This window comes from Paramormyrops kingsleyae, chromosome 4, assembly GCF_048594095.1.
Source record: "Paramormyrops kingsleyae isolate MSU_618 chromosome 4, PKINGS_0.4, whole genome shotgun sequence".
NCBI lineage: Eukaryota > Metazoa > Chordata > Actinopteri > Osteoglossiformes > Mormyridae > Paramormyrops > Paramormyrops kingsleyae.
The window spans coordinates 26,188,896-26,332,022 of NC_132800.1; the positions used below are offsets into that span (position 1 = coordinate 26,188,896).

At 45.4% G+C, this 143,127-nt stretch overlaps 6 protein-coding genes and 2 long non-coding RNA genes across 13 annotated transcripts; 4 read left to right on the forward strand and 4 right to left on the reverse strand.

Annotated features, from left to right (window-relative positions):
- The first annotated feature begins 3,510 nt into the window (after positions 1-3,510).
- On the forward strand, positions 3,511-11,403 carry LOC140589032 (uncharacterized). Its single transcript, XR_011990220.1, has 4 exons — positions 3,511-3,702; positions 9,309-9,359; positions 10,510-10,661; positions 11,070-11,403. It is a non-coding gene; the product is annotated as an uncharacterized lncRNA (long non-coding RNA).
- Positions 11,404-13,380: 1,977 nt separating this feature from the next.
- Positions 13,381-30,571, forward strand: cyp7b1 (cytochrome P450, family 7, subfamily B, polypeptide 1). Its single transcript, XM_023845492.2, has 6 exons — positions 13,381-13,518; positions 20,802-20,938; positions 23,264-23,863; positions 24,498-24,704; positions 27,704-27,882; positions 28,016-30,571. The coding sequence occupies exons 1-6, from the start codon at positions 13,439-13,441 to the stop codon at positions 28,322-28,324; spliced, it is 1,512 nt and encodes a 503-aa protein (XP_023701260.2). The 5' UTR covers positions 13,381-13,438; the 3' UTR covers positions 28,325-30,571.
- A 1,461-nt stretch (positions 30,572-32,032) lies between these two features.
- On the reverse strand, positions 32,033-33,530 carry LOC111861131 (class E basic helix-loop-helix protein 22-like). The gene has a single exon (XM_023845471.2). The coding sequence runs from the start codon at positions 33,158-33,160 to the stop codon at positions 32,474-32,476; it is 687 nt and encodes a 228-aa protein (XP_023701239.1). The 5' UTR covers positions 33,161-33,530; the 3' UTR covers positions 32,033-32,473.
- A 1,589-nt stretch (positions 33,531-35,119) lies between these two features.
- LOC140588801 (uncharacterized) lies at positions 35,120-40,658 on the reverse strand. Its single transcript, XR_011989997.1, has 2 exons — positions 40,371-40,658; positions 35,120-38,679 (listed from the first exon to the last, which is right to left on the reverse strand). It is a non-coding gene; the product is annotated as an uncharacterized lncRNA (long non-coding RNA).
- A 13,201-nt stretch (positions 40,659-53,859) lies between these two features.
- ttpa (tocopherol (alpha) transfer protein) lies at positions 53,860-64,431 on the forward strand. Its single transcript, XM_072710987.1, has 6 exons — positions 53,860-58,458; positions 59,466-59,619; positions 60,159-60,352; positions 62,306-62,416; positions 62,901-63,531; positions 63,720-64,431. Exons 1-5 carry the CDS (start codon positions 58,258-58,260, stop codon positions 63,159-63,161), a joined length of 921 nt encoding a protein of 306 aa, XP_072567088.1. The 5' UTR covers positions 53,860-58,257; the 3' UTR covers positions 63,162-63,531; positions 63,720-64,431.
- Positions 64,432-67,969: 3,538 nt separating this feature from the next.
- LOC111861140 (sodium/potassium-transporting ATPase subunit beta-1-interacting protein 3-like) lies at positions 67,970-99,770 on the reverse strand. The gene is made up of 7 exons (XM_072710989.1): positions 99,663-99,770; positions 99,141-99,280; positions 87,206-87,343; positions 82,252-82,332; positions 71,460-71,657; positions 69,553-69,651; positions 67,970-68,432 (listed from the first exon to the last, which is right to left on the reverse strand). The coding sequence occupies exons 2-6, from the start codon at positions 99,192-99,194 to the stop codon at positions 69,580-69,582; spliced, it is 543 nt and encodes a 180-aa protein (XP_072567090.1). The 5' UTR covers positions 99,195-99,280; positions 99,663-99,770; the 3' UTR covers positions 67,970-68,432; positions 69,553-69,579.
- A 1,316-nt stretch (positions 99,771-101,086) lies between these two features.
- Positions 101,087-120,292, forward strand: LOC111852567 (uncharacterized). 6 transcript variants are annotated; one of them, XM_072710992.1, is made up of 9 exons: positions 103,837-105,072; positions 106,410-106,565; positions 107,912-107,980; positions 112,142-112,216; positions 113,517-113,603; positions 114,001-115,842; positions 115,882-116,241; positions 117,680-117,718; positions 118,302-120,292. In XM_072710992.1, the coding sequence occupies exons 1-9, from the start codon at positions 105,027-105,029 to the stop codon at positions 118,307-118,309; spliced, it is 2,682 nt and encodes an 893-aa protein (XP_072567093.1). In that variant the 5' UTR covers positions 103,837-105,026; the 3' UTR covers positions 118,310-120,292. The 6 variants fall into 6 exon arrangements, with proteins under 6 accessions (XP_072567092.1, XP_072567091.1, XP_072567093.1 ...); XM_072710993.1 differs by having other exon boundaries at positions 103,839-105,072; positions 114,001-115,920; positions 115,981-116,241; XM_072710994.1 differs by having other exon boundaries at positions 103,842-105,072; positions 114,001-115,881; positions 115,981-116,241.
- Positions 120,293-127,950: 7,658 nt separating this feature from the next.
- LOC111852538 (clavesin-1-like) lies at positions 127,951-138,841 on the reverse strand. Its single transcript, XM_023828570.2, has 8 exons — positions 138,807-138,841; positions 135,891-136,037; positions 135,206-135,794; positions 134,016-134,551; positions 132,615-132,789; positions 131,655-131,765; positions 130,676-130,908; positions 127,951-129,265 (listed from the first exon to the last, which is right to left on the reverse strand). The coding sequence occupies exons 4-8, from the start codon at positions 134,441-134,443 to the stop codon at positions 129,187-129,189; spliced, it is 1,026 nt and encodes a 341-aa protein (XP_023684338.2). The 5' UTR covers positions 134,444-134,551; positions 135,206-135,794; positions 135,891-136,037; positions 138,807-138,841; the 3' UTR covers positions 127,951-129,186.
- Positions 138,842-143,127: the final 4,286 nt, after the last annotated feature.

Below are 143,127 nucleotides of genomic sequence, written 5' to 3' on the forward strand. Positions count from 1 at the left end.
TAAGTAAAAAACATCCATGCGTTTTCCATACTGCATATGCAGAACTGGGTTGTGATGAACAGGAGAAACCCATTAGAACACAGGGAGGATATGCAAATGACAAATCCAAAGGCTGCGGGTTCGACTGCCACGTACTCCAAGTGGCAGGGATATGGTGTCTTTGCTTGTCCTTCCTTTGTGGTTCTTCTCTCTTCCACTCTCCTCCCAGGTTTAAAAGACAAGAGGTTCAGGTGCATTACCTGCGGAGGGAGAGTTTCTGAGGGTACCCAGTGCTGTGTTCTGCCTGAGACAGACTCCAGACCCCCCCCCCCCCCCCACTGGTGATCCTGACCAGGGTAAGGGGTTGAAATATCAATGGAATTCTGGTTTGGTGTCTACTGACCTCTGGACCATAACAGCAACTCATCTGCCCAGAAGCAACAAGCATCATCCTGTAATTTAAAATTGTATTTAATAAACAATAGAGACCACAAGGCAATGATGGAGGGGGTGGGGGGGGGGAGGTCTGAGGCGTATTGGTGAGCGGGACGACGGGGTGCTCAGGTGGGTCACACACTCATCCTGGTGCCACTATCTGATGAGGGCCCTCCTCTTCAGAGCTGTGGTTCCCTCTCAGACCTCAGCAAGAGCCCACGATGGCTATGTACCACACAAACATGGCCATCTCCACTAAACAGAAGGGTCGAGTGGTGACTCTGAGGCTAGAGATCTGTGCCAGCAATCAGAAGGTTGCTGGTTTGAATCCCATGAATGCCCAGAGCGATTCTACTCTGTTGGGCCCTTGAGCAAAGGCCCTTAACCTGCAATTGCTTTGTCTCAGGTATGATGTTAACCTACATCCAGCCCTATAAGGAGATCCTCCAACTTACAGGGAAAATGTGGGGGTTGGTGGCAGGATTGGCACTCCAGCCACTGGAAAAAAGCTCCATTCAGACTGGTGTGGTGCTGAGGCATCGCCCACTGCATGGCTGCACTCAGGTTCTCATCCCTGAGCTGGTTTGTGCAGTAATCAGTGCATGCTCCTTACCTCTAGCAGGTCTGTTGTGTGGCGGGCGCGGTAATCGGTGCATGCTCCTTACCTCTAGCTGGTTTGTTGTGTGGCGGGTGCGGTAATCAGTGCATGCTCCTTACCTCTAGTTTGAAATGTTCTCCCGCTAATTTCCACCTATGGCCACAAGTTCTTGTATTTGAACTAATGCTGAAGTAACTATTTGGTTGAACAGCATCCAAACCTGTTAGAATCTTATAGACCTGGATCATGTCCCCCCTCAGTCTCCTTTGCTTGAGGCTGAACAGATTTAGCTCAACTAACCTTTCCTCGTATGACATTCCTCTAAGACCAGGAATCATTCTTGTGGCCCTACGCTGCACCTTTTCTAAGGCCGCAATATTTTGCAAGTACCTTATTTAGAGATGGATATACAGCATATACCCATCTCTAAAATAATGGATTTCCCCGCCATCATATCTTAGGTTTCAGGCTGTTCTAAGTTGTCGGAGCTGGCCGATGTCCTGCTCCATTGGCACCAACATCTTCTCCCCCACCATGCCAGCTGTTTGTGGAATTCTGCCAAGAGAGCCTGGCACCTCTGCCTCCGGTCCTAATTGTGTTCAAGATTCTTTCGGTGCAGTTCAGTCAGAAATCCAGCCCCTAGTCCACTATACTGTATCTAATAGCATTCACAGTTGCCATGAGCCATCATCTTATTCAGCCACTGGGCAAAGGTCCCATAGGTGTTCTGGGCAATGAGAACTTCACTGCCTGAGCTGTGGATGCCCAGTCAAAGAGTCACAGTCAGAATTGTTCAAGAACTAATTTTTACGAATGCTTTGATATAACTGCGTTTGTCATATTACCGTGACCACCGAGAACACAGAAAGATATTCATCCTTCAGAACATTGTGGATCATGTTTTTGAAGGTGAAACTGGAAGAAAAATGTAACGCAATATATATGAAAAAAAGGTATTAAGAAGCGGCGTGCAAACACACACGCCACCATCACTAAGCGGTTTCTTTTCCGCTTGGTTTCAGTTGCCCGAACGTGACAGAAATTGACACACATAATGCTGGATCCTCAGATAAGAAAGCAAATCTGACACCAACTACTGCAGTCGGTCTGTGGATTTTGGTGCCTTTTCAGTTATAATATGAGAAAGCTGCACTTTGTGGGCCCACAAAAAGTGGAATTTCATTTCAACTCCATCCGTTCTGTTCCCAGCAGAGACTAATTAACATGGTCAGCAGCCTGGGGCTATTTGAGTTCACACCCTCTGCCAAACTGGGGGTGGGGATGTTGGCAACAGTAGACGTTGCTGGTGTGGGAGTTTGCAGACACTGTTATTGAGTTGCACACTAGCAAGTAATACTGAAAATTTAAAGCATGCCTGTTTCCTGGTGCTGAGCCTCTTTAGTGCCAGAGCCTTCGGAACAGACTGGACATGAAAGGCACTTTCCCCTGACTTGACACAAGAACATAAAACAGTCAATGACTGACTGCAGATGGTACCAACTAGGCATTCCAGATGCTAGAGTAGTCAATGAAATTGGTAATGGAAATGAGAGACTAGGAGCTCCAGAACCTAAGCATGAGGGACTGGACACCAGCCAGAGATGGGCAGAAATACACCAAGATGTCACAGAATGGAGCGGGCAGGAAGAGTGTGACGATCCACTGGCGGCTCCAAGATGGAAAGGGAGAAACTGAACACAAACTGGGGAAACCACAAAACCACCAGAACCACGAGGTGTCAGAAATCAAAAGGGGAATACTTTACAAACAGAACCATAACCAGACCTACAAAGGGAAATGGGTAATACAGCGACCATAACTGGGGAACCAGGCAGTGTGATACAAAACAAAGTACATTACTAACTACAGATCATAGCAGACACAGGCATTAACAAACAGGGAGTGATAAGATGAGATGGCCAGCGACACCTGCTGGCTAAATAGGGAAGGGACACCAACTCTGACAATACTAAGGTCTACTCTAAACTGTATTATAAATGACAAAAACAGGAAAATACAACCTGTGATGGGAAAATCACAGGTTGGGGATTGCTGCGAGAGAGTGGTGTTGAGCTGCAGCGATTGTTTTGGGATTGTTTTTTGGAGTGTTTTGAACGTATTTTGAGTGTATATTTTGAGTGTTTGTGTGCTTTATTCATTGTAAAATCCATTTATTTGTCATTTATATATTTTTTTTTTGCATTTTATCCTTTGTAGTGTGTATAAATTTTATGTATGCCTGTACGGTGACCTTGAGTGTCAGAAAGGCGCCTTTTAAATAAAATGTATTATTATTATTATTTACCTGTTTACGTGGGTGGCTGTTTTATTTCTATTTATTGTTCTTATTTCGGTCGGCGTGAGTGCTTGTCTGTCCTGTCTGTTAATTAACAGCGCGATTATTACCGACAGGATTAACCCTAACCCTAACTCCGTAACAAACACCCGTGGGGCGATTATAACTAATAATATCTAACGTCAGTATCGCTATCCGGCGCCGGAAAAGGACAGTTGCTCCTGAGCTTTGCTCGGTCGCCAGTCGGGGCCGGGAGGACATTTTCCACTTCTTTTCCCGCTCCGGCAGTAGCCAACTGCTGTGAGGGGGTTTTTGTGGTTTTTCGACCTCCCAAGAGCAACTTCGATTTCGCTTTGTTTTTAGTTCATACTTGGTTCAGGCAGAAGTTCTTCTGGTAAGTAGTAGTAAATTTTATCAGGTTTAAAATTTTAAATAAAAATAATAATTAAGTTCCGTTTTAACACAAGTAATAACTTGTTATTTTAGTGTACTCGGCACTTTACTGCATTTATCGTTACGCAAATTAATCTTTATAGTTAAATTAGGGTGACCAGACAATCCATGTCAGGGAGGACACTTTGAGCTACTTCGGATTTTACAAACTACTTTCTAATTGAAAGGCTCCTGTGCTCGGCTAAATAGTTTAACTCTTCTTGTGCTTTGACTGGTTTGTTTCCTTGACTGAAAGACTCATCCAGCTGTTTCACATTAGCATTAGTGACACATGCATGATTATAGGAGACTGACCAATCAGCACACAGCAAGAGCTGAGTGCTCAAGTGAAATCCAGGTCCGCTTAATTGAAATGGTAATTTACAATTCCTGTCCTAGCTCAGAGTGTCCTCCCTGACATGGATTATCTGGTCACCCTAAGTTAAATACACTATATAAATTTACTGGGCTGGGAGTACGGGGTCATAGTGAGTTAGTTAATTATGGGGCCGGCTCAGTGTTGCGTTTGCAAGATGTTTGCCCTTCTGGACGTTAGTGTCCAGTCGGACTTCATCTGCGAGCGATGTAAGCTAGTGGACTCACTCATGGTCAAGGTTCGCGACCTTGAGGAGCAACTGGCTCTCATCCAATGCAACAGTGAGTTAGAGGAGCTAGTTAATACGCCGTTTAGGGAGATGGTGTGTATGCCACTAGCGGGGAGGAGGGAGAATGAAGAGCAGAGAGGTCGAGAGAGCTGGGTGACCGTAGGTCGTAGACGCAGGAAAAGGCGTACAAACGTTACAGAGGCGGCATCACCTGAGGTGTCTGTGTCTAACAGGTTTCAGGTGCTTCCAGCTTTAGAGCCGGAAGGGACTGGGGAGGCAGGTGGGCCCTTGGGCACTGAGGAGCCCCCTCCCCCCAGGGAGAGGGAAGTTGTGGTAGTGGGGGGATTCAATTATTAGGGGAGTAGACAGTTATGTGTGCATGCGTGATAGAGGGTCCTGTACGGTGTCTTGCCTGCCTGGTGCCCAGGTAGGAGACCTTCCAGATCGTGTGGACAAGCTTTTGGCCCCAGCTGGGGTGGATCCAGTTGTCGTGGTGCATGTTGGGACCAACAACATAGGCAAGGGTAGGAGGACTGTTCTGCAGGATAAATTTATAGAAGTCGCCAATAAGCTTAGAAGCAGAACGTAGATGGTGGTATTCTCTGAAATACTCCCCGTGCCACGCACAAGTCAGGCTAAGTTAGCTGAGATAAGGAGATTAAATGCGTGGCTAAAAGGATGGTGTAGGAAAGAGGGGTTTTGGTTTATGGGGCACTGGAGGACCTTCTGGAACAGGTGGGACCTGTTCAAGCCGGATGGGTTGCATCTGAACCGGAGGGGAACCAGTGTACTGGGAAGGCGTATTTGTAGAGTAGTTGAGGAATGTTTAAACTAGGGACTGGGGGGGCAGGGAGGTTAGTTAAGTATGTAACTGGGGGGAAACGGAAAGCCCCAAAAAATCATATTATAAGTGGGCACCGTAATAGGCCTACCCTTTGTTGTCTGTATTTAAACGGCAGGAGTATTAGGAATAAAATTCATGATTTAGAGGCTTTTATCTCATTGGACTCTTATGATATTATAGGAATAACTGAAACGTGGTTTAGAGAAAAGGATGGACAAGAATATAATATGGATGGTTACACGTTGTTCCGTAAAGACCGTATAGGTAAGAAGGGAGGTGGTGTTGCAGTGTATGTGAAGGAAAACTTGCAGGCAAGGGAGCTTACTGATATAAGTAAAACTACGGAAGCTATATGGGTAAAATTAGATGCTAAAAACTCAAATAGCCTAATTGTCGGTGTTTGTTACAGAGCACCTAATGTAGCTGCTGAGGAAAGCAGATTGTTATACAGTGATATTAGGATTATGAGCAATAAAAATGATGTGGTAGTTATGGGTGATTTTAATCTAACAGGGATGCAGTGGGACATTGTCACTGGCTCTTCTGAAAATGAACTGGAGATGGTGGAATTAGTACATGATTGTTTTTTTTACTCAGTTTGTTAACACCCCTACCAAGATTCTTGATCTTGTTTTCTCTAATAACCAGGACAGGATTGGTAAATTAGACATTTTAGAACCACTTGACAGTAGCGATCATAACATGGTTAAATTTGAGGTTAAGTTTAGTGCCCAAAGAGCAAAGTCCAAATCAAAAATATATAATGTTAGGAAGGCTAACTTCAATTGTATGAGATTAAAACTAGAAACTGTGAACTGGATGGAGTTAAATAACAAAACTGTTGAAGAGGCATGGGAATTTTTTAAAAGCACATTATTGCAAGTGCAAGAGGACTTCATACCTGTTTCCAGCAAGAATAAATCTAGGAAATTGCAACCTAGGTGGTTTACTAGGGAAATAAAGTATAAAGTAAGGAGGAAAAGGGCTTTGTTCCAGAAATGGAAAATAACTGATGATGACAGAATAAAGCAAGTGCATCTAAATCTACAGGCTGAATTAAAAAATGACATTAGACGAACTAAAAGGAATGTCGAAAGGAAGATCGCATTGGAGGCTAAGGATGACGTTAAAAGTTTCTTCCAGTATTTTAACTCTAAAAGAGCTCTAAAAGCTGAAATTACTAATCTGCAGGATAGTAAGGGTCTTATAATTGAAAACGACATTGACATAGTAAATGAGTTCAATGATAGTTTTGCACGGGTATTCACTGTCGAGGACACTAGTAACTTCCATCCATCCATCCATTGTCCAACCCGCTTATCCTACTGGGGGGTCCGGAGCCTATCTCGGAAGCAACGGGCACGAGGCAGGGAACAACCCTGGATGGGGGGCCAGCCCATCGCAGGGCACACTCACACACCAGCCACCCACACATGCACACCTAAGGGCAATTTAGCAACGCCAATCAGCCTCAGCATGTCTTTGGACTGTGGGGGGAAACCGGAGTACCCGGAGGAAACCCCACGACGACACGGGGAGAACATGCAAACTCCACGCACATGTGACCCAGGCGGAGACTCGAACCCAGGTCCCAGAGGTTATTACAGAACCCAGGTCTTATTACTAATCCAGCATCATCTATAACTAATATATATATATATAACTGAAGCTGATGTTTTGCAAAGCCTAGCTAAGCTCAAAATAAATAAATCACAGGGCCCTGATGGCATCTTACCTATAGTGTTAAAAGAGATGAGGGATATTATTTGCCAATCCTTAACATTACTGTTTCAAAAATCCTTATCTGAAGGTGTGGTACCTTCTGATTGGAAGCATGCCAACATAGCGCCTATTTTCAAAAAAGGGGATAGAAGTAATTTGTCAAACTATAGGCCAATCAGTCTAACTTGTATAACTGGAAAAGTTATAGAGGCTATAATCAAAGAGAAAATGGTAGATTACCTGCACTCAAATAACATTTTGAGGGATAGCCAATATGGATTTAGGAGAGGTAGATCCTGTTTAACAAATCCAGTTTTTTGAGGAAGCTACTCAGGAAGTTGATGATAAGAAGGCCTATGATGTCATCTACTTAGAATTCCAAAAGGCTTTTGATGTTGTCCCCCACAAGAGGCTCTTCCTTAAACTCAAAGCGACATGTATTTTAGGAACTGTAGCGACCTGGATTGATAACTGGTTAACAGATAGGAAGCAGCGAGTAGTTATAAGAGGCACAATGTCACAGTGGGCCTGCGTTCATAGTGGGGTACCGCAGGGTTCAACTTTAGGACCACTATTGTTCCTAATTTACATAAATGATATAGACACCAATATATACAGTAAACTGGTGAAATTTGCAGATGACACCAAGCTGGGTAGTGTAGCAGATACTGAACTAGCGGCTCAGCAGCTACAGCGGGATCTTGATTTAATTAGTGACTGGGCCGATACCTGGCAAATTAAATTTAACATAGACAAATGTAAGGTACTCCATGTAGGGAGCAGAAATATAAAGTACAGGTATTTTATGGGACCTACTGAAATAAAGGTAGCTGAGTATGAGAAAGACCTTGGTGTGTATGTTGATGCTTCCATGTCTCATTCTCGCCAGTGCGGGGAAGCAATAAAAAAGGCCAATAGGATGTTGAGGTATATCTCCAGGTGTGTGGAGTTTAAGTCAAGGGAGGTAATGCTAAGATTATACAATTCCTTGGTGAGACCTCACCTAGAATATTGTGTGCAGGTTTGGTCACCATATCTTAAAAAGGACATTGCGGCCTTAGAAAAGGTGCAGCGTAGGGCCACAAGAATGATTCCTGGTCTTAGAGGAATGTCATACGAGGAAAGGTTAGTTGAGCTAAATCTGTTCAGCCTCAAGCAAAGGAGACTGAGGGGGGACATGATCCAGGTCTATAAGATTCTAACAGGTTTGGATGCTGTTCAACCAAATAGTTACTTCAGCTTTAGTTCAAATACAAGAACTCGTGGCCATAGGTGGAAATTAGCGGGAGAACATTTCAAACTGGATTTAAGGAAGCACTTCTTTACACAGCGTGTAGTCAGAGTTTGGAATAGTCTTCCTGATAACGTAGTGCAAGCTGAATCCTTGGGTTCCTTTAAATCAGAGCTAGATAAGATTTTAACAACTCTGAGCTATTAGTGAAGTTCTCCCCAAGTGAGCTCGATGGGCCGAATTGCCTCCTCTCGTTTGTATAGTTCTTATGTTCTTAAAATATTGCTAAGTGTTCTTTCTAAAAAAAAAAAAGAAAGAAATTATCAAAAAGAAATAAATCCAAAATTAAGATTTTCAAAAGTGAACGGACACCCTTTTCATAGAATCACCCAAGTTATAATAACAAACTCAGAAATATTCATTGAATTTCATTGACAAAACTGCGTCCCTTTTGCACCACAGATACTGTTAACTATTTAGGGCCTATTTAGGGTTCATTTCAAATCGATAGTTCTTTCCTGTGTAATTTGAAAACAGAGCAAACTTCAGCCAGGTCCTTCAGCTCTTTCAGTGGGGTGACCAGCTTCTTCCTCTGATGGAAACCCTCTTTTTTACCCGAGTGGAGTAAGGGGACAAGTATGAACGATTTTGCGAGTCAGAGATGATAACACCCTCTACCTTTGCTTTGATCTTCTCTTGTGAGGTGTTTACCTGTGAATTCACACGTAGATACGGGAATCTGTCCCAGATCTGCTGAAAGATTTCTTTTATCTCTACAAACCAAGAGACCCAAACAATACTGGGCAACATTTCTTCTGCATGGATTTTGCAGATGCTCTGAGGCGACACTATTTCTATGTATGATTAATTCATTTCAGTAAACATCACTATTATGTAACATTATCATGTGATAGGATTCTAAAAATCAGAAATGTAGTTCATATAGGCCTATCAATACATGAAGAAGAATTAATAACAGTTAATAACAAATGCATTACTGCAGAAAGTGAAAACAACCTAATGTTTATGGAAAGACAAAAGTACAAATTTTTCAGATGTTCCGCCAAAGGGAGACGATTATTGATAATCAGAACCCCAAAATGGCTATTAAAAAAGCTTAAATTGACTCTGTTTTCTATTACTAACATAGTGAAATTTGTTAACAGGATGGAAACCGTTCAATGGACCAATCAAAGGAGCCCGGCAGTATGAAGGAGGTAGGAAAAAATCAGGAGCTAAACGATGATACCTTGATGCGGTGTTTCTTAGTCCAGTCCTAGCAGACCCCAGACAGTCCACGTTTTTGCTCCCTCCCAGTTAGCTGGAAGGGACCTGGACTATCTTTGGGTCCCCAAGCTAAAGTAGCCATGTCCGACAGTCTGTTCATAATTTTTCTGCAATTTTTCCACTTATCTACTCTACAAATAGTCTGAGCAGAAAAGAAAGGTTTGAAAAAGCTTATGCACGCAACATACCTAAACTAGTCAAGAACGGCCTGATCCTTATCTTACCACTGAAGAGTGTCCAGCCAATGAAATGTGAAGGACGATATCAAACGTTTTAAGCAGGAATTCTGCAATAGATGTTGCAACATTCTTTGAAGTTGATTTAAAAATTAAAATTCTTTTAATATTTAATAATAATATTAACACTCCCTAACACCAGCTCCCCAGCTCACTGACTAACACATACCTTTGTTTTATCATTTTCTTTTCTTTCATAATTAAATTTTATTGAAAGATTTTTTGGGGGTGGTACAGTGACTCAGGGGTTAGCACTGTTGCCTCATACCTCTAGGCCCCGGGTTCGAGTCTCTGCCATCACCCCATGTGTGTGGAGTTTGCACGTTCTCCCCGTGTCATCGTGGGGTTTCCTCCGCACGGTTACTGGAGTGGGGTGCCTGTGCTGAGTTGGCACCCCACCCTGGGATGTTCCCTGCCTTGTGCCTCTAGGATTGGCTCTGGACCCCCTGCAACCAGGGTTGTCATTAGGCCTATTTTAGGGGGGGGTTTAGCTGTGAGGGGGACCTCACAACAGCACAGGTAGAACATGTAAACTCCACATACATAGGAGCCGTGATAGACACTTGAGCCCTGATCCCACAAGTGTGACGCAGCTGTGCTAACCACAGGATTGGGGTTTAAAATTAAACCCAAGTTACTGAACTTCAAGAACATTTTTTAGAAAGTGTTATAGCCACATATAAGTGGTATGCATTGCACTGGCAATAAATACCAGATTAAAGATGAGCTTTATTCCATTAAATAAGTAATTAACATATCATTGTGTAAATGGTCGAGTGCATTACAGTAAAGTCCGGTATGCTAAACCAAGAAATTTTTTTCTCTTCTGTGTCGTTTATTCCAGTGGCTGGACATCCAGAGGGAGGGAGGAAACTCTTGGTGGGATACCAGTCCGTCACAGAGCATAAACACTGGGGCGAGACACACAACAGCATGCGGAGGTGGAAAGTTCAGGTCCAGAAAGTACAAATCCAAGGTTTGGTTCCAGTTAACCAGGTAAACATAAAGAGTCACAGTCAGTACTCGAGTTGAGGGGGGATGAGGAGGGATGTCATCCCCCCTGAAATAAAGTCAAAATCATCCCTCTTCTAAAACGAACATCCCCCGTTCCATCCCTTGTGCTATTTTATCAATTAATGCATTGGTGATGGCGAATTCGTGAACGAATCGTTCTTTTTAACTCGGTTTTTTTTAGTGAACGGGTTGAACCGATTCGTAAGTCTGAACGAATCGGTTTTTAAAATTATTTTAAAACGTTTTTAAAACTGATCGTTGGCTATTAAACCTCCAAAAGCATCCCCCGCGATTTCGGATTTATTTTTCATGTTCCGTCTGCGCTTGTCTTATCACTTTTACGTTCATTCTTTTGTTTGTCACTTACATTCATCACTTTTGCATTCGTAGGCTTCCTTCTGGTGCCGAAAACACCCGAACGGCCGAGTACCTGGCCGTCGTACGTCAGACACGGTTGCTGTATAAAGTGAAGGAAGATATGGTCTCTAACTCGGTGACTCCAAAGAAGAAGAAAAAAAGCAAGAGCCCGGAAAATTGACAACAAAAAACATGATTATGAAAGTCTTTCGAAACTTCTATGAGGTTTTATGTAAGTCACTTTTATCCAAAAAAGTTTGTGCTATATATTTGTGTAATTTGTAAGATTCATTTTCAGATTTTGTAAATTGTTTCAATGGTTGCATTCTTTTGTTTTTGCATTTGAATTAAAATGGACTTGACCTGACTTGAGAGGATTCAGATGTTCATTTACAATGTTTTCTGAGGTTTTGTTTTGAATTTTAATAGATGAATTACCAAAAGATTTCAAAGTACCATGAGTATGAAGCTGCACTTGAACCAAGTGGGAAAATGTGTCCTCTGCATTTGACCCTAACTATGGAGCATGTGACAGCTATGCCAGGCGGGGGACTGACTCCAATTCTGAGGTGCCTTGGTCAGGATCAATGACAGGAGTATCTGACACGTAACATCCACACCATGCATGTTGTTTTAGGATAGTAGAATATATTAATTATGTTTTTGCTTAAATAACAATAAAAAGGGTACACAGTTGGTCTCCCACCATGTGCACTGTCATCAGCACAAAATGTCTGATAAACGATAAAATTCACCATCCCCCCTGATTTGTTTTTACAACTCAACTATTGGTCACAGTCATAATACTCAGCTGGTTGGTTGAAACACAATCTTGGGCTGGATTTGTACTTTCTGGACCGGAACTTTCCACCTCTGAATTGGTATGGATATCTTACCTCACATCTCAGGGGCCAGTGATTATGTTCTTACCCCCCCACTCTATGCGCGAGGATTTTGCATGTTACTTCCGGACCCCCGCAACGCAGCATAGAACAATCAGGAATAGAAAATAGTTGGATGTATGGATGCTATCTGGTGGGCTAAGTTAATTTCCTCAGGATGTGCAGAACAATCATTATGTAAACATAAAGACCACCCTTAATTCACAGCCACTGCCCATGACCTGAATTTTTAGAGGAAATATACACGTCACCTGTAATCAATGATTTCCTCTAGTGTGATTCAGGAAACCGCGCAACTTCCGTTTTACTCTTAGAAATAGACGTTCATTTTGCTCAGATTACGCAGAGAGCCTCATACACCTACACAGCATTATGGGATATTTCCTAGGGTGGCATCTTCTGAGGGGGCGTGGTGAAGCTTGCCTAGGGCCAAGGTTTGAGTTGTACAGTGTCTTTCGGGGAAGCCCTCTTCTCCGGGGTGCACCACGACTTCCTAACATACATGCACGCGCATACATATAAGAATCACCCAATAAGAATTGTTTTAATTAGTGGAGGCAGATGATCGGAAAATGGAACATAATGAGCAAATAAACACAGAACATTGACGTATGCTATTCATACAATATTTTTTTTTACATCTCGGTAACCTTAATGTATGGAAAATAAAATATAACCTATAACACAAAAGTAGATAATTAAACGTTTCAGGAGAGCCGAGCTCCCCTGTAACGCGAACCATGCCTAGGACATTCCTATACTGCCTATGCAGACATACCTAATCTACAACACGTACAACATGCACAGCCATAAAGACGGCTTGTTCTACTCTGTTTTCACTGGGAAGCGAGGTTTGGCCAGCCTCGCAGTCAATGTTATCCCCCCCCCCCCACCACCACCACGCTAGCAATGGCCTTCAGTCCAGGCTTGAAGGGGGTCTTTTTGGGACACACAGTGGAGCATTGTGTCGATCGGCTCTGTCCTTCGTGCTTGGGGATCCCATCCAGCTGGATTGGCCTGCCTATGGCATGTCTCCCAAGACTCTGCCTGCTGCGGTTCCTGGGTACAAGTTTAGTCACCATATACGAACACCCGGACATTGTGAGTTAAGCATAAACCGTGGAGCAGATCAAATGCCATTTGTGAGGGGGGCATCCCCGATATTACCGCTACGCTGATTACTCGCTCTCAAACCATCGGTATAATATTACACACGGTTTATAAAACAAAGACAGTCACTTGATTAGTTCGTACGGCTTCGTTGACTTGACATTTGTTTTTTTACCCTTTCAGTTAAAAATTGCTTTCAGTCGTGTCATTATGGGATTTCAATCTTCCGGTACAAGCTGAAGCTTGAGTTCACAAGCAAATAAAGAATAAAAAAAATCTGGCAGCGTGTACGATAGTCACGTGATGCGCGCAGCGGCCAGACTTTTCCTGCCAGTTTATAAACTACTATACGGACCCTGATCCAGAAGGAGAAAGGACGGCGATCCCGTCATGTTGGCTGTTTTCACGTGGCTCCTCGGCTTCTGCGTCGCCGTCTTCACTTCGCTCACCTATTTCTACGGGAGGAGAAGGTAAGTTCTCTCCGTACCTCTCAGTCCGAGTAAATCTTGAGAATGGTTCGGTGGAAACACGTGTGTTTGGTAAATCTGGTCCTGTTAATTAACAGTGCTGCAAATCAATCGTTCAGTGCTGCTGTCTCACGCCATCATGCCGATAATTAGTATATTAAAGACAATGTGCCTCCTTACTAAGATAAGAATTTAGTCTGTACATTTCCCTTTGAATTGTTAATTCCGGGGTAATGCTTTTTTTTTTTATTTTTGCAAAAACCATACATTTACAGGTAGCAGAGAGATTGTCATGTTTCGCCGGATAAATACAAACTCCAACAAAACAAAGTATTTTAAGATTTTGAAATCGCGCTCAGACTTTTGCTATTTGACATCTTGTTTCAGTAGCCTATATAGTGGAAATGTGAAGTTTGTGATCTTAGGTCGTGAGCTAATTTTAATGCGCCAGCCCGAATCCATAATTGTAACAGATGGTCTTTCGTGCCTCATGCTTTAGAAATTGTACGAAGTCATTCAAGCTCGTTTGCGGGAAGAGCTGAATAAGGCGAAGCTCCAGGGCATGAGGCGACGACACGAACTATTTCTAACTTAATTATTGGGATGTTGAATACAATTCAGTTTTAATTCAAACGCATATCTCTGTATATCTCTTCACAATGCATAATGCAGCACTTTGAAATCTTTTAGTATCGTTTTTTTTAGAAAAGCACAGGTGTTTGGAGGGAGAGGAAAAACGTAGGTGTGATTGAAATTAGAACGAAAACATAAAACGACTGAAATTGAAACATAACTGAGATCATACAAAATCTAAGTAGTCTGGTCTCTGTGACGCATGGAAATGTTCTGCAGAGAGCACTGTATGCGGTAAAGGTAGGCGTACGTGAGGTTTCCAATACTTTAATTGGATCCGCTGTTACATTCTTACAAAGAATGTGCATCAAATCCATCGAATCCCTGACCAGCCTTCGGGGTTTGAACTTATAACTTACTGGCTGGGACATGGATCTTAACAGGTTTTGTGTTGTGGTTGGTAGCTCTGTCTTTTGCAAATTGACCAATGAGTCGTGGCATATGGATTCAGCTCCCATCTGATAGGGTGGGAATCATTCTTCCCGAGTCATACTTTTAGGATTTTTTTTCCCATCCTAGCATAGATTATGGTCACTGAATCGCATCGCTGGTATAAAGCTTTTTCTAGTTTCTGCACTTAAGTAGCCAACGTCTCGCTTCCTTCATAAAACTTAATGAGGTCGGGTGCTGTGCTCGTGTTAACGATGGGTTAGTGAGTGCTTTTCCCGTGGCGAGCTAAGCGAGTGGGTGGCGTAGACATAGTCACTGAGTCACGTCTGTACCGAATACCTGCAGATGACGTGTTTGGCGCCCAAGGGATAAACACAAGGCTCATCATCACAGATGTTTTAAATAAACACTGACAAAAACTTTAGTTACACATAATAAAGGGGAGGCCTACAGCCCTGGTACAGTTTTGTTCTTCAGGTACAAACATCAATGTACAAAATGGTGCAAAAACGTTCCTCAGAGTCCATTTTCGTACCTTACATTAAACTGAAAGGTACATTTACCGATAGCTATGGTACAACTGGCAGACCCTTGAGGGTTCAGCCCCAGTGACGAGTAATCATACCCTGAAAGGTGCAAATTGGTACTATTTTTCCTGACAGCGTAACTTAAGGTATGATTTTACCCAAAAATCCAACAAGAGCTAAATTATATAGCAAAGCTTAACTTTACTTCTAATTTAGCACAATAAAATGTATAGTGCAGCACAAACACCAACACTTACACTCTGTTAATCTTGTCGGATCCAGTAAAAATTAGTTAGTGGGTAGTGAATGTCCAGTCCCGCTGTTAATTAAAAATGTCCGTGGCACTGACCTGTCAGTCAAAAACTTATTACCCAATGGGGACGCGTCCCTGAAAAAACCCGCCCACGCGAGAAGTTTGTGTCAGAATAATAAACAATAAGTCAGGGAGCCCAAGCGAAGAAGCTGGCAGCGTAAACAAAGGAAAACATTATCAAAATACCAATCATGTGTTTGCAAGTTATACATTTTACTTTTGAGATGACATTTCTTTTGCTTCAGTCACGTCTTTTTATTCTCTAAGCCTTGTTTTTGCTTGATGTCAAGAAGGTTTTGCTTAATAATATTGGTACAAATCTGATTCCATACTGGAGCCATGTCAAATCATCACACTTTCGACCTCATCGTCACGGATTTTAACGAAACTTGGCACGCTGATTTGGTCACATGAGTAACTCATGAAACTGAAATTGGGCGTGTCTTGAATAAATATTCAAGGGGATTTAATCGAACAAAGTTTTAACTTTTTTTTTTTGCGGGGGGACTATGACTTTGGCTATATTTACCTTAATATAAGGTGCACAGAAATGGTCTAAATATTGTTTTAAAGCTATTGTCCAGCTGTATAATAAATATATAGACTGAATAAATAATGCCATCCCCATATGAATAATTACTATGTAATAACTGATTAAAATATTTAAAATTCAATGACAAAAAACCTATATTTCAAAATTGATAATTTTTTAAATAAAGCTAGATCATAATGTCATGAACATCTCCAGAAAATTTGGTCTCTGGTTTTTAAGGTGTTGCTGAGATATCTTGACTTAAATGTAGCGTCACATGGTTTTATATCACTAATGGGCCTTTTTAATGGCAGCCAAGCTCACATGAAATAATATAACAAGCACAGGTGTAAGTAATAACATTAATTAAAGTTACAAATCTGCTACACTGAAACTTAAGGAAAGCTTCATTAATGTCATCGCAGACACCTGTACTGGCCATACTACTGAAAAGGCCCACATGGCTAGTAAATATGGCTAATAAATGCCCTGCATTCATCAGAGGCGAGTGAGGTGTGCAAATCGGTCCAGTGTAAGTGCACACTGAGGGAATCACTCCACTGTCGTTAAAATCCGTGATGACGGGGTCCGAAACTGTGATGATTTGACAGGGAATGACAGCATTCTGCTGTCGGCTGAAGCTCCTGTACAGTGAGGCTGATGTGCCTGCAAGAGCAGGGAGGTACAGTGAGGCTGATGTGCCTGCAAGAGCAGGGAGGTACAGTGAGGCTGATGTGCCTGCAAGAGCAGGGAGGTACAGTGAGGCTGATGTGCCTGCAAGAGCAGGGAGGTACAGTGAGGCTGATGTGCCTGCAATAGCAGGGAGGCACAGTGAGGCTGATGTGCCTGCAAGAGCAGGGAGGCACAGTGAGGCTGATGTGCCTGCAAGAGCAGGGAGGCACAGTGAGGCTGATGTGCCTGCAAGAGCAGGGAGGTACAGTGAGGCTGATGTGCCTGCAAGAGCAGGGAGGTACAGTGAGGCTGATGTGCCGGAGTTGGGTTTGATTGTGGTATGTTTACATGGTTTCTGCATGGTATAAAAAACCATTTGCAGACATTCTCAGTTCTCACAGCCCAACATCTAAGTACTCAATTGTCACTGGATTTCCTGCTATACTCTGTGTTAAGTGAGCTACTGCAACACTGGGCTCTTTCATTCAAAGCTGCACCAAGACTCAGCACAACTTTAATTAGAATAGGGAGTGAACTGGAGTCTCTTAATATAGATAAGCATGAACATAATCACCCAATGGAATTCTAAATATTCTGGTGCCCTTTGGTAATCTCTTCAGTGTTGTTTGCAGAGGAGCAGCTATCAGGCCTGGGCCTGTGTGCTGGTTCATCCTGTTTAAGTTTGTATAGCCTCAGGGGAGCCTTTCGCGTACATACCTGTGTTTTAGGGAATTGTTAGTTGTTGCCACGTGTTACAGTCTAAGTCAGCACAGCTGAGTCGTCAGTCAGTCTTTCATGTGACATGTGCTGAGACCTGATAACAGACGCCCCGAGACTTCTGTCACATTTTGTGAGCCGCCGAGCCTCGTGGGAAATCTGCCACCTCACCGTCAACTTCCTCCACACTGCTCAGACGGCCAGGGGGAGGAGGGAGTGTAATTTCCAGACTCGTCCATCTAGTATAATTTTCAAGTATAAGTTTTTGCTTCCTGTAAAATTCGATGGAGCTGATGTTTCAGAGAGAGATGTCCATTAGCGCCCCCCCAGGGGAACGTACCCTCAAGTAACTCTCTATTTAACAAGCCGACTCTTAAATCTTAATGGAGGGAAGCCGGGGCATGTACCTTTTAGACTTTAGGGCATCTGTGCTTTGCTTTAGTGCCCAGTGTGGCCCATTATGTCACTATTAGCTTAAATGTTGGAGTAGCATTTTCCGCTCCCTCTGCTGGAATAGTGCAGAGAACATTTTGCCAGATACTGTATCTGTAATCTAGTAGCTGGCATTTGAAGGTTTTGCCAGTACATGTTAAAGGGGATTTGCCACAGAAAGGCCTGACATCACCTTTAAGAGCTGCCAGTACGCATTAAAGGGGATGTACCCTAATCTCAGCTCTGGCTCTGGCTGACCAAAGTCTCCGCAACCTTTGGCTCTGTTGCAGTCCTTATCGATGCCGCTTCACCTGTGCAGCCGTCAGAAATGCAGTGCGAGTGGCTGTTATGTTGAGGTGCAGTGGCCCTGCCTTTAAGGGGATAAAACTGACAAGCTTTGTGAATGACAGGTCCTGGCAGTAGTGTGAAAATCAGTTTCAGGTCCTAGAAGGGGCATAGTGTGCAGGTTTTCTCGGCGCCTTCTCACCGGTTTCCTGTGACGGCACTGACTGGTTGGCCTCCCCCTGTAAATACCTCTGCTTTAAGAAGAGATTTTTGGCAAAACAAGCGAGTACTTGACAGTGCAGTGAAATGCGATTTGCTCATGACTTGGGGTCCTTTGCGCAATCTGTACTCCCCACAGTTCAGTAGCCATGGACTCCTCTATAACTGAAGTGGCAGCAGTAGGACAGCAGGCCACACCCCCTTAGGGTCACATGTTATCAGTCCCAGAAAATATGGAATTGGCCCATCCGTGCAATCTGTGTTTGATTTCCCTTCCTGTGAGAAGTTTGGTGTTAATAGGAAATCCTTCTATTCTTCTGGGTCCCTGAGATAAGATGAAGTGAAATGGGGGTGAAGCGGTGAACTGCTTTTAGTAAAGGAAAGCCAGCTGATATTTTGAATAACTGGGTAGCCATCTTGGCGCCCTTCAGTCAATGTTTGTAGAACAGCTAATATCAGGCCTTAGCCTGTGTGCTAGTTCATCCTGTTTGTATTTATATAGCCTCAGAGGAGCCTTTCAGATGTGCCTGCCTATAGGGGCTATTCATAATAGCAGAGAATGTTAATCTTGGCAACAAGTTAGCACAGCTGAGTACAGCAACAGCGCTAGAATAAAAAACTGCTACCTTTCTTGTAGAATTTGTTTCTGACCTGACCTGGGTGTGCTAAGATTTCCTCCACACCTTTCTACATTCATTTGTTTAGCAGATGTTTTTATAGCGACAGACAAGTGAGGGTCCGAGCGCGGGGTCAGCCAGTGTCCATGGAGCATTTGGGGTTAAGGGCCTCGCTCAATGGTCCGACTGCAATATGATTACTCTGACAGTCATGGGATTGAACCATTAGCCCTCCAGACGTGCCCAGAGGGAAATTTTGCTGCTCGCAATAGTCTGTCTTATCAGAAATAAACCATCGTCCTATTTAAAGACTGGATTCTAGAAGTGGACAGTTCAGGCCCAGACAGTTAAAATCCAGAACAAGAGTTTGTTTCAGCCAACCAGTTGGGTATTCTGTGACTGACACTTTGTATTCAACTGGTTCAACTGGTGGAAACAAAATCTTGGTCTGTATTTTTACTTCCTGGGCCTGAGCTATCCACCTCTGCTGAATTCAAACCTGCTTCAGCTAACCCACAACTTAGGAGAAATAAGGAGTAAACGATTACGACATGATCTGAGGATACAGGAGAAGTTCTTCTGACTGGAGTCCTTTTTGCTGCACTCACAGGCTTCCCAGGGTTTGAGAACAGAGAAAATACTTGAATTAGGTCCCGTAGACAAATTGCTGATATTGTTCTGGCTCATTTATAAGCCAATCCCTTCTTTTGGATCCTACTGTTATCTCAGTAGTTGATTATTTCAGACAAATAAAGATCAGTGCAAAGAGAGAGGGGAAAAAAGAGCACTTTAAGATCTTAAATAGGGATTGGATGACATGAGAGGAAGGTCAAAATGTCACATTGACGTGAAACTCAGCTGAGTTACGTCTACGAGAGACAGAGACAAAGAGCTCTTATTCACAATTTCCCTTCCCTCTGTGTGGGCAGCCGTCACGTACCACCTTTGCGCTGATGTGGTGGTTTATTTCATGATCATCTTCTCCCACATCACTTGGGAGCTGTGGATGTGCAGGAATGGAAACTACAATCTCCCCCCCCCCCCCCCCCCCCTCTGTTCCGATGTAGCGCTTCCAGTTTTGCGGGGGGTGGACTGTTATGTTGGAGAGAGATTTATTGTTACTTCCTTGGGGGAATGTGACCCTGTAGTAACTATTTAATGAGAGATACTTCAGCCCTGACTCTTCTGCAGCAGCCGGGCACAAACACACACACCTTTTTTTTCACTATTGTTATCTAAGGGCTTGACATTTCTTCTGAGAACTGGGGGATTGAGAGATGGGGGGGGGGGGGGGGGGGTCGACTAGCTGTATCCACTGTCTCTGCTGGCTTTCGTGAAAGCTGGATGCAGTACGGTTACAACTAAGTCAGAAAGTAAGAGCAAACTGAACTGGATGTTGGAAATAGAGATTTATTCTGGATCTTTAATTATTGCTGTATTTGGTGTGTCCCGGGGGCAGTGTGTCTGACTCGGCGGATTAGGGCTCTGTGCCTGTGATTGGAGGCGGATTAGGGCTCTGTGCCTGTGATTGGAGGCGGATTAGGGCTCTGTGCCTGTGATTGGAGGCGGATTAGGGCTCTGTGCCTGTGATTGGAAGGTCGCCGGCTGGAATTCAGGGACCAGCTGACAGATGCTACCGTTCGGCCCCTGAGCAGGGGCCCCAAACCCTCATCTCCAGGGATGTGCAGGGGCCCCAAACCCTCATCTCCAGGGATGTGCAGGGCCCCCAAACCCTCATCTCCAGGGATGTGCAGGGCCCCCAAACCCTCATCTCCAGGGATGTGTGTACTGGCCGATCCCCCAAACCTGCTGACACCTGCAAGTGCCTCTCATGGATGGCAAGATGGGATAAGTGAAGAGAGATTTTGCCATGGGGGTCAATAAGTTCTGTTCTGTTCAGTTCAATGTTTGACGATGGTTTGTTTTGTTTTGTTTTGTTTTGTTTACAGGAAGGAAGGCGAGCCCCCGCTAATTAAAGGATGGATTCCCTATGTGGGGAAGGCTCTGCAGTTTGGTCGAGATGCCCACCGGTTCCTGACTGCGCACAGGGACAGACACGGGGACGTGTTCACTGTCCTTATTGCTGGTGGGTTGGTGTTTTCTGCAGTTCCTGCAGTGCATGCAGTTCCTGCAGTGCAGTGTGTAGGTCTGCGTGATTGGTCACTTCTGAATCGTGATCTCGATTCATACCCTTGCAGTGCTTCATTCTTGCATGGCACCGATTCTGCCATGCTTGCATTAGCGGGGAGATCCGTTGATTCAAACCAAAGGCTAATTTTTCTCCGTAAACTGTATCAATAAATGGCAGGACTGTGTTACACAATGTGAGCGGAAGGAGGGACTGGAAGAAAGGGCGGCTTTGCCAGGAATTTTTAATGGAATGACGTTACGTCATTTTTTTATTCTGTGGGAAACAAAATCTCAATCTGTGGACCAGATTTAATGAGTTCGACATGTTGCGGGTTGGTTCTTTTAAGACATCTAATAGGCCTAAGTGGTGAATGAGCGAAATCCCTCATGCTCCATTTTTGAAAATCGCTGACTGTCTAATGCTGTCATCTCCATTATTTCAGCTGTTGTGTCGTTAGCTTTGATGCTACTAACTTTGAATATTGATTGCATTTAAATATCGGCCTGCAACATTGGCCAAAACTGACACATTGGATTGATGCCAATATCTTGATTTTATTTATTTATTTTTAACAAATATCTGCTGACACCAATATATTATACATCATATTGTATGCTCCATCTTCATAAAGACAGTGCATAATGTAAATGGCATAATGATAATCAATGAATTATGTGAGCAGGCAATTAACTAATCAATAATTTGGGCCAAAACGCTGGGTTTAAAAACTGTGTAAATGCTTTATTTAATAAAATGTAACTGTTGGTATTGTACTATATCACCATAATCCCATCAAGTCTCATAGCAGATTAAAAACTGTTAATAAGAATTTGCCCATTTCACTACACTGCTTGTATTGGTGTTTGTTGCAAAACATCTGCCCTCTACAGGTCTGGTGGAACATTACTGTTGTACACATCGGTCCGTGTCCATGGAAATGTAGTATATACAATAGTGCACGTGCTGCACTGCACACGGACCGCTAAAAAGATGCACCCAATCAATAACAAAAATTCACAGTCAGCCATTTTTATTACCTATAATCAATGTTATCGATTAGTTGTTGCACCCTTAATAATAATAATAATAATAATAAACAATAAGAAAAATATATTGCTCAAGAATCATGAAAGAAAATTGCAGTCTTGATTGAGTGGAAAAGAAAAAAAAAAATCGCAGTTCATATTTTACCCAGAATCGTGTAGCCATAATGTCTGCAGTAAATCTCTACCGTGACGAACAGCTTGAGTGGTGGGTGGAGCCTGTGACAATATGTCACTCCTTTGATCATTTTCAGGGGCTCTGGGGACCTCGGTGCCGCTTGGCACTAATGATAATCATCACTGTTCATCACATGACCAGCTGATTTGGTTTCCACACTCCCCCATTCTCCAGTGGGATTAATATTTGATATCCATCAGTATTCCATCTGGACATGTTTCACCTTCAGTGCCAGAGGAAGCTTCGAGAAGTACGGTATTGCGATGCTCTACAGCAGTGTTTGCCAATCCGGTCCTCAGGGACCCAACCACACTCTGTTTTTGCTTCCTCTGAGCTCAAACGTGGTCTGTCTTGGAGCCCCGAGGACCGGATTGGGAAACACTACTGTGCAGCTCTGGTGACACTTAGCCTGCGATAGGTAGCAGGGTCGATACCCACATTCTCCAACTGTGTGTTAGTTTGCATGGTTCAGCAGGTTAGCATGATGTGCTTGTAATGTGTCGATCACTGGGTCGGTGGAGTGATTTTCCTCTTGGGTCCGTGACTAAGGCCCCTAACCTCCAACTGCACCAGGACTGGCTGATCCTGTTTTCTCAAAAAGAAAATGTTGCTTTGGGTAAAAGCATTTGCTAAATAAATAAGTAAAAGTGTTCTGTCCTCCTTCTATCCCTCTTGCCTATACAGTCCCCTCACAGAAGACAGACACAAGCCGCTTCCTGTGACCTCTTCCGGGTTCTGCTTCTGCATTACATTAATCTCCTTTAATGACTCTCTGCGGCACCTTGGCTCATTAACCCTCTCAAGAGTGGCGCGATTTCCATTTACGACACCGGTGCGACTGGCAGATTCCGAGTGTGATTTACTGTGATTGAAAGGCAGATTGTCTGGAGGGAGAATCCGTATTGTTCACGTAAACCGTAATGGCAATAGGTGGGGATGTAAGGTGACCTTGCTGAACTGTGAAGTCACAGGGTCGCGGGGGGGAGGTGTTATACGTGATTGGGCGATTTGAGAATACTGATGATTATGGTCCAATGTGCTTTCTTCTGTGTATTTCAGGCAAATACATGACGTTTGTTATGGACCCCGTGCTGTATCCCTCCATCATCAAGCACGGCAAGCACCTCACCTTCCACGAGTTCTCTGACACGGTGCCTCCAGTGATCTTCGACTTCCCACGTGTCAGGACCCCCCGCTTCCCAGAGCTGAGCAACCACATCCAGAAGTCCTACAATTTCCTGAAAGGCGAGAACCTCAGCCTACTGAGCGAGACCATGGTGAGGAACCTCCTGCTGGTTCTCCGGCAGGACTACCTGGGCCTGGCCAGCGAGTGGAGGACCGACGAGCTACACCGCTTCTGCTGTAGAGTCATGTTCGAGGTCACCTTCATGACCCTCTATGGAAAGCCCCCCGAGGGCATGCGGCACGGGGGCATTAGGACCCTGAGGGAGCAGTTTGAGAGCTTCGACGCCGCGCTGCCCATGCTGGTTGCCGGGATCCCGATCTCGTTCCTGGGATCCACTAAATCCGCACGCAGGGAGCTGAAAGCCTTCCTGATGCCCCATAACCTGGCCTCGTGGGTGGGTCCGTCCCGCTTCATCCAGCACCGGGCCGAGTTATTTGAGCAGTACCATGCACTGGAGGATGCCGACAAAGCTGGTAAGACAAAGGCATGCAAGGAATTATGGGACATGGCTGTTTACCTGAAACCCAGTCACCGTAATGAGGGCGATCATGTCCTTTAGGGCTGCCCAATATCACATTGTATTAATTTGAAATATTTGCCCTTGATATTGCGCAAATACAAATAAAACAGAAAACATTAAATTTACCTAAACTATTAATGGTAAAAGGTATTTCGAGCATCTTTTATAGTATGCTAATGTTGTGCCAAATAAGTTGGTGGTGTGGACAGACAGATCAGTGCAGACAAAAGCGGCGAGATTGCAGATTCCGGACGTAAACATTTGTCTGGACACTGGCTTTTTTGGCCTGTTATATGGGTGTTCACTTAGCCCACAGTTTGGTAAGCTGATTAATAGTGCATCTGAAATTTCGAGATATTTATTGTGACGCCCGGAGGTTAGTTATCTGTATAAAATCGGCGTATGCTTATGTTTAGTAAGTGTCAGACTCTCGAAAAGTACCGCCACACCGGCAACATATTTTCTCGTTGTTTATCCACAATGTTGCGTCTGTACCGGAACAGTAGCATGTAGCGTCCTCGGCCAATAGAACCTCATGAACATAAGGACACAAATCGCAGTATTATGCAGCCCTAATATCCTGTCAGGCCATCACTTTGCCATCCTTTGGGCATCTGTGGGGAACACCATCCCAGCCGCGTTCTGGGCATTATACCACCTGGTCACCCACCCCGAGGCCCTGACCGCCGTCCGAGCCGAGGTCCGCCGCGTCCTGGGGCCGTTCCAGCAGGGAGCAGAACCAGATCAGGCGTTGGCGTTCAGCCAGGAGAAGATGGATGGTCTGCTATACATGGGTAAGTGTCTCTCCATCTGGCCAGCTGCAACTAAAATGAATGTTATCCTGTATATGTGTGTAAGCCCAGTTACACATGGCTCTCTGCACTTGGAAGTTCCTGGCTCTTTGAATAACATGAGAGCACAGAGTTGTTGCCATGGTCATGTTGCCAGTATATAATGTTGCAGAGCTGGTCACGCTCTCATTAGAGTATGAGTTTCAGCAGAGAAACATGAGAAAATTGGCCTGTTTTCTATATCACTTTCACGTATCTGTTCATTGTAAGACAATAAGGGATTTGACTGATTTATGTTTTCACTACAGAACTACAATGAAATTTGAAACCCGCAATCTGGAAGTCCTTATCTGAAGTATTTTGGACAGATTCCAGTCAGCCTGTAGTCGCAAAAAGAGAGGCAGTTAATTTTATATTGGCGGATTATCTTTGGTGTTTGGAGATGACTGTGGGAAAAGGGGGAACTCGAGTTGACTTATTTACGGGAATCTTTGGCGCGAGGGAGCGGAGCTCTGAGTCTCCCCAGCTGTGACCTATGCGGCTGCTGTCACGTGACTGAAGTCCGCTGTGGGACTGTTACTGCCATCTGCTTTCTTTAGAACTTTCATGGGCGAAACATCTAAATCAAAAAAGTATTATCCTCCCAGCTTTGCTATTCAGTATGTTGGGGGGGTGGTTGGTTGGTTATCTGGTATCCTTTGGGAACTTCATCCACTCTCCAAACTTCTTTTGAAACCTTTAGAGCCTTCTCCCAACACGGCCCTGAAGGACCCAAACTCGGTCCACATCGGTCCCTCCCATCTCCCGGCAGAACGTGGGCTGTCTGCGGCCTACTGAGGACCGGACTGGAAAACGCTACTTGTTGACGGCACATAGGTGACGGCCTGGGAAGACATGAGCTGATGTTCTTAGCCTTACTCTTTGATGCTCTTTGTGGCCCCATGACCGATGCCAGCGGTGGTGGGGGGTGAGGGGGGCAGCCAGGCGAAAGGCTCAATCGTAGCCCCCTGGTGTCTGTCTTTCAAAGCCAAGTCACTGGGCAGTGATCTGCAGCTATTATTAAATAGTAGGCTAGTATTTTCAAATAGCAATGTAATGTTTTTAAGTAATGCGCAATGCTGAGTTTTTTAGGTAACTGCCAATGGTTAATTTCACTATGTCATAACTGGAGTGCCTAACTCCAGTTTTCAGGTGTGTGTCTGTCTGTGTGTGTGTGTGTGTGTGTGGTTATAATTAGAGATGTCTCTTCAGCTGGCGTATCCAGTGGGCTGTTCAGAGATGTCTCTTCAGCCCGCGTATCCAGTGGGCCGTTCAGAGATGTCTCTTCAGCTCGCGTATCCAGTGGGCCGTTCAGAGATGTCTCTAGAGCTCGCGTATCCAGTGGGCTGTTCAGAGATGTCTCTAGAGCTTCTGTATCCAGTGGGCCGTTCAGAGATGTCTCTTCAGCCCGCGTATCCAGCGGGCCGTTCAGAGATGTCTCTTCAGCCCGCGTATCCAGCGGGCCGTTCAGAGATGTCTCTTCAGCCCGCGTATCCAGTGGGCCGTTCACAGATGTCTCTTCAGCCCGCGTATCCAGTGGGCCGTTCAGAGATGTCTCTTCAGCTCGCGTATCCAGTGGGCCGTTCAGAGATGTCTCTTCAGCCCGCGTATCCAGCGGGCTGTTCAGAGATGTCTCTAGAGCTCACTGCATGTCTTTGGCTTGGGGGAGAATTAGAATAAAACAAGAGCAGCATGGGTAGGATTAGAAGCTGAAGTCCTGGAGGTGTGAGGCAACAGTACCACCTATTTATAACCGTGTTTTGGGATTTTTGTGTATTTATATTCGGGCAGAAGAGAGGCATCGTGGGGGCCTTGGCGTCTGCTGATGAGACGGCACTCAGACTAGCAATGTCTGGAGATACCGGTGGGGGAGGAGGGGTGAATGATTCCAAAAACACTTGTTGGGTAACAGTTTCTCAGACTGGAAGAAGTAAATGATTTTTGTAGCTATTATAAGAGAACCCAGTTGCGTTAGATCTCATGTTTCCTCTGTTTCATCTGGTTTAGTTTAAACATTTTCACTCTGAAGACCAAAGGCCTCTTGATTCTCCTCCACTATGCTCTAATCCTGCCTACAACTCAAAAGGCTCTTTTCCACTGCAGGAACTTGGTTGTAGTTCTTAGGAGGTAGTTCCAGAATCATTTTTTTAGTCCCTGCTCAGAAGTGGTACTTTCTGCTCCACCAAGAACTACTGGGGAGAGCTTATAGTGATAAACTGTGCTTATTAGTTGACTACAATTGGAATTGGAAGTTATGTGGATGTGCAGGGAAAAGAAAGAAGTAGCGGAGCAAAACACTGAGTATATGGAGCTCTTTTTGCATCCAATTCACATTTAATACGTTAATGACCCCTTTTTGCTTGCATCTCCATTTTTTTGCATTGGTAAACTCAACTGGATAACTGACCTACTTCTGTCTAATATCACAGGTACTGGCAGTGAAACTCTCCAGTGCTTATTAGCATGATAACTGAGATACTTCTGTCTAATATCACAGGTACTGGCAGTGAAACTCTCCAGTGCTTATTAGCAGGATAACTGGATAACTGAGATACTTCTGTCTAATATCACAGGTACTGGCAGTGAAACTCTCCAGTGCTTATTAGCAGGATAATATCACATGATTTTTTATTCTGTAGAAAACAAAAGATTGATCCGCTGGCCAGATTTAAAAATGAATCATAATCATTTCATGGACAGTATAAATAAAATGCGATGACTAAATAATGGCTTGTTCGCCCAGTATCGTTTTGGGGTGGCGGTAGTTTTGTATGAAGAGCTGTTTGCGTCTCCCATGTTTATTGAGCATGAAGGTCCCAGTTCCTGTTGGGCGGTGGGAAAGCGCCACACCAAAGTGGCCAGGGGCTACGAAAGTTCTTATTCAAGATGGGCCAGGATCCAGATTTCAGAACTTTGATGGGGAAAGCGCTTAAAGTGGCTCTGCCCTCCTCCTCCCCCCCCAGGCAGTGCCATCCGAGAGAGCCTGAGACTGTCCGCCGCTTCCATGAACATCCGAGTGGCACAGGATGACTTCGTCCTACAGCTGGCCCAGGGTTACTCTGTACCAGTGCGCCGCGGTGACATCATCGCCCTCTATCCCCAGAGCATACACATGGACCCTGAGATCTTTGAGGACCCTGAGGTCAGAGGACCCGTTTCGTAGCACTTCCTAGCAGTCCTACATTCTAGCCTCTTGATCACACCCTTAGTTAATGTAGCGTGATGATGCGGCCGTACATAACTGAGGACCTGACGTTGAGCTTTTCCCATCGTAGGCATACCAGTTTGACCGCTTTGTGGAGGATGGACAGGAGAAGAAGACGTTTTATAAGAGCGGCCAGAAGCTGAAATACTTCTGCATGCCGTTTGGGTCTGGTTCCTCCAAGTGTCCCGGCAGGTACCTCGCCATGAACGAGATGAAGCTCTTTCTGGCCCTGCTGCTGACGTACTTCGATTTGGAAGTGCTGGAGGACCAGGCCCGGCCCGGCCCGGATCCCAGTCGAGCAGGCCTGGGTATCCTCCTCCCCAACACTGATGTCCGCTTCCGCTACCGGCTGCGACCTGTTTCATTTGACCCGTGCTGAGGTGCGTGGAATTATGCTGCTTATGGGCTCGTAACTCTACCACAAGCGGGAGACACTGTTCATGGAGGAATGGCTCAAGTTGCACTGATTACTTTAAATATGAAGTTGCGATTGCATAAGATGGCCAGCGTGTGATGTGTTAGTTAAAGATGTGGACTGCCAACCTTAAGGTTGCTGTTGACTTCTTTAAGGAAGGTACTTAAAATTTCTTGCTCCGCCCCCAAGCACTGCTCCCCGGGCGCCGAATTAGCTGCCCCCTGCTATGTCACGAGGTCACATACGGGTTAAATGCCGAGGACATATTTCCTTGTGTGCTGAGGTGAGTCAACAATCATCACTGATTACCAAATCCTAATCTTATGATTTCATTGGTTAAACAATTTGCAACAAACAGATTTACCAATGTGTTAAATGTTAGGGTTGCTCCATTGCCGATTATATCACATTGACATTGAAATATATCTTTTCATTATAAATATTGGACAGTTGGAGTGTGAGTCACAGAGGTAAAGTTGTGGCTTGTTGATCAGCTCGTAGTTGGGGATGTGCTAAACCAACAAGGAGCTGGCATAACACACAGATATAAACACAGTTATGCATACATGCAGCGATTGTATTTGACTGTAATATTCATGTACAATACATGTGGTGCCTGTATATGCATGTTCTGATTGTAATTCTGATATTAAACAGTATTGAACTTGATTTTAGTCTTGCGACAGAAGTTGGGACATACATAGGCTATTGTGTTCATGACTGTAATGTGACATCCTATTGTACATTGTTGCCTAATGTTAGTGCTTTTTAAAATGTTTGCTTATATTACTCTCCTCAATATAATGAGCCTGCGTTTATTTTTAAGTGTTAGTCACATAATACAAACATACAGTGGAACCCGCTTATAGTGATGACGGTTATAGTGATCAACCGCTTATATGGATCAAAAAGCTTGGGACAGAATAATTCCTATACAGATACTGTTTAACTCGCTTATAGACTAATCAAGTGGTCTGCTTACTATGGGAAGCCGTTTCAGTCTTCATTCGACATCCCTGATATCCTTGATATCAAACGTCAGGTTCCCCCACTAGTTCGGTCTTTGTCAGCACTACTTGGACATTTCGTCAGACTAGTTTGGCCATCTTCTCATACTAGTTGAACAAGATTTCTTACTAGTCGCTTTTTCATGAACTCGTGATCTATAAATTTCTGCACTAGTTAACCAGTAGAAGCCAAAATGCTCAGTAGTTGACTAGTTGGAGTATTTTGGCTTTACTAGTCAACTAGTGAGTCTCAAAATGTTTACTAGTTGAAATAGTGAAGACCAAAATGCTCACTAGTTAACTAGATAACACCCCCCTGATCTTACGAGTTAACTAGTGAGGCTCAAAATGTTTACTAGTTGAATTAGTGAAAGCTGAAATGCTCCTTAGTTAAACTAAATGCTAATCAGGAGGCAGGAAAGGTGCTTAAATTGAGCCTAGTGGTTCTCCAGCAAGAATTCCACCCAGTGAATATTTAACCCTATAAATCCTGAAGTGATTTTACAGTTAACTGCCAGCTCCGTGCTGACTACCCATGCAGAATAAAGCATGAAAATGCGTGTGTGTGCGAGTAAAACACATAAGTAGCTGTGCTTCTCTGCTACTGTATATAATTTTCTTTCAACTTTGAGGCATCGAACTGGACAAAACTTAAGTGAAAATTGCTTGAGAAGACGGGAATGCATGCATGAGAAATGATGAGTTACAGCGCGAGGGAGGCTGAATTGCTGCGTGGGATCTAGTCTCTCTCTCTCTCGTGCAATATACTGCGCGAGAGAGACCGGATTCCACGAAAGGAAGAACAAGCTATGCAAGAGAGGTCGAACTTTAAGAAGGGTGAACACAATAAAAACATTGCCGATGATTTGATCCACTAACTCGGTCCAGAAAATCTGGATCTGTAAATCAAGGACAGACCTTCTTATGCATAACAGTGCTGCTCCTTTTGATGTTAATGATTTTTACTCTGATGGTAGTAAGCTTACTTGCCGTAACTGACACTGAGTCTTGGTTTACGCAGAGCTCGATATTTTGTCAAAAAAAAAGAATGGTGTTTAGTCTCTGTTTCTTCTTCATCAGAAATAAACGGAACACATACCTGCCGCATTTGTGAAGAGGCTTGTCCTTTGTAAAATGTATGTCTGTGAAATATAAATTGTGACAACAGTATCAAGAATAATAATTAAAATCAATCTCAAAATGCTGTACTTGTGATAATGCCGTTTTGAATGTGTTTAGTCTTTGATGTTGTGATATTTAAACACAGGGAGTGGTTGGTGGACAATCTTAATTCCAACCCTGTCACAAGTGTCTGTCGAACATGCGTATTTGTCAGTCATATGCATGACATCCTATTCCTTCAACCAACTTTTGCATGGGATTGAACATCATGAGATCAGCCTCTGCTTTGAATAGGCTCCTCATCGCGATATACAGCATACAATAACACAGACTCCCCTACCTGACTTTACATGGACCCTAATTTGAAAAGCAGTGGGTTCCAAGTTAGTCGCTGTGACATTGAGATTTTGCTCAAATAGGGCAACATCAAGGGGAGTCTGTCTTGTTTCTGAACAATCTTAATTGTTTCTTAATCTTCAGCGGGGTCCGGAGTCTATCCCGGAAGCAACGGGCACGAGGCAGGGAACAACCCAGGATGGGGGGGCCAGCCCATCGCAGGGCACATTCACACACCATTCACTCACACATGCACACCTAAGGGCAATTTAGCAACGCCTCAGCATGTCTTTGGACTGTGGAAGGAAACCGGAGAAAACCCCACGACGACACGGGGAGAACATGCTAACTCCACACACGTGACCCAGGCGGAGACTTGAACCCGGGTCCCAGAGGTGTGAGGCAATAGTGCTACCACCATGCCTGGGGTCATAATATGGGGTTAATATCAGAGGTGGAAATTTCAGGTCCAGAAAGTACAATTCCAGACCAGGATTTTGTTTCAACCAACCAGTTGAGTACTCTGTGACTGTGACTCTTTATGCTCAACTGGTTGGTTGAAACTAAATCACGGTCTGGATTTATACTTTCTGGACCTGAAGTTTCCACCTCTGGTTAATCTAAATGTATTTTATAATGGAAAATGATGTTGCAGTTTACTGAAGAAAAATACAAATTAAATGTTACACAGGTTGTTTCTAATGATTGAAACACAGCTGGAGAAAATAGCTATTTTTATTCAAAATAATGTTCTGTGAAAGCGTTGTAGATGGATCAACAGATCAGGTCTAAAGAGACACTTTGTGCTCGACTTGCTTGGTGTACGAGTCACTCCGAGAGAAAGTTAGATTTGTAAAAAGACAAACAGCTGTCAGACATGTAAACCAACAATGCGGTGACTTATAAGTGCTGTGGTTCAGCAGACATAGATATCATATTTGGTTAATTGGTTTGCAATTTTTCTTTAACCTGTTTTACTTTAATTTTAAGTAATAAGAAAATATATTTATATCTATTATATCTGGTATTGTCGCTTGAAACAAATGTTACCAATTTCACTGTTAATTGATTTTGTTGTATGGTGTAGGCTCTGACCTTGGCGAATGATGTCCCCTGAATATTTATTACAGTATACAGTGGACCCATAGTACCGCTGATAGATTAGAAACACAATGAATTGTATTCAAAATATTTTATTAAGGCTTTTCAACACACCAACATTGTACAAACAGCTCAATGCAACCACACTATGACATAATGTCTAATAATGAACATATCACAGCTTTGTTCAGACAATGTAGTCAAAACGTCACGTTAGCAAAAATGTGGACTATCTGTGAATCCCCGAGAAGCGGGCTGGGAAACGCTGGTTTACACGAATAAAGTTAAAATTTACATCGTTTCTCGTCAAATTAAATAGACGACGTTCTTTACCATATCGATCACGTTTCTCCAGTAAACCAAATAAATCACCGCGAAGACTGAAAAACGATTTATACGACTTTAATATTCACATTTATACTTCAAAACAGTTTTCAAAATATTACATTAATGATTAAAGGTGTTTCCCGCACCTTTTACCGCTAAACCCGTTTTAAATTAATGTTGTAGCAGGATTTGCTGCTTTTACGAAGTGAGGCTGTATTATTTAAGACTTGCCCTGCATATAGAAGCTAAACGGGACTCTGTTGAACAAAACAAATTTGTCGGGGCAGGAGGACGTGGCGGCGCCGGCGGGCACGGGAAAAGCTTCACGGGCACCTGGAGCCGGTGTGACAACAGCAGACAGATGCACCGAGGAAAGAGTTTGTCCTTGGCTGAAATATGCCACCAGTTGTCTCATTTCTTCCAGCGCCTGCGCCTGCATCAATATGTAATTTTTGGCCAGCAGTAAAGTGGCGATTTTAGAGAGTTTGCGGACGGACGGGCTGTGCGCGTAGGGGATGACGGAGCGCAGCTCGTCCAGTGCCTCGTTCAGGTCGTGCATCCTCCTCCGCTCCCGAGCGTTGATATTCAGCCTCAGGACCTTATGCTCCTTGATTTTTTTACCCGGCTCGGTTTTAATGCTGGACGCGGACATCCTTTTATCCATCATGGGCGTCATATCATACCTGCCGTCGCTGTCATCGTCTAGGCTCTGCTCCCCCGCGCTGCTCTCCATCGTACACAGCCTGCGGCTGCTCTCTCCGGTCGGCCGATCGCCAGTAACCGGCCCATCGCCACTTTCCTGTGATGCTCCTAGCTGCGCGGAGTCATAGTCCCCGTGTCCTGAAGTCTTAACTTCTGATTGGGAGTCTCTGGAAGCTTCATCCACAATTACATTTGGCAAAGACATTTCCTTTCACAGAGCACTTAGGGTTTTGCCAAAGAATGACCTCCTTTCTCACCTAAAGCTTGTGTTCCAAAGCATAATCCACCAGGACCAGGTTTTGTAGACCCATAATCAGAGTCCCCAAATGATAACGACGTCTGTGCGACTGCAAACGTGCGCGGACGCCCAGCACCGGCGCGTCTTTCGCTCCGTACCCAGATCTCTACGGCGATTTCGCCATCCAATCAGGTTACCCTTTTAATTAGTCCTATTTTACCGATGGCCACCCCCTACGTTCCTGCGGTCGGATCTCTCTGGACTACATTATGAAGTACATAGCCGCGCATACAGCATAAACGCAGCTAATGTCACGAATTGGTTATGAACTTATAATTTCGATAGATTTACAGAGAAAAAACCTGCCATTCACATTTTATGTCTTCAAAGGATTGCTCGATGAACTCTCTCTCTCTCTCTCTCTCCCCCTCTCTCTCAGAAATGAATGGAGAGTCCTCACAAAGATATAATTACAAACCTGTGTGTGTGTTTTTTTTAATATGTTTTAATGTGCCTGTGAGTAATTATCCATCTTCCAACCGCTGCCCCGATTTTGAGGATGAATGTTTGGATTAAATCTGCAATATTTATAAAGATGCACTTATGAAATATAATTGAAACGTAAATTTTCTATAATGTACTCTAAATGTATATTTTCCTTGTCAATTTCCCTTGCATTTCTTAGTTCAACAATTTGCAGAACAAATTATTCATGAAATCATGAAAATGTGTATTAGGCCTGTATAATTGCTAGTGATATAAAGAAATCCTAAATAAAATCTCATGTTTTCTTCGTAACGTAGAATTATTATTTGGTCATGCTGTGTGAGAATAAAGAAGCACGAAAACTACTATGATTATTATCTGAATGAGTATGGCGCCCTCTTTTGGCAATATGATGCAATTAAACTGTGTTTCAGGATAATATAGGCGGCTATGGCGTTTCTTTTGGGTGTATTTGTGCCTCATTCCCGAGCGCGCGGACAGAGCGGATTGAGATTAGTGTGCAGAGACCCACCGCGCGCTCAGGAAGGACACAAACATAACGCTGTAGACCACACACTTATAAAATATAATGAATTGTGTGAGAGTGCGCGTGTGCGTGCTCTTCGATGAACTGACGTCGCATCCTGCCTGGTGCCCTCTGATTCCCGAGAATCCCGAGAATGGACGGATGAATGGTTTAGAAATGTTCTCCCAGTAAATTTGCTTCTGTATTATAACAAGTGGCTGTGACTGGCGTTTGACCAAAATACACATGCATTTATATCATTTGATTTCTCATTCAGTCCCTGAAAAGCAGAAAACGTACTATTTGAATTACAAATCCTTCAAATTTATTTGCAGATTTTGAGGAAAGGTAAGATGATTTTATACTTTAGAATTTTAAATGCCAGTTTATTTACTGGGGTAGCATGGTAGTATTGTTGCCTCATAACTCCAGATAAAGGTTTAAATCCCACCCCTGTTCTGTGTATAGAGCTTACATGTTCTCACCATAGACAGTTATGCTAATAGGTAAAACGAGTGCTGTCTGAGGAGGAACCTGTGCCTTTATCCTTAGGCTGACTAGGATTGACTCCAATCCTCCCCCGCAACCCTGTCCAGGGTAAGTGGTTGGAAGATGGATGGGGCTAATTCCTTGAAATAAACTTCAGGCCTTGTTCGAAGTAGGAAATGATTAATGCTCTATCTTTACCTATTTCCTTGTAGCACAGCAGGTGGCAGTATAAACACGTCAACGATTTTTACCCTGTGAATTATTGTACCGGAAAAGGAGAATGAAAAAAGAAGAAACCATAGATGCCCGGTGAGAGTTTATTGCACACGTGCGAAAATAACAGTAATCTTTTTATTAGCATTAGTGTATTCGATTGAGTTTTTTATATCATAATTTTAACGGAGCATTTAGAAAGAAAGGAAACATTTTGGAGCATATTTAGTGCTACTTTTTTATTTTTATGTGTGTGTGTGTGTGAGGAGTTTGCATGTTCTCCTTTTGCAATCCAACGACATGCCGCCAGGTGAACTAGGTGTACACATCTCCCCTAATGTGTAATCGTGTGTGCACATTTCCCGTAATGTGTAATTGTGTGTACACATTTCCCGTGATGTGTAATTGTGTGTACACATTTCCCGTAATGTGTAATTGTGTGTGCCCTGCGATGGACTGGCATCCCGTCCAGGGTGTTCTTTTGATTTATTCGCCGTACTATCCTGAGGTTCCAGGCTGAACAGTAGGGCTAATCAGTAGGGCTGTGGAAGATAGGTGGAGGCTAGGTTTATAAACGGGTCAAAAGCGTCTTTAGAAATTTCTGTGTGACTAAGTTGCCCTGTTACGATCCTTTGTTAATTGTGACAGCAATTACATGTAATTCTACAGCGGTACAATTATGTTTAACAATATTAAAAGAAACATTCGTACAATCATTGGGACTCCAACATGCATTTTTATCATATCGAACTGTATAATGTGCCTCATCTATTGTCATCAGAGTCAAGTTTCTAATATATATATATAAATATCTTTATTTCCATTTCTCATTCAGCGAAACTGCTTGTCACGTGAGCAATGAGAAACAGTTGCAACAATTACATTTGCATTGTTCATTGTTGCCTGAAGAAAATACACAGCATAGGGTTTCATTAGTCTCATCTTCCAGGGTACGTTCGGAGTTCCAGGCTATACGTCCGTTGCCGAGGTGTCGTAATGTAGGCTAAGGGAGATAAGGCGGGTGCTTAGCGGAGGACGGGTCCCTCAGCGGATAATCTGCTGTTCTGCCCGCTTGGATACATGTGCGTGAAATCCAACATCACCTGAAAGTTACGGTGCGTAGGGATAAAGCAGGATTGGACATCTCTTCACGAAAGAACTTAATGGTATACACACAAATACAAAAAAATGTTTTAAAACTCGACGTTGTCTTTTTAAATTAATCTATAGGTATTGTAAAAAAATATTAATATTTTGTCGTACGCTGTAATTTAATATTTTCTATATTCGTTTTATTAGTGCTGCTAGAATATTGTCCTTGAAGGTCTTATATTAGTATATTAATGCATCAATTAAATGTGTTTTTATTAAAACATTTATTGAAGCACGATAGTGCATACGTATTAAAGACGGTACATTATTGTGGAAAAGGCAAAATTATCTGCTGGTAATCGTCTGCCGACTACTAATTAGCTGTATTTACTTGTCATCTTGGGTACCGAATTAACCTTAATCGCGCATTTCCCCCGTTGCATTCAAAGTAATTAATCTGATTTTCAACTACATCAAAGTTTTGGCAGCTGCTTCCTTTAAGCATGTGCTGGGATTAACGAATTATAAGGGACTGAAGGCCTGAAATAAACGTAGCAGTTTCAGAGCTAATCCTTTAACCACAGTTGCATTTCGGCAGTGATTGTATGTCTTGATGACTGCAATTAAGTGACACAATTAAAGTATAATCATGTAACTTAGATTCTCCAGCCGGCATATTGTCGTTGTTATAACAAGTGTCCTTTTGTTGTAGTTAAATTGATTGCATGTAAAACGCGCCACGTCGCTACTGAAACAGTTCAGAAGTTTTGTGTTTTGCTATATGGTTTGATGAGTCACTAACCGCTATACTGATGCAAATGAGTTTTTCTTATCTTTCACTTTCACAATTTCTATGCGTTTTTGGTGGCACTTATGTGTCAGAAAGATTGATAAAGTTCCACATTCTTTATACTCGGTATACCTCGTAATACAATATTCGGAAGACTTAACCAAGTGACAAAAACTGACTGTGTTATGAACATTAGACTACATTAGACTACCAGTTAATTCCATTACACTTAAATTCTGCTGTTATGAGGGATTATTACGATATACGCATACAAAACTTCAATTTTGAAACACAGCAATTTTTCAGCGTTAATTATGTATGTGAATTAATAACAAGTCTGCAATTTTCAGAGAGGTAAAACGTGTGTTAAGCGTATTTGCGTGTTTTAGTGTGTGGGTGTAGTGCCGGCTTCCACCCATGTTTTAAAGACAAGAAATGAAATAGTCTTGCAAAATTGTTTCACGGCGTGATTTTTTGTGTATGTGATGGACTGGGTGCTGCCATCGAGGGTATAGGCTACTCCGCATTACGCTCTGTGCGTCCTGGGATTGGCACCAGGCACCATCGGCTGTGATGGATGGATTTATTTCGCAGTACTCGGGAATCATTTTCTAATTCTCTATCTACACTTCCCCGCTGGGGATACAAATAGTAGGTTATTCATTCAGTCGGCTAGGTGCGCGTGCGTGTGTTTTCGATTGACTATGTACGTTTCTTGCAAACCTTTGAAACAGATCAACGTAATTTTGCAAAGTTCAGCACCCTGAGTCGTGGACAGCGCTTCGCGTGACGTTTTTATTTGCTTATTTCTTGAGGTAAATGTTTTTGTGACTTATGGATAAAGAAAATACTATTAAAAATTAATTAGGTCTAAAGTAACGTAAAAATAAAATATTCACACAAAATATAACTTAATATCAAAAATAAAGTTTGAACCATTTTGCAATTAACGGTTTTAAAACATTATATTGCGTTTGAATTATCCAAAAGACTTCACAAATAACAAGTTAGAATCCTTTTAATTCCATTAATTCCTAGCAACGTTTCCAATTAGTCATGCTGCCATTTCTAATTTTACTGAAAGAAATACCAATTCATAAACCAGTAACCGATCCGGTGCAATCACGCACGAGGCTTATATAAGGGTTTGACAGGAGGGTTTATATAAGGTTTTGACAGGAGGATGGCGGCTCCGCTCTTGGCATTCACCGCGTGCCTTAATTGTAGGACAGTTAAATCAAGGTCCGCTGTGAACACGGAGAGCAAGAGTCTCACGTCGCAGGCCGTAAGATATTTAAACACTAAATGCTGCACCTTTCCGCTTTTAAGTGTAAATACTGATTTTATTGCAGAGACCAGGCAAACAATGCAAGTGGATAAGAGGTGACCTAAATGCCCCGCCGTTTTCTGCGTACATCTTGATCTGCTCCTTTTACCGATGTTCCTTAGGCTGTTATTCCACATTCTGTTACGGCAAAGACTGAAAATCGTATGTTTGGAGATTTTGCGATGTACGCGTTTATCCAAAAGGACCCTGAATTGTCCATAAGATTTCCTCTATGGTCAAATCCAAGAAGAAGAATTGCAGCGTCTACCCGCTTCGGACGCCATTTTGACATTATTTTTGACTACTTCGTGTTTCTGGTTTTTTTTTTTTTATCAGAAGCACGCAGAATATCCTAGGTTCCGTTTTAAATAATGAACTCCAAAGGGATGGATCATAGCGTTTAACCGCTCTGTGCGCCATTTTGATATTATTTTTTGATTATTTAGGAATAGGTCCCGCAAAGCTTCGTCTTCAGCACTGAGTCTGTAACGCAGGTTCACAAAAAACGAAATGCAGAATTTGAAAGCAGTAGGCCATTTGGAAAGATTTAGGTCTGTCTGCACCTACAAAGAAAAAACAAAGAAGGTTAGTTAACCTCTTGCTATACATGCTTGCCAGATGTAAAAAAGGACAATAAAAATTAACGACAATGATACAAAACTGCAATTTTCACCACCCCATAATTTGACCAAATAGATAACAATAGGAAAACAATACAGTCACCGTCAATTACGGATTATTAAAGTCAGCGCATACAGTCATTCCCGTTCCATTCCCGTTAGTCACATTCATTCCGTTCACTAGGCTCGCACCAGTCACATTTAATCCTGTAAAATTCACCAATTGCCTTCCCATTCCGAGGGCCCGTACAATGTCCCGTCTCTTCCCCCGGCTCCAGCAGACTTCGGAGATTAGCAGCTCTTGAGCGATGCAAATAGTATCGCTGCGGTCCGCTCAGGAGGATTACCAGGGCGTGTGACGTCATAGGCGGGCAGATGTTTGGACCGAACTCCTGATCATCTCTCAGTGTCCCTAAAACGCAGGTTCAGCCTAATCGTTTCCATATGGACAAGGTATTCTTCACCTGTTGGTATATTTATAGCCTTAATCTCGGTGTCCATGCTCATTGCTGGTCTAATGCTGCTGTAATCCATAGTACGCCAATGAAACGGATTCATGTAACGTCACCTCGTCCAGTATGGAAATTACCTACGAGGAAACTATCGGTATTTCGCCGTTGTACTACATTAATCATATATACTTAACATTACTCTGGGTGGGGGTAACCTGCCTATGTGAATTAAACGTATGCTTCTGATGCGTTCTGAAGTCCAGGTGTAAGAAATGGGAATCAAACACGATTATACATTATTTTAGGGAGAAATCCTGTAATTAACGTTATAGCATTATGCTGTAGGCTATCTTATACATCTTGCCTCACCAAAGATGCTAGGCGATGTAAATTGGTAGAGGTGGTTCACCGTTTAAGGGTTATTTACCTAAAACAGACACCCACGATGCCTTGCATACTGTAGCTCTGCAGCATCTACCCACGCTATTGTGATTTCGGTATAACGCAGGGCGGCTGGAAATATCGTGCCATTTAAGTATATATACCTTATTGTCCTCGCGATATAAGCTGCATTTCTTGCTCGTTTAGACACGTCTTGACCGTATTTTTGTTTGACGCAATAACATTTAAGCGCGTTACAAAATGTTAACACGGTGTTATAATTATGAAGGGCTACGCAGAGGTCGCAGAGCAAACGCGGTAGAAACAAAAGGAAATAGATCATTTTCGACGCCATACAGTAAAACCGATCGATGTTAAATGACATTAACAGAATGACAAAATGTCAGTGTATATCCGGAGGCACGTACCTAAATTTTCAGGTCATTATCATAGCTGTGCTTTGAGGGAAAAAAATATCAGTTGGTGGAGGGAGATGAAAATGAATGATCGCCTGAATGGCCTTACTGCACTTTATCGACGCAGGGATCCTCAGGACGGCCACCGAGCACCATTGGATCTTCTATTAATACGCCCCGCATTAGCAATCTGGCAATTTGTCGTATCTCGTACTACGGTGGAAGCGGAGCGTGGGAGGTCAGCGCCCGCGGGCACGGAGATGCTGATTATAAAGGTACCACGACTGTCCCGGTGTTAACCTGGCACAAACACACGTCATTTAAATAATATGCATGATTAATCCATTTTTTCGCTCGGTATAACATAGCAATTGTCTCTACTTACGTGCAGTGATTCGACCTCGGCGACGCATAATCTGTTTTCCTCATGCTTGGCCCATTCTGCTTCCACGCAGTTTGATAATGCATCGCATTATTCTCTCGTTAATTTCTACTGTTTAGTCCTTCTCCGGCAAGCAAGACAACGTGGAAATTAGAAAACGATCCGGTGAACGAGATGCAGATGCCGTTTGTGACTCAGACATCGGCAGCGTCTGCCTGCCTGTTTCCTCCTTTTCAGAAGAGGGCAGGCCGCTCCGTGCATTACAATGAGTTAAATCTCTCTCTCTCTCCCTCACCCACACACTCGCACGCACACAATGCGGTATATGACTTACATCTGTTTTACTTTGCAACAACCTCTGTCCACGCAACAACAGTTTAAAATAATTTTGCACCGAAATAATTGGAGGCAGAATTATTATTTTTTTTTTAATAAATTGATTTTTCGGTGTTAATTCTACCCCCCCCCCCCCCCCCCCCGACTGTCATCACTGCAAATTCTTTCCACAATGTAACCCACGTGACAATTATTCCTTCATACATCTATGTATTTATCAAACTAACTCCACAATATTACACTCATCATTAGACCATGTTGTATTTGGTGTGTGTATTGTTGTTTGAATATTGACACGCATTTTAAATAATTCAGGTGTCAATACAGTATTTTTCAGTCTACCACATATAACAGCGGCTGACTATGTGTGGAAATATCAGCCCTGTTACGTTTGCCATGTAGGCTACTTGTTCCAATTTTGATTACGCAGATATATATTTCAGTCATTGCATACAGCAACGTTTGCTCTGTAACGTCCACGGTTTCCTTTCGGTGTTTGTGTTTTATTATCGCATTTCACGTTCCTCAAGTTGGGAATTGCCCCCACGTCTTAACATAATTAGCATTGTGCAAAATAACGTTGTTAAGCAAAACACATACACACAAGCATGGCACTGCAAAAATGGAAATGAGCATTTGCGGAACAAAAACACAATGACGTAGCTGAAGGTGTATATGACACTATGGTGCATCTCAAATTTCTGTGTGTATACACCTTCACATGCATCAGTTTCATTGTTAATATCCTAACGCGGGGCAGAATTACCAGTACGCGTCGTTTTAAATACGAGCGCTTGTTTGCCTCATTTTATTTGCGGATGTACTTGTACATTTAGAGAGGCGAGTCTGCACTATGTTTTATGGTGTCATTAGTGTATATTTTTAGTAGCCTCTTACATAAGCGGCAACGCTTGACGAGACGGTACCGACTAAGTACTTTAGTCGATGCTCTTTGTCTGTTGCAGGAACTGACCTGTAAGTTATTTAAGCCAACAAACGTCAGGGAAATAAATAAATGTAAATGTACGTGCCTTTATATATCAGCTGCCAAATGCCACAACGAGATCGCGTAAATAGATTGCAAGAAATAATTAGTAACCTTGCATATACTGTTATATTTTCACTTTATTGACATTTTATATAAGATATTTTATAGAAAAATGCAAAGCATGTTTAAATGTAGAGGACATTTTAATTGGCATGACTGGAAATTAAACTGACATTGGACTATTATAGAAATATTCCCAATACATTGTTACGTTTGCGTTTCAAGAGCATTGCATACACGTCGTTAATCATATTAAGTAATGATTTCATGTATGCGAAATCATGCCGTTGGCTACAGGGATGATAAAGTTCGATGGCGGACCGCTGGCACCCCGAGCGAGGCTCCCTAACCGCACCCAAGCGTGGCTTCGCAGTTTGTGTTCACGTGGTTGTTGGATCAATAATAAAAAAAAAACACTGATTACGTATAACACGTGACTCCAAAGAGTGACCCTGCTTATGAGAGCTAATTAAGGAATGTTCCGAAATAGACCAAGCTTTGAACTAATATCCGTGGTTTGTTTAAGAGGTTGCTTCACTAAACAGTTTCCGCGGGTGAGTTTGATGGTATTAAGCACCTGGAATGTTTGTACTGTAGCAGGTTAGCAGATTCTATCAGCTGTCCTGGCATCATGCGCATTTAACTGTTGACATTTATCTGGTTTAGGGTGAACAGTGAGTCTAGTGAAACAGCACTTGTTCCTTACTTGAACTATAAAATAAAAATGATGGGATTGCTATCGCAGGCTGCGTTCATCTTGCTGACCTTCACCCTGGCCTTTGGCCTGGTCCTGGTGCTGAGCCATCGTCCTGGTGCTGGAATGAGAAGTGTGTGTGTGTGTGTTTCTGTGTATCTCAGTGTGTGCTGGGTTTTAATGCTGATTACCGCAGCTGCCTACACGCACATCTCCACGGCAACTATAATGGTTGCTAAGCGACCAGGCGGGACACTGGAAATGCCTGAAGGCTTGCTAAAAATATATGCGTGTAGGACCCCCACTGTGGTTGAGCATAAGACACCCCCCTTCCATGGAGCTGTGAGTGAGCGAGCGATCGATCTCCAAGGCAGAGCAAGAAGTACCTTAACCGCACAGCTGCATGGGCCATTACACACGTCCTTATTATACTTATAGCAAATAGTCTGACAATAAAAAATAAAAATAATAAAAGAAAAAAAGAAAAAAGAAAAGAAAAAAAACACAGATACACAGCTGGCATATAGACTGGTGAAGGAGGCAGGTCAGAGGTCAGCGGCAGGGGGTCAGACGGGTATGAGTGGGGGGTCAGGCTGCGCTCACATGACGCTGAACAAGGCCGGTGACATCATGGAAGCTGGCTCAGCTGTTTCAGCCTATTAATAGCCAGGGCAGGTAGATGGACCTGTGTGGACTGACTAACCTGAACCCAGAACAACAGAACGAGATGGATCACCCACCCACCCCCCCCCCCCCCTTCGGGGCCTGAAACCCACACCATACGTCGCTTGGTCTTCCAAGATGTCATCGCCCCCCTTCCTTAATTGCCCCCAGTTGTTTTGACTCGTATCTTTTTCCTAAATGCTGAAGTATATCTAAAGGTTGCAGCTGTCTGGCATTATATTCAAGAGGTGCTGGATTGCGATGGCACGGCACAGGGGAAGTGGGAATGTTCCGGAATGAAAGGCGCCGTGCACGCGGGTCTCGGAGAGCCCGGGAGTTCGGCTACACGACACCAGCAGATACTTGTGAGCAGGTGTAAACACAAAATGGGCCCCGGTCATAAAGCGAGCTGTATCGCACCAGATGGGTTCGTGTGCACGTTGGTGTGAAGTGTTCAGGCAGACGGCACTGAATGGCTCCTAAATCAGCCTGAAAAAATGTTCCTCAGGGAGAAATACACAGTTTCATCGTATTCAACATTCTTTTATAAAGAGAAAAATATTAATAACAATACACAAACAGTCAAATTGGATTCTTTCAATAAAAACAGATGCAGTCCATATTTCTCTGTACTCATAAATCAGAAGCCTACATGAATAATGAAGGCCAGCTAAGGAGCTAAATATTAAGATGTTGGCTGTTTACCCAGAATGCCGTGCAGCGAGCTCACTGCGGAGATGCGGCCGTTGAAGGGCCACACAGCGGCACGGAGGACAAAGGTGGACCTGGTGGCTTGTTAGGCTGTCCCAGAGTAAGGTGGAGCTGCAGGCTCGCACCACTGTCCCAAGGGGGAGGGGACCGGACGTGGACTGAACCATACGGAGCGATGCGGGGGTGCACAAGTGCATGTTGGTGTGAGCATGATATTTACAGTAAAGACAAAGAAATGGACTTCAGAATGTAAAGCAGGGTGAACCACTGAATTTGTTAGGTTTTATGTCACCATTAAATGCCCATCAGATATTTTCATTCAATTCAATTTGTTTTTATATAGCGCCTTTCACAACACAGTCATCACAAGGCACTTTGCAAGAATATCTACATAATTTACATAATTTATTCAAAATGGTGCATGAGGGAGAGAAAGAAGGCCAGTGGAACCAAGGAAGAGGAACCAAAATCCCCCAAATAGGAAGAGAAAAAACCTCTGGGGGTTCATGGTCAACCCCCCCCCCAGGGAGAAAGCGCCCGCTTTAATGAAAGGGGGTGTGAACTGTGGTCAGACTCAGAGTCCATCAGCGAGCCAGTCCTCAGTGCAGGTTAATGGTTTAATGTTAATGTGCAGAAACGCTGAATGGAGATGGAGATAAAATCAGGCTGACAGAGGAGGTCAGAGGTCAGAGGTCACATGGCTCCACAGCCAGGTCCTCAGTAACAGTCCCCAGGACCCCTGCAGGAACCCTACAGCCCACCCTTCAGCATCCTCTTAACATCTTTCTGGGATCAACTAAAGCCTTCCTGCTGGAGCCTCCCTGCTGGACCCCCATAGCTGCATCCCTACAGCCTCCCTGCTGGAGCCTCCCTGCTGGACCCCCGTAACTGCATCCCTACAGAGACATTTCCCTCCTTATGTCAGACTACGCTTCTTCAAATTGAGTGTAAATGTATTTAATTGTGAGCGTCCAGGATTTTAAGAAGTCAGCAGTGGCTTCAGTCCTGTTCCATGCTGAAGGAGTGTTAAAGCAGCTTGCTCGCAATCCCCAAAGCAGACCCACGGCCATCCCAGTGATCCCAGTAAGCCACCATTGTTTTGTGATTATGCTGGCATTACTGGAGCTCTGGGTGTATTCGGGGGGGGGGGGGGGGGGGGGGGGTGTCACATACACCATGTCTGGTAACACATAGATTCCATTTTCAATACATCTCTGATATTTGGAGTTAGAGATAGGGGCTGAAACAAGGTTTTAATTAGGGTGCTCATCTACATGTCTCCTGACACAATAACTTTTAAACCAACTGGACGGATGGATGGATGATAGATGCTCCTCACTGTTCCATACTCTCAATATATTTTAAATATCGTTTAACATTATAAAATATGGCTAAAACATTGACTTAGCAGTACCATGTTCGACGCACACGTATTCACTCTCATTCTCCTTCTCATTAGTGTAAAAATGTGGACACTCCGCTTCCGGAGACTGCCTTGGGCTTCACGAGGATGCAGTGTGTCTCTTTTTCATCCTCCGTCCTCATGTGTCCGCGAGGTTGATGGTGATTATGGCTTTTCATTAGTGCACTGTAGCGGGAATCCACGGGAGGCACTGACAGCTAAGGCATATCGCGGAGTTCCTCCCTGCCGCGGGATCAGATTGTCTGTTATATCACAGCCAGTCCGTCGGTGGTGAGCAGGAGCCCATAGAGAGAGCAGCCTCTCCATTAGCTGCTTCAGACTGGTGTGGAAAAGGGCCGGTGAATGTTAACCGCTGGACTATACAGCCTCTCCTCGGGTTACGATGGGGTTACGTGCTGATAAGCCTATCGTAAGGCGAAAATATCGTAAGGCGGAAATACATTTTAATATAGTACACCTATCTTAACAGACATCACAGCCTAGTCTGCCTGAGAAATATGCTTGGAACACATAGATTAGCATATTCTTGGGCCAATTTATTAACACAAAGCCTAATTTATAATAAAGTGTTGAATATCTCATGTAATTCATTGAATACTGTACTGCAGGAGAAAAACGTTTAGGGTTACCCTTCGTAAAGTGGAAATATCGTAACACGGAGGAGCGTCTGTATTAGCGTCCACTGGAAACGATAAATGTTTTAACTGTTATTTGTTTTAAGATATTTTTATAATTAAAGAAATACCTTTAAAATGTGCATTTGTTGACCTTTATACATAATACACTTCTCTTAACAATGCGACCGTAATTTTCATTTAATTAGCAGAAACGTATCATTTATAATTCATGTAAAGGCATGTAAAATGCCAGGCTAATATCTCTGGAGACAAGATGATGAATAACAAATTCTCATTCAAGACTTGCGGAGCCAATTAACCGCATTCATGAGAATTTTTCAGCCACGGAGCGCCGAACAACACAGGCTCTGAATATCTAAGTCAGCCGCACATTTTAATTGCAGTGTTCGTTTAATTCTCATTTGCATGTACACTCTGACACGCTTTCCCTTTTAACGTCTCCTCATTCCAATAGAACTTTACAGCCAATTAAGTCGGCCGGACAGCTGAGAATCCTCCAATCAAAACACACCTGATCTTGCATTGAAAGATGTTAGTCCTTTTGTTGCACATCCTAGGGCTTTAGGGAAATAACTATCAGCCTGGCGATGGAGGCTGGAGCCTGCCCAGCTGGCATTCGACCGACCTTAAACGTTTAAATGTGGTTGAAATAATGTCAGTTTATAAAAAAACATTCATTCAACGTCAAAACAACGTTGAATACCAAATGGTTGAAATGGTGTTGTTAACTAACTATGGATTCAACATAGAAATATAAATAAAATTTGAGTTGTACGTCAAATCAACATTATTTTTACAACCATTTGCAAAATCTAAACAAAATCCAACGGTTATCCAACACTGACACCTGACGTTGATTCAACGCTGACTCCACGTTAAAATGCCAGCTGGGTGCAGTCTGATATTTAGGTAAAACATAATAAACTCAGTGAAAAGTCGCATTCAGTCAGATCGGTGGGAGTCAGTGACTGGGGGGAGAGGACACCCCTGTCCCATCTGGGATGTAAATGTCCTTTCCTCACAGACAAGCAGGATTTCATTCAGGCGGCAACCTGACAGTGACACGAATGACTCGGGGGGGTTTAACCCTTTCCTAGCAGGCTGTCAGGACAATGCACCTGAGCTCGAAAAAACGTGTTTCCGAGCCAAGCTGCGCCTTATGAATAATGAATGCGCTCCTTCAGCTATAGGTTGCATATTTATCGTGTCGCCCAGCAGGAGGTGACACAGCTCACCGGAGGGCGCCGCGCCGTCGGCCAATCGGGGCCGCCCCTTCGCGCAAGACCGCGCGGCCGGCCCCGCCCGCCTCCTGAAGCGTTAATCTCATCCCGTTTGTCTGGCCGTGAGGAGAGATGCTGAGAGATCCCGGCAGAGACAAAGCGTGTCCCTGTTTGAGCGACGGTATCTACGGTGCTCTTAAGCGACACGCCACGGTCCTAATTAAGCCGGGGTTTCGGCATCCACGGCTGAAGGTCCCCCCACCCGCAGAGGAGCAGACAGGGCGAGGGGGTCGACTGCAGGAATTGACGGATGAGAAGAAGCAGGGTCTTGATTGGGGGAGCGGCAAACCTGCAAATGAGGTCTTGTGACCATCCTGTAATTGGACTAGAAAAGCTGCAGGTGGCCAAGAGGCTTGTTTTCCGGTGGCTTCTGTGTTCTGTAAGGCGATGCACGTTTTGCGGGAGGCCCAACCCGAGAGAGCGAGGCTCCTGAAAGTGAAGGCGTGGCCGTGAGCGGAAGCGCCTCAGAGACACAGACTCACGAAATCTGTCAACTTGAGGCGTCCCTGAGAACGGCGAGCTGGCGGACAAAATCGAGGAGAAATGTCGTATTAACCTGCATGCAGATTAGGTCCCTGTTAATCTGTCGATGCTCGGAGCAGGCAAACTGTCTCCTGTTCTAACCCAGCAGGAGTGATGTTTAAAAGTGGGCTCATTTTGTGCTGAATTAGACAGGCACTCACACTCACACTCGCACACTCACACTCACACACTCGCACTCGCACACGCGCTCTGGAGCTGCCACCCCCAGGAAATCAGACCTATACAGCTCAGACGGGATCCTCTGACCTGGACTTTAAGTCCATTTCGAAACCCTCTGATGGGCTAATCACTAGCTAACAGATTAGCAACCGTCCGTTGCCAATGTGGGAGCCAGCTCAAACGTGAACTAGGCTGGTGTAAAAGCCATTATTAACTGTGGGTATTTATGTTATGATGATTATACAAAGTAATTAGTAGTCTGTCAGTCTATGTGCGAACGACACAGTGGGTCTAGTGAACACGAAGGATTCCAAACTAGTGTATCCCCCCCCCCCTTTACTGGGAGCCGGTTTCGTAACACGGAGAGCTGGAGAGCCACTGAATCTGCCCACATCAGCACTGTCAGCATGATCCATCCTGAAGGAACCAGGTCAGCACAGAAACGGGGCTGCAGAATGTGCTCCGGGCAGCTTCTAATGTACTCAGGGCTGCCAGCGGTGGCTTTCTGAGGGGAGGAGTCCAGCAGCGCCACCCGAAGGCAGCTTTTGTTATGGCCGCAGACATGGAATATTCATTTGAGAGGTTGTTTCTGTGCATAAATATCGCTGAGAAGAGCCACGTTCTGTCAGATGTGGACATGGCCAGTGGTGTCTATCTATCTATCTATCTATCTATCTATCTATCTATCTATCTATCTGCAATGCCTTAATTTTACTGTATAATAGTTTTATTTGTGGGGTAATTTATCTTGTGTTCTGTTAGATAGTACTGCGGTGTGTAGAACCTGTACTGGAATATGGCTGGCAAAAATTTATGTGCCAAACTCTGTCCCCAGGGCACAAGGTTCGAGCCGTGTCACAGATCCAGGGCACTAGAGCCGCTGCTCCTATAGGCTGACTCAGCCTGTTTTTTTTTCTTTCCTTGTATATCACCTTGGATGAAAAAGCCTTCTGTGTAAAGCCAGAGCTTCTCTACCAAGTTGGTCTGTGAAACCGGCGTCCCTAGCAAAGCAAATAAATAAATAAATGAAATAATCAGGTTAGCCTTGGCCGAACTCCGAACCGCAGGCCGGAGTGGAGTGCTGGTGTTTTATAAGCAGCTTAAGCTAAATCTGTCCCATGAAAGTAATCTATGCTTTGAGCCAAGGAAACAATCATAGATGCTCGGGACACAGAGTAAGAGCCCCTGGATATGGAGCGATTAGGATAAACCCGGTACCTTCTGGCTGGGACAGGCGGCAGACAATCCTCGCCAAACCTGCCATTTTCTATTCCTGTCCTGCTGTACTTATATGAATGTGCTGGACTGGTTATCATCGTGTTACATTATTGGTACCGGTGAGTTCTTTTTCATTTCAACAGATATAGAGCACAGTGCAAAAGTCTTAGGCAGCCAAAGAAGAATGATGTTTAAATGAGCTTCGTGTTGCAGCAAAGCTATGCTGTGATGTCTGTCAGAGTGTGTCTGCTTGGCCATTTCGAAAGCTCTGCCGAAATCACACCCTTATTTCCAGCGGCCATCCAATGCACCATGTGACTAACACACCTAGTATAGCTGATCAATATGTCACTGACTTTTTTAAACTCATTAAGGTAATTAATTGAGCTGGTGGTGAAATTTAATAAATACATGGAAAAGCTGAGGTGCCACGAGGAGGTTTGGGAACTGAAGCTGTGTTCATTTAGCTGCCCAACAAGGACAGACGGCTTTTTTTTACTAGTTCTTATTGTGTTACTCTTAATTTGCATATATGCTCTAATGTTAACTTGTGTTTTTGGTAAATGTGCACTTTCTACGCAGGTAAATAGCTTTAAACATTTCTTTTGACTACCTATGACTTTTGCACAGTACTGCATCTTTGATGTTTTGACAGTGAAAGATGATTTACATTCCACTGAAGCCCTGATCAGTTACAGTAAAGCAGTTTTTGTCTTTGGAGAAAAGAAATCGATTGTGAATAAAATCAGCCGTCAACTCTTAATATTAGGAGGAACTATGTTTAAGTCATTCGGTCACATAAAAAAGCACCAGAACACGCATATATTTGTACAGTTAAATTTCTTATCGCAATAAGTAGGGCCGCTTCACTCCCCTTGACCTGTCGACCATATTGGTGTCACACTCCAGTTAGTAAGTAGGTTGCGCTGTGTTTGTTTGTACGTCTGTAAAATAAAACTCGTCCAAGAAAAGATGGTTATGCCACGAAAGTTTGGTGATGTTGGTCGCATCTTAGTTTTAACATAAAGTGTGGCATCTTCTGTAGTAGTCATTTTGTATTACCTGATCTCAGTCTACGTGATTAAACTAGTACAGATGCATGATATTCTTAAGTAGGTTTAGTCTTCACTTTTTTTTCTAAAGTTTCTTTTATGCATAAATGTAGCAGAAGGACGGTTATCCGCAATAGTTTGTGATCCGTAAACGGATGGGTTAGTTACGCGGTGTGCAGCTGATATGAACTTCATTACACAGACAATCCCAGTAGACTGCTGTCGACAATTAAAAGAAATGGAATAACGCAGAATTTTAGCCTAAAGCGCAAGTAGAATAACTATCTTTGGTTTATTATAATCCAAGGATACCTCATGATCAAATACATTGTATGAAAGGGCTCAGTCACTACCCTGCTTTGATGTGATCTGAAGCACGCTCGCCTTTTCAGCTTGTAATTAGGCATAGTGTGATTCAGTCTATGATCTCTCAAAATCATTCCCATTTCATTATGAAAGCTATTTTAATTTTTGGTTTTCCCAATAATTGGTTTTGGCGTGCGTTGTGCTTTATCCGATATGTGCTTTAGATCTTCCGCAGGGGGCTGTGAACGCAGACAGCCTAGACAGGTACTCTGCAAACTCCTGGGAGGAAGGTAAAATGTGACTGCAGGGGTCTGAGAAACCTTGGTGGACCAATGGGGAACTCCGTTACTGAGAGCCAATGACTCAAAGTCCCTTTGGCCCATAAGACTGATCTGTCACTGATTAGGACACACCCACCCAGAGCCGGAGTCCTGATGAGTTGAGCTACCTATCGAAACGTGCTATCGAGCCTTTCGGCGCATGTGCAGTTCCACCGTCTTGGAATTAGGGTTAGGTTTTAGGGGTTAGGGTTAAGGTAAGGGTTTTAGGGGTTTTTGGGTGGTTAGGGTTAGGCTTAGGGTAAGAGTTAGGGTTAGGGCTATCGATTAGCACTACGGTAGCCTAACTCGACAAAGTAGCTCAACTCGACAGAACGCCGGACCACGTCAGGATGGGCAGCCCTTTGGTTCCGCCTGTCTTTCGTTAGTGTACAGATGCATATGTAGTATGTTTATATTATAGGTTGACCTAATATCTGCATGTGGAATCCATAGTATAGGGATTGTTTTATAAAAATGTTGCTCTCCCTGTGTTCTCCTCCTTTTATGAAAATTTGTTTGTCCATTTAAGTGAAAATTCATTATTTAATATTATTTGCTCAAATAATTAGGGTGAACCAATTCAAGGGCAATTTTTTGGCATCGTTTACTCCTTGTGTCGTTTGGCCGCTCTTACTAAAATAATTTATTGGAACCAGTTCAGCTGATGCGGTCTTCAGACTCACATTTCCAGATAATCCCCAGCTAACAGAAATTTGGAAGCTGAAAAAACGAGGCCCGTGGTTTAACTCAGTGTGCGACAGCTAATCAAGCTAATTAATTAAGAGCTCAGCAGGAATACCGTCAAGTCCTGAGGCTGGGATTTATCTACTCCTGCAGCAGGGAAACATTCACAGTAACGGTCGACCTTATGTGTATAACGGTGGGCTAATACTGTAGGCAATAATATTCCATGTTCTGTTTTCTGAGTGCGTTAACATGTTTCCATTTTTAAAACTTATATTACCCATGTTGACTTTTAATTTATACTCAAGCAGGGATAAGAATTTTCCAATATACTTTGGACAGTACGAATAAATAAACCGAGACTTTCTGCTCGCTGGTGTAGATGATACCATAGAATCATTCAAATGTCCGCTAAAAAAGCAAATTAGATATAAAGTGGAATGGGCAGTAGGCTTACTTCAGCAGATTATAATTTATGTAGCTTTAAAGCAGATAAATCCTACGTTATTTTTCGTCTTTTTAATGTGGATTAACCATCACCTTTAAGTGTCATAAACATAAACACATTTATCACGTATATCTATGAATAATGCACGTGCCGTTCTATTGGCAGTCGTCCATAACATCTAGGTTGCTTCGGTTCTGCTAGCTGCTGTTACTGTTCTGTCATGTTCTTCTTCAGCCCGAGTCTCATGCAAGGCACCATCCAGTCAGTAGGCAGTGGGGGCGGGAGCGGAGCTCTGAATCAGCACTTTGGGGCCCCCTCCCCCGGTCCGAGTTACTGCCTAGGCCCGCTGCCAGAACTGGCCCTGCCTCGCCTATGCGCCCGCATTACTGCCAAATCTGCTGTTGCTTCTTAGTTGATATTAACATATATTTAGTCTCGAGACTTATACCAAATGAAATCGGAGACCGGAAGAGAAACTCCTGCGGTGACAGATAATCTTCGAGCGTAACTATAACGTAGAAGATTGCAGGAAGAGAATTGTAAAGACTCATCATAGTCAGCCTGCGCGTGAGGTGGCCGGGGTGCGCTGCTTATCATGCGGGAGCTGTCCAGGGTCCGGTGCTGAAACGCCCACGTCCTGTAGGGGGCGCCCGATGTCAGATGCTGAAGTGCTGACGCGCTCTCGCTGTCCGAAGTGGTTTGCAAACTGACGCAGTAGCTGTAATCTTCAGCAAAACTCTGTGGGAGGTTTTATTGATTGATTGATTATTGATATATACATATATATATATACATACATACATATATATATATATATATATATATATATATATAGTACATCATATTTCTTATTTTGCGCTTTAATGAGCGTCATTCTCCGACAGTTAGTGGTCAGACTTTGAAAAAGCTCAAGCTTTTTTTTTTTAAACACACAGCTGCTCTTCCTGCCGTCTCGCTTTCTGAGTTTATTAAATGCCATGCAAACTATTTTGTTTTAAACTGTTTCAGAAATGAAACTAGACTATTTCCCTGCATTTTAAACAGCAGTGAGTGAAGCGGCGTGCAAGGTGACCTTCTGTTCTTATGCTAAAGCGGTTTAGCACTAAGGGTGAGAATTCAGCGGCGCCCTTTGGTTCTGAACGCTGGCGTTGGACATTAATACGCGGAAAGGCGTGTGACGCGCAAACTGCGGTGTAGCAGCACCCTCTAGCGGACTAATAATTAAACACATGAACAAAACCACGTTTCTTTGTATCGGGAAGCCGTTTGTTCGCCATTATTTTCAAATGAATGCAAAATTCAGAGGGATTTTGTTTGTGGGTGAAGGTGTTGCTGACACTACTGAAATAACTATTCCTGAAATAAACCTAACAATAAACAAAACCTAGATGTTAATATTGATTGATGAATAAGTAGTAAGATTACACACAGTCGGTAAAATTAAATATTAAGAAACGCGGTAATGTTTTCGTAAATATTGCTCATTAGTTGATGTTAATGATAATAACCATCTCAGTAATCTCGTTTTGTGTTAACGTATCGTGGTTGTTTGTTCACTGAACAACACAAAGGATATATTCTGAGCTGAGGTTTCTCGGGTCGGCTGATGGTAATGGTGTCCCAGGAGAACCACTAGCATACTAGCGTAATCTGAAATCGGATTCCGAACAAGTATTGTACCTTAATATCTCTATTGCAGTGTATAATGTTCTGATATTCTGGCAGAATATTTGTAATGAGACCGAAATAGTTGTACAGCTTTGGGGATAGCAATTGAGGTAGCGTATATATATATATATATATATATATATATATATATATATATATATATATATATATATATATATATATATATATATATATATATATAAATATATATATATAATTTATTTAATTGCGAAACAGTTTAAAAACTCTCCTCCCCTTTGCGCATGAGCTGGTGGCGGAATTGTTTGTACCGTCACATGACACTGCCACAATATGAATTTCCGAATGCAAGATTTACTAGGGGTGAATAAAAAATCGGAAGCACTGTATCGCAATGCATTACCACAATACGCTAATTTCAAGGCCCTTATAAAAAACAGCGCCACTCATTGCCTTCTGAATAGCTGCAATCGCCCAATAAATGCAGCCCTGCACCTTGCATAAAAACAAAAACATCCAGTGCTTTAAAGGTTGAGCAATGTGGAAATGTAGTTCCACGCTGTGCGCGCCTGAAAATTCACTTACGTTCGGATCTGGTTAGGCCTATTGAGGGTGCTGTTCTGGTGTTTACGAAACCACTCATGCATTTGTTTAGAGGTGTCGAAGGGAGCATCATGAACGGACTGTTTGCAGGTTTACGTGCACCTGGTTCTGTGAAATGGTCTCATTCCTTGGCCATAATGAGACCATGCAGAGCAAATCAGCAGACCTACTGAGTCCCATGAGATAGCTACTCATACCAGCCGACATTGTGAGTTAAAGGTGTCCTTTGGAATACTGCAAAACAAAAAGCAGTGTACAATAGTGGCCAAAATGTGAAAACACCTAGCATTTTTGAAAATTTACTAAACAAAAACTGGCGGAAATGTTTATAAACAATCAAAGAATGTTACGAATATCATACATTGGACATTTAAATAAGTAACTGGAGCAACAGTTGAATAAATGTCTGCAATCTCTAAAAACTGGGAGCGTTTCCACAATTTTGGCCACTAGTGTAGATATAGGAAAAATGGTGAAAGATGAGGCCTTTTATTTTCAGTTTCAGTGCTTGTTACCCCGCATTTTCCGGAAGGCAGCCCTGCCATAAATGCCAGCACTGCGATGAGCATGACTGCCGTGCTGATTCACTTCCGTGGTGATTTGTGAGCCTGAACGTTGCTGATGTTCAGCAGTTCTCCTGCTGTCTGTCTATCCCTGTAGGTGAGTCTCGACTTGCAAGCACTGTCTCTCATTGCCAATGCAGTTTATCTCTATTTGACACATGCAGTCATGGATTTCGGAGACTGTTCCCCTTGACACAATGAATAGTTCTGGAGTTTCTGTGACTGCTGCAGCTGTAATTCAGGTTCTGGCTATTAAGCCTCCTATTAAAATGCTGCCTGTCAGACCCCTTTTATAGCTAATTAGCATCCAATGGCACATGACTCCACTTTAGAGTTACTTTTTTCATTTAGTTGTTTCAAAGTTACTCATTTTTCCCCTGTGTTGTCCTTACCTTGTGCACATGTCTATGTATGTATGCTGTATCAACTGGGTGTTGAATTTATTAACATAAACCGCCACGAGAATGATTCCTGGTCGTAGAGGAATGTCTTATGAGGAGAGGTTAGCTGAGATGAATCTGTTTAGCCTTGAGCAAAGGAGACTAAGGGGGGACATGATCCAGGTCTATAAGATTCTAACGGGTCTGGATGCTGTTCAGCCAAATGGCTATTTCAATATTAGTCTAAATACTAGAACCCGTGGCCATAAGTGGAACTTAGCGGGAGAACATTTTCAAATTAATTTGAGAAAGCACTTCTTTACACAGTGTGTAGTTAGAGTATGGAATAGTCTTCCTGCTAGTGTAGCGGAAGCTAAAACCCTGGGTTCCTTTAAATCAGAGCTAGATAAGATTTTAACAACTCTGAGCTATTAGTTAAGTACTCCCCAAACGAGCTCGATGAGCCGAATGGCCTCCTCTCCTTTGTAAATTTCTTATGTTCTTATCTGCTCTTTATGTACATCATTTGTCTTGGCCTGTCTCTGCTTCCTATCATGTGCACTCTCAGAAAAAGGGAACCAGTTCGTAGCTTTGTTGTCACTGGGGCTGTATCCTCAAGGTTAAATACACATTTTAAGGTACAGAAATGGACTCAGGAACATTTTTGTACCATTAATGGTACATTAATTTTGTTTCTACCTTGGGGATGTTCCTCAGAGTCCATTTCTGTACCTTAAATTAGACTAGAAGATACATTTACCTGCAGCTAATGGTACAGTTGGCAAACCCTTGAGGGTACAGGCCCAGTGACAAGCAAAGGTACAAATTGGTGCTCTTTTTTTCTGACAGTGCAGAGATGATGATAGCTAAGCCAAAAGAGCCCCAAATATGTGCTGTGGCACTAAACCCGAGGTCTGTGAAAGTAGCAACAATAACAACAACAATTACGATAGTAATAATACAGCACAATGCATTCTTCAGTCAGCCTGATTTTATAGCAGCTGACATTTGCATCGTTTTTTTCAGCCAGAATTACTGCTGCATATATTACATTTAGACTATTAAGCCAAAATTGCCAATTTACACACTATTAGGAAAAAGAGTAGCAATTTGTACCTTTCCTTGTCACTGGGGCTGTACCATAAAGCTTGAAGGGTCTGATTATTCTACCCTTAGCTGTAGGTAAATGTACATTTTAAGGTACAGAAATCGAGTCTGAGGAACATCCCCAAGGTAGAAAGAACATCAATGTACCTCCAATAGAACAAAAAATGCTCCCCATAATCCATTTCTTTACTTGAAAACGTACATTTACTCTTGAGGGTATAAGCAAAGATTCAGATTGCTACTCTTTTTCTCTGAGAGTGTGCAAAGTAATATATCCCCCACAAGTTTACGTTCACATTCAAATTATATTATCTGGTCATATATGTGTCTATGGCACAAGGGATGCATTACCTGACAGCTGTAATCAGCAGTCTATCCGACAAAAAACGATACTTTCCCCGCAGACACCAGCTTTTGCTTAAGCGCTGCGCGTGCCCGCTTGGTGAGGTGCGCGCAGAACTCGGCGCGACGACTGATCGGTATATACAGTCCTCGCGACCTGGGATTCTTTCTGAAGTCTCTCTCACATTTCAACAAAATAAAAATAGTCTAAAAATGGTCATTTGATGGTTTATTGCATTATTTTTCTTGATAATTATTTTAAATTCTATCCCACGTAGTCATTGTGTGAGAGATGTAAACAGCAGAGGCATTGCGGCGTTTTAAATATTCTCATTTCTGAAGGCACGACAGACTTCGATGGCGTTTTTGTAATGATGAGCGACTGAGTGATTCTCTATTTCCTCGCTTTTCGTAGATCAACCTATTTTCAAGCCATACTTTGGGAATTTGCCATGTAGAGCGCGTTCAGCTCAGCTCTGCACAGGGCTTCGTGTCACCATGTTTGCTGTCCTCTCAAGGGGACCCGCAGGTTTGCCACCCTGCGGTTTAATGTCGTTCTTTTTGCTCTTCGCTCTGCTCCCAGCCTTCTTCTCGGTGCTGCCTCTTATCCCGGGGTGACGGCAGTGAGAAAAAGTCGCCCTTATTTTTTGCTTTTGTCTGGGTTAAAGTCGCACTGGGACTGAGTGTCGTGGAATAAAGTCACCTTATAAGACTGCGGAGCCTGACCGAGAGGCATCGCGGCTTATTCAATAAAAGAACCAGACCTAGAGTTTTACTTCGAACAAAAGCCAGGCTCTTCTTTATATGGTGGAGTTGAAACCAGTATAGCCACTGGTTACATGTGCCTTTTTATCGCAAAAATATCAAAGACGTGGCCAGTGTAAGTGGAGGTATGTTCAGCTTATCTGATTTTCACTTTGCCTCGGTAGCTTTCGTACAGTTATTCCATATTTTCGGCTCCACGTCCCGTGTCAGGTCACATGAGTTCACGGGCAGTTTGTTTGTGAAACTGTCTGCCCCGTGTTACAGCAGTATCGTGTATTTTAAAAGAATGTAACCCTTCGCTAATGGCACCGTATTTTCATAATTTATCTGCGATTTACTTTTTGTTTTCTTGCTTATTTTTCCCCTTTTAAATCTGTTGTTTTAATCATATTTTAAATTTGATTAATTTTAGGTTAATTTGGATCTTTTTAATCTTGAATTTTTCTTTCTGTTCTGTACTTTTGTAATGTGTAAAGCACTTTAAATGACCGCACTGTGTTGTGGTTTTTCCCTCCTCGCCAATACTGTTTTACGCCAATACAAGTGCTTAGCTAACAGAAACTCTTAGGCTAACACGACGTGCAAATACATACTCAATTGATTGCATTGTGTTGATTACATTATAATGATTACATTGTAATGATTACATCATGGGTATTTGGCATATGCTTTTTAATAATACAGTAATGATTATATTCTTCGTTATATAGTGCTAAATAATATTAAATAACTGTACGAAAGGTGCTTTAAAAATAACTTTTCCTTGTCTTAAAATGAAAGAAGCACGTGGACTGCTGACACGTGCGGTCGCAGAGCAGCCGGCGATGCCTGAGATATGCTTGTGTCTCAATCCGGTTCCACCACCCCCAAAACAAATGTGGTCAAAGGTATCAGCCCCTGCATACATCGCCTCTCACCAGTTTCACGGTGTCTTGTTAGACTTGAAACTGACCGACAGACATGAAGTCTGTGGAGGAGTCTGTCAGCTCCGTCCACTTCAACAGTTTGTCGGACGATTCAAACGTGGTCAGATCTTATGTGAATAAACTAAGACAAAAGGCCGAAAAAGAAGTGGAGCCACAACATAATGTCGATCTGAGGGACTCGTCCTTAATTAAGTTTCTAAGAGCCAGAGATTTTGATATCGATTTGTCGCTTAAGGTTGGTACTACTCGTCTTCTATATCGTCACACTTTAATTGAGTTACGGTGCATTTGAGGTTCAATTAAGACTTTTTGATGCAAAAAGCTAAATTGCCCGCGAATATCTATGAAGTTGTTTTTGACTTAATACATTCGCTGCAGCCAAATTATATTATTTGCAAGTTCACTTTCAGGAACATCTGATTAATCCGATGACAAATTAGTCCATAATCGAATACATTTTTTAAGCTAGAGAGGTGGAGAATCGGCATCGTTATATATAGTTGTTAGTCTGCTATGGTTGGCAATCGGTCTATTTCGTGTTATTTTCTAATAGTAAAATTAGCTAAACGTGCTACATTAAAAGGTAAATATTTTTCAGTAGTGTTTTACAAAGGCATGGAGACGGAAAAGCTCCTTATCGCAGTGAATGTGGCAGAATGCCCATTCCTCTTTTCTAAATTACCTTTTAATCGGATGTTATGTATAACTTCAGAGAAGAGGAAATTACACACTTTCTCTCTCACTTACAAACAAGTAGGATTTATTCGATTTTCACACATCCCTTATGTTTCTTTATGGAACATAGACACCGATGATAGTGAAGCTTGGCCATTGATCCAACACCCCTGGATCATTTTTTTAGGCTTACGGGCTTTACTCAAGGGTCCAGCAGTGATACTGTTACTCTGCCATCCCTGGTCATTTGAAACGGGGACCTTCCACACATGGACACTGGTTTGAACCGGTGACCTTCCACACATGGACACTGGTTTGAACCGTTGACCTTCCACACATGGACACTGATTTGAACCGTTGACCTTCCACACATGGACACTGATTTGAACCGTTGACCTTCCACACATGGACACTTGATTCCTAACCCACAGAGCTGCATGCCTCCCCTTGTCTGATGGCTTCTTGGCTGTGTGATGATTATGCTGGTGTAATGCCTAAGGTCTGGATAGTTAGAGGTTAGTGCTCTCAGCTCCTGACAAGTGCTACCTTGGTGGCATTTCCTTCCAGCTGTTCCTGAACTACCACAAATGGAGATGCGAGTGTCCAGAGATTACGGGCAACTTATGCCCTACTTCAGTCCTGGGCCTACTCCAGAACCAGTACCACGGTGTGCTGAGCTCCAGGGACACCAGCGGGAGTAGGGTTCTGATCTACCGGATTGGTTTGTGAGCCTCCTGTGTCATAGACGAAGACTGTGTGTGTGCACTCTCTCTCTCTCTGTCACTCTCACCACACACACACACCACACACACACACACACGTGATTTTCATATTTTTGTAGGAACTGTCTATTCATTTATATGGGCAAAACTCTAATCCCAATGCCGACCTTAACCCCTAAGAAGCCCTAACCTTCACCATAAGTAACCAAACAAAATAAGACTTCTGACATTTTTAGTTTATTGACTGCAATCACAGATTTTTATAAAACTGAATTTCCCTTTGTGGGAACTAAAAAAATGGTTCCCACAACATCAAGCAGGTTTTTACCACATTGTGGGACATTTGGTAATGTAATACATATATGCCCCCCCCCCACACACATAATATTTGGTGCTGATATCTGTCATTCGAGTCCCCATAAAACAGTGCGATATGCAGGACCGGCTTTCAGCAGCAGGACTGTTTGCTCCTGATCCTTGATTCTTCCTCAGAAACTTTAAAAAAGCTTCTCTGCTTCCCGATGTTCCGCTTTTCCAGGTAAGTGGAACCCGAAGGACTTCAGTGCCTATGAAGTGTTCCGTGTCAGCCTCATCACGTCCGAGCTGATCGTCCATGAGACTGACACGCAGCGGAATGGGCTGAAGGCCATCTTCGACCTGCAGGGCTGGTGTTTTGCTCATGCCCTGCAAATTAACCCCTCGTTAGCCAAGAAGATCTCAGCGGTGCTTACGGTAGGCATTGCGATCAGCACCTTCGGTTAGTTAGTGGGCAATAGCTAGGTTAGGGGTGGACAAACGGAATTTGTAATTGGAAGGTTTCTGTTTTGGGTCAAATGTGGGAATCGCTGTGAGGATCCACTGCATAAATGTATAATACTGTCAGCTCATTTTTCTGGAGCAGTATGCAGATAATTAGTTAGAGATCTGTTCTTGTGTCTGGAAGGTTATGGGTTCAGATCCCTTGGTTGTCAGACTAATCGTATCACCAGTGGGCTCTGGAGCAGGGCCTTCATCCACAACTGCTCTGGGGCACTGAATCATGGTGGAACCTGCTCTCCGACCCCAATTTGTACATTTTATTGGACAATAATATTTGCTACAAGGGTGTAGGTTCGGGTGTAGGTGGGGACATGTCCCTGCCAAAATTGTAGGAGGACCGAATTGTCTCTACCAATATGTCTTAGCGATCTCCCCACTTTTTCACACGAGGATCCTCCGAGTAGCAAAAGCAAAACCTTTCCTGCTGACATTTGTTGTGTGAAATCCAGGGTGTAAATCCAGGGTGTCTCACTGTTGTTTTATTTCCTTCTTCTTCTGCACTCACCAGCTCATTGTTGTCCTATGCAAAGTTTGTACGAGGTCGTGACGTCCGGGAGCCACTGGGAGTGTGCAGCCACTGGAATTTTTCATGTGGCACTGTTTCAGTGGATAATCTTTTGTGATAGCACAGTGTGCTAAGCACACGGTGACAAGCGAACTTTGTTCACTTCAACATTAAACATTCACTTCACTGGAAACAAATTATATCACTAATGTGATGTGATTTTATGTAAAATTCCGAGGGGTTTCTTTTGTCTTTTTCCAAATTTTTTTTTGTTGCATCTTTAATTCTTGCACTTTGACTTTGAAATTGTTGTTATTGTCCATTTTTGTAATATATTTAGTTTGAAAACCTTTATTTTTTTGTTTTGGCGTCTACCACATTGTTATTTTGATAGGGTTGTCATTTTGGTGTTACATTCAGTTAATATATTTCAATATTCAATATTTGAATATTGTATTATAATAGTATTTTGAAGTGTGTGTGTGTTTAGGGGGTGGGGGGCAGGGGACTGATCTTCTCGCTAGCAATGTTGAAACCAAGCCTCCACCCTTGGTCTGCTAAATAAACAGATGTATTAAACGGATGAGATCTGATCTCCTACAGTCACTATGTCAGCCTTAAATGTAAGTTTTACATTTGCAGAGGCTAACGGGATGTTAGCATTGGGTGATGTCATATGAGGGTACCCCTGCTCACATTTGCAGAGGCTAACGGGATGTTAGCATTGGGTGATGTCATATGGGGGTACCCCTGCTCACATTTGCAGAGGCTAACGGGATGTTAGCATTGGGTGATGTCATATGGGGGTACCCCTGCTCACATTTGCGGAGGCTAACGGGATGTTAGCATTGGGTGATGTCATATGAGGGTACCCCTGCTCACATTTGCGGAGGCTAACGGGATGTTAGCATTGGGTGATGTCATATGAGGGTACCCCTGCTCACATTTGCGGAGGCTAACGGGATGTTAGCATTGGGTGATGTCATATGAGGGTACCCCTGCTCACATTTGCGGAGGCTAACGGGATGTTAGCATTGGGTGATGTCATATGAGGGTACCCCTGCTCACATTTGCGGAGGCTAACGGGATGTTAGCATTGGGTGATGTCATATGAGGGTACCCCTGCTCACATTTGCGGAGGCTAACGGGATGTTAGCATTGGGTGATGTCATATGAGGGTACCCCTGCTCACATTTGCGGAGGCTAACGGGATGTTAGCATTGGGTGATGTCATATGAGGGTACCCCTGCTCACATTTGCGGAGGCTAACGGGATGTTAGCATTGGGTGATGTCATATGGGGGTACCCCTGCTCACATTCACCTTCACATTGCTTGCTGATTATCTGTCTCTCCTTCCCAGGACTCCTTCCCTCTGAAGGTGCGCGGCATCCACCTCATCAACGAGCCCATTTTCTTCCGGCCAGTCTTCACCATGCTCAAGCCTTTCCTGCCTGACAAGATCAAGCAGCGGGTCAGTTTGTCCTAGCGGTCAAACCAATAGGTGCCATAGGTGCTCATGGGAGTTTCAGTTACACAAAAATATTCTCAGAGCAGAAGGAAAAATGATTGGTTCAGAGAGAGAACCAATCAGATTGTAGAGGAGGCGGGACTAACCAATCAGATGTCTCGGTCCCACCTCCTGTTTTGCTTGGACCCACCTCCTCCACAATTTGATTGGTTATCTCTCTGAACCAATCATTTTTGTGTACGTAAAACTCCCATGAACTACAGAGGGAGCCGCCAGGAGCCCAGTCTTCTGAGTAGGTGCTTACTTAGTGTTGGTGGGAGGGGGGGGGCACCAGCAGTGAAGCTAGCCTAGGGTGCCACATGGGCCCCCACTGGTTATTTTAGGCATTTTCTATAAGAATCATCCAGCTTTTAACTGTATCAGTAATATCAGGTCTCTAATTCCGGCTGCCCAGTGATACGAACGTCAGCGTCGTGTGTCTCCACAGATCCACATGCACGGTGGCTCCTTCGCACGCAGCCTGAGTCAGCACTTCCCTGCGGACATCCTGCCCCCCGAGTATGGAGGCAGGGGGCAGGACCTGGACGGGGTGTGCGCCGAGTGGACGCAGTTCATCCTGAGTTCTGAGGACCAGCTCCGGCAACTTTCCCTGGGCGGTGCTGCCAGAGACGGCGACCAGGCGGGCAGCTTGCTTCATCTCCCCAGGGAAGGCAGCAGGCCAGTGGGCTTGAGCACCAGCAGCAGGTAGCTTCTCCCCAGACCACACCCCCAGGACATCCCCACCAATGAGGGAACACCAGCAGCAGGTAGCTCCTCCCCAGACCACACCCCCAGGACATCCCCACCAATGAGGGAACACCAACAGCAGGTAGCTCCTTCCCAGACCACACCCCCGGAGACATCCCCACCAATGAGGGAACACCAGCAGCAGGTAGCTCCTCCCCAGACTACACCCCCAGGACATCACCCACCAATGAGGGAACACCAGCAGCAGGTAGCTCCTCCCCAGACTACACCCCCAGGACATCCCCACCAATGAGGGAACACCAACAGCAAGTAGCTCCTTCCCAGACCACACCCCCAGGACATCCCCACCAATGAGGGAACACCAGCAGCAGGTAGCTCCTCCCCAGACTACACCCCCAGGACATCACCCACCAATGAGGGAACACCAGCAGCAGGTAGCTCCTCCCCAGACTACACCCCCAGGACATCCCCACCAATGAGGGAACACCAACAGCAAGTAGCTCCTTCCCAGACCACACCCCCGGAGACATCCCCACCAATGAGGGAACACCAGCAGCAGGTAGCTCCTCCCCAGACCACACCCCCAGGACATCCCCACCAATGAGAGAAGGCCACACATTCTCTTGTTTCATCTGTTCCAGTTATGCCAGCTATGTTCATAGCCGCTGTTGGTGGGCATTTGGGCCTCATCAGTGTGCGGTTTTGCTTGTCCGCCAAGTCACAGTGTAAAGGTCAGGTTCAGTCCCTCTGTCCGAGTGAAGCTTAAAACCATCACAACATTGAGCAAAGCTGTGTCCCAGCAAGCTGCACCCTGTAAAAGCTGCAAGCTGCCACTGTAAAATAGGATAAATCATTCCGTTTCATGTATTTACACAAACCTCCATTATAGCTATAACTTTATGTTCTTTATTTTCCTACCAGAAATCTGATAATCCCAATTTTTTTTTAGTTCCAGAAACTCCATAACTGTAAATCAGCAGCCTCGGGGATTTTAATCCGTGTCATGTTAAATTTTATCTGGATGGATTTTTACCACAATATTTGTAAAGCTGAAATAAACTGCATACCATTAAAGGTTTGAACTTTTTAGCCTATTGTCTGTCCATCTTCCATTGTTTATCCAGTAAATGGTCATGATGTTTTAGTTTAACAGTGAAATGAAAAGTTTCTTTTCCTTAACAAAATATGAATATTACATCTTATGTATGTTTCTTTTAAAAATGGCGGAATTCAGACCACCTAATCAATGTCAGAGGGGACAATATGAGCTACGACAGGGTTTATAAACTACCTTTTCAACCATTTCAATTAAAAGGACCCAGATTTCACTTTGTCACTGAGTTCTTGCTGTGTGCTGATTGGTCAGTCTCCTATAATCATGCATGTGTCACTAATGTTAATGTGAAACAGCTGAATGAGTCTTTCAGTCAAGGAAACAAACCAGCCAAAACACAAGAAGAACTGAACTATTCAGCTGAATACAGGAACCTTTCAGTTTTAAAGCAGTTTGTAAAACCTGGAGAAGCTTATAGTGCCCCCCCCCATCATGGATTGGATGGGCACCCTACCTCCAAGGGAAGGGTAACCAGACCTTTATTCCAGTTTGCTGTTTTCATTCAGTAACATTTCCTGACCTCCACGAGAGTCTCTCTGTGAGCTCTGCCATCAGTCTCTCAGCCTGTCGCCTCTCCCCTCCCTGTGTTTAAACTCCCCACAGGACACCATGGTCTCTCTGTGAGCTCTGCCATCAGTCTCTCAGCCTGTCGCCCCCCCCGTGTTTAAACTCCCCACAGGACACCATGGTCTCTCTGTCCTGGCCCCGTTTTCTCGTGCATCTCCTCTTGAGCCAGGAGGTGTTCAAACCTGATGCTGGGCACAGTCCCAACACGCAGCCCAGTGAGTCAGTTGGCGCTGAAATGACCCGCTGTACTGGGGGAGCGTGGGTTAATAACGAGCCAGCGGGAGAGTAGAGACAGTCTGATCAATGTGGGCCTCTGCTCTATGGCGCCACCTCTGTCCTGAGACTGCAGGGAAGTAACATGGCCAAGCTGCCGGAATGCGTCGCAGCCCTGCCCTGTTCTGATTGGCCCGCAGCTTATGCCTGGCAGCCCTGCGCTGTTCTGATTGGCCCGCAGCTTATGCCTGGCAGCCCTGCGCTGTTCTGATTGGCCCGCAACTTATGCCTCGCAGCCCTGCCCTGTTCTGATTGGCCCGCAGCTTATGCCTCGCAGCCCTGCGCTGTTCTGATTGGCCCGCAGCTTATGCCTGGCAGCCCTGTGCTGTTCTGATTGGCCCGCAGCTCATTGTATTTATCCTGCAGGCAAGTGAACATGAAGCAACTTTCAGTGTTTACTTATTACCAAACTGATACTTATTGAAGGTCATGTGTTATTAGAGACATGCGAGGCTTGTATCTGGGGTATGATACGGAGGCAGTAGTGGGTAAAAACATTTACTGTAACAAGCCACAAAAGTAACTAGGCCAGTTAAAAATGCAGCAAAATCCGCTATTAACTGATGTGACATTTTATTTTTCACACTTTAATTTGACCGTAGTTTGAACACATATGTAACAGCAGACTAAATTCTTAGTAAAAAGATGTCATGTTTTTTTCAAATCGAAAATACTTGGTTACACAAAAAAACGGGTCAAATTGGTGTGTGAATCGTTTGTATTTCACAGAGCTTCCACAAAGCAGTCGTCCCCACAAACACAGCCCAGACTTGTACGGCAATGGCGTTTCAGCGAGAAAATGAGAAGCTTTTCCATGTTGCAATACTGTCCTCATGTTGGGACAACAGGAATGTACTTTAAAAGACGTTACCCCAGTACAATGTGTGCCAGGAGGCCCAAATGTCAAACATTAAAAAAAAAAGAAAAAATACCGGCAATGTGCACAGGGTGGGAGGTGGTGGGGGGGGTGAGAGAGCGGCTCAGTGGCCCATAAGGAAAGACAGCATATGTTTATCTGGGGCAGCCTGTGGTGGGGGGGGGGGATGCCTGGGCTGCAAACAACCAGCTTGTAGGACAGAAGGAATAAAATCCACAAAAGGAATTAATGCTGCAACCGAAAAAAAAGGTGGGGGGAAGGGGGGGGGCGTCGCTCCAGAGCCGACCATCTTCTGGCTAATGACCCAAACCACTTCTACTGTAGATCTGAACGGCCTGAAGCCCTCTGCCCCCTAGTGGTCACACCTCACCACTACTAGCATTAAATGCCATGTTGTGTAACTGTCCTCCAATCTGTGCTGTTTGTTTGTCACTGCATGCCGAGCCAAGATCCCTGACCGTAATGAAGTTAGTCACAAAGGAACAGCTGTTTTCATGCCACCAGGCCAATAGAGCTAATGAAGGTGTACTGGCTTGGATCCCTCCCCACCCCTCGCTAAAACGACAGCTACCTATCCAGCTATTTTATTGTAATGCTGCCGCAACCCCCATCAGTCCAGTGATGTCAGTCTGCACTTCTGTCACACGCTGCCAGCAGATGGCGATATTATATCATCTCAAAATACCCCGACTAAGCTGGAGGTTCCTCCTGCTAAGCTGCCTCCTGTGAAAGTGATGATAGAGCGGCTGAATGCCTGTTTACGCAAAAAAACTAGTACCTATAGACAAGGCCGGACTCATGGCCCAGGGCCCTAGTACCTATAGACAAGGCCGGACACATAGCCCAGGGCCCTAGTACCTATAGAAAAGGCCGGACACATAGCCCAGGGCCCTAGTACCTACGGACAAGGCCGGATTCATGGCCCAGGGCCCTAGTACCTATAGACAAGGCCGGACACATAGCCCAGGGCCCTAGTACCTATAGACAAGGCCGGACACATAGCCCAGGGCCCTAGTACCTACGGACAAGGCCGGACACATAGCCCAGGGCCCTAGTACCTACGGACAAGGCCGGACACATAGCCCAGGGCCCTAGTACCTACAGACAAAGCCGGACTCATGGCCCAGGGCCCTAGTACCTACGGACAAGGCCGGACTCATGGCCCAGGGCCCTAGTACCTACGGACAAGGCCGGACTCATGGCCCAGGGCCCTAGTACCTACGGACAAGGCCGGACTCATGGCCCAGGGCCCTAGTACCTACGGACAAGGCCGGACTCATGGCCCAGGGCCCTAGTACCTACGGACAAGGCCGGACTCATGGCCCAGGGCCCTAGTACCTACGGACAAGGCCGGACACATGGCCCAGGGCCCTAGTACCTACGGACAAGGCCGGATTCATAGCCCAGGGCCCTAGTACCTACGGACAAGGCCGGATTCATAGCCCAGGGCCCTAGTACCTACGGACAAGGCCGGACACATAGCCCAGGGCCCTAGTACCTACGGACAAGGCCGGATTCATAGCCCAGGGCCCTAGTACCTACGGACAAGGCCGGACACATAGCCCAGGGCCCTAGTACCTACGGACAAGGCCGGACTCATAGCCCAGGGCCCTAGTACCTACGGACAAGGCCGGACTCATGGCCCAGGGCCCTAGTACCTACGGACAAGGCCGGACACATGGCCCAGGGCCCTAGTACCTACGGACAAGGCCGGATTCATAGCCCAGGGCCCTAGTACCTACGGACAAGACCGGATTCATTTCTGGTTGTTCCAGCAACAATTAGTGCTGTGGGTAGGGCCCCCACCCGCTTAAATTCGGGCCCTGTCTACAGAACCGAACTAAAGAAATCCCAAACACACACATCGATGCTACATCACACACTGAGGTACACTGCAGTAACCCTGCACATCACAAACATCACGAAGACCACGGCAAAGATCTCTCAATGGCCAGTGAAGGGATCGAGTTAAGCTGCATCGTTAATGAACTCAAGGGTGATTTAATAAGGTCTTGCAAATGGAAGTACATGCACACAACATGCATTAGACACAGAGAAGCGCAGAAAAACTTTGCTCTGATAAGTGGCACAAAACTCCATTATAAATTAAAGTTTAAAGTGATAGTATATACAAAGTGTGGTATATTCAGTGACCCCATGTGACCTCTGCTTGTAACCCTAAACACAATCCCACGTGAGGATTCCCCCCGGCAGTGACATCATTCCTGCCAACATGAACTTTTTTTTTATATATTTTTTTTTTAAAAAAAGCAATAGTATCTAGTATAACATTACAAGCATAAGACATGGGGCATTTTCTGATGAATATGCCTGGGGGGGGGGCAGCTGGCCGGTCTCCATGTGCACGCAGACTGTCCCACAATGCACTTCAACTGTCTTCTTTTCCTACGTCCTTGAATTTTCATCCCACCTCTGTCCACCTGACAGGAAAAGAAGGACAGATTGAGGTGCAAACATACTGTTCAAAAGCTCAGCTTTTCCTGGTCAAGCTCTGTAACATTCATCTCTGTGGGCACGTGAGATACGTGGGTCGGCAATGGAAGCTGGAAGACTTTCTGCTTCATTACTGATCTTGTGGTGTAACCGTAGAGCACTTGCATAACTATAGGAATATCATCAAAGATGAAAAACAAATGGTAGAGAGAAAGATTGACTTGCAAAAAATCTTTAAATCATGGAAGAGATTTTTGGCCCCATGAAAGCAGATAATACTCATGGGAGTTTTACTTACACAAAAATGTTATGAGGGCAGAATGAAAAATGACAAAGTATTTCTCTGAACCAATCAGATTGTAGAGGAGGTGGGTCCAAGACACCTGATTAGTTGTTCCTGCCTCCTATAGTAGCTTGGATCCACCTCCTCTACAATCTGATTGGTTATCTCTCTGAACCAATCATGTTTTGTTCTGGCCTGTGTAAGTAAAACTCCCATGAGCACATATAATATTGGGCTTCCTACCCAGACCAATCCAATTATATTCCAAATCTTTTAGGGCCCCTGTCACTCAGAGACCCTGTGAATTCCCTCGTTACAGCACCTTGAGTAGAATAATGCCACCATGTAGCTGGTTTATCCTTCCTTCTAGAGATGGCTCTTTCCAGCCGGGAGTCAAACTGATTACTATCCATGGTACTTCAGCCTCATTGACAGAACAGACATCTGTAGCATTATGAAGCACGAGCCTATAAGCTCTCAGCGGCTCACCTTGGGGGAGGGGCTTCTGGCACGGGCTCAGTATGAAGCACGAGCCTATAAGCTCTCAGCGGCTCACCTTGGGGGAGGGGCTTCTGGCACGGGCTCAGTATGAAGCACGAGCCTATAAGCTCTCAGCGGCTCACCTTGGGGGAGGGGCTTCTGGCACGGGCTCAGTATGAAGCACGAGCCTATAAGCTCTCAGCGGCTCACCTTGGGGGAGGGGCTTCTGGCACGGGCTCAGTATGAAGCACGAGCCTATAAGCTCTCAGCGGCTCACCTTGGGGGAGGGGCTACTGGCATGGGCTCAGTATGAAGCACGAGCCTATAAGCTCTCAGCGGCTCACCTTGGGGAAGGGGTTTCTGGCAGGGCCTCAGTACTTGCAGCGCTCCTCTTCCTCGGCGAAAGTGCTGATGACGTAGCAGGCGCACACAAAGCCCAGCAGCTACCGGGATGACCAGCAGAGGGAGACAAACTCATCAGGCTCAGCCACACAGCAGACACCGGCTATAAAAAGGATCCTCTAACCTTAAATCTGTTAATTCCCTTCCCGTATGAAAGGATTCTCTTTGATCGCTTTGAAGTAATTCTGATTCTATTTTCTTATAAAGTTAAACCCTAATGATCCTGGTGACTTATCCTGGACAGAGTGACCGAGGGGGTAGGGATACCAGGCAGCACAGGGCATAAACTGAGGGGGTAGGGATACCAGGCAGCACAGGGCATAAAGTGAGGGGGTAGGGATACCAGGCAGCACAGGGCATAAAGTGAGGGGGTAGGGATACCAGGCAGCACAGGGTATAAAGCGAGGGGGTAGGGATACCAGGCAGCACAGGGCATAAAGTGAGGGGGTAGGGATACCAGGCAGCATAGGGCATTATGTGAGGGGGTAGGGATACCAGGCAGCACAGGGTATAAAGCGAGGGGGTAGGGATACCAGGCAGCACAGGGCATAAAGTGAGGGGGTAGGGATACCAGGCAGCACAGGGTATAAAGCGAGGGGGTAGGGATACCAGGCAGCACAGGGCATAAAGTGAGGGGGTAGGGATACCAGGCAGCACAGGGCATTATGTGAGGGGGTAGGGATATCAGGCAGCACAGGGCATAAAGCGAGGGGGTAGGGATACCAGGCAGCACAGGGCATTATGTGAGGGGGTAGGGATACCAGGCAGCACAGGGCATTATGTGAGGGGGTAGGGATATCAGGCAGCACAGGGCATAAAGCGAGGGGGTAGGGATACCAGGCAGCACAGGGCATTATGTGAGGGGGTAGGGATATCAGGCAGCACAGGGTATAAATCGAGGGTGTTAGGGATATCAGGCAGCACAGGGCATAAAGCGAGGGGGTAGGGATACCAGGCAGCACAGGGCATTATGTGAGGGGGTAGGGATATCAGGCAGCACAGGGCATAAAGCGAGAATACAGGGAGAACACATTCATTAATACCACAAACATGTCCGTACATAATTTCTCACTCTCATTTACTAAATGCCTTTATAAAAGAGAACATCTACAGCATAGAGTGCTTGCAGACAGGTGCAGGATTAACAACAATTGACACAGTAATTTTAAAGCAGACTAATGCGTTTGCTGGTGAAATATGCAAATAGCTAGCTAATATATTCAGGGAAATTCTGCCTAAATGCCTCTGAAAGGAACTTCACATGAGCTTCACCAGAAGAGTTCCTAATGCATCATGACGCAGACTATAATTGGCGTCTCGCTCAGCGCCCGGCAGGGATCCGGGTACGAGCAGCACACAGGAAACAGATAGCGAGAGTCACATTGGGTCTTAACCATACAGCCCCCCCTCTCCCACCCACACACACCCAGGGCTCATAACCTCAAAAACCAATCAGGGAGGGGGGGAGTACAGGGGCCAATCAGACAATGTTAAGATCCACAGTTATTAAGAAATAAACAGGCCATCTGCTCAAAAGCCCAATGTCCGAAAATGGATTGGATATAGACTGGAAACCATCCTAAGATACAAAGCATCTCACAGCAAGAATGGTGAGAAAGGGACACGCTTATGGAGCGACCAGCCCATCTAGCTTCTGCACTGTTTTTGTACTATATCTGTACTATAGTATTTTGCACTTGTCTTGTGTTCTTTAGTATGGCTGACTGAACCAGCACTCCAAGGCATCAGTTACATATAGCCAATAGAGATCCTGAATCTGGAAGCGTGGTGGTGGTGGTCTCCCCCCCCCACCACCAAAGTCAGTGTACGCGTGTGCGTGACTACTTACAGATAGGAAGATACTGATGGCCGAATGCGTGACCTCTAGGTACTTGAACTCCAACATGCAGCCAGTGATGGAGATGTAGGCGTGACCCTCGGGGGGCGGGGCCCCAGGGGGCGGGGCTTCATGACGGACACACCCAGGGCCGTGCTCACGCCACCAGGACCGGTGCATGGAGATTCCGAAAGTCATGACATCGGAGTCCTGCGAGAGGAAGAGGACTCTGGGCAAAAGGCCGTCTGGGAAAGTTAATTGACAGCAACCCCGGTCAGCTAACCCCCCCAAAAAGAACAAATTCAAGTATAAACTGACAGGTAAAGTTTACCCAGCATGCTTTGCCTCTCTATGTCTCTCAGCATCATGTTAAGGGCTTCTGTTATTAAACCCACCCCCCCCGAATACAGATACACAAACCCAGAAATTTACACACTCAATAGATGCCACACAACAACAAGAAACAAGAAAGCAGGACACTTTGAAAGCATAGAAAAAGCAGCGATGGCTAATGAGCCTGATTAGCATGTGGCTTCGGAAAAACACAAAGTCTGGCTCGGCTCATGGCGAAGGCCCCCCCCCCTGTTTCGTGACGCGCGGTTCGAACGCCAGTAACGACGAGGCCTCCCCTCTTCGAGCAGATCGCCGAAGACGGACGGGAAGTTTGCGCCACACCAAAGTCTTTCAGACACCCTTGTATAGACAGATAACAAGGGGAACGACTTCATGTCCGGGGCCCAACTCTGCAGATTATCGTGATTAAAAATGAATGACAACTCTCGCTCTCTGACGGAAGCCCACTCTGAGTGGGGGCGCAGATGAATAATTTAGGGGATAAACCGCGACGTTTAGGGCAGCTATTCAATCTAGGTCTTAATCACCGCCTCTCTCTCGAAGCCACACGTGTTTCTAAACACAGCCCCTGGGCATTCATTACAATAATTAATATTAATGGTTTTTACCAAAGCTTCTGATCTAGGGTGACTTCAAGAGCTTTACTTGGCGTCTATTTATAGAGCGGGATAAACACCGGAGCTGAGCGCCTCGCTCAAGGCTGTAACAGCATCTTCCCTTTCGACACTCGATAGAGAAACTCTATGCGGCTAAGCTAATTGCTTAATCACACCCGACCCGTGCAAACACAGCCTGCCGGGTCAGTACTACTCAGGCTGCTTCTGGCCCGTAAGAGGGCAACGAATGTCAATCAGCAGTGGGTGAGAAGCCTTAGGCTCTGTGCTCGGGCCTCCTGCTGTGAACCCGTTCGTTAAGGGCCTGGCTGATCCTGAACACTTTCTGAAGTTCAGTCCACTCACTGCGCCTTAATGACCAGGCCTATGCACTCACACCAGCTGTGGACGTCGTGCATAATAACTTCGGCACATCTTATAAACGACAGTCGTGCTGTACGGCTATTAAGGAGTTAAAGACAGACTCCACAGCTGGTGCTGAAACACAGTCACGCGGAAACGCAGGAGGGTATTCTAGTCCCAATGCCGTCCTGCTGCAAAAGGCGAATATATTCAAGATGTCAATACATATCTACAACCCACAACTGAGATGACAAAATACAGAACAGACATTCCAAAAAGTGTGTTAAAAAACCCACAAATCCACAAAAAAAGGCTCAGGATGCTGAACTGGAATGTAGAGCCGCGGTTTAAATGAGCTCAGGGACATTTTGAAAAGTTTACTGGAGACCATAAAGTTCAGCCCAGAAATACCCATAACGAAAAGATATGCAGCATCTACAGGTCCACCAGGCGCTGGGGGGGGGGGGGGGCAGGATAACGCAGGAAGCAGGTTGGGCTCATCAATATTTAACCTGGTGTTTCTTAGTAGACCTCAGGAACTAAAGCCAAGACTAACCTGTACTGATGTTGCCAGGTATGTCGATAAAGTAACGCCTGCTTCTGTCCCTGACTGTCTGTAGCAAAGCTATCGGTGTCAAAAAAAATTATCTGTGACCTTTTGTAATTTGAACAGAGGATTATCGTTGTAATAAGGCATATTATAACCTTTTTCTAAATTCACTTTCAGCTGTTCAAACTGTTTGTTTCGCTTTTAGGTTCCGTGTAATTTTATTATTATTATGTATTATTATTATTATTATTTTAATGTTGTGTGCAGGCACGAGCCTGCTGCAGCATGTTCTGACTGCTCCCTGTCTCATCTTAGTATTTTAGTGCTTTTAAACTTTCTGTCTTTATTTTCAACCATTATTTCAGTTTATTTCTGTCACGCCTCGTGTGTGTCACGCCCACCTCGTTACCCAGTGTTTATTCCCGATTGTATTCACCTGTTGCCTGTTCTGTTTAGTGTATCCTGTGTATTTAGTCTGTCTGAGTCAGTGTTCCCCAGATCCGTCATTGTCGTAGTATAACGTTTGTCTTGTGCTGCCTTGTGTAGAATAAATCCCCATTCATGTGGATTCCCGTCTCCCGTATTTACTTCCCCGCTCGGGCAGCGAACGTAACAATTTCTGTATGTAGCATAGTCTATTCATATCATGGTTGTTTTCTTTCTACAGATTTCTATTTAGATGTTTTTTAGACTATTTTACTTTATATTGTTCTTGTGACTCTGTGTTGTGTCTCTGTGTTGTGACTCTGTGTTGTGGCTCTGCGTTGTGTCTCTGTGCTGTGAATCTGTTCTGTGACTCTGTGTTGTGACAGTAAATCGCATAAGTAATTTCCTCCAGGATCAATAATGTTTTCTGATTCTGCTTCTGATCTTATTTTTCTCATTTTTTAATGTGATATTAATGTCATTTTTTTAAATGTGCCCTTCTACCTTCATAAAGCACTTTGAATTGCCTTGTGTCCGAATCCTGCTATTTAAATAAACCTGCCTGGCCTTTCTGCCCTCTCTCGTCTGTTTAGACTTAAGACCGAGCAGCTAGACAAGAACTAGAAGAGAATATGATAAAAGTGTCTAAACCAGGATATGGTGCAATGAACTCAGTACAGCTACTACTCAAAGCACGTTACGTGACGATGAAGCAGGAAGACAGATTATAAAATGTCACTCAGTCTTTGAGCTTCGTTGCTTGTGTCCTGCTGTCGTCACACATGGGATATTCCAGCTGCTGAGTAAGAACTACCTTCACTTGATAAAAACACTGACGCTCTGAGCAACACTGACTAAGCCGAACCAACAATGAAACACAGCAGAAATCCGGCCAAAATGGCCGACTGAGCGCCAAACTGGTCTTGTGTAGCAATATCAGTGAGGAGCTCAGCGATCGGTGACAGTCTAGTGTAGCGATGTCAGTGAGGAGCTCAGCGATCGGTGACAGTCTAGTGTAGCGATATCAGTGAGGAGCTCAGCGATCGGTGACAGTCTAGTGTAACGATGTCAGTGAGGAGCTCAGCGATCGGTGACAGTCTTGTGTAGCGATATCAGTGAGGAGCTCAGCGATCGGTGACAGTCTTGTGTAGCGATATCAGTGAGGAGCTCAGCGATCGGTGACAGTCTAGTGTAGCGATGTCAGTGAGGAGCTCAGCGATCGGTGACAGTCTAGTGTAGCGATGTCAGTGAGGAGCTCAGCGATCGGTGACAGTCTAGTGTAGCGGTGTCAGTGAGGAGCTCAGCGATCGGTGACAGTCTAGTGTAGCGATGTCAGTGAGGAGCTCAGCGATCGGTGACAGTCTAGTGTAGCGATGTCAGTGAGGAGCTCAGCGATCGGTGACAGTCTTGTGTAGCGATATCAGTGAGGAGCTCAGCGATCGGTGACAGTCTAGTGTAACGGTGTCAGTGAGGAGCTCAGCGATCGGTGACAGTCTAGTGTAGCGATGTCAGTGAGGAGCTCAGCGATCGGTGACAGTCTAGTGTAGCGATGTCAGTGAGGAGCTCAGCGATCGGTGACAGTCTAGTGTAACGATGTCAGTGAGGAGCTCAGCGATCGGTGACAGTCTAGTGTAGCGATGTCAGTGAGGAGCTCAGCGATCGGTGACAGTCTAGTGTAGCGATGTCAGTGAGGAGCTCAGCGATCGGTGACAGTCTAGTGTAACGGTGTCAGTGAGGAGCTCAGCGATCGGTGACAGTCTAGTGTAGCGATGTCAGTGAGGAGCTCAGCGATCGGTGACGGTCTAGTGTAGCGATGTCAGTGAGGAGCTCAGCGATCGGTGACGGTCTAGTGTAGCGATGTCAGTGAGGAGCTCAGAGATCGGTGACGGTCTAGTGTAGCGATGTCAGTGAGGAGCTCAGCGATCGGTGACAGTCTAGTGTAGCGATGTCAGTGAGGAGCTCAGCGATCGGTGACGGTCTAGTGTAACGGTGTCAGTGAGGAGCTCAGCGATCGGTGACGGTCTAGTGTAACGATGTCAGTGAGGAGCTCAGCGATCGGTGACGGTCTAGTGTAGCGATGTCAGTGAGGAGCTCAGCGATCGGTGACGGTCTAGTGTAGCGATGTCAGTGAGGAGCTCAGCGATCGGTGACGGTCTAGTGTAATGATGTCAGTGAGGAGCTCAGCGATCGGTGACGGTCTAGTGTAACGATGTCAGTGAGGAGCTCAGCGATCGGTGACGGTCTAGTGTAACGATGTCAGTGAGGGGCTCAGCGATCGGTGACGGTCTAGTGTAGCGATGTCAGTGAGGAGCTCAGCGATCGGTGACGGTCTAGTGTAACGGTGTCAGTGAGGAGCTCAGCGATCGTTGACAGTCTAGTGTAACGGTGTCAGTGAGGAGCTCAGCGATCGGTGACAGTCTTGTGTAGCGATATCAGTGAGGAGCTCAGCGATCGGTGACAGTCTAGTGTAGCGATGTCAGTGAGGAGCTCAGCGATCGGTGACAGTCTAGTGTAACGGTGTCAGTGAGGAGCTCAGCGATCGGTGACAGTCTAGTGTAGCGATGTCAGTGAGGAGCTCAGCGATCGGTGACAGTCTAGTGTAACGGTGTCAGTGAGGAGCTCAGCGATCGGTGACAGTCTAGTGTAGCGATGTCAGTGAGGAGCTCAGCGATCGGTGACAGTCTAGTGTAGCGATGTCAGTGAGGAGCTCAGCGATCGGTGACAGTCTAGTGTAACGGTGTCAGTGAGGAGCTCAGCGATCGGTGACAGTCTAGTGTAGCGATGTCAGTGAGGAGCTCAGCGATCGGTGACAGTCTAGTGTAGCGATGTCAGTGAGGAGCTCAGCGATCGGTGACAGTCTAGTGTAGCGATGTCAGTGAGGAGCTCAGCGATCGGTGACAGTCTAGTGTAGCGATGTCAGTGAGGAGCTCAGCGATCGGTGACAGTCTAGTGTAGCGATGTCAGTGAGGAGCTCAGCGATCGGTGACAGTCTAGTGTAGCGATGTCAGTGAGGAGCTCAGCGATCGGTGACAGTCTTGTGTAGCGATGTCAGTGAGGAGCTCAGCGATCGGTGACAGTCTAGTGTAGCGATGTCAGTGAGGAGCTCAGCGATCGGTGACAGTCTAGTGTAGCGATGTCAGTGAGGAGCTCAGCGATCGGTGACAGTCTTGTGTAGCGATGTCAGTGAGGAGCTCAGCGATCGGTGACAGTCTAGTGTAGCGATGTCAGTGAGGAGCTCAGCGATCGGTGACAGTCTAGTGTAGCGATGTCAGTGAGGAGCTCAGCGATCGGTGACAGTCTAGTGTAGCGATGTCAGTGAGGAGCTCAGCGATCGGTGACAGTCTAGTGTAACGGTGTCAGTGAGGAGCTCAGCGATCGGTGACAGTCTAGTGTAGCGATGTCAGTGAGGAGCTCAGCGATCGGTGACAGTCTAGTGTAACGGTGTCAGTGAGGAGCTCAGCGATCGGTGACAGTCTAGTGTAGCGATGTCAGTGAGGAGCTCAGCGATCGGTGACGGTCTAGTGTAGCGATGTCAGTGAGGAGCTCAGCGATCGGTGACAGTCTAGTGTAGCGATGTCAGTGAGGAGCTCAGAGATCGGTGACAGTCTAGTGTAGCAATATCAGTGAGGAGCTCAGCGATCGGTGACGGTCTAGTGTAGCGATGTCAGTGAGGAGCTCAGCGATCGGTGACAGTCTAGTGTAACGGTGTCAGTGAGGAGCTCAGCGATCGGTGACGGTCTAGTGTAACGATGTCAGTGAGGAGCTCAGCGATCGGTGACGGTCTAGTGTAACGATGTCAGTGAGGAGCTCAGCGATCGGTGACGGTCTAGTGTAGCGATGTCAGTGAGGAGCTCAGCGATCGGTGACAGTCTAGTGTAACGGTGTCAGTGAGGAGCTCAGCGATCGGTGACAGTCTAGTGTAGCGATGTCAGTGAGGAGCTCAGCGATCGGTGACAGTCTAGTGTAACGGTGTCAGTGAGGAGCTCAGCGATCGGTGACAGTCTTGTGTAGCGATGTCAGTGAGGAGGTCAGCGATCGGTGACAGTCTAGTGTAGCGATGTCAGTGAGGAGCTCAGCGATCGGTGACAGTCTAGTGTAACGGTGTCAGTGAGGAGCTCAGCGATCGGTGACAGTCTAGTGTAGCGATGTCAGTGAGGAGCTCAGCGATCGGTGACAGTCTAGTGTAACGGTGTCAGTGAGGAGCTCAGCGATCGGTGACAGTCTAGTGTAGCGATGTCAGTGAGGAGCTCAGCGATCGGTGACAGTCTAGTGTAGCGATGTCAGTGAGGAGCTCAGCGATCGGTGACAGTCTAGTGTAGCGATGTCAGTGAGGAGCTCAGCGATCGGTGACAGTCTAGTGTAACGGTGTCAGTGAGGAGCTCAGCGATCGGTGACAGTCTAGTGTAGCGATGTCAGTGAGGAGCTCAGCGATCGGTGACAGTCTAGTGTAACGGTGTCAGTGAGGAGCTCAGCGATCGGTGACAGTCTAGTGTAGCGATGTCAGTGAGGAGCTCAGCGATCGGTGACGGTCTAGTGTAGCGATGTCAGTGAGGAGCTCAGCGATCGGTGACAGTCTAGTGTAGCGATGTCAGTGAGGAGCTCAGAGATCGGTGACAGTCTAGTGTAGCAATATCAGTGAGGAGCTCAGCGATCGGTGACGGTCTAGTGTAGCGATGTCAGTGAGGAGCTCAGCGATCGGTGACAGTCTAGTGTAACGGTGTCAGTGAGGAGCTCAGCGATCGGTGACGGTCTAGTGTAACGATGTCAGTGAGGAGCTCAGCGATCGGTGACGGTCTAGTGTAACGATGTCAGTGAGGAGCTCAGCGATCGGTGACAGTCTAGTGTAGCGATGTCAGTGAGGAGCTCAGCGATCGGTGACAGTCTAGTGTAACGGTGTCAGTGAGGAGCTCAGCGATCGGTGACAGTCTAGTGTAGCGATGTCAGTGAGGAGCTCAGCGATCGGTGACAGTCTAGTGTAACGGTGTCAGTGAGGAGCTCAGCGATCGGTGACAGTCTAGTGTAGCGATGTCAGTGAGGAGCTCAGCGATCGGTGACAGTCTAGTGTAACGGTGTCAGTGAGGAGCTCAGCGATCGGTGACAGTCTAGTGTAGCGATGTCAGTGAGGAGCTCAGCGATCGGTGACAGTCTAGTGTAACGGTGTCAGTGAGGAGCTCAGCGATCGGTGACAGTCTAGTGTAGCGATGTCAGTGAGGAGCTCAGCGATCGGTGACGGTCTAGTGTAGCGATGTCAGTGAGGAGCTCAGCGATCGGTGACAGTCTAGTGTAGCGATGTCAGTGAGGAGCTCAGAGATCGGTGACAGTCTAGTGTAGCAATATCAGTGAGGAGCTCAGCGATCGGTGACGGTCTAGTGTAGCGATGTCAGTGAGGAGCTCAGCGATCGGTGACAGTCTAGTGTAACGGTGTCAGTGAGGAGCTCAGCGATCGGTGACGGTCTAGTGTAACGATGTCAGTGAGGAGCTCAGCGATCGGTGACGGTCTAGTGTAACGATGTCAGTGAGGAGCTCAGCGATCGGTGACAGTCTAGTGTAGCGATGTCAGTGAGGAGCTCAGCGATCGGTGACAGTCTAGTGTAACGGTGTCAGTGAGGAGCTCAGCGATCGGTGACAGTCTAGTGTAGCGATGTCAGTGAGGAGCTCAGCGATCGGTGACAGTCTAGTGTAACGGTGTCAGTGAGGAGCTCAGCGATCGGTGACAGTCTTGTGTAGCGATGTCAGTGAGGAGCTCAGCGATCGGTGACAGTCTAGTGTAGCGATGTCAGTGAGGAGCTCAGCGATCGGTGACAGTCTAGTGTAACGGTGTCAGTGAGGAGCTCAGCGATCGGTGACAGTCTAGTGTAGCGATGTCAGTGAGGAGCTCAGCGATCGGTGACAGTCTAGTGTAACGGTGTCAGTGAGGAGCTCAGCGATCGGTGACAGTCTAGTGTAGCGATGTCAGTGAGGAGCTCAGCGATCGGTGACAGTCTAGTGTAGCGATGTCAGTGAGGAGCTCAGCGATCGGTGACAGTCTAGTGTAACGGTGTCAATGAGGAGCTCAGCGATCGGTGACAGTCTAGTGTAGCGATGTCAGTGAGGAGCTCAGCGATCGGTGACAGTCTAGTGTAGCGATGTCAGTGAGGAGCTCAGCGATCGGTGACAGTCTAGTGTAGCGATGTCAGTGAGGAGCTCAGCGATCGGTGACAGTCTAGTGTAGCGATGTCAGTGAGGAGCTCAGCGATCGGTGACAGTCTAGTGTAGCGATGTCAGTGAGGAGCTCAGCGATCGGTGACAGTCTAGTGTAGCGATGTCAGTGAGGAGCTCAGCGATCGGTGACAGTCTAGTGTAGCGATGTCAGTGAGGAGCTCAGCGATCGGTGACAGTCTAGTGTAGCGATGTCAGTGAGGAGCTCAGCGATCGGTGACAGTCTAGTGTAGCGATGTCAGTGAGGAGCTCAGCGATCGGTGACAGTCTTGTGTAGCGATGTCAGTGAGGAGCTCAGCGATCGGTGACAGTCTAGTGTAGCGATGTCAGTGAGGAGCTCAGCGATCGGTGACAGTCTAGTGTAGCGATGTCAGTGAGGAGCTCAGCGATCGGTGACAGTCTTGTGTAGCGATGTCAGTGAGGAGCTCAGCGATCGGTGACAGTCTAGTGTAGCGATGTCAGTGAGGAGCTCAGCGATCGGTGACAGTCTAGTGTAACGATGTCAGTGAGGAGCTCAGCGATCGGTGAGTCTAGTGTAACGATGACAGTGAGGAGCTCAGCGATCGGTGACAGTCTAGTGCAGCGATGTCAGTGAGGAGCTCAGCGATCGGTGACAGTCTAGTGTAACGGTGTCAGTGAGGAGCTCAGCGATCGGTGACAGTCTTGTGTAGCGATGTCAGTGAGGAGCTCAGCGATCGGTGACGGTCTAGTGTAGCGATGTCAGTGAGGAGCTCAGCGATCGGTGACAGTCTAGTGTAGCGATGTCAGTGAGGAGCTCAGCGATCGGTGACAGTCTAGTGGCGATGCAGAGTGTTGCTGCCATTGGCGAGGGGGCTCATTAAATCAGCCAAGTCCGCGTTGGAGGTTCTGTAAGGACCTGAAACTCACTTCTGGGGCCCGGTGTCATGCCAGCGTGACAGGAGCCAAGTAGAACTGCAATACAGTTTCAGCAAACCTGCTCCATACCACCTACGCAGGCAATTTGTGATGCAGGACCAGATGCAGCCATTTGCAGCCTCTGGGTAGCTTGGGTCTGTGTGATTGGTACAAACTGACCGCGATTCCTGGGTGTGTGCGCTCTGCTTGGGTCTGTGTGATTGGTACAAACTGACCGCGATTCCTGGGTGTGTGCACTCTGCTTGGGTTTGTGTGATTGGTACAAACTGACCGCGATTCCTAGGTGTGTGTGCTCTGCTTGGGTCTGTGTGATTGGTACAAATTGACCGCGATTACTGGGTGTGTGCGCTCTGCTTGGGTCTGTGTCATTGGTACAAATTGACCGCGATTCCTGGGTTTGTGCGCTCTACTTCCCTGAAGTCCATTTTTTGCAAAAACAAGTGCAATTTATCCTCTAATTTCTTGAAAGCTAATTGGGCAGCGGTTCCCCTGACAGACTGTCATCATCGTAATTCCACATCGCAGATATGCCCCGGAAATTTTCCTGTGAAATCCCAGCCTACTCCTGCCTTAGGGTTTGCTGCCTCTGCTGAATCCCGGCGACGGGGGCAGGGAGCCCTCATCCGCATTTAGCTGCTCAATGTTACCCGCTAAACCGGGTGAAAAATCCCTTATTACAACGATAATCCTCTGTTCAAATTACAAAAGGTCACAGATAAAGTACTTCAAGAGTGTTGACGTTAAATTTTAAAGTTTCTCATTAATTATTTCTTCACAGATACTTTGTGGAAAATGAATATTAATGATGTATTCTGCGTATAGGAATGCCTTAAAAGGCCCGTGTACAGTCAGTTTTATATGTTATCTGTGACTGATAACACTACAGTAAGTTAGTAACAGAGCTAGGAAACTGGTTCTCGGCACTGAAAGGGAGAGTACTGTATGTCCTCATTTAAATGCTAATTTGAGCCATTTCGTTTCCTGTGTGAGAATAAGATGATGAGAGTACACTGTCTTTATGATTCATCAAGGCACCAGCACAATCGGCATGTCTGGGTAATTATTTTCCCCCCCGCTTATTTCCAAGGGTCTATCTTTGATTTGGATACTGGTGGGGGGAGGGGGGGTATAAAAATCAAGCTAAATCAGTGACCATGTGGCATCGTCATGGCAGAAAGGCTGAGGATCATGGGCGTAATTTCCAGGGGAGTTAGGGGGGTCATGACCCCCCCCCCAATAATCAGATCCAGCCAATATAACCCCCCCAATAATCATGTTTCCCCTGTAATGGCTGGAGACCTCGACCCCCCCAATGTCCTGAGGATGGCTGCCTGGAATGTTATTAGCGCACTGTGTATGTCAACGAGCAGCAACATTAGCGCCGTAGAGTAAAGCCCTCCAACGTTATCCAAACAGACCGTACCTCGGTAAGGCCACCTACTCCGAGGTAGAAGCAGATGATGAACACGTTCCAGACGATCCACACAGCAGCCCAGATGGAGTACTGGATGGAGAGAGAAGGAGAGAAACAGAAACAGGCGTGGTATCAAGGCTGTGTGAGTCTCTCAGGTTTGCTGCCAGCGCTCGAGTGCCCGCCGTCGGGCCGCTTAATTGCGATACTCGAATGCTCGAAAGAGGCCCCTGGCGAAAGCTTGTGTGACGGCGGACGGCAGACAGGTGGATCTGAAGAGCGCGAAAACTAACGAAGGCCCTGGCTCTTGGAGAGAATCTCAACATTTCCCAGAATTCTCAAGAGATTTCGAATTTAACTCTAAACCCCTCTTTTTGAGTGCTTCCCTGGCAAAGCCCCTCCCCCCAAAATAAACAAAATCAAGCCAAGACAGATGACAGGGAAGGGGGGGGGGTATTAAAATTTCAAAGGAATCTCAGGCAGCGTCCCGAGCTTGTTCTCTTTTGCCAGATATTCTCTTTTTCTGCTGACAGAATCCAGACGCAGTCTGGCCAGCTCCTGTTTCCATGTCGAGTAGAAAAGTAAAACTCATATGGATCCCAAACTCAGTTCTTCCACTCAACACCCTCACAGTGCAGAACAGTTTCATCAAGTCCCTAATTCCCATATCATAGGTTTGGGACACATACAGGGGTGAATTTAAGATTATTTTCTTCTAGCCAATTGGGCCATTTCAGTAAAAATAAACGTAGGACTTCACACAAGGTGAGTCACAGTAGTTTGCACAGCTGTCTCACACCTCTAGGACCAGGGCTTGAGTCTCTGCACTGGTTCCATGTGTGCAGAGTTTCTATCTTCTCCTTGTGGGATTCCCTCTAGTTACTTTCCCCCTATGCGCCCTCACACAAACTGGGCTGTTCCTTGCCTTGTGTCCATAGGCTCCAGACCCTGAATTGGACAAGTGCTTATAGAAAGTGTAGTGATGTTCACACATAAAATCGTTCCGTCTTTTTCACTAACCTTTTGTCTAAATGACATCCAACTGAATGAGAGCATACTGTATTAGAGCTTCAAGAGCTTGTAATGGGAGATTTACCTGCCTGCTAACCCGGCATAACCTATATGGTGACTCGCTAACAGAATGCTAAACCGGCATAAACTACATGGTCACTCGCTAACAGAATGCTAAACCGGCATAAACTACATGGTCACTCGCTATCAGAATGCTAAACCGGCATAAACTACATGGTCACTCGCTAACAGAATGCTAAACCGGCATAAACTACATGGTCACTCGCTAACAGAATGCTAAACCGGCATAAACTACATGGTCACTCGCTATCAGAATGCTAAACCGGCATAAACTACATGGTCACTCGCTAACAGAATGCTAACCCGGCATAACCTACATGGTCACTCGCTAACAGAATGCTAACCCGGCATAACCTACATGGTCACTCGCTAACAGAATGCTAACCCGGCATAACCTACATGGTCACTCGCTAACAGAATGCTAACCCGGCATAACCTACATGGTAAGGGAGACTAACCTGCCTGCAAACCCAGTATAACCTACATGGTCACTCGCTAACAGAACGCTAACCCGGCATAACCTACATGGTCACTCACTAACAGAACGCTAACCCGGCATAACCTACATGGTCACTCGCTAACAGAACGCTAACCCAGTATAACCTACATGGTCACTCGCTAACAGAACGCTAACCCGGCATAACCTACATGGTCACTCGCTAACAGAACGCTAACCCAGCATAACCTACATGGTCACTCGCTAACAGAACGCAGTCGCTAAACAGTGAACACCGTGTCTCCCAAACCGCTCGTCTCTCACTGGTGTGCAGTTAGCAGCTCGCCCTGCTGCTGCAGACCTTAATACTGGCTCCAGACGTCATCTACAGCTCAGCCGACCAAAGGAAGTGCAGAGCTGGTAAGAACCTGAACATGAGCTCTGCTCGGAGGGTGGGGGCCAACAATGGGCTTCCAGGTGTAGCAGCCAAAAAATGTATTTATGGCACACATACATATTTAATGTATGATCAAATCCCTTTAAAGGACAAACAGAGAAGCATAAAATACAGCTCCTTGATCGAGATTCCCCTTTCTGAAAGTATGGTGAGCGTGTGCATGCTCACGCATATGGGACAGAAGACTGCTTTAGGATTCAATGAGGAGGATTCAGCTTGAAGGTTTCACCGCTGGAGAGCATAAAATGTTATTGAAAAATGTAATATCAATGGAATTATGTGTCTATTTCAAGGCTGAAGATAAGATTAGCGACACTACAGTGCAATTAAGTTGGATTGTGGATAATTCTGTCATTTTAAAGTTGCATTTTCAATATTGGAGGCTGACAAAAACAGAAAAAACTAGGGCTGTCACGTTTTAAACGATATTCGAACATTCGTTTGACCACAATAATGACCACAATCGAACTATAATTAACCCATTAGAATCTTAAAACGCCACTGTAGCCTTTAAGCGCATTAGACCATTCGTTTTCTTGTCTGCAGTCCACGTAGTACCTAAAAGATCAGGGTGAGACCAAATTTGTTTAAATAATTTTGTGACACTATACTGTTGCGATTCAACTGCACTTGCTTAGTCGCTCTTTGCGCAACAGGACGGCAAGGATAAACCTAAATAATACAGACATGTCCTGCAAAATGTGCTTTAAGCATTAAGCTATGTGAGACATTGTACACCATGTGTTTTTATTCGTATTTATTAATAATTGAACTGTGTATATTGAGAACGGTAAGCGAACACACAAACACTGAAATATATTACGAGCACTGAAAGATAATACAGCCCAAAAACTACATTTAAGGCTAGCTAACCGCGGTTTTGGAGTTAAGGTTTAAACTCGAACCCACTTTCTGGAATATTTCAGTGTAGATCCGCATCTCCCCAGATACGCCAGCAAGTAAGAAAAGAAGGGAGGTGTAGCCGAAAGTGGGTTCGAGTTTAAAGCTTAATGATAACACACGGTAAAGTTATGCTTTATATTCAGTTTTCCGGCTGCAATACCTTTCAGCGAAAGCAAGCAACACCCCTTGGGTTTCTAGATTCCTTTAGGGCGAGTTTTAATTAATATTTCATTCTTTGTGTGTGCACTTCACCTTCAATAGCCCAACTGTCTCATTTTCTATCACTGGGGGTGAATGGACACAGTGCATTTTTTAGTAAATATGTAGGGTGAGTTCAGCAAAAGTGGGACATTTAGGTTTTGCCCTATGTTTAAAAAAATCAACAACCAATGAAAGCAAACAGTGCTAAAATCATGTTCCAATACAGCTTGGTCTTCAACAACTGTTTGCATTGGTGTGTTTAAGCTATGTAACGCAAACCCTGGACAAGTGGGTCGACAAAGGAATTGACTCTTTCGAAAGATAAGACTGCTAGAAGCATATAATGGGGTATATTGTTTAACATGATGTACTTTTGTAAAAGAGGGCTGAAGATTGTTTTAAAAATAAAGCATATTTTTGAAAAAGATATATGTCTTTTGTTTGCTTTTGTCTTGACTGAAGGTGCTACTAAAAGTAGGATAGTACTTTTCATACAAATGGGACATATTTTTACATGTAAACAATGTAGCCTAGATTGGGGGTACCCTACTCGTTGATCGTGATCGACCAGCGTTTCTAGGGCGATTGCGATACGATAAAAGGATAATACTGTATTTCATTGGTGGCGAACCGGTCAACCGCGATAGGAAGGGGACACCACCCCCGCCCAAAGGTCGACAAAATATACCAAGAAATGTTTCATGGAGATTTATTGATTCTCATGAAGTGAAAAAGAAAACAATTACTTATTTGAAGTAGTTGGATCTTGTGAATAAAATATTACAATGAATGTATTTATGGCTTGTTTTCTTGGTCAATAAAATATTGCTTTATGCAATTAAAGTGTATGTTGCCTCTATACAAAAACCACTGACCTGCTTTTGTGGAAGAGCTGCCCCACTTTACTTGAACAAGCTCATCAAGAAATGAGAGGTGCCTCTGTGTTTTATCCGATTTAACTCTTAAATATTACATAGATAACTGCACTTTACTTACTTACGAAGGTTACATCTCTGCACTACTTATTTACTGCCTGTTCACACCTTGCACGCCCTGTTACTGTGGTTTTAAGTGTTACTATATGTTACTGTATGTTACTATATGTTACTATATGTTACTGTATGTTACTATATGTTACTATATGTTACTGTATGTTGCACCTGGGCCATGAAGAAACGTTGTTTCATCGCTCTTTGTACATGTATGAAGCTGCCGATGACAAAGTAACCTTGAACCTTGATTGTTTAAATGTCCACACAAATATTTTTAAAGAGACATGCAGCTATAATAGAAAAAAAATATTAGTTTAAGCAAATGGCTTTCATGAGATTTTTCTAAATCATCTACCAAAAAGTGTCCCACTTTTGTATAGTTCACCCATCCATGCCTGCTTGTCCTATGCAAGGCTTTGGGGGTCCAGAGCCCTGTTCCAGAAGCTATGGGCGCAAAGCAGGAAATATGGAACTCAAATAAGCAAAAACACAAACAAATACAAAGCACTAATTACCTGCCAATTCTTTCTTTGTAACCAAAACGTTTTTTAAAGAACAACTTAATTGGCACTTTTAGCAATAAAAAACAATTTTTCTTGGTTGTTACCACATTTTAACAGAGGCTGTATTTGCTCATTTAATTTATAGGTGGGTGACTATATCATATCGCTGTCAGGTGATCCTTTGGTTTCTCAGTAGCATGTAATTCTCAGACTATTATAAATATGTAGAATCTGGTGCAATTCTGATTCATTTGTTCCAATTGGGCAGAATTTTGTCTCACAAGTAACACCTACTGGCAGAACCAAAGAATGCATGACATATGTGCTTGGCAGGCTTCCCACGAGACACTGGAATCTGCTGGGGGTTTCCAGAGCCACTCACCACAAGAAGATATCTGGGTCGATACTGGAGGGTCCCGGAAATACCCAGAATCAGAATGACGATGTGGAGGAAGTTGCCCAGGATGGGGACCCACTGATATCCCAGGAAGTCGAATACCTGACGCTCCAGTGCAGCCAGCTGAAATGCGAGCAAGCAGAGTGTGAGCTGAGCGTGTTTGTGGGGGGGCAGAAATGCCGCTAAACACAACTGGTTATGTTTTTCCACTGGAAAACCATTTCTAGCACCATTTTGCATCAAAACATGCTGTCTCTCTCCACTGTCCAAAGACATTCCATGATAATTATCAGATTAGTAATCAGCAAAGGAATGGGGGGGGGGGGTGTGTAGGCTGAGTGTGGGAGGAGGGCTTACAACCCCCCATCCCCTCTGTAATTCACACCCTTGGTAACCAGTAACCATTTAAATTATCAACTCTGTACTAAAGAGCTCAACATAATGAACACAGCTATAACAAGAGAGAAATCTTTGGAGACTTTATTAATAGCCACATGAGATAAAGAAAACACACTCAAAGTAGTGATGTCCAAGCCCGCAGATAATTCTAAATTTAACAACAAAGACAGCGGCTCGCTCCCAATCTCTACTGATCTTCTTATTCGCTGAAGATGCCAAGATCGGAATTTTCTTATGCATAACATCGTGAAGTTAAAGTGACACCCCAAGCACATCCACAAGCGTAAGCAGGCGTGATGCGGGCAGGACGAAATCACGTTTCCCCAAATTTACATTTCACGACACTAGATTAAACAAGTGGATTAAACCAAGATCCTGTTACTCAGGAACCCTCAGATCTTCCTAAAGCCCTTATGGATTTAATCCTCTAATTAAGGGCACAAGGAGAAAATATGGTTCTCATTTCCAGCCACGAGCAGTCAGAAACCCCGGGCAGGCCTGGCATGCATGAGTGCAGGTCACATGGGGTCTAGCCTGGCATGCATGAGTGCAGGTCAGATGGGGTCTAGCCTGGCATGCATGAGTGCAGGTCACATGGGGTCTGGCCTGGCATGCATGAGTGCAGGTCAGATGGGGTCTAGCCTGGCATGCATGAGTGCAGGTCTGGCCTGGCATGCATGAGTGCAGGTCTGGCCTGGCTTGCATGAGTGCAGGTCTGGCCTGGCATGCATGAGTGCAGGTCAGATGGGGTCTGGCCTGGCATGCATGAGTGCAGGTCAGATGGGGTCTCGGTGTGTCTCAGGATGCAGAGAAAGTCAGGTTAACATATCATCCTCCACAATGCCGCCGTGGGTGAAACACAATACGGTGACAGAATGCATTCCCACCAGAAAGCGTAAGTACATTTAAAACTAAAAACTTCTGCAAAAATAACTTAATAAAAGATTTACTCTGCCGGTGATACATCAGACTCCCCACCCTCAAACCTCCACATACCCCTCTTAGGAAAAAAGCTTTCTGGTCGACATTCCTCCAGCGAGAGCTTCATTGTGAGGCGGCAGCTGTATTTACGCCTTGCAGATACTAAACAGAAATATTCCTTATTTAGGCGACGCTGAAACAGCATGTTCTGCTAACGATCCAGCTAGCTATGATCTTCTCACTCTACACACTAGCTATTTCTTTAGTTTCTCAAATATCTGGGAGGGGGTCTGTCACCTACCATAGCCTTTAACTAGACCAGCTATGTGAACTAGTTAAAGAGGTGTTCAGAGTTTCGTACAGATGCTCGTCCGTGTTACGATATTTCAACTTCACGATGTTTTTCACTTTCAGTACATAATTCAGTAAATTCTATGAGGTATTCAACACCTTAATTTAAAGTATGCTTTGCGTTAATGATTTTCCCCAACGGTATTAAAATTCATTTTCGACATACGATGGGGTTGCATTCCGATAAATCTGTCGTAACCTGGGGTGAGGCTGTATTCTGCAGTAGCACTGCTGGGTTCAAAAAGGACGACAAGATGTGGAAATGTGACTTCTGTCACGGGGGCAGTGGAGGAGGTGCCTCTGCAGGCCAACATGCAAACACAAGTGTCCAGCTTGAGGTTCCTAAATGCTGCCCGTCACAGTCCCCCCTAATGGGGAGCATCTGTAACAGCGACCCTGTCCTTTTCAGCTGAAGAGATGGCTGGTCTTTCACACTGTAGCATATGAAGCCCCCCCCACACCAAACAATGTTTTCATTCCTCTTCTGATGGATGATCTCATAGTAACTAAACAAATATAACATGTCAGAAAGCAAAAAGAGCGAATGTACAGGAGAATCGTGACCTGAAAACTTGGACCAACTGCCAAGAACGTGGAGACAGAGAGCAGCACTAAAACAGAACGATAAACACGGGCACAGAAGCCTAGAGTTCTACTCATTGTTAGTGAACGGCATGTCAGGAGAACAGTCAGTACCAGTACGGGGAAGGACCCTGGAGGAACTCTGAGGTTGCACTGGGTGTTAGAAAACAGTTCCACATCACAGGGTCAGACCAAATAGGTCAAGTTTCTGTGCTCACTGCTTTCCAGCTGCACTGCCGATCTGTGCTTTCTGTGTGGGTCATGTGTACATTACATTGTGGGGACCAAATGGACCCACAATGCGATAAAAGCCTGTCATTTTGTCGTCGTGGGGACCAGTTTTTTGGTCTGCACAATATAAGACTCAATTTCATAAAAATCTATGACTGCAATCAAAAGGAAAGTCTTGTATTTTGGTCGGTTGCTTATGGTTAAGGTTAGGGCTGGGTAGGGGTTAAGGTTGTCATTGCTAGGTGTAGAGTTTTTTCAATAGACATGAATGGATGGTGAAAGATGGACAAAGATGAATACAAATATGTTTGTGTGTGTCCAGAATGAAAGATCACATCTGTTTCCTGATGTCCACCATGCACACAATTCCATGAAGGACACTGTTTGACCATCCCAGAAGATCATGTGTGACCCCGACCAGGATAACAGACAGCTGGCTCGCACCGCACTACATTCTCTGTCCTATGACACCGACCAGGATAACAGACAGCTGGCTCACACTGCACTACATTCTCTGTCCTATGACACCGACCAGGATAACAGACAGCTGGCTCACACTGCACTACATTCTCTGTCCTATGACACCGACCAGGATAACAGACAGCTGGCTCGCACTGCACTACATTCTCTGTCCTATGACACCGACCAGGATAACAGACAGCTGGCTCGCACTGCACTACATTCTCTGTCCTATGACACCGACCAGGATAACAGACAGCTGGCTCGCACTGCACTACATTCTCTGTCCTATGACACCGACCAGGATAACAGACAGCTGGCTCGCACTGCACTACATTCTCTGTCCTATGACACCGACCAGGATAACAGACAGCTGGCTCGCACTGCACTACATTCTCTGTCCTATGACACGGACCAGGATAACAGACAGCTGGCTCGCACTGCACTACATTCTCTGTCCTATGACACTGACCAGGATAACAGACAGCTGGCTCGCACTGCACTACATTCTCTGTCCTATGCTTCCTCCAGTCATCCCTTTCCAAGGCATCAGTAATAACAGCACATCTCTCCCCAAAACACTGGGGCAACCCGTTCCAGCTGGCTGTCTGGAACATTCCGGACCTGGCGGAGGCGAGCGGCTCACGCGTGAGCCCTAGACGTGCGCGGCGCGCCAGGATCCTCGCGGATCAGACGAGCCAGAAGCCCTGTCAGGCGGCTCGGAAAGAGTCTTAGAAGAAGCCCCATCAGGAGGACAGGAACACCCTATCTCTCCGACTCCAGCATGAATAAATGAACAAAAGAATAAACAAGATCAAAACGAGACTCTGGTGCTGCACTGCAGCAGACAGAAGCACCTCCTTTGGTTGCATAAGCAAACGCAGAGTCTCAAGCCCCCCATTTTAGCTAACAGGGAGGTGTCGCCTACACTTGGAAATCTCTGCTGTCTTTGAGCCAACAGCCCTGGGAGCAGATGGCTCTGTCTTACGCTAAGGGCTGCAGATGAGGGGGGTGGCGAGTGGCCTAAGTCTCTCTGCCGGTGATCAGTACATTGCTAGTTCGAGACCTGGGCTGTGAGCAGTCACATGCCCGCGGGCCCTTGAAGAAAGGCCCTTAACGGTCACATGTCCGCGGGCCCTTGAAGAAAGGCCCTTAACGGTCACATGTCCGCGGGCCCTTGAAGAAAGGCCCTTAACGGTCACATGTCCGCGGGCCCTTGAAGAAGGGCCCCTAACCCCCAGCTCCAGGGTGCTGCATGCTGACTGCTACTCCCAAGCTACAGAGAGCATTATAGGGTCAGCAAAAGAGCTACATTCCATTGTACAAAAGACAAAGAAATCATTGTCTTTTTGGACGATCGTCTCTCGATACATTCGGATGGAGGGCCGTGGAAGCAAGTCAACCTCACAACAGATTTGGGCACAAAAACATCTGTGCTGAGGGAGCAGCTGCTGTATGGAAGCGTGTCACAAAGGCGTGTCTCTGTATGGAAGCGTGTCACAAAGGTGTGTCTCTGTATGGAGGCATGTCACAAAGGCGTGTCTCTGTATGGAGGCGTGTCACAAAGGTGTGTCTCTGTATTGAGGCATGTCACAAAGGCGTGTCTCTGTATCGAGGCGTGTCACAAAGGCCTGTCTCCGTATGGAGGCGTGTCACAAAGGCGTGTCTCCGTATGGAGGCGTGTCACAAAGGCCTGTCTCCGTATCGAGGCGTGTCACAAAGGCCTGTCTCCGTATCGAGGCGTGTCACAAAGGCGTGTCTCCGTATCGAGGCGTGTCACAAAGGCGTGTCTCCGTATCGAGGCGTGTCACAAAGGCGTGTCTCCGTATGGAAGCGTGTCACAAAGGCGTGTCTCTGTATGGAAGCGTGTCACAAAGGCGTGTCTCTGTATCGAGGCGTGTCACAAAGGCGTGTCTCTGTATGGAAGCGTGTCACAAAGGCATGTTTCTGAAATAAAACAAAACAGCAGCAGTAAATTTCTCCCTGTAGTATTTTTCCCCATTTTGTTCTTCATGAGAGAGACAAGCATGGATGCCTATACTGGTTGCAGTCAGGCTTGGGTTCAGAGCATGAGCTTGGCCAAGGTACCAGCTGCACTAAAGTCCAAGGACCCAACAACGATGTGATTATCCTAATAGACACAAGATTCAAAGCGTGTCACAAAGGCGTGTCTCTGTATGGAAGCGTGTCACAAAGGCGTGTCTCTGTATGGAGGCGTGTCACAAAGGCGTGTCTCTGTATGGAGGCGTGTCACAAAGGCGTGTCTCTGTATTGAGGCGTGTCACAAAGGCGTGTCTCTGTATGGAGGCGTGTCACAAAGGCGTGTCTCTGTATCGAGGCGTGTCACAAAGGCCTGTCTCCGTATGGAGGCGTGTCACAAAGGCGTGTCTCCGTATGGAGGCGTGTCACAAAGGCCTGTCTCCGTATGGAGGCGTGTCACAAAGGCCTGTCTCCGTATCGAGGCGTGTCACAAAGGCGTGTCTCCGTATCGAGGCGTGTCACAAAGGCGTGTCTCCGTATCGAGGCGTGTCACAAAGGCGTGTCTCCGTATGGAAGCGTGTCACAAAGGCGTGTCTCTGTATGGAAGCGTGTCACAAAGGCGTGTCTCTGTATCGAGGCGTGTCACAAAGGCGTGTCTCTGTATGGAAGCGTGTCACAAAGGCATGTTTCTGAAATAAAACAAAACAGCAGCAGTAAATTTCTCCCTGTAGTATTTTTCCCCATTTTGTTCTTCATGAGAGAGACAAGCATGGATGCCTATACTGGTTGCAGTCAGGCTTGGGTTCAGAGCATGAGCTTGGCCAAGGTACCAGCTGCACTAAAGTCCAAGGACCCAACAACGATGTGATTATCCTAATAGACACAAGATTCAAACCCATGCCCTTCCGCACATGGGCGCAACTCCCTAACCCACGACCCACACGCCACCACAAAAATCACCTGACCAGCGCCTACATTACATATCAAACACAGCTGGCAAGTGATGCGTAATCAGTATACCAGACGGGAAGGGCGAACGGTTCTTTCCGTAAATGTTTAGAAATGTCAGCGGCAGATATCAGCACATTTCTACTGCCATGAAACACCCCGTGACCTGCATAGAGCCCAAGGTCAGTGTCCCTCCTGTGCTGGTCCCCATTATGCATCATCTCTAAGACATAATGTGAAATAGATCAGTTTTCAATTAAGCTACGTATTTAATTCAATCATATGCTAATCTTAGTGCAATATTTGTCTCTCAATAATTTCAGTGACTTCCCAGGAAAATAAATAGTTTGCAGTCTTCAAGGATTCTCTAAGAACTCAGAGTGTTTGCATAAAATTTAAAGTTTAAGAACTTGATCTAAAATGCAGCAATCTGAAGTTTACATAGACAGTCTCTGTATACATGAGGATGCTGCGTTAGTGCCGGAAAAAGAATAACACTAAATACACGGTCCCTGAGAAAAGGCAAACGACTTAAACAGGACGAGACTCTTAAAAACAAAGCCACTCTAGAAATCAATGTGCTTTTAAGTTGAGCAAATTACTCAGTAGGGCAACCCAGTAGAGGCCGGGGACTCAATCTCAGCCCGACCATCCTATCCATCAAATCCCAGCCACAGCTGTTAGCGAACGGTGTCCCGGAAGAAGAGAATAATGTCACGCGCTCACCATCTCATGTCAATTTGCTTTCCAAATGCATTCGCCTGTTCCGGTCAGACGCTATGCTGGATATCAGTAAACACAGTCCCAGGACTGTAACAGGTAATAAGTGGTTCACCACAGGATCAATACTACTAAATATGTTTCCATTTATCCGTAATTATCCGGATGCCCTAACTTGACCTTTGACCCTTTGTAGGCCAGCGGGAGCACCGAGAATTAACCCAACAAAGCGAAGGGGATACAAGAACCTGGTACCTCATCAGCTTCTGATCTACGGTGAGAATTCAACAACGTGGGTCAAGTCCAAGTCACATTAAATCTGGACACACGCACAGGAGCGTGTATATATTTTATCGACACTGTACATAGCTTACATAACATGAGGAATGGCAGAAACTCTCATTTGTGTACATACATATTCAACAGATTTAGAGAAGCGTTTTGGGGCTTTAGGGAAGTTTCATAAGGCGTTCATCTGCATGGCTCGTGAAAGCAGACTTGTGTTTCGCAGGGAAAGAAAAAGCAGACTTATGCAATTATAAAACCCCAACTATCAACTTGGGGGGAATAAATCTCAGGAATTAACAGTCTCATCTCTGTTATCAGGGAGGCCGCGTTCCCGGCTGGATCTGCTAAGCCCCTGACAGCTCCGCTATTCACCAGATCCTTTGTGGCAACTTTCCCCTTTTATAACTTCTGCCGTAATTGCAAAAAATGCCTATCCACAATCCCCTCGCGATTCAGCAAAGGATGTCAGAGGACACACCTGCTGCAGTGTATCTGCGAGTCACGACAAGAGCCACAGAATCATTCATCCACATCTTTGCCTGTCAAATTTTATGCATCCTGAAGATGTTCCGTGTTTTTCCTCACTTGTAGTTTTGACAGTATGAAGAAGTATACGATATTAGTGGCCTATATGTAAAAAAAAAAAAAATCATATTCAATAACCCAACACCATTAAACTAAAAGAGCATTAGGACTGTAGACAAGGATGTAGCCAACAGATAACTGAAAGAAGTCATGGTGAACAAAAAAAGGACTTTAGAATTATGAAACAAACGTAGAGCATCGGATCACAATGACCCTAGACTATCATTGATATCAATATTAACCCGGGATGTGTGTGTCAGCTCACGGCAGCAGGCTAAGAATGCGAGGTGTGAATCTGAAGCATCCCGCCATGCCAAACTTGAAATAGATTCTGCGGTTAATCGCTGTCCGGGCTCCAGCACCGTCACCTGTGCCAGTTCAGCCTCGGCCATTTCTGCCAATCCTCTGCCAAATACCTATCAGTTATACTTTTTGCAGTCATTTTCAGAAAATAAGTCGGATACATAATCTTGGGTGAAAGCACATACTCTACTACTAACAAAACAGGGACAATGCATATCAAGACCAAAATTGCTCTTATTGTGTTCGTGATTTGAGGACAGCAATTGCCTAATGCGCTGTGCCTGACCGGACAGACTGTGATCTACTGTGTCCGGTCCTGGATAAGCTGCTAAAAGATGGAGATGGATGACTGGATGATTAGTGGCTGAAGGAGCCAGCTGTCTAAACAGGGGGATGTACGGAAAATCACGAATAACGTCAGCGGATGCACGCTGAAACGCCATTAGCGCAGGCAAATTTGATTTCACTGGCGGCGTCACGGTGACCCAGGATGCACACCCACAATTACGGCACACAGATCCTTTCATCTCACTGCCACCAACACTTTTAATTGGATTTTAATTGCTTAGCAGCATGTTAGGGATTCCTGAGGCCGAGCTCTGCCCCGCGACAAGCATCTGAAAATCCCACATTCAGACAGGACACATCTGCCCCAGTCGTAGAGATGCGTGGCCACAGAGATACGCACTGTACTACCGCACCGCCCGTAGCCTAGCCACGTGTTGCCGCTAAATACGCCGTCTTCTTCAGCTCCAGACAATCGTCACGTATTCGTGAAGGACTTTGTTCAGTGCAATCGTTACGAATCGGGCAATCAAAGGCTCGTTCTCCAGGCACACTCGATGCTACCAGGGGGTCGGGGATAAACACGGCGAGTCGCTCTCTTTAGGTCTCCGACAAATAGATCCGCAGCTGATTCAAGAGCAGATGGGGCTGATTATTCTCGAAGTCAAGTTGCCGCAGCTGGAGAGCCGCCAGAGAAGCGCGTCCCTGCGGACGGAGGAGCCGATATCCCAGCTCCGAGAGAGTATGATGCTAAAGCAACGAGGACCCACGCGGAGTTCAAATTACACGTGGAAAAAAACTGTCCAAATCATAAATATGTGAAATATCCAGTTGGTCTTCTCTGAAATTGTATGACGTAGATATGGGAACAGATAAAAGTCAATGCAGAGATCACACGACCGTGAGACTCACAGTTTGACATCTTGTTGCTGAACACCTGTTAAATACACTAGAAAAATAAAGGAACGTAACACTAATTGAGCGAGTTATTTACCTATCGCGTTGACTTTTACATTTAGGAATCCCAAGTTTTCCGTTTACGCCAGGCAACTTCACCCAGTGGTCTTGGTGCTTAACCAAGCTTAGACCTGTGCTCACTTGTTTCTGTTCTCAGTACGAGCGAAACCTTTCCTTTGTGGTTTGGGAGCACTGATAGCTTCAAAGAATTTAAACACACCGCATCTGTTAGCAATGCCCGAAGCTACACTTTTTCTGCGATTAAAGAGATTAAGATTCAAAGCTTCTTCAGATGTAACAGGTAAAGTGAGGTATTGCACACGTCATAACTCACTTGATATTTTAGATCTGACTGTCACTCACGTGTTTGATATTCAGGAACACAGACCGCAGCAAACACTGAGAGACACCGATAAAACAACTAAACGAAGGCGGACAAAACGAAGCCCCCAGAGGACATTTTGGTTTTGCTTAACCTGAAACTTCAGAACCAAGTAAAACTGTTAAAGTCGGCGCCAAAACCTTCACTGGAAATGAATGTGTACGCGCATTTTCCTATTAAGCAAGAATAAGAATTATAACCTGGACTAGGGCATTGACTAAGATAAACATAGCCAAAATGACCTTTTATTGCATTAATGCACCTGGCAAACACTGGATTTTAATTCACAAAGGACATAATAGCAGATAACAAGGTGCAGTGCAAACACTATAAGACATTTCGCTACTGGATAATAATGTACCGTTCAAACTATCACCGGCTGCCACATCAAAACCGCCCACTTGAAGGCGGTCTGCAGTCTTTGTAATTTGTCCTGGTGCAGCTTGTCAGGAAGGGAAGAAAAACCAACAAAAAGCATATGATAGTTACAAATAGGTTTTACAGATAGGCTTGCAGAAAGGCTTTCTGTCAGAATTAACGTAAGTTCTAATATTTCTGTGATTCTATTTCATACCTTGCAGCTGTATAGCTATAAGGCTCAGATGAAAGGCCTGCTTCCTGCACATGCAAACAAAGCTCATACAAACCAGAGACAGTCAGGAGCTCAGCCATGCACTTGGTGAGCTGATGGTGATGTCAGGCTCTTCATCTGAAAAACCATCCACATCCCATTGTAAGCCATTATCTGGATAGATCAATCATCACTAATCTGCACCCTTTCACTATTATGCAGGTGGCAACACGCAGCAAGGACAGTCAGTCTGTAAAGATCCAATTAAATTCAATTTATTTTAGTACAGCACCTTTCACAACAGTCACCCCAAGGTGCTTAACATGAGTATGTTTTAATACATTCCTCCTAAAAATATATATATTTAATATATTTAAATATATATATATATTATTCTAGATTCTTCTAGACTATGACCCTACAAAGACATATTTCACTTATATGCACATCCTTGTGTGTGATTGCGTTCTGCAATGGATTGGGGCCCATCCTGGGTTGTTCCCTGCCTTGTGCCCGTAGGGTCCGAGATAGGCTCCAGACCCCCCCTGAGCCTGAATAAGATAAGCGGTTACAGAAAATGGATGGATGGATGCACTTCCTTGTAAAGTTACCGAAATATTTTTATTTCTCCTCCGTTGTCTTCTGGCTTTCTTTATTCAGTTTCTTTCCTTCCTTATTACCCCCGTTCTGTAGCTCCATCTAATTATGTATCACAACACAACCCTGTAAAGTGCTTTGGGACAGCTCTGTTGTGAAAGGCGCTATATAAAAATAAATTGAAAAAAGTTTAATTTAGCTGGACTCTCCTCAGTGTCACCATTAAATGATCGGTGGTTTACAGGAATTTACGACAAGTCTGAATGCAGCCTCAGCTGTTTGTGGACTTTGCTTATGCCCATCGCATGTGCTGCATGGCTGTCTTTTCCGTCCCACTATCCAAAGTCATGCAGTCCCACAGTGTGCTTTGCATGTGCCCTGCAATAGACGGGATGGTCTCCAGACATGACACTGTACAGGAGTGACTAGACGGCTATGATATGTTTATTACATATTGCATAAATGAAGAAAATTTGGAAGCACTTTGTTCGTTCTGTCTGGCTCTCCACTGGACCGTTAGTAGGGCCAGACGCACCATAACATATAGCAGATGACACGAAACCCCACGGTACACATCGTTTGCTTATCCGGCCCGTGGTCTGTACGGTTGACCTTTAAACTTCGAGTCTCGGTGCTACTCAGGCTCTGGAAAATAAAGTTCCCCGGAGCTACAAAGCAGCCTAACCTAATACCAACATGCGATCGTCGTAAATCGTGGTCTATTAGTCTTCTAAACGGGATTATTATGGTGTCTCAGGTTACATACGAGCCTACAGACGCTCGTAGAATCGGAAAGAAATCGAAGCTGTAGCTCCGTCTGCCCGCTCCGATTCCAGCGCCTCCGAAGAACGGGCGAGCGGTCTGCTAAACCGGCGGCTTTAAACCCGGGAAACTTCAGTCGTCTTTCATAGCATGTTACCCCATTTCAACCATACAAAGTGCTGTTCATATATCTGTAAATATGATTATTATCCACGACGGCATAGTAAATGAATGCGGATTACGCTACAATTGGGAAAAAAAGTCTTAAAGTATTACAAATAAAGCCATCTCATGCATTGTATATAAGGAACTTAATACTATCTGTAAATGAACTAAATTTCGTTGTGCATCTTTGCACAAAAGGCTTTCTATTCCAAATCATCACAAATTTTTGTAAATCGTAATACTCGTGCTACTTATATGCCTGGAGAGTGAGCGCTGATGTTGCATTGAATCACCAGCTTGTCCGTAGTGATACTGAACTGCACGCGCCTACACCGTCAGCTCTCTGAAGCGGTGCGCGCGTCGTGCTGGACAAAAGGACACGCTAGATGTAGCACACATAACGTAGCACACATCCCTGCCATGCACATACTCACCAGCTGTAAAGTGCAGAGAAAGACCAGCATGCATCGACCGCTACAGCAGCTCATGCTTAAGCCCCAAATTATACAGAAGCGTTTAGTGAAAGAGCGGTGGATGGTGCCGAGGAACCGCTGTAGCCAGTATGACCGCCGATCTAGAAGTAACAATACACATTTAGAGAACGGTCCGTGGAGATGAGTCGGATCAGATCTAGAAGTTGAAAACGTCCCCACAAAGTCATTTTACAATTTGAAAACGCAAATCGATTTTCTTTATGCGCATGAGCAAAACAGCTTGCATCTATGTAGTTTCGCCCAATCTATATTTTGGAGATTTTAAGCCCCCCTCATCGCACAAACTTAAGCAGCCCGTGATGGGGATTCGGAGAGCGCGCCGTGGGCGTGGCCGCGGCCGTGGGCGGGGCTGCGTTCCCGCACATCTGGGGACGGTGTATCTCATTCAACATTTTAAGATTTCTGTACACGACGAGTGAATTGCTTGTTCGTCTACTACTGTAAAATATCATTTGCACATACGGGTAAACTTGTCGACGACTAGTAACTTGAGTAAAAACTTAAAATCAGGACAACTTTCGCGGTGGGATTTTGCCAGGAAATGACAGGTGCCCTATGTGCATTGCTGACTGAAACTGAAATGAAAAGTGTGGGAATTAAAACAATAAGTCTTCACGAACACTTACAAAGACGGGATATGACGTACAACGACAGGAATACAGTGGTTTCCTCTCTTTTCTTTTTCTAAGTCGCCCTCTGGTGGTAAGAACATCCGCAAAACCAACGACGTTTTACAATATTACCGATGGATTTCCATTGGTGTTGAGTTATTTTGTTGTTTTACCCTCAGTTTAAACATTGTTCTGTCACTGAAAGAGGCTCAGTGGGTATGGGTTTTTTGTCAGTTATACTAGTTAATAGTCTTCAAAATATGCATGACCTCTGACACTAGACGTCAGATAATTCCAGCATTGTAGCTCCCTGCCGATCACACTCCAAGGACAGTGATAGTCACACCCATCCTTGATCGAATCAGTGCCCTTTGCTCCTTTGTTAACCCTTAATGGCGTCCCAGCGGGATATCAAATCTCCAAAGGCTGCACCGGTGAAAATATTGACAAAAATGTTTCCAATAATCTAAAGGGTAAATATAAGGGTTCATTTTATCTTGGAATGAATTTCATTGTTATGAATGTCCCTTCAACATCATATTTCTCTTTCCTAATGGATTTGGAGGTTAATCATGTTAACCCGCCTGACGCATTTAACATTTAATGTACATATATGTGATGCCTGCAAGTAGCGGACTGAGGGCTTCTGGGTGAAAGGTTATAAAGCCAATCCAAAGTACAAACACCAATGACAAACGCGATAAAAACCAAATCACATGAACTATATGAAACCAGCATATTTAAACCAATATTCATAGTGCTTTAACTACTTTCTAGGATTCCGACTGTATTATTACTGTAGATAACTTTATTATAAGTAATATTATATAGGCATTGCTATCTAATGTAATTGCCATGAATTGCTTTGACGTTTTATGTTTTAACATGGTATAATATTCTATAGTTGTATTGTACGGTTTAGCGTAATATAAATAAGTATAAGGATACCTCCTGCAATGAGTATTGCATCTTTATGCTTCATACTGTGCACGTGTATTATTCTTATTGTAATTATTATTATAATTATTATTAGTAGTAGTATTATGATGTAACCAGTCCAACCCGCTCTCGCGAGGACTGGGCACTTCCATGTTGCCACGTTCCAATACTTGCAAACACTGCAGGCGCGAGGCGGTTCTAACCTGCGGGTATCCACACGATTGAATCAGACATTCACTGCTGCATCGCGATTGGTTAAAATGACAGTCTTCCCCGCCCCTAAAGCATAAAGTGGCTTTGGATTGGTGAAATTCAGCATCACTCAAAAGTGAACGGGTTGCTATGGGCTTCAGTCTCAGAGCATAAGGATTTGATTTTAGTAGGGTACTTTAGTGTAGGAATTTAGGAATTGTGGCTCGAGCACATAGATTCTTTTAAATAATATTTAGAGTTGATCGCAATGACTTCGAAGAAAAATGCCAAAGGACACCCGAAAAAAGGTTCGTTGCACTTTTATTATAGTGATGCGCACCACTTTTACAGTAGTACCAACGGCCTATGAAAGTTTTGTTTTTATTAATGCAGAATATTTATTGACGGTAAACTGTATTACACAAAAATAGTTCACAAATAACACCGACGTGCAGTGTCATCTAAATTTATCTTACACTGCGAAATGTAATACTTTAAAACTTTTAAAGTGGTTTTGCAAACTAGTAATTTATTACAGGAGGTTGAATTTAAAAGCAGACGAATTCGATGGCTCTTGAAACATTGCAGCGTTGTATTACATTAAAAATCGGGCACTTGATGATTGTAGTTTAAGTTGCAAAGATTTTCTGCGCATATTTTACATAACAGCTTCTGGTAACTTGAGGATAACATAAAACTGGGAAACCCGTGCCACACGTAAGCAGTATACTTATTTTAAACATCGCAAATGTTTATTGTAAGCGGGGGGGGGGGACGTTTTCTGAACGTCTCCTATCCACGGGAGAGGTGGTAGCAGATCCATTTTTCCACGATGATTTCCTCAGTGCTCACGTGTCGATAAAGGGATCGTGTGGGAGGGGTTACACGTGGCTTTTACGTTCCGTGCATAAACCCAGGACCCCTGCAGAAAACATCCAGTTACCGTCTTCTAAGATCCATTTCTGCTCGCTGTGTACGGGATCGCAGTCCGATCACAAGTTGCTAACGAGCTTTAATATTCTTTAAAAAGTTTAATATGGCGATGCAATATTGACCTAGTATTTTAAATAATCGAATTACATTAAACCGCATCAATATATTGTTGGCTGAAATACACATTCACGACCTTAGATGTGACATATCCTTACACAAAATTCGTCCCCTACAGGCAGAAATTTCTAAAACTCATTTGTTATAATTATGTACAACGACTCGCTGGCTTTTCGCAGAACTTGTGATCATACTTATTCGGTCGTGCCAGGTTAATAATTGCTTAATATGCCATGATACAAGCGCTCTAATGACAGTAGTCTGATCCAAATGTTCATCAAAAACTCCTTTAAGACGCACCTTAGATGTTTCAAAAATTCTCCTGCAGGCGAGATAAAGATATCCATAATTTATTTTTTTGTGTGCGTCCAGTGCCCACAATGGACCTTTGTAGCTTTTAAACAGCTCTTATAAGTAGTTTTGTACCTCCGGCGAAGGTTAAGTGAGGGGAATTTTCTGGTAGATCTGCTTGCATATTTGGCACATTAATTCATTCTGCTTATATGTTATTTGCTAACAGTGTTGCCGACGAAGCCAATAAAACAATGTTTGCAATTAATTGCAAAAAAGCAGTGACCTCATTGGCAGCTGGAGATAAACAGGAATCCTGGCTTTCAAAAATAAACATTTTTCATATCCTTCTCTCACTTTTGGGAGTCTCTACAAAGGTAGGGTGACCAGGTAATCCATGTCAGGGAGGACACTTTGAGCTACTTCGGGTTTTACAAACTACTTTCAAATTGAAAGGCTCCTGTGCTCGGCTAAATAGTTCAGCTCTTCTTGTGCTTTGACTGGTTTATTTCCTTGACTGAAAGACTCATCCAGCTGTTTCACATTAGCATTAGTGAAACATGCATGATTATAGGAGACTGACCAATCAGCACACAGCAAGAACTTAGTGCTCAAGTGAAATCCAGGTCCGTTTAATCGAAATGGTAATTTACAATTCCTGTCCTAGCTCAGAGTGTCCTCCCTGACATGGATTATCTGGTCACCCTATACAAAGGTGTGTTGCTCATCATGTTCTCTTGCATATTCACTTACATATTCTGCTCTTTGGTAACCTTTTCCTGCCCCAAGGCTGGACAACAAAAAATAAACCCAGGTAAAGATGCTGTCGCTTGCTCTTATATGGTGGTTTTTTTGATGATCCACCCAAAGTTCCTCTGGCATGACCTGCGGGTTTTGTGGTATGTGCTGGGCTTGCCTGCATGGTGTAACGTCTTATGCAGCCGCATGGTTTTGAGGTGGTTTTGAGATTTGCTCTACTCTGATGATACTCTCTTTAACCCAAAAGGAACCACTTTGTAACCAATGTGAGTTAGTTAAGCCAGGCAGTAAATGGACAGCGTGAGTTAAAGCAGTCTGCAAATAGAGATCGCACAACAATATTCCCCAGTGGGGACACGGAGGCCTCAGCTCTCCCATGTCTATGAAGAAGGACTGTATCTGTGATCATAAATAGCACATAGGGAAATTTACCATCATTAATGTCATAGTGAAACTGCTCCAGCAAACATGCTGCTAGATGTTCTGCTCGTCTCTAAAGTGAATCCGAACGAGAAGGTGTCAGTTCTCTCGCCCTATTAGCTGATTTCGTTTGTCCATTTCCTACCTCACAGAGAACCATGGGAACTTTTGTCTGCAACCAGTGGACCCGTTTGGCCAATATTAGGCATTATTTTTGTTTTGTTTTTACTTTTTTGGTTTCTTGAAGAGTCACAGCTGCGATGTTGGTCTGTCCCTGTAGTTCCATGTGTCTGTGACTCTGGTGTCAGGATTTTACTGTTTTGTCCTTTGTGTCCTTTTTTAAAAACTTTTACGCTGCATTAGCTAATGTGCCACAAAGAGCCAAAACTCTTATTTCGATCTTTGTGAATGCAATTGAAGTCATACACCCAGAATATTTAAACCCCAGTAGATGGGTGTCCTGTAGCTTACACACTGTTGGCTGGGAGTGTCAGGAGTGAAAGATCATTCCAGCTGAACCAGCTGCAAGCAGGAGGTGTTTAAGTGTCATTAAGCACAAGTAAAGTGTGGGATGAGCGGGCTGACTGGATTTAAGTGAGAGTACGACCTGCTGCATGTTTCATCAGGTCTTTCTACAGGAACTGGACCAGCCTGTTTGACTGTACGAATGCAGGCTGCCGATTGGGTGTGTGCTGAGAAGGTATGGATGTTCACCTTCTTGCATGCCCTTGGGTGCTGCTTAGAAAACCCGAGACGGTTTTGAAACCTGAGAGGCTGTGCCACCTTGGATTTTAGTGGCGCTGGGAGTGAGCCGATCTGGCAGAGGGCTTTAAGTTATAGAGTTTATGGGGGTCGGCCATTTTGAGCTGTGGTTGCTGAGGACAGCCATCGGGGAGCCCCATGTGTGAAACGCTACAGCACATTCATCATGGGGCAGAAACCTAAATAATGCAATAATATAATATGCATCTTCCTATCCTGTTGTTCACCTAATCATTAGCCCACGGAGGGCCTTGGTTGCATAAGATAGTTGCTTGTAGTCTGTGGCTGTTTAGAGCAGTGGTGTCCAAGCATAGCTGGAGACACTGTTAAGGGCAGACCATGTATGGAGTGGATGGTACAGGAGACGCCAGCCAAGTCGCTGAACGCTTGCCCAGACGTATCGGCTGATAGAAAAGCCAAGCAGAAGGGGCACCTCTGCCTTTCAGAATCCCACTCTCGCCGGTCAGTCCACCTGGCCTCGTCCGATCCGATGGCCTCCCCCCGTTCTATAAGGCTGATCCCCAAGCTGGGTTTGAGCTCCTCTCAGGTCGCTGCACTTTTGCCACGCTGTTTGGGGTGGGTAGCTCCAGCACGGCCGCTCCATATGAGTGCTGAAACTCATCTGCTTGTCCACGGGGCCAATCTAAAAATAACGACCGCCCCCAGGCTGGGCTGTCGGGTATCGGGTTCTAGCTGAGTTAGCTGTCCGGGGGACGGCCGCAGTGCTACTCGGTGGTTTGGGGCAAGAAAGAGCAAAAACGAATTTCTGCAGCTCTCCTCGGTTCCTGCATGACGTGCAGGAATGGGGGACCTGAAGGAGGACCTGAAGATGATGGCTGATGAAGGAGGTAGGCTGTTCAGAGATGTAGATGCCCCTCATTCCCTGAGGAATGTCTTCTGTCGACGGCCCGGTAGCGTCTGGAACGCTTGTTAACACTTTTTGGAGATGTGCAGGCACATGTTTGCACACCCTGGGAAATGATAATCCAGAAGTTTATGTTTGTTTGCACATTGTTTTAAAGCGGAGCGGCAAGGCTCCCAACAAGGATGTTTTTTTAAGGCACTGAGTGGAGGATAAATGCGGTAATGTCTGAGACTGCAGTTGGCATCTTCCATTTTAAAACATGGAATACTTCGCCGTGTTAAAAATGGACTTTGGACTTTCTGCTCCATTTCACACAACAAACGGATTATCTGCTTCTGTACATGCCTGCTTGTTATTTTTTCACAGTATGATTCAGAGAACATGCTTGTAATTGAAACAACCATCTCGTACCCCTAAATGTTAGTTTGTTCTTCTCCAGAAGAACTTGAGCAAAATTCAGCAAGCAGATGAAAGGTTCTTCCACTTGATTTCTTTTCCCCTGACAAATGTATTTTAAACAGTAGTGTTAAAAGGAGTAAAATCCTTTCCAGTAAACGGTCAGAAAACGTCACTTATGCTCATTGAGCTGTATGGTCCTTTAAAGTATTGAGAACATCTTTTAGTGGGTTCAGTCGGATGCTTGTGTCCTTTTTGCCATTTCGTTGTCAAAGCCTAAAGCTGGAAGATTACCACCTTTTAGGCTGTAATGGTGTAAGTGAGTTTTGCAGGACGTATTTCTATACCCTCACTTAAAGATGAGCCAGTCAGACAAGCAGTTAACGACCCCTGTAGTTATCTAATGACTCTGAGGCTGAACTGAAGGCAGCCAAAACATCCCCTTCTCTGTGTGGACCAGACATACTGTGATTAAGATGGTGTACAGGAATGAATGATGAAATATATGCTTTGAACAGCTGTGCGTGGAGTGAGGAATTGTCTGATGTGAATGATCTTACTGGATGTTACAGCAGCATGAGTCTGTTTTCACATTTGTCTCCTGAGGGGCAGTGAAATGAAACGGTAAGGGGTCCAACTGATTACAATATCCTTCTGCAAACTGTAACGTTTCATGTGTTCTGTCAGAACAAAACTCTTTCAGTTATAAAGAGAAACGAGGAAGTGATCTGGTGTAATGCAAAATCATCACAATTCCCTATTGAATTTTACACCATTACCATGCAGTTAAAACCTGTGTGTGTGTGTGTGTTGTGTTTGCGCAGCCGTGTGCTTTTTGGTTTTAAACCCCTGCATGCTGTCAGCATAACACATCCCTCTTTAGGCACACTCATCAATGACTGGGCTGTTTTCATCCCTCCTTAGACATGAAGCAGCCATTGGCCGGTAGGAACGGCAAGAAGTCTGAGCATGCCCAGAAGAGCTCGTTCTTCACCTGGTTCCTCGTGCTGGCCATGCTGGGCGCCTGGACATCCGTCGCCGTAGTGTGGCTCGATATCGTGGACTACAAAGATGTGCTGGGTGTGTCTTTCTCTGCCATTGGCGTGGTCTTAACTCACTGCACCAGACAAAACAAGAAGCCATGTGACATTTGCGGTTTGTAGGTACAAGTTTTTGGTTTGTAGGCACAAGTTTAAAATTATGATATGTTTAAATATAGATGGCATATCAAAATGTAGTTAAATTCAAATACATCTGAAAGTTACAAATAGGACTGCTCGATTATGGCAAAAAATCATAATCATGATTATTTTGATCAATATTGCGATCACAATCTAACACAATCAGTCATTGACTTTGGAAATATCCTGTCTTTTTAACAGTGGATTTCCTTGAACTCTGAGTATAATTCAGCTGAGAAGTAAAGGGCTGGAGAGCAGCGCACTGGATTTATAACACAAGACGAAATGGGAGCATCACTGCAAAACAAAATCCAGCTCAATAATCATCTCATCTTGATAATTTTGTTTTGATAATCGGAAGCCAAATTCGTAATTGAAATTCGATCCGATCGATTACCTAGCCCTTGTTATTAGTTGAGCTTGTGAATGCAATCACTTAAGAGATTCCCAACCCCTGGCTGAACTCACTGGTCCACAAGTTTTACAGATCTGTGGAATCTTTCCTGGTCTAAGCATCATCAAATGGTCGGGAACCTCTAACTGAAAAGGCCTAACCTGACCTGATGACTTTTTTGCCATCTTGACTTTACATGAAACCAGTGCAAAGGGCTTCCCATCTGACCTGTCTTTACATGAAACCAGTGCATAGGGCTTCCCATCTGACCTGTCTTTACACGAAACCAGTCCAAAGGGCTTCCCGTCTGACCTGTCTTTACACTAAACCAGTGCAAAGGGCTTCCCGTCTGACCTGTCTTTACACTAAACCAGTGCAAAGGGCTTCCTGTCTGACCTGTCTTTACATGAAACCAGTGCATAGGGCTTCCCATCTGACCTGTCTTTACACTAAACCAGTGCAAAGGGCTTCCCGTCTGACCTGTCTTTACACTAAACCAGTGCAAAGGGCTTCCCGTCTGACCTGTCTTTACACTAAACCAGTGCAAAGGGCTTCCCGTCTGACCTGTCTTTACACTAAACCAGTGCAAAGGGCTTCCCGTCTGACCTGTCTTTACACTAAACCAGTGCAATGGGTTTCCCGTCTGACCTGTCTTTACACTAAACCAGTGCAAAGGGCTTCCCGTCTGACCTGTCTTTACACTAAACCAGTGCAATGGGTTTCCCGTCTGACCTGTCTGTTGGCGCTGCACAGCTGTTGAATTCTTCAGTAGGCATGCCCTTCACATCTGGCACATCTGGCCCACACCTGAGCTAAACCAAATATTTATTTCTGTGAATTCTCTCTGGCAGGACACCTTGCAGCATATGATGTTGATGGAGATGGTGAATTTGACGTGGAAGACGCAAAGATTCTGCTAGGCAAGTATTCTGGTGTGTTGTTTGTCTGCAGGTAAGGTGGGTTTAGCGCCTGTGGCTGGTTGGTTTGTTGCTGTGCAGTATAAATTATACATTTCAGGCCAAGTTAACATTTTCCATCCATTTCATTGTTCTGGAATAACACCAGTGTGCTCAGTGTTCATAGTAGCATTATCATTTAGCAACTTTAGGGTAACAAGAATCAGGGGTGCGATTAAACTTGACCGTAGAGATCATTAGTCCCTGAAATGTTTTTAGCAGTTATTCAAAGAACTTGTAATGTAGCAACTGTCAAAACCATAGCTTCAAAACTACTTCATGAAAAAATGCTTTTACTTTAAGATTTGTGAAGCAAAATAAAAATATCAATATTTACCTAGTAAATATTACACACCATAAATAGTCACCATAATTAGCGACGAATTGCTGCCTGGCATTGTGCCAAGAGCGGAAACCCTAAACCTGTGATGTAAACTCTGCCTGTGGACTTCAGTGGCTTCTGTCATAAATTCCTAATAGTAATGACTCCATCTCACAACTCACCAGCTTCGTGAATTCATCGAAAGTAATTGTTTTACTCCGTTGAGTACGAAATCATTTTAGTCCTTTAAGGACATTATATTGGCTTCATTGTAAAGAATTAAAGTATGCAATGCACGTGGGTAATGGAATGAAGTCCACTCTGAATGGAAAGTAATTGGAAGGAGGAATACTACATCTGTGGGACACTGCATTTGCTCTGGCCATCTCCATCCTCTGTCCCCGCTATGAGCTGCTCGCTCCTGTCTATGCTGGTAGATCAGCTGAGCTGAGGTCATCAGCTTGCTCCTAGGAGAATATGCCAGCTTACCTCAGGTTTACCCCTAGCTTATTATCTTCATGGCCATTTCCCTTCAGCATGTCTTTCTGTGATGTTCCTTACTCACCCTGTCAGTCTTTTATTTACCTTTCATTCCTTCTGGAGATGTTAACATTTCCGTTTTCGCCTCCTCTTTAGTCTGCTAACATTTTCCTTGCCTTCACTACTTGCCTGTGCTTGTATTTCCCCTCTGTTCCTTTCTCTCTCTCCCCTTTCCTCATCTGTTCAATGTAGGCCTGGTCAGCGATGACGATAGAGAAACCATGACCGTCTCGGAGTCTACCGACCGTTTATCAGAGGGGGGCTCAGGATGGTTTTACGAATTCCTCGTCTTTCTCTATGACATAATGACCCCTTTCGAGATACAAGAGACTGAAGAGGAGGAAGCTGAAGGGGCTGCCGGTATGTCCCAACGCCAAAGGGCTCAGGGGTGCAAGTCAACAACCGTCCTACGGAATCCCCAGAGTCCTTGCAGGAGTGCCAAAAAATGAATGGGGCACAAGTAACTATCCCCAAGAAACTGCTTCAGAGGAACAACTTCACATTGGGAAGTTCTGTGAAGGACACTGAAAGAGGGAGCTAATGATGTAGACTCATTAAGAGGACTGAAGAGATTGCTTTGTATCTGTGTTGGTGCTTTGTGTATGATAAGGGTTTTGCCTTTTGTCAAGTAATTTTTGGAGACCACTTGTAGCTAAAAGAAAATTATTTTATTCATGATCTATACTAGACAGAAAGGTACCATACTGGCTGAAGATCTGTGCGTCTGCCATGGATATGTCCAAGATTTCTAGGCAAAATTATTAATAACAGGATGTGAGTCTGTCCAAATCTGGGCGGAGTGACCCTTGTTTAGATCCAGTATTCCCTCGGTGTGGGTGTGTATCTCAGTGAGAGGCCAGAAGTTCCGACGCAAGCTCTGGTTTCCACATAACCCAAAAATATGCCAAAGCCTTCCCGGGTGTCCAGTGCTGCTTTGGATGTTCCCACATTTCGCATGCGACAGCAAGCCAGACAGGAACTCGTCATGACTTACGGCCAGCGTTCTGCTACGGTAGCTGTGTGGCGGGCTGCCGTATGCTCGGCTTCACGCTAACAACACGTGCGCATCATGGGAATTCCCCCACCCTTGATTCCCAGCATTCTCAGTGCTGTTAAACACTCACCAGCCGGAACTGGTCTGAATTTTTTAAGCTTGGTTTTCTTTTCTAATTTGTCAGATGAGGTACCAGTTGCAGAAGAAGCAGCTTCAAAAAAAGTGAAGCCGAAAGGTATTTGGCATGGTCTGTCATTGGGATGCCCTGGTCTGTGTCCAATGTTGGACTGTTTGACTGAAAGGTGTGGAGCTCCTCAACCAATCAGGAAGCCTGGTGCACTGCATGGTTTCTGATGCCCACTACCATAGTTGAATCGTTCCTGCTTGGATGTATCTGTAAAAGATATGGGCTTGTGATTAACTTCCTTGGATCTGGACCATGACTGGTCACTTGCTATTGAGGAGTTTGTGCATGGAGCTGCTGTGATGTAGTGGATGTGGAGCCAGTTGGCCATTACTAGGAGAAGTAAGTGGCCACTCTGGAACAGAAATGGCCGTGGAGACAATCATGAATGGATTCCTGTTTATTTTCTTTGGTTGAATCTATTTCACCTGATATCTCACTGCTTGTTGGCGAAACATCAGATGCATCGCACGTCTTTGCCTGGCTTGGGACATGGTGTGAAGTCGGGTTTGCTGTGAACATGCCGCAGAGCTAGAGTTCCCAGTTGTGTCTCTTCCTGTTTTCAAACCCCCCCCCCCAGACAACATGCTCATCAGAGATGTTGAGTGGAATCTAAGGGAAGCCTTGAAGCGCCAGATGTCTATTCTCCATGAGAGGGTGGAGGCCAAAAAGATTGCTAAAATAGCCCTGGCTGAAGTCCGGTCCCTGGTGGCCGAAGAAGAGAAGGCGAAACGGACTCAGGCTCTCAAAGAGAAGAGCAAAGCTGAGCCAGTTAAACCAAAGAAGAAGAAGGAGGAGAAACCTAGGAAGAAGGAGGACAAAGCAGAGAAAGCGAAGTTGGAGAGCCTCACGAAGGTGAGGAGAGAGAGACGGGAGAAGCCGAAGACTGCAAAGAAGACAGGGACCGAAAGAAGGGAAAAACCAGAGAAGGAGAAGAGAGTGCCAAGGAAAAAGGAGTCAGAGCATGACAAGAAAACGGAAAAGGCCGGTAGAGGTTTGAGGGACAAGGGAGAGAAGCTCGTCAAGACGTCTCCCAAACCTGCCCCAAAAAAGTCCCCTAAAGAATCTTCCAAACAATCGGCAAAGAAATCCCCCAAAAGGTCTGAGAAAAGGGGTGAAAAGTGATACGGCATTCACAATGACCACAAAAGCCAGAGTCATCGATGGGTCAGTGGTGATGATGAATGTGTCTGGTCTGTGAGAAGATGGACTGGGCCTCAATTCAGAAGAAGGCAGGCATCACCGATGCCTGCACAGAGGATGGAAAAGAGTTCTCAAAGAACAAGCTGTCCTGTAAAGCCAAGTTGTAGTTCAGTGTTTAGTCATGCATGCCGCCGTCAGAGAGGTACAAGTTCATTGCAAAAGTACCTGAAAGTTTCCCGAAGTGGAATTTGGCTTTTTTTTTTACATTGGGCAGGCTGTAAAGAACTGAGCTCCCTACAATGTATAAATTCCCAAGCAAACTGCACAGTATTTTGTGTAATAATGGTATAAATTGCTTTTGACATTGTTAGAAGATACAATAAAGTTTTTTTCACAGATGCTTGTGTTCAATGGTTTAAAGCCTTTTGTGGGCTCAGTTTTTTCCCATATTTGATATTGTCCCTCTAACACAGTGTTTCCCAACCCGGTCCTTAGGGAACCCGAGACAGTCCATGTTTTTGCTCCCTCCCTGCTCCCAGCCAATCAGGAACACCAAATACCTGGTATAGGTGCACTAGGAGCTGAGAGGAAGCAAAAACGTGGACTGTTGGGGGGTTCCCCGAGGACTGGGTTGGGAGACACTGCTCTAACGGGTATCCCTCAGAATGTGCCCTTTCTTCTCAACCAAGACATTAAATGAAATTAATGCACCTGGAGCAAAAGTAACTTAAGTTATGCCGTTTCCTGTTTCATCTTCGTATACTACATGGTATTTGATTCGTTAAATATTTTAACATTGCAATAAATAACTAGAAATGTCATACATTATGCAACACTAAAATAATTTCTTTTTGTAATTGAAATTTGAATTTAAAGTTGGGGTGAGATAAATATATCAAATGTATAAATGTGCCTCACGGGCTTGACATCTGAAACATTCAGGATTGAAAGACAAGCCTGTTGTGGTGTCAAGTGATGCAGGAGAAGTGGATGAGCCAGCAGCCCGAATGGGAGAAGGTAAAGCTGCAGCCGCTGTCATCTTCCGGGTCACATGTCTAGCGGGGAGGTGGGTGGTTGGCAGGGCTCCCCCTGCTGGGCATTATGGTTAGTTACATTTCTGAACTAGTCTAGAAGTGGGCAACTCCGTTTCAGATCTTCTGATACTTGGTCCCCTCTGGGGTCAAAGGTTACCAAAGGACCCTCCAGATGAAAAGATAACTCACATACTCAGAAGTCTAAATGAATGGCAGTCTGTTTCTGATATAAGCCAGTAATATAAGCCTTTAAATAAGTTTTGAGCAGATAAATAGTAAGCCACATTTTTAATCTTTATTTCAAAATAAAATACAGTCTGTAGTATCAGATATTTAAAGCACTGGGGGGTGTTTTTCGTACATGGATTACTCGTTTAGCCGGATGTAATTGTTGACGATTTGGCATGATCCTGGATCTGTTGGTTTTTCGAAACTTGCTGGATGTGTTGTCATAGCAGCACATCCAAATCCTCAAACCTGCTCTGAGCAGGTTTGTTCTATGTAAACAATGATTAGCTCACACACTTAATCAGTGTCCGTGCACGGAAATCCGTTCAGTCATCGCCTCGCCGTTCATGGATGAGCGACCAACTGCAATCGGTGCACAAATAATAAGAAGGGAATCTCAAACTGAGAGGGTTTTGTAGGATCAACAAAATCCTGTTATTGTTGCCGGATGATATTCTGTTAGAAAGATACGGCTTCAGCCGAGATGGAATATTATATCTTATAGGTTTATTAGCTGCGTATAATAGAAGTCCAGCTAGGTGAAGTCGGGCTCACAGCCACACAGACAATGGGCATCGCCTTGAGATATTTACAAGCGGCACTTTTCTGTATAATGTAGGCGATGAGGAAAATATATCAAAGGGTACAGTTTGCCAGGCAATTCACAATTGTTTTTCCTGGACACCTGCGAGTGCAGGTAATTAAAGAGGCGTTTTACGCCATTGCAGGTAATGTACACGCAATAAAATTACAGTTCTATAAAAAATTTAACTTATCCTGGATGAGCTTCACCAGCATTAACTCATCCAAGATGAGGCATCTGATCTCAGATGATTTAAGTGACGTACGGAAAATACCCCCCTGTTCTAGTTTTCAGCTCCTAAATGAGTTTCAAGAATGCAAATGTAGAATGTATACATAACGTTACACAAAACAAACAAATGCTGTTTAAACTATATACTGTATGCATTCGGGTTGTTTGAATGGCCCTGTGTCATGGGCTCCCTAAAAATATTTTTATGAATAAATGCATGTTTTAAAAACCTGGTCTACAGAAGCCGAGCCAGAACTAATACTAGATGTGGAACCAGTTGAGGAAGAGGAGGTCCAGTTGAATGTGGCAGAAGAGAAGACTGCATCAGGTGTGTGTGTGTGTGTATATATATATGTGTGTGTCTGTGTGTATATATGTGTGTGTATATATGTGTATATGTGTGTATATATATGTTTATATGTGTGTGTATGTGTATGTATGTGTGTGTATGTGTATGTATGTGTGTATATATGTGTATATATGTATATGTGTGTGTATGTGTATGTGTATATATATGTGTGTGTATGTGTATATGTGTGTATATTTGTAGTCATCATGGCCAATAGGCGTCACATGATATAATCTGCCTCAACTGCTGATGAGCACCTTGACCCTCTAAAGGCTTGTTTACGTTTTGTCCCACCTTCATATTTGCTCCAGTATTGTCTTCCTAGCTCTATCCCTCCTTCCAGACAGCCTGGATAAGTCTGTGTGTTGTTTGACAGAGCCCAGTCTTTTGGAGGAGCCAGAGGTTGAGGAAGAAGTAGATGCATCAGAGCCAGTTCTGGAAATAGAGGAAGAGGAAGTGGAGGCCATGCCTATAGATGACCCCGTGGGCAAGGAGACCCTACATACAGGAGCTGAGAATGATCTTCTGGAAGAAACAAGTGGTCCTGTGGAGGAGGAATCAGAAGAAGGTGATGCACCTGAGGAGGAAAATGAACAAGAATACTCTGGACCTTTGGAGGAGGGAATACAGGAAGATGATACAGCGGTTGAGCAGGAATTTACAGAAGAACCAATACAAGAAGAAGGTGCAGTGGTTGAACAGGAAGTTGAGGAAGAACCTGTAACAGTAGAGGAGGAAGGTGCAGTTGCACAGGAGGTTGAAGGTGAATATGTTCCTGTGCAGGAAATTGCTTCAGCTATAGATGACCAAATGCAGAAAGAGGAGGAATTTGCAACTGGAGTAGAAGTAGCACAAGATGAGGACATACCTGTGGAGGAGGTACAGGAAGAGGGTATACATTTAGAAGAGGAAATACAGTACTGGAAGCAACAAGCACTGGAAGAATCTGAGGTTGTAGAGGAAGAAGCACAAGAAGAAGCTGTACCTGTAGAGGAGGAAACACAGAAGGAAAGCAAAGAGGAGGAAGCACAAGCAGAAACTGTGTCTTTAGAAGAGGAATTACAAGAAGTGCTTGTACCTCAAGAGGCAGAAGTACAGAAAGAGATGGTACAGCAAGATGCTTCACCTATAGAGGAAGAGTCTGCACTTGTAGAAGATGAAATGCAGGACGAGATTGCACCTGTAGAAGAAGTAGTACTTGTAAAGGAGGAAAGGCAGGAAGCGCTTGAGCCTGCACAAGTGAAAGTACAGGATGAGGCTGTACGTGAAGAGGAAGACCTTGCACCTGTAGAAGAGGAAGTACAGGACGAGGCTGTTCTTGTAGAAGAAGAGCTTGCAGCAATAGAAGAGGAAGTACTGGATGAGACTGTACCTGAAGAGGAAGACTTTGCAGCTGTAGAAGAGGAAGTACAGGATGAGACGGTACCTGAAGAGGAAGATTTTGCAGCTGTAGAAGAGGAAGTACAGGATGAGGCTGTACCTGAAGAGGAAGACTTTGCAGCTGTAGAAGAGGAAGTACAGGATGAGACTGTACCTGAAGAAGAAGACTTTGCAGCTGTAGAAGAGGAAGTACAGGATGAGACTGTACCTGAAGAGGAAGACTTTGCAGCTGTAGAAGAGGAAGTACAGGATGAGACTGTACCTGTAGAGGAAGAGCTTGCACCTATAGAAGAGGAAGTACAGGATGAGACTGTACCTGTAGAGGAAGAGCTTGCACCTATAGAAGAGGAAGTACAGAATGAGGCCATACCATTAGAGGAAGAGCTTGCAGCTGTAGGAGAGGAAATACAAGAAGAGGTTGCACCTGTAGAGGAACAGTCTCTGCCTGTAGAAGAGGAAATACAGGATGAGGCCTCACATTTGCAGGAAGAAATGCTTGAAGATGTTGTAATGAAAGAAGTACAAGGAGTGAGTGCACCTTTAGAAGACAGTGAGGATGAGATAATACAGGAGGAGTTTGTACCTCAAGAGGTAGAAGATGAGATGGTACAGGAAGAGGCCACAATGGTAGAGGAAGAGCCTTCACCTGTAGAAGATGAAATACAGGAAGAGGCCTTACCTGTAGAGGAAGAGCCTTCACCTGTAGAAGATGAAATACCAGAAGCGGAAGAGGCTGCACCTGTAGAAGATGAAATACCAGAAGAGGAAGAGGCCGCACCTGTAGAGGAAGAGTCTTCACCTGTAGAAGACGAAATACCAGAAGAGGAAGAGGCTGCACCTGTAGAAGACGAAATACAGGAAGAGGAAGAGGCTGCACCTGTAGAAGACGAAATACAGGAAGAGGAAGAGGCTGCACCTGTAGAGGAAGAGTCTTCACCTGTAGAAGACAAAATACCAGAAGAGGAAGAGGCTGCACCTGTAGAGGAAGAGTCTTCACCTGTAGAAGACAAAATACCAGAAGAGGAAGAGGCTGCACCTGTAGAAGACGAAATACAGGAAGAGGAGGAGGCTGCACCTGTAGAAGAAGAGGCTGCACCTGTAGAAGAAGTAAAAGAGGACGCCAGAAATGTAGTACAGGAAGAGGCCACACCTGTACAGGAAATGGTGCAGGAAGATAGTGTACATGTAAATAACGAAGCACATGAGGAGGTAACAGATGAATACTTCCCTTATGAAGGTAAGACCTTTTTTGATGAAGTACATTCATCAAGAATGGGGCTAAATATGGGATTAATTAAGTAGCAGAAAGGAAAATAAACTCATAGCATAATATACTTTCTAAGGTTTTAAAACATGCTGTGTAACTAATATTGAAAGAGTTTCCAAATTGTCGGTCAGGTTTAAAATAAAATACAACTAAATTAGCTGTGAGGAACTGCAAGAAGATAGTATGCAGTTCAAACACAGCATGTGTTAATCTGATTTATTCAACAGAAGGATACAGGTGTTTGTTTAAACATTTTGCCTAATTGAATAATTTGCTTTATTAGTTACATGGTGTAGAGTTAATTTTACTCAGAACTCAGAACACTTTATTGTTATTATGTGAACATACCAGAACTGTTTGTGGTTTGGTGCAAACCGTTAACACAGAGACGACTACAGTTAACAGGACACAGTGCAAACAGGAATTGAGGACAACGGTCCAGTGCAAACATAAGAGTGCAATAGGGTTTAAATAATAATACAAATAATAATAATAATAATAAAGTAAAATACTGAGAGTTAGTAATGTGTTGTTAAAGTGGTGAATTTCACACCACACTGTTGTTATTTACCAGCATGGGTAAATAATAGCAGGACCTGATGGTGGGGAACCTAATACTCCCAGTGTACTACCCTCAAATAGAACATACATTAGCAGGACCTGAGGGTGGCGATCCTAATACTCCCAGTGTACTACCCTCAAATACAACACACATTAGCAGGACCTGAGGGTGGCGATCCTAATACTCCCAGTGTACTACTCTCAAATACAACACACATTAGCACGACCTGAGGGTGGGGATCCTAATACTCCCAGTGTACTACCCTCAAATACAACACAAATTAGTAGGACCTGATGGTGGGGAACCTAATACTCCCAGTGTACTACCCTCAAATACAACACACATTAGCAGGACCTGAGGGTGGGGATCCTAATACTCCCAGTGTACTACCCTCAAATACAACACACATTAGCAGGACCTGAGGGTGGGGATCCTAATACTCCCAGTGTACTACCCTCAAATACAACACACATTAGCACGACCTGAGGGTGGGGATCCTAATACTCCCAGTGTACTACCCTCAAATACAACATACATTAGCAGGACCTGAGGGTGGGGATCTTAATACTCCCAGTGTACTACCCTCAAATACAACACACGTTAAGAGAATGAAAAAAAATAGGAAAAAGCAAATTACTGTGAAAAAATGTTTTGTTTTGAATGTTTTGTACTTTTTTGCATTCATGGTCATATAAACGTCGCTCATCGTGGATTCTGGTGTCCCATCTGCCGTGATGCATTTTCGGCTTTGATAATGATCCCTAAGATCGATATTGAGTTTTACAAATGGCTGAGGATCTGCACAGAGTTTCACGTTGGATGTATGTGGCATTTTTCTCTTGACAGAAGTTCCTGGAGTGGAATTCCATAAAGACATACCAACAGGTAAATACTGTTTGTTCCTGGTTTATAAAAGTTAGGATGACCTGATAATTTATGTTAGGGAGGTGTTTGAGCTAGAACAGGATTCATAAACTTCCATTTCAATTAAAAGGACCTGGATTTTACTTAAGCACTGAGTTCTTACTTTGTGCTGATTGGTCAGCATCCTATAATCATGCATGTGTCACTAATGTTAATGTGAAACAGCTGGAGGAGTCTTTCAGTCAAGGAAACGAACCAGCAAAAGCACGAGAAGAACTGAACTATTAGGCTGAGCACAGGAACCTTTCAGGTTTAAAGTCGTTTATGAGCTACTCCAGGTTTTACAATGTCCTCCCATCGTGGATTATCTGGTCACCCTAATGAAAGCAAGGCGGTTGCTGCATGTCTAAACGCTAAATAAATAAAGAGAAATGTCCTGCCGTGGCAGTGTAACCTGCACACGCAGCCATTAGCCGTTAGCATTCATTCTATCGCTCAGTCTTTTCCTGTATTTGAGGTGTGCCGTTTCAGGTCAGGAAATGTCCTGCAGACGTGATGGACTTAAAACTTACCGAGTCTCTTTCTGCTTGTCCCTGTTTTCCAGACACGTAAAGCTTTGAGGCCCAGAGAAATCTGATGCTTTGGGCTGGGGGGAGACAAAATTCGGTTGAAAATGAGCCCCCACAATACCACAATCTCTCTCTGGACCAAGGAGTCTACATGGGAATATCACTTTAATTGTTAGATTTTACTTGATTTTGCTTTTGTTTTCTTTATTTCCATCAATTTTCCTTCTGCAATGGTGTGGGAAATTTTCTTAATTTTTGGTAGTATATTTTTGATGGTGACTTTTGATGGTGACTTTTGTCCGTTTAATTTTTGTTGAGTTCCAGTTGGACTGTTGGATGCACAATTCTTTCTATAAGGTTAAACTCTACAGTCTGTAGATGTGCATGTTGATCTTAATTGACACATTGAAGTGTCGCAGGGTGATGATGTCACAGGAGAGCTGCGCATTGGATATACAAATGTGAAGGTATTATTCAAAAGCTGCACTGATTTCTCACAGTGAAATATCCTCCACTGAAGTGTTTTATTACCAGTATGTATTGAGTCTTCTCATCTTATTACATGTAAAATATTAAGTATGCTGGCAGGTTAATTCACGACAATCGTCAGGCTGAGCGCTTGCTCAGTAAGAGTGGGGTGCGTTGCTGTCTGTGTGTGTGATTTGTTCAGTAAGGAATTTCTCGGGAACTGTGATCATTGTCACATCTAGTTTAAGGTTGAACATGAGGTTTTGTCTCTGTTTTAAAGATACTTTTTTCTTCTGAAAGCTGCACAGTTGTACTACAGAAGATAGTTGTCTATTGAGCCTCAGCCTCAAAAAGATGACTCAATTTTTTTTTTGTTTATTTCATATGTTGCATTTGCTGGTCAAGAATTATAGGTAAACTACTATTGTCAGTAAGCCCCTGACATTGTTTTTTTCCCTGTGACTGTGTATCTCATCCAATGTGTACAATGTGTACAATCTGCCCAATGTGTAATCCTGCCCCTGTTTAAAATGCAGTTCTTAGCTGGCAGGAGTGCCTATGCACAGCTGTCAGGTAGGACCCCAGAGAGGTGTCCTGGATGCTGCCTGTGCAGTGCTGTCAGGTAGGACCCCAGAGAGGTGTTCTGGGTGCTGCCTGTGTGTGAGTGTGGTTCAAGACGTGAACTAACCCTTTTGGGGCTTGCTACATCTATTTATCAGAAATAAATCAAACTTGAACATAATCTTTTTTGTTTTTTTCTCTAGGTATATTAATTGTAAAGTGAGTTTACAGCCAGCGATATTGCTAACCATTGTGAATGATCACTCCTTTGTCCTGATGTGGGACTTACGATGGATTTTGTTAGTCAGGTACAGCCAGTGTGGCTTAACTACGAACCTGACGCTTGTGAAGGAATCCCGGTCAGTGCATCCCACTGGGCCCACTGTGTGTTTCTTTGCTGGGCTTGTCTGCTGCTTTGTTCCCACCCTGCTTCTGTGGACATTGTGATCTGGGGCCTGCCAGAATAAATTGTAGTCATGTGACAGGAAGTGCTGACATGCAGTTCTGTTCTGATTGGTGGAGGCCAAGGGCCTTATTTTGATTTATGTATGAGGATGTGTTAGGTTTAAGTTTTTTTTTCCTTCATGCCTTACTATGTCATGTTCTCTATTGTTATTTGGCTGTGAAAGTTCAGGTGGTTGTGTGCTTGACAATTAGGATTTTACAGTATGCATTTGCTCCAGAGTTTTGACACTTTTCTAGATATTTTAAATTTATTTCCCCCCCTCCCCAAGTTATATATATGAGATTCAGGCATGGCGTTTATATGCAATATCACTTCCAGGGAAAGATGTTGAACAGCTGAACAGCTAGCAAAAAAAAAAACACTATAGAATAATTCTTACTGCAGTTCATATTTGAACAGAGGTTTACAAAATCAGCATATTTCGTCAATGGTTTACATAGTTCTGCTGTAGAAGTGTTACTTTAAATTATTCTGTGTTTGCATTGGAAGTTTCCCTGTCTTTCAGCTCCAATAAAGGTTTTCAACAATTTACTCCATTTGTGCTTTTTTGCCTGGTAATTTTCAGTTTTAAGAACATAAGAAATTTACAAACGAGAGGGGGCCATTCGGCCCATCAAGCTCGTTTGGGGAGAACTTAACTAATAGCTCAGAGTTGTTAAAATCTTATCTAGCTCTGATTTAAAGGAACCCAAGGATTCAGCTTGCACTACGTTATCAGGAAGACTATTCCAAACTCTGACTACACGCTGTGTAAAGAAGTGCTTCCTCAAATTCAGTTTAAAATGTTCTCCCGCTAATTTCCACCTATGGCCACGAGTTCTAGTATTTAAACTAATATTAAAGTAGCCATTTGGCTTTAATTTAGGCTTCAAGCACAAAACAAATATAAAACAAGTTGTTTCAAATTTCCTGTGAGGGTTAGGGTTAGAATTGCAGGTTCGTTTACTGTTTGCTTGAAACACGTGACTCAGCCTGTGTCTACTGCAAAGACCAGTATCATTGATTCAGATAATCCTTTTTTGCGTTTATTCAGAAGCATTGCTTGGTTTGGCAAATGAATCATTTAGGATGCGGAAGTCAAAAGTTAATAGCTGCATGTTCATGATTATAAATACCACAGACGGGACTTAAATCACATAGTCATACATTAGATGGCTCCCAGTACGAAACAGACCTGGTGAGAATGCTGATCTATTCTGTGTAGTACCTCTAGGGGGCGCCAAGGGAGTCTAATTTATGCACAATGTTTATGTATATGGCCGTTTAAACTCTATCCAACAAATAATTCCTCAGATTTTTCCATTTTAATTTTATTTTCTGTCTGTTGAATTGTACACTGACTGGTTAATAACTGGTGTGGGCCTCCCAGATTGTGGAATCTTATTTGTTTTGGTTGGAATCGCTATCTAAACATCATACACTTAATTTTCAGACATGGTACCTAAAGCAGCATAGAATTTATTCACTATTCATAAGTACCCAACTGAAATGTATATAAGCAGGTCCTGACTTAGAACCTCTGCACACTTAAAAAATGATCCGAGCTCCAAAACCTGTCCTGCAGCAGATCACATTGCCTACAGTAAATGCTGTCACCCTCGGCAGCTTTCCAGTTGAGTTTGGATCGACTGTTTAGTGATGTGACTCTTTATTGCCCTGTTATAACAACTAAAAAGCTGAACCTGACCGGATGGTGTGTGGCATTGCGTTCGCAGTCGGACACGAGCGGAGACAGGAGGTTTTCCGGGGATTTTTGTGGAGTCCATGTGCGATTCCCCGAAACTGGGACAAGCTACTGAATCACACCCAATTATCAGATTCTGTCACTCAAACGCCTCAAGATCTATCTGCTCCTGGAGCACCTGTACTAGCTGACACTGAATGTTACACTTTAATGTCACACTTGCTGCTGATTTGAATGGTTGTTTTATTAGGTTCTTGCTTTGCTGTTAGATTTTGTGTCTTGCTTACATTTGGACCTGGGCGTTCATTAGAAGCTCAGCCTAGCTGCACTTACGCCTAGTCCACTCCTTGACAGCGCTGTAATGCGCGATTTGCATCAAACAAAAGTGCTAAATAAAATAAATGTGAATATCAAATTAATGTCAGGCAATGTACAGCAGTCATATTATTTATGACTATGATGAGTCTACGGGTGACTATTGTAGATCAGCTTAAACCAGAGGTGACTCAGCTTTGCATTGACCAAAAAGACAGGTAGATCTTTGACCAAAAAGACAAGTAGATCTTTGACCAAAAAGACAAGTAGATCTGTTGTAAGGCTCTCATCTGGAGCTTGGGAAGCTCATGTGAGTGATTTCCCGGAGTCGACGCACAGTGACAGCCGCTGTCTGTGGGTTTGCCTTGCGGACATCCGCTCATTCGCCGCGGCGTTTCCGCGAGTGTCTGCTCCGGGCCCCGTCACGTCCAGTCAGCCTCGGCTCACCATCAGGTCCAGCCGCTGCCCTGTGCCAAACAGAAACCCGGGGTCCTGGACAGAGTTTCGGAGAGTTCTGGGCTTTGGTGGGCGAATCCGGGCCTCACTGCCCAGAAGGTCAGGCTGCTTTCGGTTCCGGCTGAGCTCTAAATTAGCCGTGATTAATTTGTTTACTCAATCCGTGGCGTGTTTTTGACAAACCCTGAAAAAACTGGGTGCATTTGAATTATGGCCCAGAGCACCTACTGCTGCTACCCTTAAATGTACATGTTATTCCTGCTGGTAAATGGCACAAATCCCAGGGATAAAAACTGGGATGTATGTCCAGCATAATCCACACTTTTACCTCTGCCTTGTGCCCTGTGATAGACTGGCGTCCTGCCCCGGGTGTACCCCTGCCTTGTGCCCTGTGATAGACTGGCGTCCTGCCCCGGGTGTACCCCTGCCTTGTGCCCTGTGATAGACTGCCGTGCTGCCCCGGGTGTACCCCTGCCTTGTGCCCTGTGATAGACTGGCGTCCTGCCCCAGGTGTACCCTTGCCTTGTGCCCTGTGATAGACTGCCGTCCTGCCCCGGGTGTACCCCTGCCTTGTGCCCTGTGATAGACTGCCGTCCTGCCCCGGGTGTACCCCTGCCTTGTGCCCTGTGATAGACTGGCGTCCTGCCCCAGGTGTACCCTTGCCTTGTGCCCTGTGATAGACTGCCGTCCTGCCCCGGGTGTACCCCTGCCTTGTGCCCTGTGATAGACTGGCGTCCTGCCCCAGGTGTACCCTTGCCTTGTGCCCTGTGATAGACTGGCATCCTGCCCCGGGTGTACCCCTGCCTTGTGCCCTGTGATAGACTGGCATCCTGCCCCGGGTGTACCCCTGCCTTGTGCCCTGTGATAGACTGGCGTCCTGCCCCGGGTGTACCCCTGCCTTGTGCCCTGTGATAGACTGGCGTCCTGCCCCGGGTGTACCCCTGCCTTGTGCCCTGTGATAGACTGGCGTCCTGCCCCAGGTGTACCCTTGCCTTGTGCCCTGTGATAGACTGGCGTCCTGCCCCGGGTGTACCCTTGCCTTGTGCCCAGTGATAGACTGGCATCCTGCCCCGGGTGTACCCTTGCCTTGTGCCCAGTGATAGACTGGCATCCTGCCCCGGGTGTACCCCTGCCTTGTGCCCTGTGATAGACTGGCATCCTGCCCCGGGTGTACCCTTGCCTTGTGCCCTGTGATAGACTGCCGTCCTGCCCCGGGTGTAACCCTGCCTTGTGCCCTGTGATAGACTGCCGTCCTGCCCCGGGTGTACCCCTGCCTTGTGCCCTGTGATAGACTGGCGTCCTGCCCCGGGTGTACCCCTGCCTTGTGCCCTGTGATAGACTGCCGTCCTGCCCCGGGTGTACCCCTGCCTTGTGCCCTGTGATAGACTGGCATCCTGCCCCGGGTGTACCCTTGCCTTGTGCCCTGTGATAGACTGGCGTCCTGCCCCGGGTGTACCCCTGCCTTGTGCCCTGTGATAGACTGGCGTCCTGCCCCGGGTGTACCCCTGCCTTGTGCCCTGTGATAGACTGGCGTCCTGCCCCAGGTGTACCCTTGCCTTGTGCCCTGTGATAGACTGGCATCCTGCCCCGGGTGTACCCCTGCCTTGTGCCCTGTGATAGACTGGCATCCTGCCCCGGGTGTACCCCTGCCTTGTGCCCTGTGATAGACTGGCGTCCTGCCCCGGGTGTACCCCTGCCTTGTGCCCTGTGATAGACTGGCGTCCTGCCCCAGGTGTACCCTTGCCTTGTGCCCAGTGATAGACTGGCGTCCTGCCCCGGGTGTACCCCTGCCTTGTGCCCAGTGATAGACTGGCGTCCTGCCCCGGGTGTACCCCTGCCTTGTGCCCTGTGATAGACTGCCGTCCTGCCCCGGGTGTACCCCTGCCTTGTGCCCTGTGATAGACTGCCGTCCTGCCCCGGGTGTACCCCTGCTTTGTGCCCTGTGATAGACTGCCGTCCTGCCCCGGGTGTACCCCTGCCTTGTGCCCTGTGATAGACTGCCGTCCTGCCCCGGGTGTACCCCTGCTTTGTGCCCTGTGATAGACTGGCGTCCTGCCCCGGGTGTACCCCTGCTTTGTGCCCTGTGATAGACTGGCGTCCTGCCCCGGGTGTACCCCTGCTTTGTGCCCTGTGATAGACTGGCGTCCTGCCCCGGGTGTACCCCTGCTTTGTGCCCTGTGATAGACTGCCGTCCTGCCCCGGGTGTACCCCTGCCTTGTGCCCTGTGATAGACTGCCGTCCTGCCCCGGGTGTACCCCTGCTTTGTGCCCTGTGATAGACTGCCGTCCTGCCCCGGGTGTACCCCTGCCTTGTGCCCTGTGATAGACTGCCGTCCTGCCCCGGGTGTACCCCTGCTTTGTGCCCTGTGATAGACTGCCGTCCTGCCCCGGGTGTACCCCTGCTTTGTGCCCTGTGATAGACTGCCGTCCTGCCCCGGGTGTACCCCTGCCTTGTGCCCTGTGATAGACTGGCGTCCTGCCCCGGGTGTACCCCTGCCTTGTGCCCTGTGATAGACTGGCGTGCTGCCCCGGGTGTACCCCTGCCTTGTGCCCTGTGATAGACTGGCGTCCTGCCCCGGGTGTACCCCTGCCTTGTGCCCTCTGATAGACTGGCGTGCTGCCCCGGGTGTACCCCTGCCTTGTGCCCTGTGATAGACTGGCGTCCTGCCCCGGGTGTACCCCTGCCTTGTGCCCTGTGATAGACTGGCGTGCTGCCCCGGGTGTACCCCTGCCTTGTGCCCTGTGATAGACTGGCGTGCTGCCCCGGGTGTACCCCTGCCTTGTGCCCTGTGATAGACTGCCGTCCTGCCCCGGGTGTACCCCTGCCTTGTGCCCTGTGATAGACTGCCGTCCTGCCCCGGGTGTACCCCTGCTTTGTGCCCTGTGATAGACTGCCGTCCTGCCCCGGGTGTACCCCTGCTTTGTGCCCTGTGATAGACTGCCGTCCTGCCCCGGGTGTACCCCTGCCTTGTGCCCTGTGATAGACTGGCGTCCTGCCCCGGGTGTACCCCTGCCTTGTGCCCTGTGATAGACTGGCGTGCTGCCCCGGGTGTACCCCTGCCTTGTGCCCTGTGATAGACTGGCGTCCTGCCCCGGGTGTACCCCTGCCTTGTGCCCTCTGATAGACTGGCGTGCTGCCCCGGGTGTACCCCTGCCTTGTGCCCTGTGATAGACTGGCGTCCTGCCCCGGGTGTACCCCTGCCTTGTGCCCTGTGATAGACTGGCGTGCTGCCCCGGGTGTACCCCTGCCTTGTGCCCTGTGATAGACTGGCGTCCTGCCCCGGGTGTACCCCTGCCTTGTGCCCTGTGATAGACTGGCGTCCTGCCCCGGGTGTACCCCTGCCTTGTGCCCTGTGATAGACTGCCGTCCTGCCCCGGGTGTACCCCTGCCTTGTGCCCTGTGATAGACTGGCGTCCTGCCCCGGGTGTACCCCTGCCTTGTGCCCTGTGATAGACTGCCGTCCTGCCCCGGGTGTACCCCTGCCTTGTGCCCTGTGATAGACTGGCGTCCTGCCCCGGGTGTACCCTTGCCTTGTGCCCTGTGATAGACTGGCGTGCTGCCCCGGGTGTACCCTAATAATAATGGCATGGTTTCCAACTTTGCTCAGTTGGCTGGAGTGAGATTTTCAATTCGAGGTGAGTCTGCACACGTATTTACATGTATGTAACAGTTTTATTACCTTCTAAATAGTCTGTAGGGTTTGCAAACTACCTCAACGTTTCTGATGTAGCTAATTTTAGGTTTACAATGGAATAATTTCGATTTGCCGTAAGATTTCTTACCTGATGCGTGACAGTCGGCAGCCATGTAATGGACAGACAACCAACAATATAATTTTATATTTCATCTTTGGCAGTACACTGTTGACTGTTGGCATATTTGTATCCCATTGTAGCTTAATTGACTCTGTCACGGCACCTTAGAGGGCAGAAAAGAAAAGCGGAACTTGTCTTACAGTCCGTTGTGTGAGTTGTGGCAAAAATGTCATTTTACAGACAGATTATCTTGCTCCTATGTCTGTGCACAGGCCGAGGCTAACTCTCGTAGCACAAATGACAAATGTGCAAAGTGTATTTGTGCCTTAAAATCACAGTGAGCATTAAACGGAATGCAGATCCATCTCTGTGTCCTTCCCACAGAATGTTAAGGACTTTAATTCATGCTGCCTGGTAAGAGTAAATGAGGTAAAGATGCTGGTAAACAAGAGCATGACTTATAAATGTGGATGCTGGAGCGGCATGCCAACATCGAGGTATGACAGTCCAGGAACTACAGGGAGGCGGGATCCGCCGGAGCGGCAGGCCAACACCGAGGTATGGCAGTGCAGGAACTACAGGGAGGCGGGATCCGCCGGAGCGGCAGGCCAACATCGAGGTATGACAGTCCAGGAACTACAGGGAGGCGGGATCCGCCGGAGCGGCAGGCCAACACCGAGGTATGGCAGTGCAGGAACTACAGGGAGGCGGGATCCGCCGGAGCGGCAGGCCAACATTGAGGTATGACAGTCCAGGAACTACAGGGAGGCGGGATCCGCCGGAGCGGCAGGCCAACACCGAGGTATGGCAGTGCAGGAACTACAGGGAGGCGGGATCCGCCGGAGCGGCAGGCCAACACCGAGGTATGGCAGTGCAGGAACTACAGGGAGGCGGGATCCGCCGGAGCGGCAGGCCAACACCGAGGTATGGCAGTGCAGGAACTACAGGGAGGCGGGATCCGCCGGAGCGGCAGGCCAACATCGAGGTATGGTAGTTCAGGAACTACAGGGAGGCGGGATCCGCCGGAGCGGCAGGCCAACACCGTGGTATGGCAGTGCAGGAACTACAGGGAGGCGGGATCCGCCGGAGCGGCAGGCCAACACAGAGGTATGACAGTGCAGGAACTACAGGGAGGCGGGATCCGCCGGAGCGGCAGGCCAACACCGAGGTATGGCAGTGCAGGAACTACAGGGAGGCGGGATCCGCCGGAGCGGCAGGCCAACACCGAGGTATGGCAGTGCAGGAACTACAGGGAGGCGGGATCCGCCGGAGCGGCAGGCCAACACCGAGGTATGACAGTGCAGGAACTACAGGGAGGCGGGATCCGCCGGAGCGGCAGGCCAACACCGAGGTATGACAGTGCAGGAACTACAGGGCGGCGGGATCCACTTCAAGGGCAGACAAAACGCCTCGTTTGCTGTATTGGAGAAATGCTGTGCCGACCTCTTGGTGTCACCGTCAGCAGATCCCTGCTGTGCCTGGAGTGTCTTCACAAGCTGAGTACAGAACACAGCTACACAGCGCGACGGGAGGGGGGGTCAGGCTGCAGGCCTCTCAGGTCATGGGCATCACTGCCGCCTCCCCCCATCCCTACAGAGATCTTAATTAACCTTCGTGTGCTGATTGTGCTTCTGGAGGAGCGTCGCATGGAATAAATAACCGTAGGATACAGAAAGTTTTGAAGTAACGTGTCCCAAATGAAAAGTCAAGGTATTTCTCTAACAGTAAAACTATATGTAAAGCTGTCTCAAACATTTAGCCTTTTAGATGAATACAATCAATACCCATTTTTCCCATTAATTGTTTTACATTTGTAGTCAGCTACAACTAATTCATTAATCCCAAGTAAATTCAATTCTATTTTATTTCACAAGGAATTAACTAAATGGGAGTTTATCTTATTAAAAGGGCAATGTGTAAGTTTTCAGATAATAGACACATTTGAACTCCTCAGCATTGAAAAGAATGGAGTCATCAACTAACACATTTTGTTTAATTTAATCATGCAATTCATTCAACAATTCAATTAATACATAAAAATGGCACCTCCCTTTACAGAGTAACCGTGTGAATGATTACCCATGTAAAACTCAAGCGTTTTTAATAGCAATCATTTATTTTTGTAATTTATTTTTGCATTTTTTTTTCCAGAAATAGATCTATTCTTAAATCTTTTTTTCTTCGTAATGAAATCTTATTGCTGTGAGTGATGTGTTAAATGTAGGCCTGCACATTAGCGGATGTTACCCTGTATCTGTACAGTCTGGTGTTTGATGTGTACAGTTAAAAAAAAGTGATTTTTAACTTTGTTATGGAATACATGTTCCTTCAGACACCTTCCTATAAAGTAAATGGGTAACACTTAGTCATCACAATGCATTATTCATACCTTCATAATGAATTACAATGCATTCAGGAAGTATTATAAATACAGCTATAACTATTTATAAAGAGGCATAATGCATTATAGCCATGTTTCTCATGGCTGAACATGCTCTCATCTATAATGCACTATAGATACCTTCATAATGCATTATAATGGTCAGTATAACACTTAAGGATGCTTTGTGTAGTGCATTATAAAGGTATCTATATTGCATTATAGATGACAGCTTCATAATGCATTGTGCCTTTTATAAATAGTTATAACTGTGTTTATAATACTTTATGAATGTATAGCATTATGAAGTTATCTATAACGCATTATACAAAAAACATGGCATAATACTTCAGTTACTAAACATTCTCAAATTTATGACAGAAACAACAAACACTTAAATACAATAAACATTATTTATGGGTTTGGCAACATGTCGGGGTTCATCCCCGCACTGTATGATCACCAAAACCGCTACCTTTAATTGCTTGTCCATATTTATTTTTACATTCAATCTGATGATGTTTCTCTGTGGACATTGAGCCCTCAGTATTGATCTGGGAACAGAAATGGCACCATTGAATATACAGTGTCCTTAATACAGACATACAGTATGAATATGCAATAGGTTAATTATAAACCTTGATGCACTGAATAAATTTCCCTGTTTGTAGCGAAATAGGTTACATCCTTTTGGATGGTTGTAAATGGGAGTGGAAGGTGACAGCTGCTGGATGTGTAAGAATAAAGGTCCGGTTGGTCCCCGCCTGCTCTTGCCACTGTGGGCGGAGTGATACGTATACTGTGAGCGAAGTACTGAGGCCTCCTTCAGGTGTTCTCAGTCCAGAGCCAGCAAGGGCCGTGTGATGGCTCCCTCGCCGAGTTTCAGCATCTCAGGTTCCAGAGCAGACTGGGACCTGTAAGAAGAGGAAGAGGACAGCCCCCCCCCCCCATGGGTCTTCAGGACATATTCCTCCATCAGCTACTGGAAGTTTTTAGTTGGCATCCATCAAACGCGGCTTATTGCATTGTGTGACTCATTCAATCACCAGCTCACTCAAGGCAGGGAGGTTAATAATCTGAGCTCTGCTGTGATATATAGCAGCATTCCCTGCGTCCCACCGGGACAGTCTGAACCTGACAGTCTGAGCCAGGGGGAAGCGTGGAGGCTTCTAGACCGGCTCATGGAGGTAGAACTGACCTTGGAACAGATGCCAGGTGGCGGAGAGGTGGGGTGCATGATGGTGGTTAGTGAGGAACCTGACTGCACCAAGCCGTCCTTGATTAAAGGGGCAAGACAGACAGTCTGGCCTGGTCTGAAGGACAGCAACATTCTCCAGGCAGGCCACCCCGGGCTCACACCCCCGTCAGGACACCCCGGGCCACACCCCCGTCAGGACACCCCGGGCCACACCCCCGTCAGGCCACCCCGGCCCACACCCCCGTCAGGCCACCCCGGGCCACACCCCCGTCAGGACACCCCGGGCTCACACCCCCGTCAGGACACCCCGGGTTCACACCCCCGTCAGGACACCCCGGGCCACACCCCCGTCAGGACACCCCGGGCCACACCCCCGTCATGACACCCCGGGCCACACCCCCGTCAGGACACCCCGGGTTCACACCCCCGTCAGGACACCCCGGGCCACACCCCCGTCAGGACACCCCGGGCCACACCCCCGTCAGGACACCCCAGGCTCACACCCCTGTCAGGCCACCCCGGGCCACACCCCCGTCAGCATCCTGACTGTAAAAGGCCTGCATCCAAGGCCGCTGTGAGCTCCGCGCCTCGCCCACCGCGCTCCCAGAGCGACATCTTTCAGCACACCTGCGACAACACTGTGCAAACACCGCAGCTGCCGTCTGACGAAACGCGCAGCCTTTCGATTCGCGTCAAAACAAGCATGGAACGTGAAATCCTCTCCCAGACGCAGCTAAACCCCGTAAAAGCTTCGCTGTGTCAACAGCTGTAAGCCATTAATTCTCTCTGAGCCAGAGGAATCTGGCATCGGGCCAAATTTCAGTTATATTAAGTGAAACTGCGATTCACTGTTATGGGGTATAAGCCTAGCCATTTATATATATATATATATTTATACACACACACACATATATACAATATATAATAACCTAATGACTATAAATATCACGCCATGCTATAACAGCTACTGCATTGCTTACCAGTTCATCTGAAGCAATGTTTAATTTTCACTCCTGTAAAGTCACGTGACTCATTACAGACATTATTATTGGTTTACAGGTACACACCGTTATGCTCATAAAATGCGAGACCTCGCGGTCCGCGTGTGCGGAGGTAAATATCTCACCTCCTCACTACGCTCTCAGAATCGTCCACGGGGGAGGTGCAGAGGGACCCCCCCACATGCGGAGCGTGGTACGAGTGCGTGTACTCCATCTCATCGTCGTAATCTGGGCCCAGCAGCGTGCGGGCCCACGTCCCCATGTCGTATGGCGGTAGTGTCCCCCCGAATTCGGACGGCAGGCATTCTGGGTAAATCAGCTGGTGTAAACTGTTCAGGTTGTTGCCGTGGAGAAAAATCTGTAAGGATTCACCATGTGTCAGGAGACATGTTCACTTATGATTTACAATTCATGTCATATAGTGTCATGTTTCAGGCTAGATTTGCAATTGAAGATTTAAATAAAACATGTTGGACCCTTGATCATTAAGTGATGCTTGAGAGAAAGAGAGAGAGAGAGAGGGAGCACAAATCTCATTCTCATAATGTGTCGAGGCTGCAAAATGGTAAGTGCAAGCAGATCTTCATCATCTACAACGACGGTGTCCATGCAGTGGTGACCGGCGGACACGCAACAGCTGCAATCAGCACTGGAAGCAGCCGTGAAGCTACTGTGACCAGGTGACTGGGAAAACTGCACTTCCCATCACAAATACAAATACAAACTACGTCGCCCAGTTTCACATCCATGAATGTCCAGTGCTGCAGCTTGACTGAAAAAAGCAGCTCTTTATCCTACTGGCTAAGGAGGAGCAGATGGTCACAGTATAGCAGGTCAATAAGTATCGTCACCAGCAAAAGATGGAGTGAGATGCAAAAGGGGCAGAATAACGACTGATTGAGGAAGAGGGAGGAGATCAAAGCACTGCACCGTTCTCTGTGGCTTTTGTTGTCCATTATTTCGTTATTTTATATCGATTTGGCATTTTATTTATATATGACTATACATTTGTATTTATAAAGTTACTTATTTATTGTGTGTGTCTACGTGTAAGATGACAATTGTCCAGCAAAGCCGGAGTGAGACTAGGGAAGTTGTGCTTACCCGTTTCCTGGTCTTGTCCTTGATGAAGGGCCTGATGACGGTGTACAAGGCGTAAACGTACCACGGCTGGTTGACGAAGTGGATTCCCCCGAAGCGGGCAGGAAAACTGTCCTGCGAGAGATGAAAAGGGGGCCACCGGTGAATCGAACACAGGCCAGGCGCTCTGATTCGGCGCAATCATCAGCATCGTTACTGCTTCATTACCATTCAATCGCTAATATATAGAAGTTTATATAGCTGTACATACTGGATACTAGGCCAGATTCTGAAAGTAATGATTTTAAATAGAGAAGGAAATGGACGCTGGAGTGGAAACCAACTACTAGACTGCCGGGTATAAGAATGCATGGGAGTACAGCCTCTGAAATCACGAGGACAGCGTTGGGTATTTATACATATTACATTCATTCTCAAAAAGTGCTGGCAGGGAGATTTTTTTTATTGGAAAGGTTTTTTTAAGGCCAGTTAGATTGGTTCTTCCAGCAGACCAGGTCTCGGGTGTAGATAAGCACGGACCAGCCTATTGATCTTCCTGGGGACTCAGAGCCCTGCCAGATGAGGTCTAAAAAAAACCCATCCCATACCCCCCACCCCCCCCCCCCCACCCCGATACTGACCCTCTGTGAATTCGGAGACAGAAAATCTGCCTTAGCAGGAGGACAAATTTGGCGAAAAAAATGAAAGACGATCCCAATTTCAGGGATGCATTCAAAGTCAGCTGAGGGAATCTACTGGTGAGGCTAATGCCGTCTCCTTTTCAGATAAGGAATCACAATCAAAGCTGGTTGTGATACCATCAGGAGATACATCCACATCTCAGTAGGGATCTCTACCAGTATCTCTATTAGGCATCATTGGCCTGTATCTCCGAACATCTGCAAGTATCCCCATTGAGTGATGTCACAAAGGGCTTTGATACATCCTATCTGTAGACCTGAACAGGCTACATATGTCACCCACCTGCAGTCCCTCCACAGCAAGTTTCAAGATAGCCGGAGTCAACTTGGACCCCTGCTTGTATGTGAAGTTGCTCCAGTCGATGATGAGAATGAAGCCATTTATTTGCAGCTCGGGGTCCTCAATCAGGACTTCCAGGGACAAGAAGATGGCCCGTAAGATGTCTGTGAAGGAGCTCCTGTGGAACATGCGAGAACCGACTTGATTTTAGTGTGGAAGCGGCCCGTAAGATGTCTGTGAAGGAGCTCCTGTGGAACATGCGAGAACCGGCTTGATTTTAGTGTGGAAGCGGCCCGTAAGATGTCTGTGAAGGAGCTCCTGTGGAACATGCGAGAACCGGCTTGATTTTAGTGTGGAAGCGGCCCGTAAGATGTCTGTGAAGGAGCTCCTGTGGAACATGCGAGAACCGGCTTGATTTTAGTGTGGAAGCAGCCCGTAAGATGTCTGTGAAGGAGCTCCTGTGGAACATGCGAGAACCGGCTTCATTTTAGTGTGGAAGCATCGATTTCTCCTTTGGCCAACCTGCAGCCCTCCACTACTGCCTTTAATAAGCTTTATAGTTTATATGGTCATGGGATGTTCAGGTTGTAGCCACAGACTTAAGCAGCAAATGGAATATTTATTCCTGGTTGTCAATTACTTTACACATCTGACATTTGCAAGAAACCATTGCCTAAAAATACAAGGACAAAAAGTCTTTGCTGTGGGTAAAAAAAACCAGCCATTGACTTGCAGACCTGGGAACAGGCTTGGCTACCTTCAATACTTCAGTGTTTTTCTGGTTTGCCTAACAATTAAAAGGTAACTTGAATTACCAGATATCCATGCATGACCATTTTGCTCATGGGAATTTTGCTTACAAAAATGTTCAGAGGGCAGAAAGAAAAATGATTGGTTTAGAGAGATAACCAATGAGACTGTAAAGGAGGTGGGTCCAAGCAACTAGAAGAGGCCGGACAAAGACATCTCATTAGTTGGCTCTGCCTCCTCTAGTTGCTTGGACCCACCTCCTCTATAATCTGATAGGTTATCTCTCTGAACCAATCATTTTTCTTTCTGCCCTCTGAATATTTTTGTTTTCCCGTGAGGGACCACTTCAGCCCATGTGGTTTGGGTGTATCTTTAGTTTACATAAAAATATTAGCATTGCCTTAGTAATCATAAGCAATGACAAATTGATATATAGTTCCTCGGTGATATTACACATACAAAAACCTAGCTGATTTAATAAATTATTTAGGATAACCACCTTTTACGAGGAGCCCTCAAGAGACTTAAACCACCTGCTTAATCACTAGTGACTGGTCTTTTGGGTCCTTCATCCACAACTTCAATGCTTGCAAAGGTCTTGTTACACAAGGCCTGCAAAGGAGGTGATAATGGGACTGAAGTTTGAACATTTACCTACTCTGGTCCCAGTTGGAGGCGAAAAGGAGGAGGATCTTGTGGCCGTTCTGATCTGGCGCCCCTAGAACCCCTGGGAAGCCGTCCATCAGCGCTCGCTTGATACCCGGGTCATCGGCCCTGAAGCTCTGGAATAAGTGGAGGTTCTGCTGGCGGTACTGAAAATACTGGGCCAGAAGCTTAAAGGTCTCGATCTTGTTGAACTTGCGGGCCCTGAGGAAGCGGAGGATGAACGCGTCGTCCGTGCGCAGGAAGCCCACGTCGGGGCGGGTGACGATCATGTCCCGCACCTGCTGGATGTCCCGGTGCAGTGTGTCCGGGTTCTCGCTCAGCTCCAGGCGAGCTTTCTCCGTGGTTCCGGAGCTCAGGCCTCCATGCAGGTAGTTCATTCCGCTTGTGATGGTCAGGTCCACGTGAACCGTTGCCATGGAAATGGGTCCCGGGATTTCACACTAAAATCCAAAAATGCTGGAGTTTCCAAACATAGCTGAAGTGATCTTTCTAGACCTCCTAGGTTCTGTTACTGTGTCCCTTACCTGAAAAAGGTAAGAAATGTTCTTGTCTGAAATGATAACACATTAAAAATAGGTTCATACATACACACGTACGTATTTGTATCGATACGCTTCATCAACTCATCATCAGTTTAAAAAACGTCACTACAATGAAGGCATTCAATTTATCAGTAATTCTTTCACGTTTTCTACAAAGGCTAGTGTTAAGTCCTCTGAGATATTGAAACGTAATTGAAAATATCGTGACCGATTTGGACTATTTTTAAGGTGCATAATGTTCTCCCGATGCAACCTTTTCTCCCGTCACTTCGGTGACCTTCCGATGTTCACCTAACGCGTTTCTGAAGGAAGAGCGCCCATTTTAACCAGTCTCCACGTAAGCAGCTATCCCACGTGAAATGTTTTACTCCGTCATAAAAATACATTTAATAATTGTGCAACTGTTCCACGAATGCAGTTATACTCTGTAGCGCAAAGAATCTATTATTCCTTCTAAATATGGTATTCTATTGCATTATCATTACTAAATCAATATCAATGTTTAGTTAGGCTATATTAGGTATTGCAAAATTAGATTCGTTAAGCAAAATTAATTAAAGAGGAAGCCGAGCAGCAGCAGTAATATTAAATGACAAGCTAAGCCGTAACGCACCGTCCGGGGTACCTGGTACCTACCGTGTCCTTTTCAGTACCGTAGCTACATTAGGAGCCCATTTGACAAAACGCCACATGGTACATTTGACATTTCTCCTGCAGCTCTGAAAATACACTTAACCGTATGGCGTAAAACCTCCTCTCTTGTCCTGTCCCGTGGTCGATTCAGCAACTTTTCTTTGTATTGCGGGAATTGTATCTCCTGAAAAGGGTCCTGATCCCTCCCGGAGGATCCGACACAGAGCAGAAAGGAGGAAAGCGGAAATTATTACCGGGATGCGGAGCCTGAGTGAGCTGTCCGCCCGGAATGGTGCTGAAGAGCTCCGCTCCCCCCTCAGACAAGGCTTGTGTGTCCCGGCGCCAGCCCCCGTCCTAAAATAATTACATGCCACAGCTCAGCGCGATTGTTTCATTGTAACATCTATGTAGGAAACGATTATGTATCCCATTCATGTTACTGCAACGCTCCTCAAGGACGCCGAGCTTCTTCGTGCCCTGGCGTGATTCAGATGCTCAGGCTGGCGTGGAAAATGTTGATTTAGTGGTCTGCTGCCATATGCGTGTTTGATTTCGTCGTGGATCTGGGGATGCTGGGAGACCAGTTATTTTCCTTCAGGTATTAGAAAAAAAACGAAGATGTTTAAGAAATATCCCCTGAATCCAAATGATTCATTTTATATTATGAAGGAAAACAGATTACGTATACCGTGTAGCGTGCTCAGAGAAGTGCAACTGGTTTTGACTCTCCCTCCTGCTGCCTTTTATGTGCAATCAAGGTCAGCTTGTGTGTGGTTGTATCCAGGTAAGTTTGCACTCTATCCTAAAATACGGTGCCGATGACTCAGAAGAAGAGCTGAAGAAAAATAGGGAAAAAGATCATTGCTTAAAATGCCAAATCATTTAATTTGCTAAAGAAAGGCTAATATATTCCCATTGATAACGTAAAGAAGTAGGATTATATCAATACAAAAGCAGAAGGATATAAGAGGAGGGACACTGGGGACTGTGCGGAGCGCTGTGTTCGCTGCACCTCCCCGATCCCCCATGTGTCTTGAGGTAATTATTAAGCAGATTCATTAATGTTTTAAGACACCCAGGCTTCGCCCAGCTGTGACCGACACGCCGTGTGACAGCTGGACTCATTTTGTGCGCCTGTCCAGCGATCATTTTAATCCCACGGAGCACTGACGTGATTACGACCGACGAGGTTACTCTCCCCAGGGATGCATTGAATAATCCTCTGTTAAATTGCTATCCTTAGGTGCTACCCATCTGCGGGTGCTTTCCCGAATCCGGGAGGCTGACTCGTTAACAAACCGGTGGAAATCAGAGCGCTTATGTGCGCCGATCACACGAGTCTCGTGTGTTATCATGTTATTGATAAAATGGGGGTCTTTGCTAAGCGTTGGGTTTCACCTTGAGTAGTAGACGGCAAACATGCGCAGTTGTGTATGGCTGGGCGGAGGTCTGTCACTAATAAGTCCCCTTCCCCCACAGTGTCTGCACATGGTCACGGAAAGGTCTCTGGCAGGACCCACACAATGCTAGTCGACAGTGATCCAAGCGAACAATTCCAACTGGCAACTCTTTCATGGTATGTCCAGTCAAGTCAGTACAGCAGTATACATTCTGGCGAAGTTCATAGACATATTAATGCGATCGTTTCTGTGAGTAAGACAACACGGAAAGTATATTTTTTGCGTGTGCGTGTTTGTGTGTGTGTGTGTGTGTGTGTGTGTGGGGGGGGGGGGATAATTTATTGGTGAATTAGTCATATAACGTGGATGTTGATCACAGACATCTGCTGTGCTATCACTGTGTTACTCACTGACAGGACTCCTGAAGCACGAGCGCCTGGGCTCTGTCTTGCGGCATCACCAGAGTGCAGTATTACAGCTTTCCTGAAGATGGCTCCTGAAGATGGATAACTCTAGCTGCGTATTGATTTTAATTTGGAATACATTAATAAGAACTTTGTCTCAAAGACAAACAATCTTAGGCTATTTGTACACCTAAAATGCATTTATAAAAATTAACGGGATAGCACATTTTGTCTTGCAGAGATTTAAACTTGTCTTTCATTTACTTGAAGGTGTCACTCACAGTACAATTTACAGAATGTACGTATTCGTTATTAGTTTTCATCTGGGGCCACGCTAATGATTTGGGGCCACATGAAAGCATATCATATTGAGCCCCCAACACAGACCAATCCAATTACATTCCACATTTTTAAGGGCCCCTGTCTCTCAGTGGCCCTTTGTGATCATCCTAACTCTCCCCCTCCCTTTATGGCACCCCTGTCTTTTCATATTCAGGGGCTGCCTGAATCTGCCAGGGTATCCATGATTGGTGGCCCCATGAAAGGAACTACAAGAAGTGGGTCATCTTTCTAAACCGATCATTTTTCGTTCTGCCCTCCGAACATTTTTGTGTAATTAAAACTCCAATTTTACTTAGACACACAACCTCTTTGTGTTTAATCTATAGTTGTATGAGTTGCACAGTAATGAGTCATGTTTAAAGTAATTATATATTTTTTGGATATCGAAAGGCAAAATCACTGACATTGCAGAGAGCTGAAGAAAAAAAATGAATTCAATGGTATTCACAGTAACTACCCTCATTGGTGCAACAGCAATACCCTGCCTAAGACTTAGTAAACAATTAGCTACATCTCCATATCTTTGAACTTCTCACTTCTACCTTGAATGATTTGATCCAGAGACAGACTGCTCTGGCCTGTTTTATTCACATTTAGCTTTGACTCACAACCTAACCCTTGAATGATTTGATCCAGAGACAGACTGCTCTGGCCTGTTTTATTCACATTTAGCTTTGACTCACAACCTAACCCTTGAATGATTTGATCCAGAGACAGACTGCTCTGGTCTGTGTTATTCACATTTAGCTTTGACTCACAACCTAACCCTTGAATGATTTGATCCAGAGACAGACTGCTCTGGTCTGTGTTATTCACATTTAGCTTTGACTCACAACCTAAACCTTGAATGATTTGATCCAGAGACAGACTGCTCTGGTCTGTGTTATTCACATTTAGCTTTGACTCACAACCTAAACCTTGAATGATTTGATCCAGAGACAGACTGCTATGGCCTGTTTTATTCACATTTAGCTTTGACTCACAACCTAACCCTTGAATGATTTGATCCAGAGACAGACTGCTCTGGTCTGTGTTATTCACATTTAGCTTTGACTCACAACCTAAACCTTGAATGATTTGATCCAGAGACAGACTGCTATGGCCTGTTTTATTCACATTTAGCTTTGACTCACAACCTAAACCTTGAATGATTTGATCCAGAGACAGACTGCTCTGGTCTGTGTTATTCACATTTAGCTTTGACTCACATTGAGTGCAGTATCATGTGTGGGAGGGCATCATCCTCACGGAACAGATGTCGAGGTTAATTAGGCTAAACAGGAGAAAGAAATGCAGAACATGCAGGACCGCATCACCAGGGACACGCACGCATGCAGCGGCTTGTCAACACAACACAGCCATTGTGATCTTTGTCGTCAAATCATATTTGAAGAATCAATCCACGTGATCGCTTTGTAAAAAAGGTGACCTTGCTACATATACCAGAATTTCACTGACCACGTGCGTCCATCAGAAGGCAGGAGGAGCCTCTTCTATGGCTCTCTGGCGGACTCCATCACAGTAACGACGTGTTTGTGCTTCACCCGTTAAACTGTCATCTAGCCTGTAGAGGAGCAGGACAGAAGGGAGAGGAGAATGGATGAACATGTCCGGCCCCAACAAAGCGATGCCCTTTAAACGAGGCATCCACTGAGGCACATGAACCATGTGGGACCAAAGCTGCTTGCTGGCCCATGACATGTCACTGGGAGCCCTTTCAGACAGGGGAGGGCAGGGGGATTGACCCGTTCAGGAAAAGTTCTCTTGGACAATGGCACAGCATGCCATGTTCAGAAAATTCAAAGGCAGATATTTTAAAGAATGAACATCAGTATCTGCATTTCCCCCCCTCCATAGGAGACTCTACATCAGCCCCCCACTATTCAGCATGATTTTGACTCTGGCCATGGTCTCCTGCAGCCTACAGAAGAGTGTGATGGCTCCGGATGCGGTTGTCAAGGAAACCGACACCATGTTGAGTGACACCTGCTAGCAGGTCATGCATGGCAAGTCCTGGCTCCCACTGGCTGACACAGCCAGTCCTCCGGCAAATGGTAGGGCAGATCTTCCGCTGGGATCCAACAGAGAAGGTCGATGCAGTAAATTAATAGACAACAGGTTAATTTTATGTACCAATGGATATAGCTCTGGACCAAGAGAATGTGGCTGAAAATCCCAGCAACAAAGACATAGGTTTAGTTTCAATGTTATAGGGACCAAACCAGCCCTGAACCCCCCCAAAGCACATAGTACTTCCACATTACTGGTAAGAAATCTCCCTACTTTCACACCCCGCTGTACGCCCTCACCTAGCAGAGGTGTTGCTATTGAAATGTCGATTAAAGCATTTGCACAAAAATATTCCACTAAAGAGACTTTTAAGCTAAACAGGTCATTTTAATTTGGGAAACATTTTCTAGAGACTCCTTCCGGCTGTGGCTACTGGGAATAGGGCAGAAACAAACCAGGCTCTTCCAGCATTTATGCCCTGGCACACGAAATACCAGAGGCCAGTCTACCGTCAGATTGTCCATTAAAGGCTGCAATAGTGTCTCAATGGAGCACTAATGAACTTTGATCATATATGGCGCTGAGAGGTACTGAAGAAATGGGAATGTGGAATTAGGGCGTTTACATGTGTCAGCATTTTACATTTATGACATGAGTGTAATGCTAAACATATAGACAGAGCCCTGCCACAGCGGTCTGACCCTCCTTTATGGGAGTGTAATCAGGTCCCAGGTGAAACACTTGGTCTCACCTTCTTAGTAATTAAGCAGGTAGTTGGTCAGCGGGATCCTCCAGATGGTTTACACACACCTGCAGAGGCAATCTGGACTAGCAGTGGGACAGAATGTCCCTCTACTGACATCACATACACTACAAACACACAGGTAGGGCTATACAGGAACAAGCATACATGCAAACAAAGATATAGAACCCAGGAGGAAAAGACGAGGAGCTGGTTGTACAGTTAGAAGCACAGTTAGCTTGTGTTGGTGTACCCCTTGGGCCAGTCCTGGGGCCACACTAGCTTCAGACTGAAGCTGTCTCTGAACCCCAGCTTCTCTTCTTCGTAGCAGAAGTTTTGAGTCTGCCAGTGGGATTTGCTGATCTCCATTGTTCTTCTGGTGATACATGCAGGAAAGGCTAATTACAGACGGACAGTTACAGCTGCTTCCAAAATCTGTAGTGTAGGACATGTTGTTTATTTTGTGTGTGTATATATAACAACTCCATTGTTTTTGAATTTTAAAAAGTTTCTAAGGTGTTATTTAGTTAACCTGTGAAATTACATGAGGAATCAGCTTGGTGCTACAAAGGCTACTAGCTGATTTTTGCGTTCAAGGTCATACTCTGACACACCCCCCCCCCCAACCAACCCTACATACCTCCTTACACTGGGTTTAAAGGTCACACCGCTGACCTCCACCAATCTCCCTTTCAGCAGGATCTGGCACTTTCTTTAATGGGCCAAGAGCCCTTTGGTTACCACAGCAACAGTCTCTCCCGTGACGAGCACTGGCTCCACACTGAACCCATCTGCCTCCCCTGGTCACATGTCAAACTCCCAGTGGCCAACTGCAGTTTCTCTTTCACCGATGGTGCCAACAACTGGCAAGAGCATAACCAAAGCTGATTCTCAGAGGGGGGATGAGCGGAAGAGATCCAACATGATAAATCACACACATTACGCACTTCAATCAATCCCAAACTGCCCTTCAGGCTCTGACAGGGGCGAGTGCTGCTGCCGGGAGAGCAGGTGTAACATGATAAGTCACACGGGGCTTCCAGCAAGCGCGAGTCAGAGTTCTCCGTGCCGGAGTGAGCAAAGAGAGCAGAGTCCTGGCTCTATGTCCGCACAGCCCTCGAAAGCTACAGATCTGCGGGCATAAATACAGGAATTTTCCTGAGAACAGTCTGCGTGTGTAACCGGTTTCGTCCTGTGACCATTAAATCCTAATATACTGTTTAAAAAATATATTAAACCAAACTGAGGAGCAGATGAGGATATGAATAATTACAACACCCCCACCCCTCAGACCCCCACATTGAATGTGTAATACCATGGGCACCCCCCCCCCCCCACTAAATGTGTAATACCATGGCCCTGCACCCCCCCCCTCCACAAAATGTGTGATACCATGGCCATGCACCCCCCCCCTCCACAAAATGTGTGATACCATGGCCCTGCACCCCCCCCCCCCACAAAATGTGCGATACCATGGCCATGCACCCCCCCCTCCACAAAATGTGTGATACCATGGCCCTGCACCCCCCCCCCACAAAATGTGTAATAACATGGCCCTGCACCCCCCCCCCCCACTAAATGTGTGATACCATGGCCATGCACCCCCCCCCCCCAGAAAATGTGTGATACCATGGCCATGCACCCCCCCCTCCACAAAATGTGTGATACCATGGCCCTGCACCCCCCCCCCCACAAAATGTGTAATAACATGGCCCTGCACCCCCCCCCCCACTAAATGTGTAATACCATGGCCCTGCACCCCCCCCCTCCACAAAATGTGTGATACCATGGCCATGCACCCCCCCCCTCCACAAAATGTGTGATACCATGGCCCTGCACCCCCCCCCCCCACAAAATGTGCGATACCATGGCCATGCACCCCCCCCTCCACAAAATGTGTGATACCATGGCCCTGCACCCCCCCCCCACAAAATGTGTAATAACATGGCCCTGCACCCCCCCCCCCACTAAATGTGTGATACCATGGCCATGCACCCCCCCCCCCCAGAAAATGTGTGATACCATGGCCATGCACCCCCCCCTCCACAAAATGTGTGATACCATGGCCCTGCACCCCCCCCCCCACAAAATGTGTAATAACATGGCCCTGCACCCCCCCCCCCACTAAATGTGTGATACCATGGCCATGCACCCCCCCCCCACAAAATGTGTGATACCATGGCCCTGCACCCCCCCCCCCACAAAATGTGTGATACCATGGCCCTGCACCCCCCCCCCCCCCAGAAAATGTGTGATACCATGGCCCTGCACCCCCCCCCCCACTAAATGTGTGATACCATGGCCATGCACCCCCCCCCCCAGAAAATGTGTGATACCATGGCCCTGCACCCCCCCCCCCCACTAAATGTGTGATACCATGGCCATGCACCCCCCCCCCAGAAAATGTGTGATACCATGGCCCTGCACCCCCCCCCCCCCACAAAATGTGTGATACCACGGCCCTGCACCCCCCCCCCCCACAAAATGTGTGATACCATGGCCCTGCACCCCCCCCCGCCCCCCCCCCCCCACTAAATGTGTCATACTATGGCCCTGCACCCCCCCCCACTAAATGTGTGATGCCACGGCCCTGCACCCCCCCCCCCCCCACTAAATGTGTGATACCATGGCCATGCACCCCCCCCCCACTAAATGTGTGATACCATGGCCCTGCACCCCCCCCCCCCCACTAAATGTGTGATACCATGGCCCTGCACCCCCCCCCCCCCCACTAAATGTGTGATACCATGGCCCTGCACCGCCCCCCCCCACTAAATGTGTAATACCTTAAACCCCACGTACGCACTTTTTAACGAATATTCTGACATTCACCAATGTTTTCTTATCTTAATTTGTTCTTAGCTAAGAACAGAATCTACACACACTCAAGACCATTCGTACACACATTTGAGTAATGATAGTTTGTTCAAAATAATCGGTTATAGCAGTTTTGTTCATTCTACAGTTCGTAAAATGAAAGCATTTGAATAATTTATAAAAGTAAAATCTAAAAAATAATTTTAAAGT

What these genes read in the sequence shown, in the direction of transcription:
- cyp7b1 (XM_023845492.2), top strand. Translation starts at nt 13,439, where the DNA reads ATGTTGGCTGTTTTCACGTGGCTCCTCGGCTTCTGCGTCGCCGTCTTC. An exon ending in GGAGGATGCCGACAAAGCTG is followed by an intron (nt 23,864 to 24,497) that starts GTAAGACAAAGG and finishes ATATCCTGTCAG; the next exon opens with GCCATCACTTTGCCATCCTT. An exon ending in GGATGGTCTGCTATACATGG is followed by an intron (nt 24,705 to 27,703) that starts GTAAGTGTCTCT and finishes CTCCCCCCCCAG; the next exon opens with GCAGTGCCATCCGAGAGAGC.
- LOC111861131 (XM_023845471.2), bottom strand. Translation starts at nt 33,160, where the DNA reads ATGTCTTTGCCAAATGTAATTGTGGATGAAGCTTCCAGAGACTCCCAA.
- ttpa (XM_072710987.1), top strand. Translation starts at nt 58,258, where the DNA reads ATGAAGTCTGTGGAGGAGTCTGTCAGCTCCGTCCACTTCAACAGTTTG. An exon ending in ATATCGATTTGTCGCTTAAG is followed by an intron (nt 58,459 to 59,465) that starts GTTGGTACTACT and finishes ATTTCCTTCCAG; the next exon opens with CTGTTCCTGAACTACCACAA. An exon ending in AGATCTCAGCGGTGCTTACG is followed by an intron (nt 60,353 to 62,305) that starts GTAGGCATTGCG and finishes TCTCCTTCCCAG; the next exon opens with GACTCCTTCCCTCTGAAGGT.
- LOC111861140 (XM_072710989.1), bottom strand. Translation starts at nt 99,194, where the DNA reads ATGAGCTGCTGTAGCGGTCGATGCATGCTGGTCTTTCTCTGCACTTTA. An exon ending in GACCCAGATATCTTCTTGTG is followed by an intron (nt 82,333 to 87,205) that starts GTGAGTGGCTCT and finishes CTCTCCATCCAG; the next exon opens with TACTCCATCTGGGCTGCTGT. An exon ending in CCATCAGTATCTTCCTATCT is followed by an intron (nt 69,652 to 71,459) that starts GTAAGTAGTCAC and finishes TCATCCCGGTAG; the next exon opens with CTGCTGGGCTTTGTGTGCGC.
- LOC111852567 (XM_072710990.1), top strand. Translation starts at nt 105,027, where the DNA reads ATGGGGGACCTGAAGGAGGACCTGAAGATGATGGCTGATGAAGGAG. An exon ending in AGAAGAGAAGACTGCATCAG is followed by an intron (nt 113,604 to 114,000) that starts GTGTGTGTGTGT and finishes GTTGTTTGACAG; the next exon opens with AGCCCAGTCTTTTGGAGGAG. An exon ending in TGAATACTTCCCTTATGAAG is followed by an intron (nt 116,242 to 117,679) that starts GTAAGACCTTTT and finishes TTCTCTTGACAG; the next exon opens with AAGTTCCTGGAGTGGAATTC.
- LOC111852538 (XM_023828570.2), bottom strand. Translation starts at nt 134,443, where the DNA reads ATGGCAACGGTTCACGTGGACCTGACCATCACAAGCGGAATGAACTAC. An exon ending in TCCAACTGGGACCAGAGTAG is followed by an intron (nt 132,790 to 134,015) that starts GTAAATGTTCAA and finishes CATGTTCCACAG; the next exon opens with GAGCTCCTTCACAGACATCT. An exon ending in TCTGAGAGCGTAGTGAGGAG is followed by an intron (nt 129,266 to 130,675) that starts GTGAGATATTTA and finishes CTCTTCTTACAG; the next exon opens with GTCCCAGTCTGCTCTGGAAC.